Source organism: Balaenoptera borealis (genome assembly GCF_965194805.1).
Source record: "Balaenoptera borealis genome assembly, chromosome: 2".
Taxonomy (NCBI): domain Eukaryota; kingdom Metazoa; phylum Chordata; class Mammalia; order Artiodactyla; family Balaenopteridae; genus Balaenoptera; species Balaenoptera borealis.
This window is the reverse complement of record NC_138867.1, coordinates 102,203,705-102,320,441: the sequence shown is the minus strand read 5'-3', so window position 1 is coordinate 102,320,441 and position 116,737 is coordinate 102,203,705. Positions and strand designations below refer to the sequence as shown.

Sequence of the window (116,737 nt, the reverse complement as noted above, 5' to 3'; positions counted from 1 at the left end):
ACATATACATTTACCTTCTGACATAACAGTGTTACCTCTAGGAACTTACCCCAAAGGCATACCTCCAACAATATGAAAATACATACTGCTGGTTCATATTTTGTTTGAAACACTGTTTGTAGCTGTAAAATATGAAAAATAATCTATAGGCTCCTACATAGATGAGTGAATAAATTGATAGATAGGTGCAATGTCATTTTTTATTTATTTATATTCTATAATGGCTTAAACAACAAAAATTTATTATCTAATAGTTCTGTAGTTTAGACCCATGTAGTTCTGACATGGGTCTCACTGGGCTAAAATCGGGGTGTCAGCAGGGCTGTGTTCCTCTCTAGAGGCTCTCGGGGAGGATCCTTTTCGTGGGTCGTTCAGGTTGTTGGCAGAATTCAGTTTCTTGAAGGGGTAGGCCTGAGATACCCATTTTCTTACTGGATGTAAACTGAAGGCTTCTAGAGGCCACCTGCATTGCTTGGCTTGTGATCCTTTTTCTCTGTCTTCGAAGCCAGCAATAGCGGGTGCTGTCCCTCTCACACATTTTTTTTTTTTTTTTAATTGAAGCATAGTTGACTTACAACATTAATTTCAGGTGTACAACATAGTGAATTGTTATTTTTATAGATTATATTCCATATAAAGTTATAAAATTGGCTATATTCCTTGTGCTGTATATTACATCCTTATAACTTTTTTATACCTAGTAGTTTGTACCTCTTAATTCCCTCCCCCTAAGCCTCTCCCTTCTGGTAACCACTAGTTTGTTCTCTGTATCTGTGTCTATTTCTGTTTTGTTATATTCGTTCATTTGTTTTATTTTAAACAAGGAAGATCTCTATTGACAGATTTGTAGTGATTTCCAGAATACATTTTTAAATGAAGAAAGCAAAGATCATAAAATTATATAGGAAATGTCAATTTTTATGTAAGAAAGAAGGAGAAATAAGAATATATACATGTTTGTTAATCTGTGCAAACAGAAACACAGGAAGAATACACCAAGGACCAATGAGATTGACTATCTACATGGGGTGGGTGGGATTGGGGTGGAAAGGAAAGAAACAATTGGAAGGGCAGAGTTGGCACTTCTCTGAGTATACTGTTTTGTGCAGCTCTAACATATGGAACAATGTTAACGTTTCACATACATAAAGAAAAAAATAAATAAAATTACCAAGGATGGAGAAAAGAATACTTCAAATTAAATACCATCATAAATATATGAACTAAAATGCATTTCAAATGAAGTACTATATGGAAGGAAGGAGAGGGGAAAAAAAAAACCACTAACCCAGGTAACTTTTTATTATTATTATTTAAAAAAATAATAATTTTTTTATTGTGTTGGGTCTTCGTTTCTGTGTGAGGGCTTTCTCTAGTTGTGGCAAGTGGGGGCCACTCTTCGTTGCGGTGCACGGGCCTCTCATTATCGTGGCCTCTCTTGTTGCAGAGCACAGGCTCCAGACACGCAGGCTCAGTAATTGTGGCTCACGGGCCTAGTTGCTCCGCGGCATGTGGGATCTTCCGAGACCAGGGCTCAAACCCATGTCCCCTGCATTGGCAGGCAGATTCTCAACCACTGCGCCATCAGGGAAGCCCAGCATGATGTTTTCAAAGTTCATCCATATCACAATATGTATCAATACTTCATTCCTTTTTATGGCTGAATAATATTCCATTGCATGTACAAACCACTTTTAATTATCTAGTCATCAGTTGATGGGTATTTGGGTTCTTTCTTCTTTTTACCTATTACGAATAATGCTCCTATGAAATTCATATTCAGGTTTTTTTTTTTAAACAAGTTTTCAATTCTCTTGCAGGTATACAGCTATGATTGGAAATGTGGGGTCATATGAGACTCCCATTATGCCTATGTTGGTACATTTGATGGTATCCCCACAAGTCTTTGAAATTTTCGTTATTTTTTTTCCCTCTAACTGGATAATCTCAATTGATCAATTGTTAGGTTTACCCAATCTTTCTTCTGTCTGCTCCAACGTACTGTTGAACCCATCTGTTGAAAGTTTTGTTTCACAGTAATGTACTTCTCAATTCCTAAACTTCTTTATGATTTTTATCTCATTACTGATATTCTCTATTTGATGAGACATTGTTCTCAAACTTTCTCTTAGTTTTTTAGATATGGTTTCCTTTTGTTCTTTGAACACATTTAAAATAGCTTAATGTTTTTGTCAAATATATCCAAAGTTTGGACCTGTTTGGGACAGTTTCTATTGATTGCTTCCCCACCCTATATATGAGCCACAATTTATTTCTGTGTATGTCTTACAACATTCTGTTGAAAACTAGTCATTTTAAATAATATAATGTTGCAACTCCAAAATCAGATATTCTCTTCTCCTCAGGGCTTGTTGTTGTTGCTATTTTTTGTTGTTGTCCAGTGACTTCTTTGAACTATCTTTGTGAAGTCTGTATTCTTTGTTGTATATGGCCACTAAAGTCTCTGCTTCATTAGCTTAGTGGTACACTAATAACTGGACAAAGATTTCCTTAATGCTTGCAATTGATATTTCTCTCATTTTGCTGAGAGTCGGTATGTGTGTTGGGGTACACCTTCAACACTTGGCCAGGAAGTTGACAATTCCACATCAGCCTTCACTTCCTGCTTATGCAGAGCCCCCAAAGTCAACCAGAAGTGAGGGTTTAGGGCCTTCTCAGCACTTTCCTGAACATGCACATAGCCCTGTCATTCATGTGACTTTTCCTTAATTCCAGGAAATTTGTCAAAACTTATCAAATTCCCTAAAGATATTGAGTTTTCCAGATTTCCTTTTAATTTGATTAACTTCTTGTTTTCCCCAACTGCCTCAGGCAGCTGTGATGTTAACAATTGCCTCTAATTGATTTCAAAAAGTGATCTCAGGAAAAACGCTTTTCACACTGGGAAAGCTCTTCGTCAAGTTAGATAAAAACAGAATTGCCATGGGGTCTCCCAGTGAACTACCATACTGGCCAAATAATGATAGTTCTCGGGGAATGTGTCTTTGAATAAGCTCCAACCCTGTTCTGGCCCCTCCAGTGTCTGCCAGGCTGCAGGTTTTCATCATGACTGTGGGTTGTTGATTTTCAAGACACCATGGATTTGGGGAGTGGGGGATGAAAATAGGGCAAGTTAGAGTGTCACAAAGATACTGTTCCTATCAAGATTCAGCCATTTTTTAATAAATAACATTCCCTGGATTGCTGTAAGCTTTTGGTTAATTCCACAGTTCTGAAAACACTGATTCTGACAATATGGACAGTTTTCTCATTGTTTTTAATGGAGAAAAAGAATTTCTGGATGTCCTTACTCAGCCATTTTTGCTGACATTATCCCAGGTAACTTGCAAACTTAGTTTTGAGACCATATGCCCTCAGGCTAAAGAAAAAAGAACTCTAAACATAAATTAAAATTTGGTTAGTAGACTTGTATTTTGCAAAGGTATCAGTCAGCAATTCTGAAGTTAACTTCTGTGTACTCTGGGGTTGAGAAAATAAGTAAATATATTGTGGAAAATAAGAAACCACCTTCCTCACTATTACAGAAAAGGATTTACATGCCAAAAGGACAGAGGAGACAGCTTGAGGGGGGCTTCCACAACCAAATTAAGGATAATTTGACCATCAAAATAACTTCTATTTCCCACCACTATGAAACAGGGATTAGATTTGTTCTTCTATATTAAACGACTAGAAAACTGGACAAAGTGGATGAAACAAAGGTTTCAGACAATGGACAAAAAGCAGTACAGGATATTAATACCTGAGAGAAAGAACTCAAATGAGTTGAGTGCTATAAGTACACCAGCTCACTGTTTGAAGAGTTTCCAAATTACAGTGCCAGGGGAAGGAAACCCAAAATAGCCCAATGGCCTTTCTGAAGAGACAGTTCAAAGTTTACACAGGTTAATGTGACTAGAATTTGTGAGGTAAAAAAATAGAGAGGAAGGAGATGCACAGAAGAGGAAAAAGTGCTCTGGAGATCTGTACAACGGTCCCCTCAAGTTAACTGTATTATACTGATCTGTGCAATGTATATAAAGAATCTAACAAGGCCAGGGGGGAAAAAGTCACTAGAAAAGAGTTAGTGGAAACATCCTAGGAGCTAATACAGGTCCAGGTATAGTTTGTGTTCTCACCAGACACAACAGAAAAATTTCCTAACAAAGAATTAGGCAGAGTTCTTAGAACTGTAATGCCTCAGTAGTGGCGCCAAATGAGTCCTAGACCAAGATTTCACAACCTTAGTACTACTGAAATTCTGGGCATGATAATTCTTTGTTGTATATATTGTAGAATATTGAGCAGCATCTCTGGCCTATATCCACTAGATGCAACATCTTTCTCCCCAGTTGTGACACAGAAAATATCTCTAGACATTGCCAAATATACCTTGTGGGTAAAAACTGTCCCAAGTTGGGAACTGCTCCAGACAAGATCATTAAAATAGCTATGAATGTTCTGTATGTTCCAGGAAGTAGAGAAAAACATGGACATGATACAAAGACAAGTGGAACATTACAGCAAAATCAGTAACAATGTACTATACGGTTAAATGTAGAAGCAAAAACTATATAAACAATAGTACAAAAGCTGGGGGGAAAAACTGAAGTGTACTGTAGTAAAAGGTACTTGGACTATACGTAAAGTGGTATAAATACTACCTGAGGTTAGGCTGTGATAAATTAAAGATGTATACTATAGTAAACCTCTTAAGCCAATAATAGATAAAATGAAGTAATAAAAAATACCTTATTAATAAAAAATAAATAGAAAAGTAGAAAAAAGAGGTCCCCATGAGATAATACTGAAATACATTTAAAAACTCAATAAACAGGAGAAAATGGAAGACTCTTCCTTATTCTAAAAAGCCATCTAAAAAGTGTAGTAAAAAGATGAAATTAAAAAATCATCATTTACAATTACTATAGCAATAGTTGTTTCAGGTAAGAATTATGAATGAATGTTAAAACTAGTGCATGAAAGTTTCAGGACAGAATTAAACATAGTCTCAAAGTATCTCCTCACAAGATAATTATTAATTACAAAGAGAAAAACAGTAACTTTGCAGTGGAGAAACCTTATAGATACCACTTGAAACAAGTAAGTAAAGTTAATACTACCAGTAATGGGCCAGCCATATCAACATTGTCACCTAACTCCAGATATGATGCACTAGGACAAATACAACATTCCTTCTCTAACATTGCTGCCAAAAGTGCAGAACTTGAATTTGATAATGGGAATATTAGACAAACCCAAATAAAGGGACACTGCAAAATAGATCTGTACTTTTGAAAAATGTCAATGTCATGAAATCCTAAGACAGACTGAGGTACTGTTCTCAACCGAAGAGAGATGACAAGTGAATGTAAGGTGGCAACTGTATGTAAGGCATGATGCTGCACTTTCTGTTGCTGTAAAAAGACACTGGGAAATTGTCAAAATCCGAATATTTGATAACTGGAGTGTGGTAATACAAAAGAATAGAGAATGACTTTGTTTTTAAAGAGAGAATATAAACGGGAGAGAGAAAAAGATGGAAATGATAAAAGGGTGAGAGGTAGAGAGGGAGAGAGGGAAGAAAAGAGACGAGAGAAAGGGAGAAAGATAAAAAAAGGAAGAAGAGAAAGGGAAAAAGGAAGGAAAAAAGGAGAGGAGAGAAGGGAGGATGACAGCCAAGGATAAAGTAAATATAGGAAAATGTTAATATTTGGGAAATTTGGGTGAAGGATATTGTGTAGTAAAGAACCTGGCCTTGCCCAAAGAGAGAAAGTGCCTTTGCCTTCAGCTTCATGGATGCACTCTATGTCATACCTGATAGGAGTGTCTTTGTTTAGGGCAGGAGCTGGCTGCACTAAAAAAGACCTACCATGTAATTTAGGATGGGGACTTCGGTATTCTTAATCCATCTGCAACAATCATGCCGGCAATCAACCGATCATGTCTTCAAATCAAAGCCACAATAAAAATTCGGGACACTAAAGCTCAAGTGAGTTTCTCTGATTGGCAATACTCTGTGCATATTGATGCCACGATGGTAATGCAACCTGAGGACAACAGAAACTTTGCTTTTAGAACCCTCATAGACTTCGCCCTAAGCATCCTCTTCCTTTGGCTGGTTATAATCTGTACCCTTTCCCTGTAATAAACTATAACTGGGAATATAATAGGTTTCAGTGAGTTCTGCAAGCAAATTTTTGAACCTGAGTGTATTTGGGGAACCCTCCCCTGCAATCTCCGAACCTGCAGTTGGTGTCAGAAGTGAGAGTGGTCTTGTATGGGCTCTTTCCTCTAACTTTGTAGGCAAACCCTAATTCCTTGAAGTTGGGGTTAGACGTCTTGAGCCGACAGACAGTGCTCTCAACCTCACAGTTTGGCTAAATCTGGGTAGGGATAGAGACATTATTTTTTAACTTTTCCTGCAGTAATTCTTCATAATTAAAATTTCAATTGAAATTAATTTCAATTTGACATAATTGGAATTATGTAAAAATAAAAATTTAAAAAAGGAGAAAAAAACAAATTTTGCATTTAATACAGCAGAAATAATTTTCTTTCTGTATGATCTCTTGAATTCTATTGCTCTAGTTATCTAAATTCTTAAGCTCTTGAAAAAGATAAAAATGACTTTCCAGAGCTTCTGAATTCCTGTTAACCAGAAGGTTTTTTCTGTCATTAACAGCACCAATGCATAGAAAACAGAGAATTTAGTTAGCGTTACTTAGTTAACCAAGAACCTTAATTTCTCAGAGCAGCAAAAAGTGAAACATTTGAAGGGATTTTTAAAATCCTGTTTTCCTTTTAAATAACAGTACTATGAAGTATAAAGCAGACCCTTCTTCAGTGAGTTATCTCATAACCTCTGCTCAGCTATCAGTACAAATGCTCCTTTAATCACATCTCCTTCAGAATTTGTTCTTATAAATTCCAATCTATGATTCCTCAAAAACTGTTTCTGTAAGAACACATGGGAGAGAGCAAGCAAGGGAACCTGTTGTTGGTTCTCGCTGCCCCCTGCTGCAGCAGGGATCCCAATAAAGCCCTGCCTGAAAAAAAAATAAGAACACATGGTCAAGACATTACACATTCTTGATTTGACAGAAATTTTATATGCAGTAAAATATAAAACACATTTTTGGTTGTGTTGCTGCATTTAAATATGAATGTTGTCCAACTAAGTGAAGCATAATTCAGAAATCCAAAATTTTCCTGGGAACCTATTTTAAAACAGTTAAAAACCAAAAAATTACAAATAATTAAAACTATAACAAGTTAATATTTACTTATATAATTTATTATCTGTATACCCATAATAAAAGTTACCATCTTAGTTTTGCTAACAAGAACAATTTTCAGCAAAAATGATCTATTTTAGATAGCTACAATTCCCTCATATTTTTCCATTATTATTTTAAATATACCTCAACATTTATTTTCAAAGTAAAGAAACATACAGCTAAACTAGTGAAATATGCTTCATGATTAGCACAAATGAGAAAATCTGGGACAGCCAACATCTCAATATTCTTTTATAGAGGGAATAGTCTAGACATATTTAAAATTAATTTAAGTATCCACTTGTCTTGTGGAAGCTTAAACATAACGTGAACACACTTAAAAAAAAAAAAAAGACAAAACCAAACTCAAAGAGACTTCTTCAAATACATATTTAAATAACGGGCTGGTTAAAAAAAAAGAAGAAAGGTTAAAAAAAGAAAAACAAATTTTAGATAGAGAAGTTCACAAAAAAATAGTACTAATCAATCATCAAAGGTAATTTTTTTCCCCTGAAACACAGCAATTTTGGATTGCTGTTCTTTTCGCCTCCGGCTTGCTTCCCATGAAGGATGAAGAGGCAGCTGTGATTTCTGTTTTGTATTTTCAGATCCTCTTTGTGCACTCTTATTAAACTGATTATTGATCTGAGGTTCAATTCGCTGAAAATCTGGAGGAGAAAGCAAAATTAATGAAAACTAAGTCTATACATAAATAGCATAGAAAACAAATACATTTTATCTTCTCAAATCAGTGTTTAAGGAAGAAATTTAGTTTTACTTAAATGGAATACCTCACAGTGTAAAATCTAAGTCCTACAGGGAAGTTTGAAGTTGAAATACACATATGAGCAGTCAATTTGGGGACACATGCTTTCTAATCGTTGTAAATAGATGTCTGTTGCACGCCTCCTAGTATATGCTGTGCTGTCTTATTTACACTGACATTAAGAAACATAGTCCAGACAACATACAAGGCAAAAAAATTTAAAAAGGAGGGACATTTTGTATTTTTAAAGGAATATGATTCATTATCATATGATACCTGTGTGAGGAACAATGCAGCCAGAAAATTCACATGTTTTAACTAAAATATTGAATCCAACAGTGTTGATGGGTGAGCTGTTGTAAGGGCTGTTAATTGATTCCACTCCCTTCTGTTATTGAACAAAAAGTTGTGATTGCAAGGTAAACTGCCGTATCTGCTCAAATTTAAGACTAAGCTCTTTTTTAACCATAAAGTTATCCACCAGATATGAGGGTGGCAACTTGTATTCTAGTCCTTACAACCTCTTTTATTATGAGAAACTTCAATTATATTATTTTGAACAAAGTACTGGGAGACATGCTGGCCTGAAAAGACTGAATCAATGCATATTTATAGAATCAGAAAGAAAAAGAGAGGTAAAAAATTTAATACAGATTTATTAATCAGTCCTAGGGGTGTATAATTTCTCCATTGCAAGTTAGCCATCATTGTCAGAAGCCTTTTAAAGATCTTAAAAAGCAAATGTCATAATGTTATACAAGCAAGTGTACAGTTGGGATAACATTTCCAAAACATCACTGCATACAGATTCAAAATGTCCCATATCTTGTACAAATCACATGTGCTCTAGAAATCTGTAATACTCAAAGAATGCCTCTAGTGATAAAGAGTGATGAATTTAAATGTTAAATGAAATTGTTTCATGTAAACTGAAATTTGAATAAGGCAATATTTCTAAACTGATACATATTTTACATAATTATGTAAAGCATATTTGCATGAGCAAATGGATAAATTAAGTATTATAAATTTATAAACTAAAAACAAAAACATGTTTTACTTGGGTTTCCTCATCGGGAAAATGTGGGAGTGTCTTAAATTTATAGTTATTCTGTATTTGTGAATATAAGGCCACGTATTTGCCAAACCTAGTATTTTAATACAGCCATTAAAATATCATAAAAATTTGGCACGGGCTTTGCAGTTCAGTGGTAGGTAGTAAGGAAATGGATACCTGAGGCTGAAAAGTGAGCATCCTATGTATATGTTAAGGAAAAGGTAAAATTGTTGCCAGTGAAAACTTGGGAAGTAGGCTACATGCCTATGGAATTGCAGCACAAGGGTAAGTGGCTGGAAAGAATAAAAAGATTAGTGTACTGATGGCTCTTTGGCAAAGTACTACAAAAAAAAAGAGAAAAGTTCAGGAAAGAACTGGCCAGCTCACAAGCAGAATCAAAAGGGAAGAGAGGGTTCAGATATTTGGGACCTAAAGGTTTAGAAAAGCCTCTGGACTCCTAACAGTAAGAGATAAGACTGAGAAAGATTTTAAGCAGTAAAGGCCCAAAGAGATTTAGCCCTGGAGCAGAGAGAAGAGCAAAGGTATGGCCATCTCAACCAAACCTGAGAATCTGAATGCAACAGACACTGAATGACTGGGACAGTGGCGGAGGGCGGGGGTGGGGAATGACTCACCAACATAAATAAGGCAAGTTTGAAAAATAGCTCTAGGAAAGAATTTTTGGTGTGGTGACTAGCTCATTGATGGACTGATTGGAAATAAAGAGGTCAGAAATCCAGTAAGTTTTGGAGGGAATTTTTATTGTGAAAGAAATCACAAACCTAGGCTGGAAAAAACCTGACTGTTAAGACTTTAAACCATCTTCACGATCATATATTTTTACTAATCACTTGGGGCAACTCCCAAGAAGATCATACTAACTGTCTACTTCAGCTGTGGCCATGGAACAAAGACCCTCCCAAGAACACAGTCAGAGACCATGGAGAACAGTGGATAAGAAATTTCCTCATAGATTCTTCACAATCTTTGCTCAGGTAGTAGACATGTTGCACACCTCCCATGTTTCCCTTAACTGATTGAGAGTTTTTATTGTGGTTACCTTGTTCCTGCTCTGCCACTAAATATCTGGTCTGAGTTGTGGGCAGGCAGTGTGTCTTTTTAGTGCACAGGTCACCAAATTTTGAGCAGTTACATCATGAGATCTGATGGAAAGCACTGCATCATCACTCAGGGATTCTAGGCTTTGAACTGGATACAATGACTGGATGGGACTTTGGGTTGGCTTCCTCAGGAAGGAAGCACATAGTGTGCTCTATGTGTTGAGAAATTACCAGAGAAAAAAGTGAAATTACCATCTGATGATCAAAAGGATGGTCAGCAGCAGACAGTTATGTGTTCAAGAAATTCCACTTTCTTTTTCCACCCAGCGCATAGTTAGACTGCATTTCTTAGCTCCCTTTTGCCTAGGATGGGGTCATGTAACTAAATTCTGGCTAATGAAATGTGAGCAGAACTGATCCCTAACACTTTCAGGCCTGGCCCATGAAAACTTCTTACAAAATTCTCCATGTACTCTATTCCCTTTTGTTGGTCAAATGGAGAATACCTGGGAACAGGAGTAGAAAGGAGCCAAAGATGGAAGGAGCCTGATCCTTGAATGACTATGTGAAACACAGCCCCTGTGCTGATTCCCTGAGAGTTTGGGATTATGTACAGAAGTCAGACCACCCAAATATATTAAATTTGATTTGTTACGAATTAATCTGAAAATCTGGTTTCACTCTTAACCCTGGAAGTAACATACTTAGTACTGAATGTTTAATGGCATGGCGTTGACTAAGATGGAACTTACATAGCAATATACTTAAAGAATATGTCGATTAGTTCAAGATAAATTAAATAGACCCGATATTTCCTGATAACTTTTGTCTAACATATTTCCTACTGGCAGGACACAGAGGGTAAAAAAAAATAATTAAAATTTAAAAATTATTCTGATTAATTATAAGATGCTCTATTTACATTTCTGTGGGTACATAATTGATTCAGGCTACTAAGCAACCAGAATTTTTCATCTTCCCTCTTTGGCAAAGCATTGCTCAACTGCATATGGAAGTCAGACAGTCATTAATACATACCTGGGGTTTTGCTTCTTGGAGCCTGTTCTCTGTAATTTCTAAAAGAAGAAAAATACCATTAGGACATTTAAAAGATAAACAAATCCTCTGACTTTAAGAAGATAACATAATAAAAATGTTGATAAAACTCATTAAAAAAAACTATCATACTCCTTTACCCCCCCAGAAACAAATAAAAAAATTATGAAAACCCCATGTTTTAGCTACATCAAAGGTTTGTTAGACCCCAATATTACTACAGAAACATGTAGGAATTTTCCTCTCACCACCCGTATAGGGATTTCTGGCCATAAAATATCCTGTCTTGGTTACCTTGTACCTTTGAGAACTATCTAGACAAAGAATTTCAAAAATCTTACAGGGGGAATGAGTCCCATATAACAATCACATATAACAAAAATTAAGATTAACATTTTTCGGGGAGAGGGAAAGGATAGTGGTGCTTAATTTTCAAGTGAGGGAAAAACCGTAGCTTTTTTAGGCACAGTTGGGAGATATATGAAATAATGTAATAATTTTCAAGGCTCCAAAGATGGTTTGTGTGTCTTTTCCATACTCTGACTTTTTTGGAAAATTTCAACATCATATTTTTCTATTCTACTAAAAATTATGCCTGACCTATAAATTATAGAAAAAGTTTATGGAAGAAAATAGCTAACCATGATTTTTATTCTAAAATGTGAAGATATCCCCTACCAGATTAGAATTACAAATGAAGTTAAACTTATTGATTTATAACAAAACAGCTATGAAAAGTAGTGATTAACAGAAGGGATAAGGATGACAGCATCACCAAATACAAAGCAGTCTGGAGAAACTCAGAGTTAGGGCAAGCAGCCTTATCTACTGAAACAGAAATACATAATAAAACAGTTGAGTTTTACAATAATGCCCTGGGTCAACAAGAGAAAAAACAAAAAACAAAAAAACTCACCACATTCTTTTCAGAAAGCTCTGTTTAAAAAGTGAGGTATGTGAGAAATTTTCAAAAGTTTTCACCAAAAGCTAACTAAAAGTTTCAAAACTTTGATAATCAAAGGAATAAACTTAAATTAGCTAGACAATTAAATTAGACAAATTATTTATCTATATTGTCTCATTTTCTGATGAGCTTGGAAAAATGTGGCATTATCATACGTGTATTTGTATATATTATCCAATATAAACTTGGAGAGGGCCAAGTCTAAACTTTATAGGATGTATTGTACAAACTAGAATTATGTATGAGAGATAGTATCTCAATGTCAGGATGTGTGGTTATTTCATATCTTTTGAAAAATTAAGAAATAACAATTCTTTCAGGATGAAAAAATACTCTTACCTTCCAGAGCTTTTAGATCCAGATAAAGAATGGAAAAACACTGATTCAAACTTCCTTGCTTCTGTACATGGCTTGTTTTTATCACTTCTCATATCCTGATGGGTTTCAAGTATATCTTCTTCAGGCAACAATTTTTTGGGGGGGTTTTGTTCCTTAACTGAAAAATGACAACTACTTTCCTTCTTCCGTGTCCGTTTGACTTTCCCAATGAAGAAGTCATCACCACTATCACTATCCTCAGACATGGAAGACTGTTTGTAAAACCTTTCTTCTGTGCTATCATCAAAATATTCCTTCTCTTCTTCATGTAATTCTTCTCCATCACTGTTAACACCAAGTGAGCTACTGGACTCTTTCTCTTTTTTGGTTTGACTAAATGTTTTCATTTTGGGGTCAGCAGGTATCTTCTGGGGTTCAGAGGGTACTGCAGAATCTTTTTCAGAAGGCTTTGATAGAGAATTTGGAATGTCCACTGTTTTGGGTCCATGTTCCATCTTGGATATATTTTCTTTTGAATTATTTATTGGTTTCTTTGCCAATATTTTGGCTTCTTTCTCTTTTTGCTCACTGATAATAGTTCCTTCATGCTGTAACTTACTGGCATCGTCGTTTGAACACAAAGTGTCCTTGGAATCATTTTCTTCTGAAGCATTCTTTGATGACTTAACTTCAACAACATTTTGCCTTGCATCTTTAAAGGCTTTGACAGCAGCTGCAAGAGAAACAGCATATGACTTGTTTCAGCATTGAAACAAATAATACAAAACATTATTATTTTAGTACAGTATTTCTTAAATTATTTGGAAATACTTAAGAGAATGACTGGAATTTATATTACATATATATAATGGGTATGAATTTACAAAGAAATCTATTGACTTTTACAAAACCAAACATATACAAAATGCTCAGAGGTATCCATTTTAAATCTCTAAAATTAAAAGAAAATTTATTCCTTCATGTATGGATGTTAAGAAGAACAGTAAAAACTTCAGTAAATACAAATAAATAGAATAAAATGGCAACTTTAATTTCTGTAATAATAATGTATTAATACAACTGTAAATACCATAAATTGTGTTTTCAGACATAAAAATAAGTATCTTCTAATCTGTGACAGAAGCATTTAATTCCTTCAATACATTTTAAAATGTACATACATAAATAGAAATTATGTGACTAAGTGGCAATATCATAAGTAATAATATGAATTATACCAATATTTAGAAAATCAATTATATTCAATATTACCATGAATATATATTTTAGAAATTTAGGAAATAGGAATTTAGAAAAAATACAAAATATTTTCAGACATCAGATAACTTCTATATTGTCAGGTAGCTTCCCACATTTGGAAATATTTGAAAGAGACATTTATAATATAAAAGATCCTCAAAAGGAGAAAAGCACCATAAAAGTAAATAAATGAATGGCCGTTTATTCAAATCATGTACCATAAATGGCTTAAAAGTCATTTAATTCATACCTTTTAGCACATCTATTTTTTTCTTCAGAAGAGGGTGCACTGCTAGTCTGGCAACTGCTCTTTCAGTTGCAGTAGAATCAGGCTGCAAATTGAAGTAACAAGCACATGGGAATAAAAACTACGTAACACTACTAAGAAGTGAATAAAATGCAATCCATTATAATTTTTAAAAGTTAAGAGTTAGGGAACAGGAATTTGTTAATATTCTAATTAGACAACTCACCTGTAATCCATGCTAAAGATAACACACTGACAAAAATACTACTGTTCTTAACAGTTAAAATTATCATGTAATCAATTAATAAATATTCTTTGGGTACTTAATATCTTTCCAGAATTGTGGTAAGCATCGTGTGTGATATTAAAAAAAAAAAGTAATATAGCTCCTGTATTCAGAGTTTAAAAGATCTAGTTAAGAAAACTAAAATAATATGAAAGAATCAAGTAACATATTAGTACTAAGCTGGGTGATATAATCCATGACTACTATAATGCTTGAAGTTCCATTTACTAGAGACCTAGAAACTATCAAATGCTATATATTTTTATTTTGAATGACTAGTACCATTACTGTATTCTCACAATCTTCCACCAGTGCCTGGCTTATAGCCAACACTTTATAGATGTTTGATGATGACTGAATGGGACTATATACATATATATATATATATATACATACATACATTAATATTTATACATTTAGAAAATTCATAATTCAGACTGCTTTAAATATCACCTGTAGGCTGAAAACTTCCAAATTTCTACCTCAAGCTCTAACTTGAGTTCCAGACTCATATATCCAACCACCTACTTGACATGTTAAAAGAGAATGCTGTAACTTTCTTCTTAAACCTACTTCTGCTATAGTCTTTCCCATCTTATTGTATGTAATTTTAATTTTTCTGGTTGCTCAGGCCTAAAACTCAAATGATTCTTCCATTACATTTCTCCTTTCTTCACAGCTCAAATAAATCCTTCAGCAAATCCTGTGGTTTCATCTGCAAAATCTATCCAGAACCAGTCACTTACACCATTTCTACTTACTACCTTTGACCAAATCACCAATACCTCTCACCTGGACCAATGTAATAAGCTCACACCTGGTCATTCTCCATTGCCTCTTGTTCTCTCACAGTCAGTTTTCATATAGCAGTCACAGCAAGCTTTTAAACATAACCAGATCATGTTATTTCCCTATCTGTTCTTTTTAAAGCTTTACTGCCTTCTGATGCTTAGGCTCTTCCTTTGCAAGCTCTTCTCTACTTGGAATACTCTACTCCCAAATACACACGGGCTGATCATCTCATTGTATTCAGGTCTCTGCTCAAATGTTATCTGAACTAAAACACTTTCCATCACTATTTACTTCACATCACTCAACACGGCACGCCAGTGCAGATATTTTCATATCTGTGAGGCAGGGACTTTTGTCTTCCACATTCCTGTAGACCTAGTGCCTAGGACAATAACTGATAATAGTTGGCATTCAATAAATATTCCATGAAGCAAGTAAAAATTTCACTAGTGTGTGAAAGTAGAGCTATCAGCTTTAAACATCTTTACTTTAAATTTACCCTTCATTGTTAACAGCCCAATAAGGCCTTTTCCCTTCCCAGTAATAAACACTTATGAGTACCTAAGTAAAAGCAAGATGATAACAGTTTGAAATCTGTTCTGTTTGGAGACCTTATCTAGGTAGAGTCCCTCAGAGAACAACTCCTTTAAATTAGACCTGGTGCAAATCCTGTGCCAGGACGATTTGCTGCCTAATTACCTTCTGTCCTGGGTCAAATGGTATCCTCCCCAAATTTTATATCCAACTAGAAACTGAGAATGTGATCCTACTTGGAAACAAGGTCATTGCAGATATAATTAATTAAGAGGAGAGCATACTGGTTTAGGGTGGGCCCTAAATCTAATATGACTGGTGTCTTTATAAGGAGGGCACTTGGATACAGAGGCACAGGGAGACAGAAAGGGAACACCACTGAGGCAAAGGCTGCAATTACCCTGCCACAAGCCAAGTTGGAAGAAGCAAGGAAGGGGTCTTCCCTAGAACCTTCTAAGGAAGTACAGCCCTACTGATGCCTTGATTTCAGATTTCTAGTCTCCTGAAACGCAAGAAAATATTATAAACTTCTGTTGTCATATAACATTTAACTTTTGGTATTTTGTTATAAATTTCTGTTGTTATATACCATCTAGTTTTTGGTACTTTGTTACAGCAGCCTTAGGGAAACTAATACACCTTGATTCTGACTCTTAGACACTGTCTCTGTTCAGCCTTCTCCAAGAAATATAGTCCATTTGGAGACTATTCATTAAGTACGGTGTTAAGCCAATCCTGTTTCTTCAACTCCTTGCTGGGTTTCCTTTTTTTTTTTCCCTCTTTGGTAACGATAAGTTTGTTTTCTATGTCTGTGAGTCTGTTTGTAAATAAGTTCATTTGTATCATTTTTTTAGATTCCACATATAAGTGATATCATTTGATATTTATCCTTCTCTGTCTACTTCACTTAATACGATAATCTCTAGGTCCATCCATGTTACTGAAAATGGCATTATTTCATCCTTTTTATGGCTGAGTAATATTCCATTGTGTGTGTGTGTGTGTGTGTGTGTGTGTGTGTGTTTATCACATCTTCTTTACCCATTCATCTGTCAATGGACATTTAGGATGCTTCCATGTCTTGGCTATTGTAAATAGTGCTGTTATGAACACTGGGGTGCATGTATCTTTTCGGATTAGAATTTTCCCTGGATATATGCCCAGGAGTGGGATTGCAGGATCATGTGATAACTCTGTTTTTAGTTTTTTTGTTTTGTTTTATTTTTACTTTGAAGAAACCTTTACTGCTTATTCAAATGATAAATAACAACTCATTACTTTAAGTTGTCCAAGCAGTTTATTCCTCTATAAGATAATGAATGAGCAAAAAAGAGAATACTCAGAATGATATGCTCATTTCCCTAGAATGTTCAATAAGCAACATACTGTGTTCTTTCAGCTTAAAAGGTTCTAACTATATTGTATTCCACACAGCATAGGTCACCTATGCTATGTGTTTTTAGTTTTTTAAGGAAGCTCTACACGTTCTCCATAGTGGCTACAACAATTTACATTCCCACCAACAGTGTAGGAGGGTTCCTTTTTCTCCACACCTCTCCAGCATTTATTATTTGTTGACTTTTTGATGATGGCCATTCTGACTGGTGTGAGGCAATACTCCATTGTAGTTTTGATTTCCATTTCTCTAATAATTAGCAATACTGAGCATCTTTTCATGTACTTGTTGGTGACCTGCATGTCTTCTTTGGAGAAATGTCTACTTAGCTCTTCTGCCCATTTTTTAATTGGGTTATTTGTTTTTTTTGATATTAAGCTGTATGACCTATTTGTATATTTTGGAAATTAACCCCTTGTTAGTTAATTAACCACACTGTTTGCAAATATTTTCTCCCAGTCAGTAGGTTGTCTTTTAATTTTGTTTATGGTTTCCTTTGCTGTGTAAAAGCTTTTAAGTTTAATTAGGTCCCATTTGTTTATTTTCATTTTTATTTCCATTACTCTAGGAGACAGATCCAAAAAATTATTACTGTGATTTACATCAAAGAGTGTTCTGCTTATGTTTTCCTCTAGGAGTTTTATAGTATCTGGTCTTACATTTAGGTCTTTAATCCATTTTGAGTTTATTTTTGTATAGAGTGTTAGAGAATGCTCTAATTTCAGTCTTTTACATGAGGCTGTCCAGTTTTCCCAACACCACTTACTGAAAGAGACTGTCTTTTCTCCATTGTATATTCCTGCCTCCTTTGTCACAGATTAATTGACCATAAGTGCATGGGTTTATTTCTGGGCTTTCTATACTGTTCCATTGATCTATATGTCTGTTTTGGTACCGGTACTATACTGTTTTGATTACTGTTGCTTTGTAGTATAGTCTGAAGTCAGGGAGCCTGATTCCTCCAGCTCCATTCTTCTTTCTCAAGATTGTTTTGGCTATTCAGGGTCTCTTGTGTTTCCATACAAATTAAAAATTTTTTTGTTCTAGTTCTGTGAAAAATGCCATTAGTAATTTGATAGGGATTGCACTGAATCCATAGATTGCCTTGGGTAGTATGGTCATTTTGACAATATTGATTATTCCAATCCAAAAACATGGTATATCTCTGCTTCTCTAACTCCTTGTTGGGTTTCCTGAAGTAATACAGGACTTCCTACTCATGTTATCTACCTAGGAGAAACATGAGAGAATCTGGCAAGAAAGCCTATTGCTGGTATCCTGTGTTACTGAGTGACCGGCTGGGCTGCTGAAAGTATGGGTCAAACACACTGGCTTGAGTTTTGTAGAAAAGCTATTAACACAGAAATCTCAATGAAGAACATGCTTTTTCAGGCTGAAAAGGCTCAACACAATAGATGAAAATAGAGTCACATCACAATGCTGGGGTCTACAACTTTCAGAAAGAAAAAATAAAATCACACGCACAAAATTCAAGAATCAGAATTAGAGGTCAGGACAATAAATTTGTAGGAAAATGATTTCCAAACTAGAGAAGAATAAAAATACTTTCAGACATGGAAGTTTTTAAAAGTTTACATTCTTTGAACCTTTCTCCCTAGAAGCTACTGGCTCCACTAAAATGAGGAAGGAAACAAAGAATGAGGTAGGCATGGGATAAAAGAAACAGAAGATCCAGGCAAAAGGAATGCCCAGTATGGTAACAGGAGATTTAGATTTAGATTTACAATACCTAGTGTTATTAACTATCTTGAGAGGAGATTTCAATAACTGATGAGGAGTTTGGTGTTATATAGAGAGTACACAGAAAACAACAAAATAAACATAATAATTACAAACTATAAGTAGAAATATTATACAGAAAAAGAAAAGTAATAATCACTCACTACATGACTCACAGCCAAAATAACATAATCACTAAATGTTCATCTAATCTAAATCTAACCCAAGTATATTAGGAAGATAGAGGGATAAGGAGGGTACATATACGACACAGGGGCTGAAGGAGGAAAGAGATCTAAATTCTTATAAACCACAGCAGGAAGTCACTAATGCTTCAAATGTACTAATATAAACATACTTATGTGGGGGTAAATCCTGTCAGAATCAACTGAACTTGAAAGTGGGGAAAGACCAAGAGAGAGAACTGTCATTTTCACAAAAAAATCTTGTAGAACTATTTGATTTTCAAACTGGCCCATGGGCCAACTTCTCACCTGCTGTCTGTTTTTAAAAATAAAGTTTTATGGGAATACAGCCAAATTCATTCATTCACATACTATCTATGGCTGCACTATGTCACAATGGCATTGTTGAGTAGTTGTGACAAAGACTGTAAGGCCTAGAAAGCCTAAAATATGTACAGTACTGTCCTTTACAGAAAGAGTGTAATGTTGCTCTCATTACATGCAAGTAGAATCCTCGGTGGAAGTAAACTAAAAACTGAGGAAAACAGAAAAAAAATTTTTTTTAGCAGGCTCATCATGTTTAAAAGTTGAATTTAAAACAAAAACACTGCCACGACAGACTTTTGTTGCCAAATCGAGGCAACAGGTTATAGCACTAAATGCAATAAATGTGCTTCCTGAACGCTGACATAATAAGACATTCGGCTTAGTAGAAACAATTCGGTATTCAGTGCAGAAGCAGTATGTCTTAATCTTCAGGACTAATTCTAGAACATTTTTATGTAAAAACAATAACAGTGACAACAAAAACAACTAGTCCTGACAAATGTTATACACACCCCAGGAATCTTTCCTCAGGTTACAAGGGAAAAAGACATTCCAATAGCATCTGTTTTTTTCTTTAACTGTTTCTTTCAGTATATTTCCCGAGTAGCTACTAAAAATTCAATTCACTTCAAAGAAAATTCCTGATATATGAACAACTGTATCTGTAAGGCAGATAAACTAGAAAGTAATTATTTTTATCATGTGAGTTAATTTCACGTTTTAGATAAGAAGTTCTGGGAATACGAAATAGATTTTGACTGAAGGTATTCATGTATAATTGTTCAAAACCATATTTACTACTGTTACCAAATCCCTGTTTTGACAACTTGCTAAAAGCTTTAATGAACCGGGTATTTTTCTTTCCAGAGTTAGCTATATCTTTCCATCTTAGTTATAAAGTTTTAGAAGAACAGTGGTAATACTTGTGTGTTGTGTCTAGTGTTGACTCAACGTAATACTGCTTTGATAGGAATCATTTTATCTTTGAATTTACTTAGCAATGCTACTTCTCTGCCCTGGAAGATATCCCAGAGTTAAGTGTGACTTAGTGATCTAATTTCAGTAAATTCTCTTAAAAAAAAAAGAGGTGGGGTGGGGGCTCTAGAGTAAGATTTAAAATTGTACAATTATGTATTAGTCTAATAAATGAAGATGTTATTCTTATATGTCATCCTCTATAACTGTGGTGGACTTATTTGGGGAGAATACAGGTTAATAAGAAGTGAGATTGGTTAAAAAATAGCCATTGCGTTGCATAATCCCAGGGTTGGCATTCACACTGTAGTTGTCAAAATTGGAGTTGTACAGTATATTGCTTATGCACTCATATGTACCAGCAGTGAGTTCAAAGAAGAACATGAAGGCTTGAGTCTACAAGCTATATAGGTCTATAAAATTAAGTAGTTACTAATCAGGTATGATTACATAACAATTTAATAAGCAGAATTATGTATACCACAGCTTTAGGTTCTGTGATTATACGTAATTTGTGTTTTTAAAGAAAACAGATAACGGTATCAGCAAATAAAAGTATTATTCTCTTGAAAGTACTTTGTTGATAAAAGTAGGTACTTTAACATAAGATATAAAACATATTCTCATTCTTTATGCTTCTCAGTTTGACAGCTAGTATGTGATGACAATGTGGCTTACTTAGGAAATCTAAGAGGTGTGGGCATTTAACTTCCTGTAATCACTCCATACCAGAGAACAATTTTATATCTCTGGGCAAGTTTTGAATAGCTATAAATACAAAATCCAGTTTATAGTATGAGGCAGTATCCCTGTCCTTAACAGTGGCTAGGATAGACACTACTCCATTGGTAGGAATGCAGTTGTTTAAAAGAACATAAGAAGAAGAATGGGTTGAAAATAAACGGCTTCTCTAATTAATGCCAATCCTTTTCAAACTCTTCCAAAAAAAAACACAGAGGGGGGAACATCACTAAACTCATTTTATGAGCCAGCATTGCCCTGACATCAAAGCCATATAACGACACTACAGGAAAAGAAAACTACAGGATAAACTATTTACCCCTGATAAATAAAGATGCAAAATTCTAGACAAAATTCTAGCAAATCAAATTCAACAGCACATTCAAAAGATAACACACCATAATCAAGTGGGATTTAACCATGGGATGCAAAGATGGTTCAATATCCACCAATTAATGTACATGATGTACCACACTAATAGAATGAAGGCTGAAATATCACATGATCCTCTCAATAGATGGACAAAAAGACAAAATTCAACATCCTTTCATGATAAAAGCTCTCAACAAATTGGGTATAAAAGGAACATACCTCAGTTTAACAAAGATCATGTATAACAAACACAGAGCTAACATCATTCTCAACAATGAAAAGCTGAAAGGTTTTCCTCTAAAGTCAGGAACAAGACAAGGGTGCCTACTCTCACCACTTTTATTCAACATGGTACTGGAAGTCTTAGCCAGAGCAATTAGGAAAGAAAAAGAAATAAAAGGCATCCAAATTGGAAAGGAAGAAGTAAAATGGTCTCTGAATACAGATGACATGATCTTATACACAGCAAACCCTAAATACTCCACTAGAAAATTGTTAGAAATAATAAAACAAATTCAGTGAAGTTACAAGATACAAAACCAACATACACAAATCAGTTGCACTTCTACACAATAACAACAAAATATCTGAAAGAAAAATAAAGAAAACAATCCTATTTACACTACCATCGAAAACAGCAAAATACAAGGAGGTAAATGATCTGTACACTGAAAACTATAAGACTTTGATTAAAGAAATTGAGGAAGACGCAAATAAATGCAAAGATACCCCATGTTCATGGAATGGAAGAATTTATACGGTTAAAATGTCTCTACTATCAAAAGCCATCTAAAGATTCAACTCAATCCCTATCAAAATTCCTCCAGAGTGCCAATTGAGGGATGAATGGATAAAGAAGGTATAGTATATATACAACAGAATATTATTCAGCCATGTGAGAGAAGAAAATCCTTCCATTTGTGACAACACGGATGGATCTGGCATTATGCTAAGTGAAATAAGTCAGATACAGAAAGACAAATCCAGCACAGTATCACTTATATGTGGAATCTACAAAAAGCCAAACTGATAGAAGCAGAGAGCGGAATGGTGGTTGTCAGGGACTGGGAGAAGTTAGTCAAAGGTATGAACTTTTAGTTACAAGATGAGTAAGTTATGGGGATCTAATATTCAGCATGGTGACTACAGATAACAATACTTTATCAAATATTTGAAAGTTGCTAAGAGTCAATCTTAAATGTTCTCACCACACACACACACACACACACACAAATTACGTAAGGTGTTGGATGTATTAACTAACTTTATTATGGTAATCATTTCATACTATATATGTATATCAAACCATCACGTTGTTTACCTTAAACTTATACAATGTTATGTCAATTTATATCTCAATAAAGCTAGAAACAAAAACCTTTTTTACCAAAATATTTAAATATATCAGCATCTTTAGAATAAAAGAAAAAAAAAGAAAAAGAAAAAAGAAATGGTTTCTCAAGTTCTCACTTAGCTGGAATCTATTTAACAAAAATGTTGTCTTGTAGGTATGTGCCATACCCACTTTGTACCACAATGGTATTTGTGTATGAACATTTCAATATGTCCCTACTGCTTCTAATTTTTATAAAGTGGAATTTTGATAAAGCTAGCTACACGACACCACTGCTAAATATCTTAGGGAATGAACTATTCTTGTTATAATGAAATATGAACTATTCCTGTTATAATGAAATATGACAATGTCAGAGTTGTTTAAGAATATTTAAAAAAAAATAATACAGTGCAGAAATACCACAAAAATCTTGCTAAGATTGTGTGAGGGATACAAAATATTTAATTTTTTTTTTTTTTTTTGGCAAAACAAAACCACACACAGAGAGGACAGCCCCGTCATTTTCATATCTGATGCAGTAAGAATTTTGAAGGGGGACTGAAATGCATTACCAGAATGTTTGATCTGGAAGAGCTGCTTATTAGAGAAATGAGAAAAAACAAAAGCCAGAGATGGTAAGTGACCTGCCTGAAGTCATGCAGTTAGAGGCAGGCAATGATAGCTGGAATGCAAAAACGCCTAAAAATGTAAGCCTCTTCCCTTTGTAAAGGAATCTTTGCAAATAGAAGCATGGTAGACAAAAAATTCCTTTTATTTATTTGCTAGCTGTATTTAATTAATTCATATCTGTTCTTGATGGTCTGTTACTGATTTGCAAATCTGAGTAGCTCATGATTTGGGGAGTAGAAGAAATATTCTAATGGGGAAAAAACTGTGCAAATGGAAAAACTGTTAATGACATACACATTAGTTATATGCTTTATAAATACTCAGGGTTTAAATTTTCATTCTTTTAAGACGAATAAAAGATGTTATACATGTACATGCATACCTTGTTTTATTGTGCTTTGTTTTATTGCACTTCACAGATATTATGTTTTTTTTTACAAATTGAAGGTTTGTAGCAACCCTGTGTCTATCAAGTCTATTGGCACCATTCTTCCAACAGCATTTGCTCACTTTGTGTCTCTGTATCACATTTTGGTAATTCTTGCAATATTTCAACTTTTTCATTATTATTATATTTGTTATGGCAATCTGTGACCACTGATCTTTGATGTTACTACTGTAATTGTTTGGGGCGCCAAAAACCACGCTCATATAAGAAAACAAACAACTGATGTTCTGACTGATCCACTGAACACTGAGATGTTCCCCTGTCTCTCTCTCTCTTTGGGCCTCCCTATTCCCTGAGACAAAACAATATTGAAATTAGGCCAATTAATAACCCTACAATGGCCTGTAAGTATTCAAGTGAATGGAAGAGTCACATGTCTCTAACTTTAAATCAAAAGCTAGAAAGGACTAAGCTTAGTGGGGAAAGTATGCTGAAAGCCAAGATAGGCTGAATGCTAGGCCTCTTGCCCCAAACAGTTAGCCAAGATGTAAATGCAAAGGAAAAGTTCTTGAAGGAAACTAAAAGGGCTACTCCAGTGAACACACAAATGATTAGAAAGCAAAACAGCCTCACTGCTGATAACAGAGAAAGCTATAGTGGTCTAGATAGAAGATTAAACCAAGCCACAACATTTCCTTAAACCAAAGCCTAATCCAGAGCAAGACCCTAACTCTCTTCAGCTCTTTGAAGGCTGAGAGAGGTGAGGAAGCTGCAGAAGGAAAGCTAGCAGAGTTTGGTTCATGAGGTTTAAGGACAGAAGCTGTCTCCACAACATCAAAGGGCAAGGTAAAGCAGCAAGTGCTGATGTAGAAGCTGTAGCATATTATCCAGAAGATTTGGCTAAGATAAACAATGCAGGTGGCTACACTAAACAACAGATTTTCAACGTAGAAACACCCTTTTTGGGAAGAAGATGCCTTTTATAGCTAGAAAGGAGAAGTTAATGCCTGGCTTCAAAGGACAGGCTGACAACTCTTGTTAGAAGCTAACGCAGCTGGTGACTGAAGCTAAAACCAGTACTCATTTACCACTCCGAAAATCCTAGGGCCCTTGAGAATTATGCTAAATCTACTCTGCCCAGGCTCTCTAAATGGAACAATAAAGTCTGGAGACAGCACATCTGTTTATAACAGGGCTTGCTGAATTGAATATTTTAAGCCCATTGTTGAGACTTACTGCTCAGAGAAAAAGATTCCTTTCAAAATATTACTGCTCATTGACAATGCACCTGGTCATCAGGGCTCTGTTGGAGGGGTACAACGAGATTCATGTTGTTCTCATGCCTCCTAACACAACACACATTCTGCAGCCCCATGGATCGAAGAGTCATTTCAACCTTCAAGTCTTCTTTAAGAAATACACTTCATTAAGGCTATAGTTGCCATAGCCAGCGATTCCTCCTATGGAACTAGGCAAAGTAAGTTGAAAACCTTCTGGAAAGAATTCACCATTCTACATGCCATTAAAAACATTCATGATTCATGGGAAAAGGTCAAAATAGTAGCAGTAACAGGAGTTTGGAAGAAGTTGATTCTAACCCTCATGAATGACTTTGAGAGGTTCAAGACTTCAGTGAAGGAAGTAACTGCAGATGTGGTGAAACCAGCAAGAGAACTAGAATTGGAAGTGAAGATGTGACTGAATTGTTGCAATCTCATGATAAAAGCTGAATATACGGGGATTGCTTCTTATGGATGAGCAAAGAAAGTGGTTTCCTGAGATGGAAACTACTCCTGGTGCAGATGCTGTGAAGATTGCTGAAATGACCACAAAGGACTTAGAATATTATATAAACTTAGTTGATAAAACAGCAGCAGTGTTTGAGAGGACTGACACCAATTTTGAAAGAAGTTCTATTGCGGGTAAAATACTATCAAACAGCACTGCCTGCTACAGAGAAATCGTTTCTGAAAGGAAGAGGCAATCGATGCAGCACACTTCATTGTTGTATTATTTTAAGAAATCACCACAGCCACCCAAACTTCAGCAACCACCACCCTGATCCGTCAGCAGCCATCAACTTCAAGGCAAGACCCTCCACCAGCAAAAAGAATACAACTTGCTGAAGACTCATGACGGTTAGCACTTTTTGGCAATGAAGTATTTTTAAATTTAGGTACGTACATTTTTTAGACATAATGCTATTGCACACTTAATAGTCTACAGTACAGTGTAAACATAACTTTTATATGCACTGAGAAACCAAAAATTGATCACTTGCTTTATTGCGGTTATTTGCTTTACTGAGGTGGTCTGAAATTGAGCCCCCGGTATCCCTGAGGTATGCCTGTAGTTCTTAAAATGTTTGATTTGGAAAAAGTCTTAGTTAAAAATACCAAATTTTATAAATTACAGCAATCATTTAAATAAATGTTTAAATTTCTCTAATAAAAATTTGTCAAATTTAACACTTTAAACCTTTCTTTAATTTTATTCTTAAGAAAGCAATTAGAAATCATTCATTTAATTTTTTAAGTTCAAATTTTAACAAGAGGTTAAAGAGGTAAAGGGAATATAGACCAAAGATTTTATCTAACAATTAGACTAACAGTATTGACTTGATCTCAAGACCACTTAGCCAGTTAGGAACAAGCTAGAATTCAAAGTCAGGTTTCTGAATTCAGTCTAGTATTCTCAACAAGTTTTCTTCTAAACTATTTGAGATAACTTTCCCTCATTTTGTGACCCAACTCCAAGCCTCCCTCAAATCGTTTTGTAAAGAAATTAAATATAAACATAAGAAAAGAGGCTTGTTAATCAAGAGGGCTCAGGTTCATACCTTTGGCAGTGTTTTGGGTCTCTGCTGCAATGTGAGATGTCTACATTTTGCTTAAGGCACTGAGCCTAAGTGTAGGAACTCAAAGAGTCAGTACGACAGTCCCTGTCATGAGGGACTTCAAATTCTTTATCCTTCCTTACTTCTTTCCTGTCCATCTTCCTTCCTCACTTAGTTTCTCCCTCTTTATATTTACAGATATTTATATTTACATAAATATGCCTTATTATGTGAAGGCACAGTCTTACACATAAGGACACAAACACCATCTTTTGAGGTTCATGATCTTGCACTAATTTAAAAGGTTAAAACAAATGCACAAATAACTAACCCAAGGTAGAATGTGATAAACTTCATAGGAGAGACTGAAAATGTGGAGGTTTATAAAAGAATTCAAATACAGCCACACTTCTTAAATTTAAATAAAATTATTTTGAAGCTTAAAAGGCTAAGTAATCACGATTAACAAATAGTTTTTACACATGCATGGAACAGTCTTCACAATATTGGGGGATATGAAGGAAACCACAGCTTTCATTACTTGAAGTTGACACAGTGTTTGCCTTGGAAAATTCTCAGGAAACTGTGGTTTTCATACACCTCCAGTTTCTTCCATTTCAAATAAATTAAATTAAAAAAGGAAAACACCTCACTTTTTAATGGACACATTTTATTTTGGCATATGGGTATTTACTGTGAACACAAAGCATTTGGTGTTCAAGTTTGAAAAGAATTTTGAGAATGTACATGTAAATATAAACAAAAGTCTAAAAATGAAAAAGCTCTCTTACACACCATGTTCATTCCTTTGAAATGTTGCCTTAAAACAAACTGACGCTAAATGAACTAGTACAGGTAGAATGCTAGTAGCATACTTTTAACATTAACTGGACTTAAATTCAATTCCAGGTTTTACCTAACGATATAAACCAACACATTCATATTTGTATTTATTAAAAACATTTAGAGATATAATAAGAAACAGTCTATTCAGCTGGATCAGAAGAACTGTGGCAAACAAAGCAAAATACGGCTTAGAGTCCACAATTAAGAGAATGGGAGACTTTTCTGTACTCAATGAACTCTTAAAATCCCTACAACACCATGATTTCCAAAATGCAGTCTTACATATATGGGACTTATTCCATCCTTTTGTCCTAAACTTTCATTTTGTAGGCAGAGACATGGGTTTAGAACTTGGATCTGACATTTCCTACTGACTACCTATGACCATAGGTATATTTTACCTTTCTAGGCCCATTGTCTCATCTGTTAAATGAGATTATCATCATCTTCCCTGAGAAAGCTAACGTATATAAAGCATCTAACGAGTCAGGCAACTGGTAGATGTTAACAAATATTAATTTGCTTCCTCTCATCCTGTAGCTGTTTAATATAACTGTGTTCTATTTCCTTCCTTTCTTCCATAGTGCTTAGCCGATTGCTCTGCATATAACAGATGTTTTGAATTGCGAAGCCCTTGAAATTCTGGCAATAATTGTCTGGAAATGTCACAGTTCTAGTCCCCAAACTCTCTAGCTTTAAAACTCTCGTACAAATATTAACTGGCTACTTAATCTTTCTAACCCCTTTCTGAATTTGGAAAATGAAGACACTACTAGTATTACTACACACACATGTACACACACACATGTGCACACATGAATGTTTTCTATATGAGATCATTGTTGTAAGATCAACTGAGGTAATAATGTATATGCATGAACTGTGCAGGCTCTAAGAAGTTACACAAATTAGTTTGTTCTGCTCTATTCTGATGGTCAGACAGCTTCAAATGTACAGAGCTCTATGTAATAGCCTTATTTCCTCTTTGGTCATCTTTCACTAACCTCCCTTCCTATGGCAAACTAATCAGTCTTCTCTCCATGACACTGCTACTTGCCTCATTTTTATTCCAGAAGTTTAATTTATTAACATATTTTGATACAGAACATGAATCCAATCAAAGAATATCACAAATGACATAAAACAGTAGCAAAATAGTTGAAATCAAAAAGCTTGGGAGGAATCTGAAATCATTTTAAGCAAGACAATTTCCCTTGGCTCTAAATCCTCAAGGGTTCCATCAAGAACTCTGATGAAACAGAACTGTTTTCCTTTTCTCCTTCTCCACCTCCCTTTCCTTCCTTCTGTTTGGAGGAAGATACCAAAAGGGCAGAAATGCAATCAGGTTTCGCTTGACAATATGTCAGTTAGATCCTAAACTTTCTATGTGAATATTATAAATCTCATGACTACAAATATAGTAATATGCAAATGAATTTACTATTACAAAATAAAAATGGATAAGTGAATATAGACACATTTCTCCGTTTTTAGGATGACATTTCACACAATGGAAGGTTTAACAAAGGGTTGTAAATGAAAGAAGATACCCTAAAAAAACCTGATGCTACAAATATTACACATACATCAACTAATAGTAACCTTCCAAAGTGAAAAAAATCTGACTGAAAAGTTAAAAAAAAAAAAAAAGGATATTTTATTTTGGATATTTTCAAGTTAAAATTAAATAATATTGTCAAGTTTTAGTGTTGAAATTTAAATGGAAACATAGTATTAGCCAACTAAAAATAAATTGCTTTTTATTCTCATCACAAATTAAATATTATTGAAATACTTTTAGAATGCAGCAACCAGAAAATTCAAAAAAATTTTTCTGGTAAAAACCTTAAATTATTATTTTTTTAAACTCTCAAGAGGAAACAAATATGTTCTACCATATTTTTATACAATTACCACTATTCTATTTAACATGTCATTATTTTGTCAGAAATATAGATAGACCAAGACACAAGTTAAAAACTATAACAGAACTAAAATTTTTCCTCTCTATGAATGAATGCTATGAAATAAGAATATTTACTGTAAAATCATGTTAGTATAAAATAAGGAAGCTGTTTGTAAAATTATGCTCATGACTTTGGTGTTGCCTTCCTGACAAGGACCGTGACAACAACAAATCTTCCCTTCCCTCAAACATACAAAAACGTTCATGTTCTGGCCTTCTTACAATAAAATGCTTTAAAATTTAACATGGCTAAAATCAGTGAATTGCAGAGAGGTGAGTGCTAGTGTACATAAACGTAGGATCAGAGTATTTTTTTCCTTAAGGCTGGAATAGGAAAATTGATATTTACAGTTGGAGATTCCAACACACGTCTCTTAGTCAACAATAAAACAAGTAGGTAGAAAGTCAGTAAAGATGTAAATCACCTGAACAACACCATCAATCAGTTTGACCTAAATGACATTTATAGGACACTGATCCCAATATAATAATATTGTTTTCAGGTGCACATGAAATATTCACCAAGATAAGCCATACTCTGGACAAATAACACAAATAATAAAGTTAAAAGTATAAAAATCATAAAGAGTATGCACATGGATCATAAAGAAAACTAACAAAAAGATACCTGGAAACCCCCAATTGTTCAGAAATTAAACAACGTACTTCTAATTAAACCATAGGTTAAAGGTGAAATTTCAAGGGAAATTTAAAACATTTTAAACTCAAAGAAAATAAAATATATCATATTTATAAGATGTAGCTAAAGCAGTGCTTAGAGGGATATTTATAGCATTAAATGCTTATATTAGGAAAAAAGAAAGGTCTAAATCAGTAATTTAAGCTTCCACATTAATAAACTAGAGAAAGAGCAAAGTAAGCACAAATGCAAGAGGAAGAAATAATACAGATTAGAGCAAATGTGAATAAAAGTGAAAAAAGAAATGTAATAGAGTTATAAAAATCAATTAATCCAAAAATCTGTTCTCTGGTGGAACTGTCACGTAGCCTTTAGCAAAGTGGGTAGAAATGAAAAAGAGGAAATACTAAGGATGAAGCAAGTGACGCAAATGCAAGGAGCAGAAGATCTGGGTAAAAGTCCTAACTGTGCACCTAACAGTGGCATACCCTTAATTAGCTCACTTCATTCTTTCTGAGCTTCAGTTTCCTTACTTACAAAAAGGGGGTAAAAATAATTTTCATAGGGTAAATGCAGGGATTAAATAAAATATTCATAAAAACTATTTGGAAAGAATAAAAATAAAGAGTCTTTATTCTAATTTGTAAGATTAACAGACTAACTGCTATCTAACACACAAATGCCACATTAACTTCAACATACCTGTAAGGTCCTTGAGGGTGTGGTATCACAGCAAAGCAAAATTCATAAATTATCATAAAAATATTTTTTGCTGGCAGTAGTAGAGCTCAAATGGGGAAAAATCATTGTACACTAATAGTAATTGGCTTTTTAAAAAAATAATCACACCAGGTGACTGACTGACTGACTGATTTTTTAGTAACTGGCTTTTGCTAAGTTCTCTCTTCAAGGAAAAAAGTGAAAGGAAAAAAGTAGGTCAACAATACAAATAAGGAACTTTTCCTAAAAGAAATACAACCCCTTGCAGAAGTACCTTTTTGCAGGTTTTTTCAAAGTTGATATCATCACCAAGAGCAGATTTAGTTACTATATCAGGTTTCAACTCCTGTAAAAGAATAAAACAAACTAATTTTAGTTATGAGCTTTATTTTAAACTGTCATTATTATATGAGAAATTCCCATGTTTTGCTTTTAAGAAATCCATTATTTAAAGAAACTACTACTTATTTTAATGACATTTCAGGACATTGGCAATTCTATCAATTTATAAAGAAATGTAGAGATTTACAGAGAAACACTTAATTTTAATTCTTACTTTAAAAAAAAACAATATATATTTATTTATTTATGGCTGCATGCGGGCTTTCTCTAGTTGTGATGAGTGGGGGCCACTCTTCGTTGCAGTGTGTGGGCTTCTCGTTGCGGTGGCTTCTCTTGTTGCAGAGAACGGGCTCTAGGCATGTGGGCCTCAGCAGTTGTGGCACGTGGGCTCAGTAGTTGTGGCTTGCAGGTTCCAGAGCACAGGCTCAGTAGTTGTGGCACACGGGCTTAGTTGCTCCGCAGCCTGTGGGATCTCCCAGACCAGGGCTTGAACCCGTGTCCCCTGCACTGGCAGGTGGACTCCTAACCACTGCGCCACCAGGGAAGTCTCTTAATTCTTGATTAAAAAAAAAAAAAATCTAACCCACTAAACACTTTTCTATTATGGAAGGAATTAATCCAGATTTATTTTAGAAAATTAAAAAACACAGAAAAACAGAAAGAAAAATAAGTAAAATTACCAGCAATATTTACATGGTTATAATTTTATTATACACCCTTCTACAAGCTTCTTTAAAAGAATTTAAGTTTGATATGCATTCCACTAAGGGAATGAAGGATGACTCTAGATCATATGAAAATGCAATTTTTCTACATTAATAGTTATCAAGTTATTCTAATACGCATGAAAAAAATGAACTTTTTTTTATTATTGTCTAGAAGAAAGCTAAATAGAAAAATCAGTTGATTTTAAAACAACACTGAGTGACAGTAAGGTGTATTGTATATGTGATGTGACAAAAACTGTGCAAACATTAAGTGAAAATGATATTTAAATTATACTTTAAACAAAAACAGGACCATAGTATTTTGTAAACTAGCTTTATTTAATAACAGGGCAAATGTCTATTTTTGGTTTTTTTGCTCTTATTTATTTAACCAAATTCTTACTACTGGACATTAATACATTTTCTGATTTTTGATCTTTTTATAAATAGGAAAGTGATGACTACCCTTGTACATACTGCTTTGTGTAACTCCTCCTGAAAAATTACCACAGATTCTATATTAAAGAGCTATATTGGAGTTTTGGAAGAAGAGTAGAATGGGAAAAAAAAATCAAATATTGATAATGATGATCCAATGTCAAAAAGATCAGAAAGCACTGTTTCTGAGAGTAAAAACTCAATTTCATTTTGTGTACACTAATATAAATGTGAAAAATGTGTACGTAAAACAAATCCATATAAAAAGTACATAAATAATGGACTCCTTTTAAATTGTATATGTGTGTATATATAAAAAAATTCATTATGTGACATATTTTGGCTGAAAATGTCTTAAGTTTGATGAGCTAATTTAGGAGATGGCCTCCCTTAAGCAGTTTCAAGTTAATAAAGCTATTTAAATTACAGTTAAAAATCCAGATTTTAAGACTTGCCCCACGTTTGTCAATGGCTGGCTACAAGCACCTTTTTTTACTCTGTAAGACAAAAATCAGCCTAAAGAGTGAATTGGTTAAATTTTACTGCTAAAATGAACTTAAGTAAGTGCAGAAGGTAATGATACTACCTAAATCTCAACCCACCCACATATTCCCTCCAAAACAATAAATTCAACAAGGAGTACAAATAAAACCAAACATGAACCGTGCCCTCAGCGTTATTAGTAGATAAATACCTATAAGCAGAGAAACTAACACCAAATTCAACAGCTCTCACTGCTGCTACAAGCTTATGAATATACAGAGCCAGAGAATGAAAGACTAAGATACTAGGAGGAAAAGAAGAGAGTGGAGTGAAGGACATGCATTAATGACAGACAAAAAGCACCACAAGAAAGCAAAAAGTACTACAAAAGGTCAAAGTATTGAACACAAGTCTCAGATTTGGTAATTCACAGCACTACAGAGAAGGAAGGGCTTGAAAGCGAGTGATTTTGAAGGCGACAGCCTCAAGAAGCACTGCTTTGAGGAGAATTAGATAAACAGGGGTTGTGCACTTCCCTTTAGTGATAACAGTGTATGTAAAGGAAAGAAAGAGAAATTAAGGACCCTACAGAGACGAAAGAAAATACATGTAAACCAAGTCCTCCTTCTCATTATCCACTAAAAAAATGTCACTCTGCCATACTGACATAAGGTGGGCCCTGTATAAGAAACGTCTACAGTTCGGAAAAGAAAAAAAGTCAAATTCATATAAAATTAATTTAAGAATAAAAAGGAAAATGTAAATCAAAATATTTTATCTGATTCTCTCCTAAAAACTAAACGTCAAAAAGACAACTGTAACATAACCCTGCAAACTTCATTGGGGAGCCTCAAACAAGTAGTTGGGGCCTATACAAAAAAATTTGCAAAATGAGAAATTAAAACACTGAAGAAGAGAAATAGGTAAAACACAGAAGTGCATCAACAGTTGATAAAGCTTAGGAAATAAAATGCAAGAAAAGAAAAACAATCTCAGAAAGAGAGAACAGATTTAAAGAAAAATTCAATAAGGAACACTGAAGAAAGTCAAGAAAACTACCAAGAAAATGAGAATAAGATAAAGAAAAAGGGACAGAAAGAAAGTGGCAAAGGATGATCCCACATACGTGTAATTGGAGTCTCTGAAGAAGAAAAACAATAGACAAAAGCCAGTACTTAAAACTACAGTTCTAAAACAACTTTCTGGAAAAAAACAACCAAAAAATTTAACAAAATGGTTTACTATGTACCTAGCTTAAAGAGACCTGGAACAATCAATAATGAAACTTATTCTGGTAAAACTATTAGATTTTAAAGACAAAGGAAAAAAATCTTCAGAGCTTGTGGCCAAAAAGATCAATTTAGTTATAAGGGTGAAAAAACTGAGCTGGTATCAGATATCAAGAACAAAATAAACATAAGTATGCAGCAGCATTTTCAATATAAGCAAGTGTAAGCCAAGAATTTTACAGTCAAATAGCTCTAAAGAATAAGGTCTAGAGAAAATAGTTTTGAACTTGCAAGAATTCAGGAAATACAGTATACATGTGTTTGTCTCCAGAGGAATCTTCTAGAGGAGGAAGGAGTTCAGCCAGCAAGAGATAATTTTGGTAAAAGAACTGATGGTGAGTATGTATCTGCAGAGCTAGAATTAAAAGAAATGTGGGGGCACAGGAGAAAGAATAACACATAAACTTTGTCCTCATGCTCAGAGCCTGTGAATAAGTTACCTTACATGGTCAAAGAGACTTTATTATGTATTTAAGTTAAGGATCCTAAAATGAGGATCCTGGATTACCCAGAGTGGGCCTAATGTAACCACAAGGCTCCTCCTAAGAGGGAAGCAGAAGGGTATGAGTTAGAGAAAGAGGAGAAAAAGGGAGAGATACTGAGGTACTGAGATCTAAAGATGCTGTGCTGTTGACCTTGAAGACGGAGGAAGGGGCCATGAGTCAATGAACACAGGTGACCTCTAAAACCTGAAAGAGTCTCCACAAGGGATACAATTCTGTCCACATCTTGGTTTAAAACTTCTGACTTCCAGAACTGTAAGATAATAAATCTGTGTTGTTTTTAGCCGCTAAGTTTGTGTTAACTTGTTGCAACAGCACTAGAAAACTAATATACATACGTTTTATCTCCCACCAATCTTCATATTATAAAATAATTCATTACACCATATTATTTGGACAGCATCATATACCATAAATAATGCCTAGAATTAAATACTTACCTTAAAACTATAAAAGTAAAATATAGATGCATTTAGATGGCTTAAACTTTCCTTATCACCCCACTCATACTTCAGTATTTTGGGTCAACTCATTTTTACCTTAATTTAAAATATAAACATATGTGTCATTAAAAGGGAATGCTATCTCCTATGACATAGTTCATATAAAATTTTTAAATGGTGCTTAAATAACAAAACTGTATGGACAGGAATGCTGTGCCATAACTAGAATTTTGGTTCAGAACTATCCTAATTAGACACTGAGGAATTTAATAAATCAAGCAGTTTATTAGACAATGCAAAAATTGCAATAAAATATATATTATGAAGTTATTCTTCCCTCCCTACACTTCTATTCAGAAGAGATCAGGAACTGCCTTTCAGAATAAGACTCTTTGATGTGTTATTCCAAATGGATAGACAGCACCTCAAATGTTAGTATTCCCTTCAGCAGGTAAGACGAAATTTAACCCATAGCCTTTCTCAATCCTTCTAAGAGTCTGCTATGCAGTCTACTAGACAAGTTCGTGGTAAATTGCCAGGACTTTCAAATCATCTCTTAATTGCTCCAAATTCTAAATTTATATACATTCTGACTCAGAATATCTAATACACGTTTAAAGGAAGAAGTCTTAAACAACTATTTTCATTATTCTTGGATTGGATTTAGTAGTTCTAATGATAGGTTATAATTTCGCCACAAAATTTAATTTACTCATATTGTAAGAATAAATTACCCTTCAAACTGATTATGAAAGCCGGTTGCTACAGCAAAATTCACTAGGGTCTAATAGATCAGTAATATAAACTGCAGGGGATAGTGGGAATTTATTTTTTTTTTTAAAGATCTGAAGTAATTCACAGTTTTCAAAGAATGCCTTGGATGATGGATGTTTTACTGGATTTGCGGCTGCGGTACCTTACCTGACAATACATCTACTCTCTTCATTATAAACGAATGGCTTCCCACAAGAGTTTGAAAAGCACATAAGATTGCAAGCTTTGTGGATAAAACTCCAAAAAGCCCTCATTTAGGTAAAACGTAGAGAACTCTAAAAGACAAATGGTATTTAGAGGACAAGAAAGAGTTGCAACAATGCCAGGTTTCTGGCTAACTACTCAGAAGAGGAAGTAGTTGGAACCAGCTTGTTGGGAACACTTCTGCTTAAGCTAGTTTGAACATGGTTAGGTAGTAAGCCATCTGGTCAAAAGGTCTGAGGAACTACATAAAACAGTCAGGGAATAATTTATGCTTATACTAAGCTTAATCTTTCATTTTCTTGATGGGAAAATGGAACGAAGAGCCCAGAGTGTAAGTTCTTCAAGGGTGAGAATGGTCTCTTATCCACCTTTGACTATTTGATCCTAGTATAATGATATCAATACATTTGTTCAACAGAAATGGACCAGAGTGAAAAAATTTTAAATGCCTATTTCTTAGCGATAGGTCAGTAAAGTCTCTTACCAATAGACAGGTCAAATTCAGAATTTCCAAAGAATTTTTAGTTGCCAATGTGGGTTTTTTCTTTAGAAAAGCGAAGATGAAGAGATAAAATACTAGAAAAAATAGCTAGGACTACTAGAGTGTTGCAAAACAGAAGACTTAACTGCTCAAAAGTATTCTACATTACCATAATTTTTATTCATAGTGGGAGAAGGCCAAATACTACTTAAGAATTCACTGAAACGTAGATATTATATTGTGAATGGCTGGGAAACCGCATTAGCTAATAAGCCAGGCAGGTGCCATAAAAGACAAGACTGCTCTTTCTGAGAAAAGATTTCATTATCAACTGGAAAACTAAGATCCATTTCTAGACCCAGCAAAAGACATTTTTACACAGCAGCTCTGTTCCTATTCTAAAGACATTAAACATACTCAATGCAGAAAGGTAGACTTAAACATGGTTAAGAAAATACCAATAAAAATGTGAAAGAAAAGACACCAGTTCAGTGCTTATATGATAATTTTACACTATGCTATTCCTAGTATATGGGGTTAATTCTAAGTAAAATGAATAAGACAGGAACACTTGGCTTTCTTTTATACAAAACTAATTCCAATTCCTTTTTTCAGATAAAATATTTCTCTTAAATTTTAGAGTTTTCTGTACTTTAAATTGAATTTAACCATTTCAAATAATTCTGCAATTTCTAATGCAGAATAAGATGCATTATTCCATATGGTAATTTGCAAAGTTTATACCAAAGTCATACGTTATGGACTTTGGAAAAAAATACCTACCTAGATTTCAACTTAAAAAAGAAAATTTTAAACACTTAAAATTTGACAGAAAGTAAAATGACAAAAGTAAAAACACAAAACCATTCTCAATTAGAAAACCATGGATCAAGAAAAAAACAATGGGAAAATGAAGATACCTGAGTTATGTAACAAATGCTAAATATGGAATACTGCACTAAACAACTTTAAAATGAGTGTAAGAGAGACACATTAGACAAGTAAAACGAGCTATTTTACAAAAATGCTGCAAAGATTTTTCATAAAAAAAGATGTTTAAATATATCATCAAAGGGAAATTAAAAATAACATTAATTGCCACCAATCAAATGCTAACTGAACTTAGTTTCTGAAACTGAGCTTAAGTAGTTTTTTTCCCTTAGATTTCCTTAAAATAACTCAAGTCTGAAAATCTTCATCTTCCCACTTGCAAGCTTATTCATCAGTGAGCAGGGCTCCGTGCTGACCTGTATAAGACATACATTCTTTTATTTTAGACATTCAATCCAGCTTTATTTCTAGCATCAGTATAACTCGTTTCTTTTATTTAAGGTTTCAAATTTATAACTATCCAATCCATCTTAAAGATGAAATAAAGCATTAACTTCTTTATAATATATATGCTATGAGTTACTAATCCATTCATAAAACATCAGAATTATAAGGGACTTCAGCTCTCACATAATTCTACACCTGTGTAGGAAAGGGTTAACTCAGCAGGCCTGGGCTGCTCAAACTCTGCACATTCCTGAGAAGGCCCATCTTCAGGACTGACCTTTGGCCAGTTCCTAGGAAATAAGTTCTGAGCCCTTGAGCCACAGGCTTACCAATTTGATGAGGCAGTTTACCCTAACAATGTGATTTATGGTGATCAAGTCTCTGCTCTGGGGAGCTGGAGCCTGAGTAGTTAAGGTGAGTCACGTAGGTGATTCATGGCTATGTGACTGGCTCCCGAAAAAACCCCTGACACCAAGGCTCAACTGAGCTTCCCTGGTAGGCAACACTCTGCAAGTGTTGTCACACATCACTGCTAGGAGTGTGTCCATGCGACTATACTGGGAGAGGGCATCTACAAGCTTACGCTTGATTTCTCCTGGACTTGCCCCCATGTGCCTTTTCCTTTTGCCGATTTTAATCTGTATCCTTGAACAGAAATAAACTGTTGCTCTGAGTATAAAAGTTTTTTCTTTTCCCTAAGTCCTGTGAATCCTTCTAGTGAATCACTTAACCTTGGGGACCCTCAACCACTCAACTTTATAGAAGAGAAAATGATAACCCAATAAAGTTTAAGAGACTCATTCAAGGTATTACAACAGGGCTCAAACTAGAATCCCCATATTTTGCTTTTTGCCATAACCTGTTGTCAGTGGTGATAAAGTAGAAATTCCTTCTTCATCATGTTAAACTAACATTGCTCAAGTTTCCTGCATTAAAGATAGCCATTCACTAATAACCAGATCCAACAGAATATTTCAGTTCCTTTATTTCACACTGTGCCAGATGCTATTGCTTTGCTTATATTCAAAAGAGCAAATTTAATTGAAATTAGTTAATCCCAATTTTGATAATTTGGCTGTCTCCTTGTCTTTCTTCTCTCCAGAGGCTTTCGTTTGAACAAATGAATATACTGACTCATAACTATATAACCAGTGTAATGCTGTCTCTGGCTGAGTGGGTAAAGTATGTTTGCAACCAAACTATTCTATATCAGGCAGTGGGAAGGGACACTGGGTAAAGACAAAAAGTAACTTGGAGGCAGTAATCAAGCTGACATTAATTCCAAGAGGCTCTAAGATTGGGCTTTTAACGCAGTAAAATATAAAACATGTTTGTAGTTTCCAAAATGTGATTTAAATTGGAATATGATATTTAGATTATGAGGGGTTAATCCCAATACCAGGGAATTACAAGGTGACAAGAAAAGTCTGGATTCTTGGAGGTTTTTCTTGTCTATTTGGAAATGAGGCAAGAAATGCACTTCTCTGAAATAAAGAAACTGAAATAACTCGTGAGAGACCTATTGACATCCAAATTCATGCTTTTCCACAGATGGGAATCTCATTATGGTTACCCTTCAGTGACAACAAAAACCTTATTTCCTAAATATTGTTCTACTGTCTCCTAAATACAGTACCAGATGGAACTTCAATAAGGTTATACTCTGTCATCATATTGCCAAGGGATTTTTCCAAATAAAATCTTTGTCTTACTCCTTCACCTATTCCTGTGTTATCTATGGTAATTAATGGCATCTCCAGCCTCTGCTACTCAGGTTAGACAGCTCAGAGTCATCTGACACTGTGGGGTTCTTCGTCATGCTTCTGTTATGCTCCCATCCCCCTTTCCACTTTCTCTGCTGTAGTGTCTGTTGAATTTAGTTCCCTCCTTTGGATTACCATTATCCTACCCACAGCTTCAGAACTTCATTATCGACTGTGTGGATTATAATAGCGTAACTGGGTTTCCTGCTTCCAGAACCAGTTAACTCCAAGGCCCATTATGTCACCGTCTTGAATACAGAATGAAGCCAAAGAACTTAAGTCTGGTCTTTCATTACCTGGTCTCAATGCCTCTTTCTAATATTACATAATACACTTTTTCTAGGAGTCTCATATGCCATTCATTCAGTTTTACACAGAATTCCCTGAATAAATTTCCTATTCTCCCACCTCAGTATCTTTGGCTGGCCGTCTGCTTTTAAAATTTTTATCGTGAAATGCCTTTCTCTAACTGGTCACCTACCTTTCTCACTCCCCTTCTCCCCAGTCAAGAGCTATTCAATTCTTGGTTTCTGAATGTCACTAAAATGAAACAAGGCTTCTTAGAGAAATGGCTGATTATGGATCTGAGGCAGAAAAAGTATAATCCCTGCAAAATTTTGTTATGCCAGAAAAGGAAGAACTAATTGAGTTCTCTCAAAAAGTCATAAAAGCTGGCTTAGAAAGGATACTACTGGTCAAATTTGGGTGTCCAAAAGAGTAATGACAGCAAATTATAACCACACTGACCATATCATTTGTTGTTCAAACCAGGACCCATTTGAGAGTGAAATGAGGCTCTATTAAAAATAATGCTGGGACAAGTGATGATTACCAGAACACCAGGGAAATCTAGTCATATGGTCACCCTAATTATAACACTTGACAATTCTTGCTACCTCCAGATTCTCTTTATTTTCTCTTAAAGCCACTTCAAGCAGGCTTTTACCCCGCCAATGCTATTCTTGTTAAACTGACCAATCTTCACGTTGCTAAATCTAATGAGCAGATCTCAGCGCTCCTCTTACTCGACATCTGACTCTTACCTTCCTTGGCCTATTACCAACTTTCAGTAAGTTAATTGCTCCTTTTTCCTTGATATACTTTCTTTATTTGACTTACAGGACCCATGCTATTGGCTGTTCTTTCTTAGCTTTCTTTGCTAGTTCTTCCTTAGCTTTCTTTGCTAGTTCTTCCTCTAACTAAATACCTTAACAGTAGACCACGATTCTGTCCTTGGTATTCTTCTCTTCACTATTATCTAATATTTAGTGATTTCATCCAGTTTCATGACTTTAAAGATCACATACATGTCAACAACTCCCAGAAGTCTCTTTCCAGCCGAAACCTCTCTTCCGCACTCCAGACTTATATATCAAACTACTTCATATCATCTCTCCTAACCCTTCGTACCCTGCTCTATTTTTTCCACAGTATATCATCCACTAACATAATATATAATTAACTTATTTATTATGTCATCTTCCCCAATCCCCCAGAAAAATAAATTACAAAAGACCAGGAAATTCTATTTTTCCCCCCTCAGGTGTATCATAAGTGCCTAGAAAAGAACATGTCATTTGGTAAATGTTCAAAAATACTTGTTAACAGAATAGATACTGAAGTTATTTTTACTTGTTAGACATTATAAATTGTTAAACTGAGTATCTCAGTTATCTCAGTATTGGGTATAGCATAAATCAGACCTGCCAGTAAACATTGCTCCTGTTCAGGAGCTGAATGAACTACAAGAGAGTACATTTAATAACTGTCTTTCATCCAAGTTTATTATTTTTTAATTTTCTAAATTAAAAACAAACAAAAAACCCTGTTAATCTTTATCCTTGACCAGGTTGATATGTGAATCTAAATTGCTATCAAATCTAACACATAACTGCATTTAGGTAAACTAGTAAAATAATCTAAAAACTTTGTATCTCTTGCTCCTGCTAGTATTTCCTTTACAAAACAAACACGATACATTCTTACATTGTGAAGTTATAGTCAGTCACTTTTTAAGACTCAGCTTCATGCTACGGGAAGCTTTCCTTGAATCCTCAAAGCAGTACTAAGTGGTGCTCCTCCAATACATCTATCAGTGTACTATACACTGTAGTGAAACTGTTTACATGTCCATGTCTCTCATTAGACTATAAGCTTCTCAAGGGCAAATGCCATATTAATTTCTATATACCTATAAACTAGCACAGTATTTGTCATACAAAGTACAGACCTAGTATATTTTTGTTGAGCTGAAATAAAGTACTTTGGTCATGAGGATGGTTCGGAAACGACATTATAAAAATGTGCAAACTTTTCTGGCAAAGTACAGAACTAAACAGTATCAGGTAAAACTTTCATTTCTTGGATCCTACAGTACAAACTAAAATAATAAGAATGATTTCAGCACTGGTCTAAATTCACAATGCAACACGGACAATGATGATGGACTGCGTGGTATAGTACATCTCCAAAAGATCTCTGTTCACGAACTCTGTCGTTGAATAGTTTTGGCCTACCTTAAAAAAAATGGTATTGAAGGCAATGGCTATCTTGAATAATATTTCATCTGTGCTATTTATATGGAGTGAAAGACTACAGAGATTCAAAATCTTAAAAAGTTTATTAAAAGAGTACTATACTAGGAACACTGATATTGCATATTTTATTTAATCCCCACAGAAAAGAAGTCTGACAGGAATTATTTCCAGTTTTAAAATGAAGAAACAGACTCAACGACACACAATTAGTTAATGGTACAAAAACAGTATCAACCCAACTTTTTAAAAATTTCAGGAAATAACACAAATGGCTTTATTCTTCTTTGCTGTTGTAATTATACCCTTCCTCATCTTAAAAGTTATCAACATACTGTTGATTTTAGTTCAAAAAACTCACTATTTGAAACTCAAATTCTTAAATCTGAAATTAAAAATGAACTAATAATAAAGTCTCTAGCATTAGTATTAGATGGAGTATAAGAAAAAGAAACAAAAAAATTACCAAACAACTTTGATAGAGATTTATCTTCATTTTGATTAGAAAAATTTAATGGTACTTTGCTATAACCTCTTTAAATATCTATTTATAATAGATGTGCACATTAATATTTGAAATATGGTACTGAGAGTCTTCTATTGTGCAGAATATCAGGCATTGTTTAAAAATACAAGTAACCAGAAAGAGTAGAGTTTAATTTTCAAAATAACATGCAAATGACCTGACATAACACAAAGGAGCAAGCACTGCAATAGACTGTTAAAAACTGATCACCCAAGTACTATACATATGAAGATGAAGTAGCAGGGCAACTTCTCCTCAGTGCTGTCGCTCTCAATGGCGGGAAAAATAAAACGATACCCAGAATCACTGGGGGACCTTTCTCAAATCGCACAAACATCCCATTCACTATGATATATGTCCCCAGGCATGAATCTTCGCGCATTTATCCTCTGCCTCCCCCAACAAAATCACTGTTTTGGGGGCTTCCCTGGTGGCGCAGTGGTTGAGAATCTGCCTGCCAATGCAGGGGACACGGGTTCGAGCCCTGGTCTGGGAAGATCCCACATGCCGCGGAGCAACTCGGACCGTGAGCCACAATTGCTGAGCCTGCGCGTCTGGAGCCTGTGCTCGGCAACGAGAGGCCGCGATAGTGAGAGGCCTGTGCACCGCGATGAAGAGTGGTCCCCACTTGCCGCAACTGGAGAAGGCCCTCGCACAGAAACGAAGACCCAACAGAACCATAAATAAATAATAAATAAATAAATAAATAAATAAATAAAGAAATGTCCAAAAAAAAAAAAAAAAATCACTGTTTTGGAGGATGGTGAAGGCTGTGAAAATGATTCACTCTGGTTTTGTTAAGAGCATGTACGAGGTGGTGAATTCTGCCTTGTTATCAGATAAAGCTACAGAAACTTAACAACAGGAATGCACAAAGTATGTGGAGGGGATATAATATTGATTGTAACATGTAGACAGAAATGGTCAGGAAGAGAGAGGTCAACTGATAAAAAAGCTTTTAATACCCACAAGGAATTAGAATTGTTCTGGCAGACAACAGGAAAAGCTAACTTAGGTTGCTGATTATGAGGATGATATAATAAAACAAAGTAGGTTTACTATTAGGAAATTTTACCAGTGTCAGGTTTTTCCTGGCAGCCAGTTAAAAGAATTACTAAATATCAACAAATAGTACAGTAGTCTCCCCTTATCTGCAGTTTTGCTCTCTGTGGTTTCAGTTACCCATGATAAACGGCAGATCGAAAATAAAAAATTCCAGAAATAAACAATTCATAAGTTTTAAATTGTGCACCACCATTCTGGGTAGTGCGATGAAATCTTGTGCCATTCTGACCTGTCCTGCCTGGTAAATCAATCATCCCTTTGTCCAGGTTTCTTGCCCGTTAGTCACTCAGAAGCCATCTCCTACCAAATTGACTGTTGAGGTATCACAGAGCCTCAGAGTAGTGACACTGGCAATTCGAATATGCCAAAAAGAAGCGATAACGTGCTTTCTTTAACTGAAAAGGTGGAAGTTCTCGACTTAGTAAGAAAAAAATCCTAAGCTGTGGGTGCTAAAGAAGAAAAAGAAATTCAGGCTAGTTTTGCTGCTGCACCTCAAACTGCAAAAATCACGGATAAGTGCTCAGTTAAAAGGGAAAAGGCATTAAATCTGTGGATGGAAGACATGAACACAAAACGCGTTCCAACTGACGGGCACGTGCTGCACCAGAAAGCACTGAGCCTATAGGAAGACTGCAGCCAGGGATCCACTGAAACAAGTGACACTAGCTTTACTGCAAGTAAGGGATGACTACACAGATTGAGTAATAGGTTTGGACTGAAAAATATAAAAATTACTGGAAAAGCTGCATTTGCCAATGATGAAGCCTCTGTCACATTTTTGGCAGAGTTAAAGGGGTTGATGAAAACAGAGAGGCCACGTTCACATAACTTTTATTACAGTATATTGTTAAAATTGTTCCATTTTATTATTAATCTCTTATTGTGCCTAATTTATTAATTAAACTTTATCACAGGTATTTACGTTTAGGATAAAACATAGTACTTATAAGATTGAGTACTATCTGCCATTTTATGCATCCACTGAGGGTCTTGGCATGCCTGCAGATAAGGGACTACTATACTGTCTCATTTTACTTCCAACTTGACTTTCATGTTTAAAGTTGAATCTTCATATTCTAAAAACTAAACGGAATTCATCTTTCAACTATAAATTATTTTCATCAAGATATGAAAATAATTACTGACACAAAAATAATCACAATATCAGTGTGCTAAAAACAACTTGCATAATTCAATAGTCCAAAGATATACATTTCACTTAAAAATAGATATTAACTAAGCATAAACATCGTCAAATAATTTGGTCAAATGAAGCTCCAAAACCACCTTGTCACGATATACTCCTATCTCTCACAATAGAAATACCTTTTAGAAAACAGAACAAAACATTTTTATCCTCCCCTCCCCTGATCTAAACTGTTCTTGGCACATAAAATGACCCACTTCTGTCATGTTCAAAGAGGCAGGCAGAGAAAATGAGACAGAGCAATTATATCAACCCAAAGATTCTACACAGAACACTTCTGCACTCTAAGGAATAAGTCAGAGTGGACAGATTCTTTCATCATTCTAGAGATTCTCTTCTAACAAAATGGCTGGCTTTGGGGATAAAAGTTAACCATTTTGAAGTGGAATCCAAACATTTGTTTAAAAGGGCATTATTTCGTGGCAAATTTATAAGGAGTAAATAAAATACTTAAAACCACTTTATTTGGAATAAAGTGTTAAGAATAAGAATAATTAGAAGAGGTGAGATATATATAGGTATTATTTTTTATTATTTAGTATATCAAATTTAAAAAATGACAAAAATTACCGCTTGGTATGAATATATTATATTCACTTTTTTACTCCTGAATTTTTTATATCTACATACCCATGCAAGTTTAGGTTTCCTTAGCCAACCACAAAGAGTTAAGGAAACAAAAAAAGAAACAAAATCTCAAATTTAATGAACAATTACATAAGCTCATAGCACATTTCCCCCCCAAGAGTGTAGCACCTAGGAAACTCATCAAAAGGCCTTAGGAAAATTGTATTAGGTGACTGAGGCAGATTTTCCCTATAATTTTAGAATTATGACTAAGATATAGGGAGGTACTCTAAAGGGTATTGGTATGTGTTAAAAGAGAGCAGTCTTTAACTGAAAGAATAAGGAACAATCTTTCAAAGTCTCAAGAAAGTCAAACTATTTGTTATTATAAGTTCTAATTCCTTCAAAGTATTTTCTCTAGAACCTTCAAGTTTTCAGTAATCTTTTTCAAGGGCATATATGATAATAAAATACATACTTATTTCTTAAATATATTTCTATGTGTTAATAATTTAAAGAAACTGCATCAAGTAATTCTAGAACGTTACATTCAAATGTTTTTAAAATATAGCGCCAAACTGAGTAAGGAACAAAAATGTTTTGAAATATAATCAGTTACCAATTCACAGTCCCAAGGGAACTGATTATTTTGGTATTTAGCTTCCAGATGTTATTTCTAAATGTTAAATGCACACACAAAATCCTTTATGGATAACAAGACACTCTGTATCTTTAGGGAGGCCCAACTATTCTAATTATATCAAATTAAAAATAAATCCTATTTTTTTCCAAAAGAAGCAATGATGATATATTATTTCACTATTATTTTCACTTTTCAATTAATAGTGATCATTAAAAGCACAATGCAAAAGCACATTGATCATACCTAATTATTCCTGATAAAATTGTGCACTTAATTCTTAAGAGAGGGTAGGTTAGTAGAGTGTTAAGAACATGGGTTATTGATTCAGATAGATTTGGACTGAATCCTGGCTTTGCCATGCTCTAGTAGTGTAACTCTGAGCAAGGCAATTAACGCGTAGACCCCCAGTTTCCACTTCAGTACAACAGGGCTAATTAGGAACCGTGAAGAGCTACTATGAAGATTAGAGATCATATATGTAGGCTGTAGCAAAGAACATGACATAGAGTAGGTGCTCCATAAAAACTAAAATTATTATTAAGTTATTTACGAGCAGTATTCTTATATCTGAAATTGAGCTTCCTAGTGCTATAAATAATATTTAAGTCTGGGAAGTAAAGTTGTTACATGACACAGTATCCTTGCTATCTAATTGGGATTCAATTAAATACTATCAAGGAAATCATATCAATTTGATAAATCAGTAACATTAAAATTTTTTATTAAACTTTTCCAAGAAACCTTCCCTAATTACTAGCTAGAAGCAACCTTTTGCTCTTTTAAGACTTTCAAAGACCCTATCATAACTTACCCAGTTTTTAAAATTGCGCATACCAGCTCCTTTCTCTGATAGTGTACGATTTTTGCAGAGCAGGATCAATGAATCACATGGCATATTAGCTTCCATAAAGATAACCTTAATAAATGTCTCCTTAATTAATGAAAAAATTAAGCCAGTAATTGCTTTCTAATCAGGGATCTCACCTCCAATCTTGTTTCCTTTTAATCAATCTTCCACTCTCCTCCAAATTTCTCTTTCAAGAAAACACATATGATTATTCAAAAACCTTTGATTACCCACATTTCCCAAAAGGCTTTCAGTTGTAATCACATCTTCCATCTAGCCACTATCTTCAGCTATTTATTCTTCCTCTCAATCTATATTCCAGCCACAACATCAATTCATTAATGAAATACTTGCTGAATGTCTGTTTTATGTCAATTAGTGCACTAAGCACTGGAGACAGAAAGATAATATTCTATCCGTAAAAAAGGAGTCATATAAAGAAATTATTACAGTTCAATGTGCTAAATGAATACTATAATAAGAACAGAGTCCTAAGCAGCCCTTCCAAATCACACAATGTACTTGCAGACCTGTATGCTTTGTTCTTGTGCTCTATTTACCTAGACTACCTTTTCTAAAACAGAATCATATTTATTCTTCAGGTTCCAACTCAGTGCCACGCATTCTGTAAGATCTTCCCTAAATTCTGTAAGTAATGAAATAAATTGATCCCTTCTCGAGGTTCCTACAAATCTTTGACTGTAACACGGTATGGTATATATCATACAGAGACTCATACGTTTGTTTCCCACAGAACAGTATGTTCCCTGACAGCACAAACCTATTAATCTACATACATAATAGGTTCTAATTTAAAATGTATTTAACTAAACTGAGTATATGATATGAATTTATAATAGCTGTACTGTAAATTCTTAATCATTTTTTTATTTGTACATTTTTCTTTTCTGGTTGCAAATTTTATGGGTCTTAGAAGATATATGATCATTAATAAACTAGGAGGCTATCTTAGATTGTGATGAACAGAAGAATAACTGTAGTTATTGATTCACTACCACCAAAACTCATAAGTTCTACTTTAATATACTGAGTTTCAACAAAAATCAAGAATTAAAAAATTGAGAATTTCTCTCCCTACCTCACCCATACATAAAATTAATATGCCTTGTAAAGAGTTCAGTTTTTATAGAAGGGGAGAATAAAAGAACTACACATTTTCAATGTAAATTGCTAAAAAAGCACTTTTAATTGGAGCAATCACTACCCTTGGGATTATTTTTATTTCTTAGAAGACTATATAGTTTACATAATTTAGTGGCAGGTAGAGAAAAAAATAAAATTCTTCACAGCCAAGAAAAAAACAGAACATTTACTGAGTTTTTCTCGTCACAAAATACTAATTGAGTAGCAAAACACTAACATGAGTTATTCTAACATATAGGGGAAAAAAACGTAAAGAATACAGAGTTTCCATTACAACAGAAATCTAACAACATACAACATATGTTCAAGTTAAGGAGTGTAAATGTTTAAAAATAATCTGTCTCCATTTAACCCAAAATTCAGGTGATATCGCAGTTGAATAAAAAGAAAATCTCATTTAAAAAAAAGTTATTTACTGTTCTTATTGCTGCTTTTCTTTGGGGCCCTTGTCTCCCACTGTGTGTTTCCAACAAAATATGTTGTAATATTTGCCCCTTTTCTTAATCACCACATTATTCCATATTGGAATTAGGATAGTACTATTAGTTGTCCAAATTTTTTAAAATTAATAGTTGAAAAGGGCTTTGGATACTTTCACAGTTAGTAGGAATGTCCTGCCAAGGTTGTAAGTTCAAATTTCCAAAATTACAAAACTTAAAAAATCAAATCAAAACAAAACAGAAAGCAATAAAAAAAAAAATTTTGGAAAAAAGGCTCATGTGATACTCCTTCCTTCCTACCCCTAAATCCTGTTTACACACTCAGTAGCCTTTGAACTAGGCTTATCTGGACTGAAGCAATTCCAAAGTCGGTTTTTTATTTTAAAATTAAATGTATATAATGACTCAGTAAATGGTAATAGCACTTCACTTTTACCAACAAGGACCTGTACCTTTTCCTTTGTTTTCAAATAGAAGCAATAAGGTTAAAAAGCAGAGAATGGATACCACTTTTATTTGCTACCACTGCTCTTATTTAAAAGACAAAAATATTTTAAGGCCACCATAGACTTGATATAACATCTTTATATCAACACAGCTTACAATGAAAATCATGACCCCTACACATTAAAAATGCAACACTGCTAAGGATTTCAGGATTATGAGCTATTCAAAACACTGGCTTAAAGCTGCAGAAACCACATGCCAGGAAAGCAAACTAGAATTCCAATGTGATGATCTGTTTCTAAACACTGTTGCATGAGTGTGAGGAGAGTGGTATATACTGACCCCTTGCCCTTTTAAAACACCACTATGACTTCCTGTTTATCATTTCAAATGTCATAAGTTGAGTATAGAGGATATTAAATCAGGGCATCTTGCTTTGCCTTCAGAGGCAATAAAAATTCTCCCTTCAAGAAAACTGAATTAGAAGTTAACCGCTCTTAGAGCACCGGCTAAGCTGGCTGTAAAATGGAGAGCCTATTCATTCTTCTGTTTCTGATAATTAACTTTAAAACCAACAAACTAGACATACTACCCTAAGTTGAAAATTTTTATTGAGGATCTTTAAAGTTACCTAAAGGTTTAAAGAAATTCTTTATTACTTGATTTCTATAATGCATTAGAGAAAAATAATCTAAATTAAAAGTGCAGATTTATAAAAGAGAATTACAGGTTATAGTGCTGATCTTGTAGCTATAAAAGACCATAATGTGGGTATGCTCAATGAGTACGGGGAAGCAAACAAGAAAGAGAAACATTATGCCTCTTTCATACTTGGAACAGTGTTTGCAGCTTTTAGGTTTCAGACGTAAAGGAAGAAAATATGAATGTGGAAACAATTTCAGACTTTTGAGATTTAAATATACTTTAACAGAAAGAAATAGGACAGGGAAGGGGAAGAAGGAGAGAAGGCATGCTTAGGATCACATGAGCAAGAACAAAACCATTTCTAATTCTATCAGCACAGTTCTGCAAAGTATTCTAGACCACAGAAGAACGACAACTTGAAAAATTCATCAATAATTATGATCTAATAAAGGAGTTTACACTTTAAAAATAATATTGCTAATTTTGAAAACAAGAACAACAATATTAACATAAACACCTAGTTCATCACTCCGTCCTCTTGAAATAGTCTCTTCACTTGGTTTCCTAGATACCATACTCTCTTGGTTCTCTTTGTCTGCCTACACTTTCTCAGTCTCTTTTACTTACTCCATCTCTCTAAGACCTAAATTTACAGTGTCAGTGTCGTGGGTGCTCAGTCCTCTTTTTCAGCTATTTACAATTACTTTTAACTTTCGCTACTTCCATTTCTGGGTATAATAGACTAAGGTACTAACAGATAATATGATTAACCCTTCCTCCAAAAAAACAAAATAAAGCAAAACATGAAACCTGGACACACTACAAAAAAACCTACCTGAAGGTAAAGCAGAGTAAATGAAAGAAGACAGGCTCTGATGTAGAGTCTAAGCAAACTAGGAGTAAAGATGGGAAGCTATACAACTAAGACATCATCTCTTCAGAGTGCAACCTAAGACTAACTGCAGTCGGCATGGTTCAGGAGCAGTGGCTGAGGAACATATGGAACAGTGAAGCCTGGGTCCATTATCCACTTAGAGAGCAGGGGAAACCCAGGAGGGAAAGAACCACACGAGGAATCCTTAAACTTAAATAACTCATCCAAGGAACAGATTCAAAGCATCTCACTAAAAGGCAAAAGATCTGAACTGAGGCCAGAGGTGTTGTCCAAGAAACATTGTTTGAAATTAAAGCCTATTCCAAAAGTTAACTGATAAAGCCACCACTCACTGGAGAAAAATAACCAAACACAGAATCTCTGCTTAATCTTCATAATGTCCAGAGCACAATTCAAAATTACCTAGCATATGGGAATTCCCTGGCAGTCCAGTGGTTAGGATTCCGTGTTTCCACTGCAGGGGGCACAGGTTCGATCTCTGGTTGAGGAATAATTAAGATCCCGCATGCTGCGCGGCATGGCCAAAAACAAAAAAACCAACAAAATTATCCAGCAGATGAAGAACCAAGAAAAAGAAATATCTTTTCTTCTCCACAAGCACAAATGGCTATTATCACTATCCTCGATGATATTAAAAAAAAAAAAAATTCCTCTCAATGGATTAAAATCTTATCAGAGAAATAAAAAATCCCAGCAGAGAAACAGAAACAATAAAAAACTGTTAACTGATTCAGCCAAGGAACATCAGTCACTGCGTGAAAAGACCACAGGATATTCACATAGTCTCAAAGTTATCATCTCATAGATTACTTAACAAATGCAAACAGAAAAAGGTACCTTTAAAAGGGAGGAATCTGGCAGACAACATCTAAACCAAGTGCCTGGAACTCACCATTACCAGTAAAGGGACAAACATGTATGTGATACAATGTATTATTATTATACTGTAACATTACAATTTTTCTATAGGTTTGAAATATTTTCCAAAAAGTTAGAGGGAAATACAAACAAAAGGAAAAAATGCCAAAAGGCATACTATTATAAATCAGAGAGGGGAAGAATTAAAACAGCTGTCTTGGGATCTATTCACGTCCCTTACAAGGAAGAAACTCAGGGAAAAGTAGGTGATGGAGTTTAATCTACTTGTTAATATGCTGATAACTGGTTCTCCCGGTAAATATGCTAATGATTTTTGTTAGGAGTAAAGTCCTTATCTAATGAATGCTCTCAGTGGGATGTCCTGTTGTTAAGGATGCTTACAGTAAACTAACCCAGAATCTATGAATTTATGAAGGATGGCACATTGGAGAATATCATGTAAGCTACACAACCTTGGGGTACAGAATGTGTAAGTTTCAAAATCTAAATGCTCGCTGCTATTAGGTAATACCTAAACTTCCTCATTTAAAGATCTCATCTACTCTGTGCCAGAAAGTACATGTCTGATGCAGAAAGGAAGGACCTATGGAATCATGGAGAGTCCTAAATCTCTCCTATGTTCACCTATGCCTTCTGATTGCATCTATCTTTGAAACTATTAGTAAAGCTGGATTCTAGGTAAGATCTCTAATATATGAGTCGGATTTGATGATATGATTCTTTGGATTGGCTTACAAATAAAAGATGAAACTATCAAAAATAATTACAATCTCAGAATAACAATAGTATTAATACTATTACTTTAGTAGAATAAGTGAATTAAATGTTAATTTGACACAAATAATTAACACAGTATACTTACAGGACAAATAAGGCATCTTTTACCCTTTGGCAAATTTCTTTTTAAGCATTCATAATGGAAAAAACTTAACAAAATCATAGTATGTGAAATTACAGAGAAAAATCTCAATAAATTTTTAAAAAGCATATATAACCTGAAATACCATAAAATTCGAATTAATATATGACTATATATGACAAACACGCAACCAAGGGGTGTGTGCAGTCTAGAACATGTCTAAATATGTCCTTTAAATTAAGATTTTGCCCACTTTAGAGCTGTGAAGTTCAAATGATATGATATATAGTCGACCCTTGAACAACATGGGTTTGAACTGCATTGGTCCACATACACGAGGATTTTTTTCAAGAGTAAATGCCATAGTACTATACAATCCAAGGTTGGTTGAATCTGCAGATGCAGAACCACAGATACTGAGGTCCCACACTAAGTTATACCCAATTATTCCCCAGATTTTCAACTGTACAGAGGGTCAGAGCCCCAAACCCCATGTGTTCAAGGGTCAACTGTAGTTATCATATTATTTTGATAATGTATTACTTTATTTTATGAAATGCTTCTAAAGATCATAATCTACACCATTTTCCTATCTGTGATCCACTAATGACAACCACTTAGAAACAGGCCATGATGGAGCATGAGACAAGGCAATCCTAACAGCTGATAAAGCTCAAAGGATGCTTTTAATAATAGAGAGTAGAACATGTAAAAACAGAAAAAAAAAATGTAACAAAAGGTGAAAGAGGTTTAAAATAGAGAAGTAAAAGGTAGCAGGCAGAGCAAGATCTCACAGGATATACAAATGATCATTGCATAGGAATATTCAGCATAAGGAAAATTAATGGCCTCAGAGAGGAGAAAGTAAAAAAAACAAAAAAGAGGTAACTGGGTATATTTAGCTGTGAGGAATTAAAGAATCTGAAAACTTGTTACACATCTTTGGGCTTTTTTTTCCTAGAGGGAAAGTCTCATGCTTATTATATTACTTAATCCAATCTTTAGGAGAGTAGAGACTAGATATATTTCAGAAGTTCTCATCTTAATGAAGCAGTACAGTGAAATGGCTAACAGTATCAGCTTTATAATTAGTTACAGTTAGTTCACCACCTAACAATTATTTGACTTTGAACAAGCTGCTGAACTTCTCTAAGCCTCAGTTTCCTATTCTGTAAGATAGGGGTAATAATATCTATTTCATGAGATAGTGAATATAAAACATACAGTATAGTGCCTGGCACATAGTAAATAATAAAAGCTAGTTATATTACCTTTATTGTTGAGAAAAAGATTTCTTGTACATTTTGATTAATTTCACTGTATGCTTTAATTTTACCATCTCCTTCTCTAGCTAAATAACTTAGGGATCTGTAAAAGTCAATAAGCTACTTTAATATCCAAAGAAAAAGGAACTGTTTCAAAAGCCAGTGTATATACTAGTATCAAAGTTAAAAGTGTGAATACTATTAGAAAAGGTAGCAAACATTTCTTTCGTATTTATACATTACAGTCTATAAAACTGGAATCTATCATTTTATAGTATCATAAAGATCAGGCCATTTTCTTCCCCTTGGCCAGAAAAAACAAACTCCCATTTCTAAAAATATATCAGGTTTTCTTCTTAAGGAAGTCCTCTTGCAACAAAATACCCTATTATCATATAAAGCAAGTATAGGACAGTATGTCAAGAACAAGACTAAAAATGTAATGGTATATGAGCCAAGGAAAAAATTCATTTGGAAAAATGAGTAAGAAGAGGTTTTTCACCAAATTTAATTGAGACTGTGAGCTTTCTGTTTTGTGACTATTTCTTTGATACTCCCATGTACACGATAAACACTCCCTTAAGAAATTACAAATGACCTTTCAATTTTAAAAAATGCTTTATGTATTTGCTTCTTTTAGAAAAGTAGACCAATTTTGTAAAGGAACCATGGATGAAGAACGAAATTTGACATGTAAGGAGAGCAAACATATAGACTTACTCTTTTTCTGGTTTTTATACTTAGATTTAATCCAGTTTTTAAATACCATTACAAAAGGAGTTGAAGGCAGAGTATCCAAACTAAACCACGCTAACCACTGACATTAACTCAAGGAATATATATACTATTAATTTTATGAATTCAGGACTATAGCAGGCTAGGAATTTTAGCTTTCTATGAGGCAACAATTCCATAGTGGTCTTTATAAACACAAGGAAAAACAGAAACAAAACAAACAAAAACTATGATCATGACATAGTAATCTTGTAAACCTATGAACTTTAATTATCACTGAGTCTGATTTTCTATTGCTGATGAGGTTTACGAATTACAGAAAATAAGTTTCACATACAGATAAAATAGGACAACTTTTCTTTCTAATTAACTAAATTAAATTCATTATTGAGAGTTATGGGAGGGAAGTATTTTAAAAATTAATGAATACCTTTTGTTACCAAACTCCTGATATACTGTACACAGGCTTATTATATATAAGCCATCCTTTCCATGGTAAAATAAAATCAGCAATTATATAGTAGCTCAAAGCCTCTGAATAATTTAGGACTACAAAAATGACTATTCAGAAGAAATTACAGGGAAAAATTTAGGTAAGGAATGTAATTTAGTAAGGAGCTTGGTTAAGAGAAAGTGAAAGACAACGGCATAAACCATAACTTCCTACCTTAGTGTTATCCTCAAAAACAAAAATCTCTAAAGATTTTATTTCTCACAGGAATTTTATGGAAAAAAAAAGAAAAAGTCTAAATGATGTGTAATACAAAGTGATACAAATAATAATTAAGAGTCAAATACAGAGTATTTTGAATGAATGACTGGGCAACAAGGGTATTAAAACTTATGACATATCAAATGGATTCCATGAATTTTACAGTCCTGTGAAAATAAAACAAATTTAAAAAACCCCCACAAAAACCATACCTCACACCAAAGAATCATGTCCTACATCGGTTTCTATTCAGATTAACTATGATAACTTTGTCTTATAGGACACTTTATCATCCTTCAAAAGGAAAAAATTGTGAGAAGCTTTGATAATCTAACTCAACTAAAATATTGTTAGAGATTTCTCTTGCTCTTTTATCTATCTCAAAACTTAGAAGTTCTACCAAAATGTAATAGTCAAACATACATGCAAAATGACCCTGCAATTAAGGTAATTGCTGGTACCAAATGTTGTTTTTCAGTTCTGCAATAAAACAGTCTCCCAGACATTTAATAGTATGTCATTTGGTAAATGAAAGTTTCCACAAAGTAAGAACAGAGAGAAGACCTAAAAATTATGCTAGTGAAGAGTCTGGCTGAAGAAAAACAAAAATACGGATCATTTTGGTCCAATACTAATTTTATTTCAAGTTACTACAGAGCTGAATAAAATGCTGACACCACCACACAAAAATTTATTGAGTTGGCAATAGGCAAAGCATGATGTCAGCCACCAATATCACCATCCACATTACCAAACACCATGAACTTAACTTAGACTTGATCTTAACTTAGACTTCATGCCTGAAGTTACAGTAAAAATAAAAATCTTAGGTATGAAGCATTATTAAACATAGGTGAGTTTAGTTTGGCATAGTTTTGACTCAAATTAGTCTAGTACTTTAACAACTTCAGTAAAAAACATAGAATAATGCAAACAAACATATTACAATTTTCTAAACGTGCTACATTCTTCACCAAACAGACCCACACAAATAAGTCTTGGTAAACTCACAATTATATTCAAATAAGTATCACCAAACACACACAGAATGCAGGCTGACAAGAGACATGGAAACACACATATATACACATCCACACAATTTCTTACCTTCATGGCATGAATTTCTTCGAGCAATCGTTGTGCTCGTCTTTGGTTTTTCAACAGTGCATCTTTGGTACCCCTGCAAAAGACACATTACAATATGTAGCCAGAAAAACCATTTATTTTAGACTAGTATCATAATGAAAAGTCTCTCCATTTCTTTTAGAAGAGCTTAATAAATCTCTAAGTAACAAACATTCTGTTATCCTGCACTGCCCTCTCCCCCATCCAACACATACCCCAATTCCACCAACAAACCCAAGCTTCTGGCAAAAATAAGCACTGTCCAGGTATTATATTAATGACTATTACCACTGATAGACAGTTTGCCTTCTAATTCCTTAATGGGAAAGCCAAATAATACTTTCTAATCAATTGATTAATAGCACATTGTATTTCATGTAAGTTTTAAAAGCTAGAGTTAAGTTTCATAAGCTACAAGGTTGGATATAATTTTATTAAATGACAACTGTTCTCTGGAATTAAATAAATACATAAAGATGTTAAATACACGATTATATCAGAGAGAAGGGCTATCTTATGAAACATTTACAAAAGAAAAAACAAGAAATTAATCAGAAACAAGACACATTTGAAGACTTTGTAAGTATTCATGCTTAAAGCATAAGAACTATAAACAACATACTTTTTCTCTAATACTAGTGATACCAAAAATACAAAACATTATTCTTTCAAAAAAATTAAATGGAACACAATGTTTTGATAAACACTTCCAAAAGGTACTAAAGATTTCAAGTTAATTATCAATTCAAGGAATAAGGTGATATGAAATCTTTATAACTGATTCAAAGTATCACTTGATTTATTAAACTATATCAACATCTTAAAAAAATAACTTCTAATAACATAAAATACATCAGTAACCCCAAAGGATTTTCACTTTGAAAAAGCCACAAGAAGAGTTTTGAAAAAACAGAATTTATCATATATCTTAATTGAATATGGTCCAAACTATGTAAGGACATGCTGACAGAGCACATTTTATCTCACTCAGATCCTATCTACATATAAAACAAAGTGCTGTATGAGTAAGACATTTAATTACTCCTCTAGGTCCTACCTTCAAACTTTCTAAATACTGAATAAAGACAACTTTTGACATTTTATTAGTCATAGGACCATTACTTTAAATGACTAACTTTTTTGACTTCAGTCTGCCAACACTCCTGACGAGTTTTCGGATAACCAAAACTCGGATTCTCTTCACTTCTTTTCTCATCTTCACAACCTTCAAGGAATAAAGCCAAAATTAGAGAGGTTCTTAATTCAAGAAGAAACATACCTTATTTTGAGTATTAATATGATAGAATAAGTCTACCACTTTAATCAAAGCTTTATTTAACTATATTCATAGTTTGATGAAATCAAACTTCTTCCATAAACAGTGAAGGAATAAGAAATCAACATTCTAAATATGCGTCTGAGGACTTAGGAGAAACAACTTATTAAAAAAAAAAAAAAAATCACAGCATTCCCAGTGGCTAGTATTTTAAATTACACTTATATCTTGTTGGGCTTGGAACATAATAAATTGTGAGCTCCCTGACATCAGAGACCACCATGTTTATCTTTGAATCCTTGTGGTTTAAAACAAAGCTTCACCAATAATCGTAGGAATTTAATTTACTGAATGGGCATTTGTATTAACAAAAGCAAATGCATGAAAGTGATTTTATTTTACTTGTTTTTAGCACACCCCTTTCATTTATATTCAGTAATAAATTATTTCAAGCATAACTCAAAAAATACAAGGGCACACACGCAGGTGCACACACACACACACACTTTAAATCGCCCCATTACAGAACAATGCTGAGGTCTAAGAACAAAGAAATAGAATTATTGGCCAAGAGACAGAAATATTCCAATGATAAAGAACTACATGTTATAATAGTACTTAGTGCAATGGGATGCTATTGAGTTTATGTTTTATCTATCATTGTTAAGAGGCATACATCTTATAATTCATCATGTAATGTCCTTCACCCCTCCTCCACTTCAGGAATTACATGAAATTCAGTTCAGAGATAATCACTCCGGTGAAACCTTCAATGACTTCTTCAGTTAGATAACCATTCCATCCTTGGAGTTCCCACTATACCTGTAGATAGCACCTATCACTGTACTGTCACTAACTGCTCATGAGGCTGTCTTTTTCTCTTGTCTATAATCTCCTGAAGGGCAGGGGCCTTGCAATATTTACATGTTTTCTGTACCTCGCAAGAGTGCTTGGCACACATAATCCTCAAATTCTTCTTGCCAAAATAACAGTATCAACATCATTCTGTTTTTACAAGGCTCTTGCATTTAGCTGTTACCTCTTACCCTTCATTAATATCTTTCACCCCCTTATCATTGACAATATTGGCAACCAACTTACAATTTCTCTCCACCCTAAGTTTTGCCATTATTCTGGGTGATGTAGGTGTCTACTTGAATAACCCACCCCAATATTATATCCTCACTTCTTGACTTCCTCCTTTCTAATGGCCTAATCTATTCTATCACAGCCACCCACTTCCATGGTCACACTGTAGTTCTAGTCATTGCTCATAACTATTCCATTTCTAAAACCATCAATTCAAATACTCTGCACTGAGATCACAACTTCTTTCAGCTTGCTTGTTCAACCCCACCCACCATAATGGTCTTCGACTTTACTGGAACCACTAGTTCACTGACCCCTATACATTGTCTCAAATGATTAGTCCTCTTCTTTTTAATTTTCCTTCTCTTATCCAGTTTAGGTACATAATCAACACTTGCCAATACCTTAAACTCATCCCTCTGGTTAGCAATCCCTCTAGTGAATCCTGGATAAAAACAACATTCTGAGTTCTTTTATCACAGTACCCCAAGAGCCAGGGAATATTTGAGGCATTCTATCTACTAGATATTCATCATAACTAACCTCAAATGGGTCCTTACACTTCCTAGCAATCCTATTATACATATGTATTTTGGTCAATTCACTTTATAATGACTATTTTAAATCTGTGTCTGCTTTCCTAAAACATCTAACCTTTCTCTTCTCTCTTTTTCAATTTCATGGAGACAATAAACATCAGATGGGAAACATCGTCTTTCTACTACCATGAATGTAAATTTACTTGCATCACCCATCCTCCTCTATTAATAAAGTTACAATATAAGAAATATCCCTGAACTTTTCTGAGGTTAATCTTTCAACTGTATTTTGGATCCCATCCTCTTCTGCCTTCCTATAACCCTTACTACAAACTATCCATTTATTCTAGCATTGTCAATCTCTTAAATGGATGTTTTCCACTAATCTTTAATCATGTTTGAGTCATTTTCATTAAAGAAAAGACAAACAAAACATCTCACTACAAAGTTCACTAGGAGCACCCTCTCTCTTCAACTGCCCCAGAGTCAAGCTTTTAGAGATGTTCAAACTCACCATCTCCTTATCTGCATGCCACATAATTCCAGTTTAATTTCCGTTCTCATCAGTCTACTAAAAGCTGTCACAATGATTTCTAGAAGTCACCAATGATGTCTAAAATTCCCTGAATCCAACAAGAATTTTTCAGACTTCATTTTGCTTGAAATCTCAGCAGCATTTGATACTGCTGAACACTTTCTCCTTCTTGAAATACTCTCCCTTTGGTTTCCGTAACAGAATACTATCCTGGCTTTCCTGCTTTCTCTCTAGCTACTTCACTTTGGTCTTCTGTGAAGGCACATCCACCTCTAATCAGTCTTCAACTGATTAGGCCAGCTCTTCTTTTCAAGATATACTTTTTAGCCCTAAGTGATCTTATGTGTGTATACAGTTTTAATTTGCTACCTAAACAAAGATGACTCGAAAATTCCTACCTTCACATGAGCTCTCCACTTTAGCTCCAGACCTAAATGTGTAACTGCCTACTTGACATTTCAAGTATGCTTAAAACCACCTCCAACTCACACCTGAACCCATGTTCTTCACTCCCAACTGGATCCCTTTTTTGGTGTTTCATATTTAAGGGAATAGAACAATCCTTTCAGTTATAAACCTAGGCTCATTATAGGTAGCTTTCTTTTCTAAATCCCTCACAATGAATCTATTATCAAGTCCTGATAATTTTATCTCCTAATTACCTCTCAAATTGTACCATTTTTCTTCTATCTTGACTTCTTGGCTCTCTTGGCTGAGTTACTGGCAACTGTTTTCTCAATATCCATTCCTGCCCTTCTCCAATCAGTTACCCACAACTCAATCAGAATACATTTTTTAACACTTAGATCTGATGTAACACCTTTACTTAACTCTCTTCACTGGTTTCCAATTGCTCTTAGAATGGCCACATGGGCCACCTTTTACTCCATCCTCACCATGCTTACAACTACAACCACATCTTTACACCTGCTGTTTTCTCTGATAGGACTGCTTTCTCTCCATGTTAGCTTAACATCTTATCTTTCTGATTTTGGCCCAACTGTCATTTCTCAGTAAAGTGTCTCCTGGCCTCCCTCAGGGGTCAAAAATGCTTCTAGAATTATCATGACCCTTATTTTAAGTTTAATATTTTACTTTTAATCTGATTATGCTTAATGTGTCTTTCTCCCACTAGGTTATAAATTCCACGAAGGTCAAATATCTGGTTTTATTCAACATTGCATCTTAACACCCAGCATGGTAGATGGCATACAATAAGCATGTTCAATAAATATTTGTTAAGTAAATGACCAGAAAGGGAGCAATACTCACTTGTTCATTCACTGTTTCAAAAGAGTAATATAATAACAGAATGTAATCAGATTTCCACTAGATATGTTAACCTCTCTGAAATTTGTTTCAAAGTTAGATCTATTTAGAAAAAAAATCATACTTGCATAAACAAAAGCCATTTAGAGCAGGTTTAAGTGGAAAAATGAATTGCTATATTTCATAAGCAGCATAATAGGGGGTTATGATACATTTTTTGAAAGTTAAGTCATTCATAAAATAAACAGCAAGTAATAAATTATGCATTAAAATATAGTAACAAATATTTCTAATTGCTGTTCCCTGTAGGTGCATGAGATGATTATATACTATTTGCTAACTGCTCTTAACCAAACTTAATTAATAAACTGCAGTGGGCAGAACTGGTCCTCAGTTACATTTCAATCTTGGGAAAGCTAGACTCCAATTTTAAAATTCCAATTTAAGAAGTACTATGTTTGTCATTACTGCATAAGGGAATTCTGAAAAGCAAAGGGAATGTTTCATGCCAATGCTAAAAAATGCTTTTCTAGCTTATTAACTTTTCCAGTATTTGTTAAGTTTAATATACTAAAAAAATAAGTATATTCACTTCATGTAAAAATGGAACTATTACTTTTATTTTCCTCACACTGCCTGCCCCAAACACCTAGCTTTCTCCAAGCATTTAAATTTATTTTTGTAAAACTGACAAACAGCTACCAGTAGCCTTTTAGTTAGGATTTAAAAGGTTGTCAATTCATTTGTCACCCAGGAATTATGAAGCTGGTTGACAGATAACCCAGATGTCAACAAATAGGCCTAAAACACTCAGTATTGTCAGAAGTCCAATGTACTGCTTAAGGGCAACATGCTTTGGTGAATTCTTCAACCAAAAGCAAATAGAACTGTCATTGTTAGAAATGTGAAAAGAGTATAATATTGTTCAGGAGGAAAAGAAGGAAAGAGAAATAAAGTAAGCAAGGACAAAACAGGCAGAATAATGAAAAGTGCTAAAAGAGAAGAGACAAAGTGAAAAAGAAGTGGAAGGGAAGAGTTTGAAGTCAAAAATTGAAGGACAAAACTCTGTAGGTCATCATTACCAAGACTGATAAGCCCAAGCTGAGTGCTTCCAAGCTGCAAAAGAATGCATTTAATAATCTATAAGAGCACAAGAAAAAGAGGTAAGACACACACATCCACACAAAATACACGCACTGAAAATGAGGTGTCGCCTAGAACCTAGGCATAGGGATGCCCTCAGTTAACCTGGTGAAATCTGAACACAGTAATGTAACCTGGATCAACTCTTAGGTAGACAGTACAAAAATACAATCATAAATAAATAAAAAGCTAATATACCTGACTGGGAAAAGACCATGTGAACATATGGGCAAGAGTCAACTTAAACACACAAAGAACCACAAAGAGCAAAAGCTGGCAGTGTCCGAATCAAGAAGATTCCAAAGAAAGGTTCCCCAGCTCAAAGACCTGGGAACTCCAATTTGTACTGGAATAACTCAATTATGGGGACAGATGTATCACAACCCAACACTGAATCATGCACCTGAAACCCTTTTTGTGGTTCTGTATTTCAAGTAGCTGATGTGGATCAGTAGACAGGAAAAGAATGTGTCTTACAATGTGAGCATTAGTATCTGCATTAGATATTTTTCTCAATAAACTAGCTTTGTTATTTATATGGTCTCTTATAAGTTTATGGTTGATATGAATTTGCTTTTGAGAGAATACTTTTTTGAGAATACTTTTGGGGTGACAACAATAGCAAGTTTCCGATCTACAAAGCTGAGAGCAAACTTTGGTTCACAAACAAAAGTAAACATAAATGTTACCTTGAAATGACTCGTAGTTGGCTATCTGCTAGCCAGTCAATTAGCCAACCTTTTTTGGTAATGGACTAACTTTGCTACACATATGAATTAACTTATAACAAAAACCCATGGTTATTAGAAAACAATTATTCTAAGAGCTAGTTGCTCTAGAGAAGCCTGCAGTGCTAAGGAAAATCTGAGTATATCTCTTTTTCTTAGAATATATTAAAACTTCTGCTTATTCATTACCCACCTGTCAGACTGGCAAATACAAAAAAATATGACAACACATTCTGTTTGTGAGACTGTGAGGAAACAGGCACTCTCATACACTGCTGGTAGGAATACAAATTGGTATACTCCTGGAGGAAACTCTGGTAACACCTAACAAAAATTCTACTTCTAGGAATCTGTCCAGAAGACATACCTCCAGCTAGAGCAAAAGGCTACGCACAAGACTATTCAATGCAGCATTTTTACAAAATGTTGCATAAGAGATAAAATATTGTATATAAATAAAGCATAAGCAATGTACCATTTTTAGATCAATGCAGGAAATCTGCATGTATTATGGACAAACCCTGAAAATACTGTTTGGTGAAAAAAGTAACTTTTAGAATGATACGTATGATACTGCATTTATACAGTATGACACCACACATGCAAAATGTAAAAATACACAACACAATACTATACCCTGGGTATGAATATGGGTACATGTTATGAAAATTATAAAAAATACATTTGAGAAAACACACTGAATGAGTAATACTTCTAAGGTGGAAAAGAAGATGGGTGGAATTAAGCATTACAATATGGCAAAATATTGACACTTGCTAAATATAGAAAATAGATTATAAGGACATTTGTTACATCATTTTCCATATGTTTGAACTACTGTATAGTTAACAATATTAATTACAGCTTTATACAGAGGACTTCTAATTTGGCCATTTGGATGATAATTTACTACTGAATTATACTTTTTATTTCTGATGAGCAACAATTTTAAAATTCTAGAGTGCTTGGTGATTATCTACAACTTGAGCATATGCTGCCACCTAGCAAAACTTCCCAGAATTGTTTAACAACCAAACAGAAAATGGTTCTCTTCTTAAGGATGGACCCTAGTTTACTATTTCAGTAAAGAATTATTAAAAATATCACATATTTGATTATGAAACTGGAGCTTTGAAACTTCAGAAGCACATACAAACACAATTCTTGACATTCTTATCTTTTACAAATAAGTAAAGGCAAATCATTTTGTTCTCTGGCATTTTAGTTTCTACCTTTACTATCTTGCAGGACATGGAAAGCAATTTTCTAATGAGCTTCTTAATAATTTGCTATCAAGAATAAAATAATGTAAGTTTCATACAGTAGCCTTTGGCCCTACTGTGGAATTAGAGTACCAGGTCAGAATGTTTCACCTCCTAATTCTGATTTTATATATCACTGCTGCCTAAAGAAACAAATGACTGGAGGAAACCCAGCTCTAGTTCTGCAAATTCTTTACTCACTAAACGCTTACTGTTGTTTTCAATTGTACATCCCTTCTCTGGTTCTAATGGAAAGGGAGAAAAAAGTCTTCATTTAGCAGATTTCTCCCCCTCATCTGAACATTAGGTGATTCAAGTTGAGTTAGCCATACTTTTGTATGCCCAGCAAGTATATGGTACTTATTATACACAAGGTACTATGTTAAAGATTAGGGAAGCTGCTATAATAAATCAATTAAATATTCTCTCTTCAAAGTCCACATGAGTGCTTGTGAAGATAAAATATGCAATAAATAATCATAAGATAAAGTAAAAAGTAATACTTTATTTTAAAAAAAAGTAAAGGTAGAATTTTACATTATTTCAGAAGAATACATGTATTTTAAGAACCTAGAGCCAGGAAGTGTTTTATAAATGTCAGCCTTTAGCCCTGGAAAATTATTGAAAAAAATAGAATTAGAGCTGAAGACACTGAAAGTTAGCATAATATAATAGTTGTGTCTGCAAGTTGGCTTTTATTTTCACAAAAGACATTTTGGGAAATTAAATATACTGTAAATTAGCTGGCCACATAACTTTTTAAAAGAAAAGACTATAATTAAAAATTATGGAAAAAGGATTCCAATCAAATTAATCACAGATATGAGTACCAATATTCCAAAGCTAATACCAGAGATTTACAAGTTTTTGCAAATGTGATAAAACCTATGAAATATTTCCCCCTCCCCCAGAGACAGGCTAAATACAACAAATTACACATAATTTCAGGCAGTTATACGATCCCTGAAATTCATTCCTGAATCTCAGTTAAGGAGACCTAATTTAAGTTATTAAGGATCATAAAAATGATGCCTCAAGTTACTCATTTAACAGACAGGCACTGAGGATATGATGGTGAGCGAAAATTTAGTCAGGCTGAGGGCATAAGAAATCTCTCTCTCACATTCACATGCCCCACACATTAAGCAATTCTTACACATGCTAAAAAGAAGTAAATAGTGCTACAAAAGCTTACAAAAGGAGTAAATAAAAGTCAAGAAGCATTTCCCTGAGAAAGTGACTAAGTAGAAGTATAAAATGTACTGAGAGGAAAAGGAGCTGTGGGTAAAAGGAACAGCAAGTGCAAAAGATCTGTAGAAGGCTATGCTAGATAGTGGAGGAAAGCCAGTGTGGCTGAAGTACACAGCCTGAGGGCAGTGAGGGTAGTGGTATAACAGTGGAGACTGGCTTTGTGTAGATTGGTCTTGACCAAAAGCAACAGGAAGCCACCAAATCAGTTCTAAGCAAGGAAACACATGATTAGATTTGTTTTGAAGAGAGCACTCCAGCTATACTAGAGAGATGAGATGAGAAAACAAGTCAAAGTAGTTGGGAGGCTAGGATAGCAGTTCTGCTGGGAGATATAACTTGGACTAAGATAGGGGTGATGATGGAAAAGTAATGGAAAGATATGAGATAACAGTGAATTTAAACTCTTTTTCATATATATTTCTTCCATGAAGAAGTTTTAATTCATTTCTTTTACCAATTTTCTATGAGATGACTTTTCTTAAGTTCCATGAGCTATTTTATAGCAATGACATTAGCCATTTATCTGTCATATTTGCTGTATTTTTTTTTCTAATTGGTTGTCCCGTTTTTCCCCCTTTGTTTTTCAAATTTTATGTAAACAAATGTTTTCCCCTTAGTAGTGTTTCTCCCATTAATTTTAAATTATAACACTTTTCTTCCACCATCTCCACTTTCTTCTGTCTTTTCCTACTTTCATATTAGAACATGTAAGGTTTACTTCAGTGTGGGATGTATAAACTTCCTAATTGGATAAGTTCATTCAATCATCCAGCAAACAGTTACAGACCACATATGTTGCAGGTGACAGACATACACACCAAAAGAGAGAAACAGGTAAACAAGTGTTTTCAGAGTAGAAAGCATCCTGGTGGCATAAAGAATAGACACCTAGCCCAGACTGAGGTGAATTAGTGAAGACTTCCTAAAGGTCAAATTTTAACTGTTTTGAAGAGGCCTGGAAACTAAGTGGAAAAAGAAAGAGCCTTAAGTGAAGAGTGGGGTAAATAACCGTCACCACTCCTTTCACAGTAATTTCGAAATTGAACAGGAAGTTCACTAGTATTTCCAGTGAATTTCCAAGGACATCACTCTGATTAAGATCTTTTATACCTCCTAGGGAATCTAACGGAAAAAAAAACACACCGAATGCTTTCTGTAACTAGCACAAGCTTAACATATGTTTATCAATATAAACACCTTGAAGAGTTCTCTTCAATATACCCCGTTCTCCACTGTCAAGTGAAATCCAGACTTACTAACCTGGTAGTAAGGCAATAATACATTTCAGTTTTATTTCCTACTTTATCTCACAAGTTCTCATCAGTAGAGAGTTATCTACTCCTATACAATCCAAGGGGCTTCCCACTCCCATTCTTTCCTCCCTTATACTGGTCCCTCTGGTTAGAACACCTTCTTTCTCCATCATTGAATTCCTGAATGCAATCCTGTGTAGGACCCTTAAAGACCAAGAACAAGTATCACTCATTTCATCTTGCCCTCTTTGGAAACTTTTCTGCACTACGTAACTTTTTTCTGTGATGAGCATTATCCTGTATCATTGATGGATGTTGCTTGCCCTTTCCTACCTAACTACAGGTTGCTTACAGAACTGTGTAATATGAACAGTGGCTTGCTCACAAAAGACTCATATATCCACCGAATAAAAACGGCGAATAATTTCCTTTGCTGTAGCTGTGAGGTCCTCATTTGATCCCCGCTTTTCCAGCTTACTTTAAGTCATTGATGACTACGACTTCCTTGAATAGATATAGAAACTAGAAAGGGGCTAATGACAGAAATGGTAACCTGGTGACACGTAATTGTGGAGGTGATGAGGGCAAACGTCTGATGAGACTGGATTTAAGAGAGAAGGAGAGATGAAAACTTGTGGACAGCAAGTATTAAAGTTTTGCTGTAAATGGAAGCAGAGAAATAGGACAGTAGCTGAAAGAAGAAATGAGGTACTGAGCGAGCGTACATCCTTATAAATGATACGGTCTCATTCAAGATGAACAATTTCCTAGGAAAAGCTACAGCTCTCAATCTCTCCCTTTCATTTTCTGCAGTCAACAAAAGGCAGGAAATATATACTGAGAGTTTACTGTCAGGCACTGTGCAAACACTACATACTCCAGTTAATTTAATTCTCACTCTAGCCTTGTTGGGGAAGGTACTATCACGAGCTTCGTTTTACAGATGGACACTGAATAAAGAGATTAAATGATCTTCCCAAAGTACCACAAATAAAAACTCACGAGGACTGAGGGCCAGAGACGCTTCACCTAGAAACAAGGCGGTGAGAAGGTGGGGGTGGGGAGTTACGGTTGTCAGTCTCGGAGTTCCGGAAAACTCGCCTGACTCCCGCCTCGCCCAGGCCCTTCAAAAAGACGCAGCAGAGCTGTTCTGAGGGCCCTAAAGGTCAGTCCCACAGGTTTCTAGAACTCGGTGCTCACCTCGTTATTGAGGTTCAAAGTCCCCGGCTGGGCCATTGTAGCTCCAAGAAGATCCCCTGCTGCCCGCACGTGAACTGCATCGGCCAGAACGCTGGTGCGTTGCCACGCCCCTCCAACGGCGGCCTCGTTGGCCCAAAATTCATCCGCCGACTGCTTCAGCCGAAGCGCGAGTAAAAGGTACACCTACTCTGAGGTGAAGGACGGAAGTGACGGAGAACAACTTCCTGCGTGGAGTGCTCCCCGTCTGATTTGCGCGTTCCTATGGAAACCAGGCAGGGGCCGGTGGCAAAGAGGGCGCTCCAGAAGCCGTTGCCTTGTTTAGAAGTTTTTCAAGTTGCTGATTTTCTTATATTCGTTCGCAGAGTGGGTCCAGCTGTGTAAGGACCTTGTTTTTCGTGTCTCAATGGGGGTGAAAGCCTTTATGAAATGATCACTTGAGCGACCAATTTTGCTCCGAATTTTTATCTAGCGTTTGTGAAGATTTTTGCGCTTCTAACAAACACATCTGTTAGATTCAGCTTTTTTACCAGCCTCACTTTATAGCTCAAGCATGGACATATTTTTCTGCACACTGTAAGGTCTAATGAACTTATAAAGCAAAACCAGGATGCACATTTCATGCTGCCTGTGAGATTGGCTGTTTTGAAGTATTAGGCTGCGTGTAGAGGACACATGAGGGACTGGGTCGGAGTTAAATAACATATTAATAGTTAACACCTGGTAGTATAAAGCTTTAAATTGGGTCAAGTGCTGGGACAAACCCTTTGCGTGAATTATCTCCAAAATAGTCAAATCCAATGAGATAGGAAATATTATTCTTATTTTACAGGTTTGGAAACGAACTTTCGAGGAGCCAAGTGTCTTGTCAAGAGTTGCCCAGCTGGAGCCGACCACTGCTACAGGATTCCAAGCCTGGTTACATAATTTAAGGGGCCCAGTGCAAAATGAAAATGCCGGACCCCCCCCATTCAAAAAGTAGGAAAAAGTTTCTTCTTTTCTTCCGTGGTGTCTTTTGACCTGTCATGTGCTTTCTATTTGGTATTTAATGTGATGCTCCCTCAAGCACAGGGATGCCATGGGGTTAGTGCACAACTTCACAGGTGCCTGGGACCCATGCTTGAGGACTCAGGGAGGAGTGCCTGTACTGGACCAAGATGGCAGTAGTTGCTGGGCAGAGACAGGGAAGTAGGAAGCCAGAGAACCCAAATGGAAGTATGTGGCAGGGAAGACCACACTTGACCTGAGACTAAGCCCTTGACATATGTTTCATTGTCCCACTGGGTTTCACTTACAAAACTCAAATTCACAGATAAACTTATTAAGTATTTAAAGACTGTGTTGAAAGAAAATTTAAGCCAGGCCCACTTCTGAGGTTCTGTCCAGGAAGACAGTCCTGTGCAGGGCCAATGCTCTTGACTCCTGATTCTGTACTCAATTTACAATAACTCAGTCTTGTGTTTGGATTGGTATTCTTCAGTGTGTGATTTGGGCACAATCGGATTAATGTGTGACTTCCTGTTTGACTAGCGTTGCATAAAGGTAGTTTTTGCATTCATAAATCATACACTGAATTTTAATTGTCTCCTTATTCAGCTACTTCTCCTCATTAAAACTGATCTCCTGGAGTGCAGGGGTTTTTCACCCCAGGTGGCTAGTAGGCACTTCATACATAAATACTCAGGAAAGGTTGTTTTAAAGATAAATGTAAAGCTTTATGGAAAATGTGTCTTCTAATTTAGGAGAGAGGTGTTAGTATGATTCCATAATGCTTCAAAAAATGTATTAATATGAAGTTTGTCTGTAGCTGTTAAAGTCTCTGTAGTGTTTTCTCTTGACCACTCCTCTTGTTCTCCAACATCTCATTTCTCTAGCCACCACAGTCTCTTCAGGCTCAGCATTTGTTTTCTACCTTCTCTTAGCAGAAGCTCTCTCCTTTGCTTATGATGCTCCCTCTGCCAGATCGGTTTTCTCAAGTGCTACTTTTCAAGACAGGTTCACATTCTATACATGCTTTTTTTTTTTTAAATATGCTTCCTAGGTGTAGAGTAACGGACCGACTTGGGCTCGCCCCCTGGTAAACCTGTAACTACTACTTCCCTGTAACTACTACTTACTTATTTATTTATTTATTTATTTATTTATTTATTTATTTATTTATTTATTTATTTATTTATTTATTTATTTATTTATTTATTTATTTATTTATTTATTTATGGCTGTGTTGGGTCTTCGTTTCTGTGCGAGGGCTTTCTCTAGCTGTGGCAAGCGGGGGCCACTCTTCATCGCGGTGCGCGGGCCTCTCACCATCGCGGCCTCTCTTGTTGTGGAGCACAGGCTCCAGACGCGCAGGCTCAGTAGTTGTGGCTCACGGGCGCAGTTGCTCCACGGCAGGTGGGATCCTCCCAGACCAGGGCTCGAACCCGTGTCCCTTGCACTAGCAGGCAGATTCTCAACCACTGCGCCACTAGGGAAGCCCTATACATGCTTTTTTAAGAATTATTTTCATAGCCCCCCAACAGAAGTTAATTTTTCTCATCTGCAGTTCATTCTTATATTATTTACAATATTCTACTTTAACTTGAAATTTCTTATGTACTGTCTACTCTTTTACATGATAAGCTCTCAGCAACCTAAGATATTCATTTTTAAAGTGACTCAGTTTTTCATTGTACCTGATATATCACTTCAATATCAATCCATCTCTATCTTTTGATGTTACAACCTCAAAAATCATTTACAGAGGTGATTCTACTAACTAACCTGCTTTCATTAAGCTATACACGTGTCCTCTAGTAATAATAATGCATTTGTGTTCATCAGGCTACAAGTTTCTCTAGAAAGCAACACCTGCCCCTTTTATTCCTGAAGGGCTGGTCCTGGATCATTTAAATGCTGTCAGAGATATGAAACAACAAAACTATTATCATTAAAAGCAACTGGTATAAGATATTTTTCCTCTTTATTGCAGTGTTACATTTAGTGGAAGTAAGGATTCACAAGCATATACAATGGGGACTCAAGTTTTCCAAATTCAAACTTCTTCTGTCAGAGATATGAAACAACAAAACTACTATCATTTAAAGCAACTGGTATAAGATCTTTTTCCTCTTTATTGCAGTGTTACATTTAGTGGAAGTAAGAATTCACAAGCATATACAATGGGGACTCAGGTTTTCCAAATTCACACTTCTTAAGACTTTCTCAAATCCCACTGTATTTGTCTACTCAGGCTACAACAAAATACCACAGAATGGGTGGCTTAAACAACAGAAATTTATTTTCATACAGTTCCGGAGGCTAGAAGTCCAAGATCAAAGTTGGACTTGATGGTTGTTTCTATCATGGTTGTTTCTCCTGAGAGTTCTCTTCCTGGCTTGCAGAAACAGCCTTCTTGCTGTGTCCTCACATGGCCTTTCCAATGTGCATACCCGGAAGCACCTTCTCTGATGTCTTTCCCTCTTCTTATAAGGATGCCAATCCTATTGTATTAGGGCTCCACCCTTATGACCTCGTTTCACCTTAATTGACTTCCTAAAGACTTTATCTCCAAACATCATTATATTGGGGATTAGAGTTTCAATATATGGAGACACAATTCAGTCTATAACACCCACGTTCTTTGAAAAAAGGAAATTACCTCAAAAGTAATAGTCTCTTTATCTAACATGCCTGATGACTGACATTTCTATCATTTTGCACTTTCAAAAATTATAATCATACATTTCTAGATTACAGCTAAACTCATGGATGTTTAGCATTCAGAATAGAATTGAGGAATAAACTCATGCATATATGGACAACTGATTTTCAACAAAGTTGTAAAGATAATTCAGTGGAGGAAAGGTAGCCTTTTCAAAAATTGTGCTGAAACAATTGGATACTCATATAAAAAATTAACTTTGACCCACATCTCACACCAAATACAAAAAAAAAATGTAAAATGTATTATACACCTAAATGTAAAGCACAAAACTGTAAAACTTCTAGAATAAAAGATAGGACAAAGACGTTGTGACCTAGGGTTAGGCAAATATTTCTTGGATATCAGAACAAATGCAGAATCCATATAAAAATGCACTGATAAACTGGACTGAATCAACATTAAAACTTCTCTTCAAAATGCACTGTTAAGATAGTAAAAAGATAAGCTCTACATGGAGAGGAAAATTTTGCAACTAACATATTTTATAAAGGACTTTTATCTAGAATATGTAAAGAACTCTCCAAACTCAATAAGGGTAAAAAGAACCCAATAAAATAAGTGGCCAAAAGATCCGGACATAAAATACACTTAAAAAGATATGTGGGACTTCCCTGGTGGTGCAGTGGTTAAGAATCTGCCTGCCAATGCAGGGGACAAGCGTTCGAGCCCTGGTCCGGGAAGATCCCACATACCGCAGAGCAACTAAGTCTGTGCACCACAACTACTGAGCCTGCACTCTAGAGCCTGTGAGCCACAACTAGTGAGCTTGCATGCCACAACTACTGAAGCCTGCACGCCTAGAGCCTGTGCTCCACAACAAGAGAAGCCGCTGCAATGAGAAGCCCGCCCACCACAACAAAGAGTAGCCCCTGCTCACCGCAACTAGAGATAGCCTGCATGCAGCAATGAAGACCCAATGCAGCCAAATATAAATAAATAAATAAATAGTTTAAAATGGCTAAAATGGTATATTAAAAAAAAAGATATGTAGATAGCAAATAAGCACATGAAAGTATGTTCAACATCATCAGGGAAAAGCAAGTTAAAACCACAATATGATACAATTACACACCTATTAGAATAGTTAAAAAGTGATCATAACAAGTGCTAGTGAGGATTTGGAACAACTGGAACTCTCAAGCATCATTTGTGGGAATATAGAATGGTAGGATCACCTGGTAACTGAGCCCACTGCAGCATTATTCACAGTATCCAAGACATGGAAGCAATCTAAATGTTCATCTGTGGATGACTGGATAAAGAAAATGTGTTATACACAAACAATAGATTGTTATTCAACTTTTAAAAAGAAGGAAATTCTGCCATTTGTAACTACATGAATGAACCTGAAGGACATTATGCTAAGTGAAATAAGCCAGACACAAACAGACAAATACTACATGATACCACTTATATCAGGAATCAAAAGCTGTCAAACTCATAGAAGCAAAGAATAGAATGGTGGTTGTCAGAGGCCCGAGGGAGGGGAAAATGGGAAAGTATTTGTCAAAAGGCACAGTTTTAGTTATACAAAATAAGTAAGTGCTATGGATTTACTGTACAGCATAGTTCTCATAGTTAACAATGCTTTATTGTATACTTAAAAATTTGCTAAGAAGACAAATCTTAAAAGCATTTAAGTGTTTATATCATCACACAAATAATGATAGAGGGGGCAGGAAGAAACTTTTGGAGGTGATGGATATGCTAATGGCACAGATTGTGGTGATGGTTTCACGGTGTATGCTTATCTCCAAAGTCATCAAGTTGAAAATATTAATTATTTACAGCTTTTTGTATGTCAATTATACCACAATAAAATGGTTTTTTTTTTTTTAAAGAAAGCTATGGGGTTTAAAAAAACAGAAATGTTACACCTTTCTCATACTTGAATAAGTGCTAAAGAGAAATTATTATTGGCAAACCTGTCATTTTTTTTCAGCATGTCATTTACAATCTTTAGTACTTGAGCTATTATTAGTAATTCACCTCACAACAGATTCCAACACAACTGTTTTCAATCCCAGCTAAGAACCACTGCATTAAGTTTCTCGGTTATTCTGGCTCTGCATTTTCTTTCTTTTTTTTTTTTTATTATATATATACTTTTTTGAATTTTTGAATCTTATTTTATTTATTTTTTTATACAGCAAGTTCTTATTAGTTATCCATTTTATACATATTAGTGTATATATGTCATATGTCAATCCCAATCTCCCAATTCATCACTCCCTGCCAACCCCCCCCCACCCCCCCCCCGCCGCCCCACCAACGCCCAGCCTCTTTCCCTCCTTGGTGTCCATACATTGGCTCTGCATTTTCAATCCTCTATCCCCTGGATGGCAGTGTTGTTCTCCACATTTCACATTACAGTTGAAACTTGGCATCTTAAAGAAATCAATCTGAATGAATGGCTTACGATAGCATTTTTGAATTAGAAGGAAAATAGATGGATCTATCAGACTTTATATATATTTTTTAATTCAAACAGAAAGTCACAAAAATTATAATCATCCTCATCAGTTCACTCAGTCCCATGTAATTAATTTTTTTTCATCTTGATCTTTTGTTAGCACTTTTATGAATTCATCAGTTTTCGATTAGAGTTCTGAAAATGCTTATTCATTCAGTTCAGCAGTATAGTCAGTTACCAGAAACCTGTACTTGTCAGAGTCTTTTCCATGAATTCCTTGAACATGAAACCCTTTTATAGGAACATTTTTGCAAAAGCGTCAGAGTACACCCAGAACTGTCTGTAAATGACAAAAGACTTGAAAATGACCACGGTTAAAGATTTGATGAAAGTTCATAATAATGCAATTGACAAGGAAATTTATTTATTTCTGAGATATACATTTTAAAGTAATAACTAGAATTATGACTTATAACATTATACCAGAACATAGAAGATTTTTAGAAATTTCATGTAATGTGTGAAACATTTATATTAACATATTTCCATACAAATAACCCAAAGAAAGTTTAGTATTAGTTTTTTATTTTGATTTTTGAATTTTATCTTTTTATTTTTTTATACAGCAGGTTCTTATTAGTCATCAGTTTTATACACATCAGTGTACAGACTTTATATTTTTAATGTCTAAGATTAACTCCTCAGGTTTCAATTTTTGACTTGAAGTGAATTCCTAAACAATAATAAACCCTCTAATTGAGCTACTAATGGATTTATGTAAGATTCAATGTTTTATATATATAACATACCGAAGAGTGTAACTAGTTACTGTATAGGAGACAAGTAGTTGGCAAGTTACTAGGCTAATATGTTTCCTAAATCAATCTTCTAACAGATTATTTTTTGCCTAAATTTCATGTCAATGTTTATGGAGTGTTTTGGTTAGATTTGTTACTTTATATCTCTAGGAAATTTAAAGAAAAGTTTCTGTTGTAGGAATTTTAGATCTTAAAAATTTTTGAAATAGCTAGTTAATATTACATAGACAAGTTTTATAAAATCTGAAGGGATGGAGCTGACACTTAGCAATTTAGCATTTTGGCCTAGAGCTTTGGCTCTGGAATCAGACGGATATCAAATTCTAAATCTATCTTTTAATAACTATGTGCCCTTGGGCAAATTATATTAACTCTCTGTGGTAAGGCTTCTTTTTTTTTTTTTTTTTAATTTTATTTATTTATTTATTTATTTATTTATTTATTTATTTATGGCTGTCTTGGGTCTTCGTTTCTGTGCGAGGGCTTTCTCTAGTTGCGGCAAGTGGGGGCCCCTCTTCATCGCGGTGCGCGGGCCTCTCACCATCGCGGCCTCTCCCGTCGCGGAGCACAGGCTCCGGACACGCAGGCTCAGCAATTGTGGCTCACGGGCCCAGTTGCTCCACGGCACGTGGGATCCTCCCCGACCAGGGCTCGAACCCGTGTCCCCTGCATTGGCAGGCAGACTCTCAACCACTGCGCCACCAGGGAAGCCCTTCTTTTTTTTATAAAAATGGGAATGGTAATCACCCTGATAGGATAGTTGTGATGATTAAATGAAAACACAATGTAGAGTTCTTGAATATTTACCTCTCAATAATTTAATCTGCTATTATTTTCCATTATCTAATTTGATCTTGACAGTAACTTTGGGAGATAGGCATGGTACATATGAAGGATGCATGTCTTACGAATAACAAATATGCCTGAGGTCACAGAGGTAATAAGAGGGCAATCCAAGTATCTTGACATAAAATCACTGGTGGCAGTTTTACAACAACTCTATGATATGAATGTGTAAATTACATTAATAATTTATGACCACTATTCTTTCCCATTCACCTAATTATTTATTGATCAGCAATTAATGAGCTAAGGTACTTTATAAACTATAAATCTTAACATATATATGATTTATTTTTTTAAATTATTTGCCAATTAGCCCAAGATAGGCTCAAGATTATGCAACAAAGCCTATAATATTTTAAAGCTAAGTTCAGAAAACATTATTAAACATAATATAAATATAATATATATATAATACATATATATAAAATATATCAAATAAAAAAATATAAAAACATTATTAAAGCCCAATTCGGATTCATTTTCAATAAAGTGATTGGCTTTGATTCACTTAAATCAACATTTTTGACCATCTGTTTTGCAAAGCATGGAGATTTTGAAAAATGATTAAGACATTGTCCTTGTCCACGTTCACCATAGACTTACAGAGTAATAACTTTAATAATTCTAACACCAAGGCCAACTCAATATATTAAGTGCCAGAGAAAGAATATTACAGGGAAGTGAGAGCAATTTGATTAGAAGGCTTCCTAGAGGAGGTGGGTTTTGAGTTCTGTTTTGAAAGAAGGGTGGGACTTCAATAGGCAGCTGTAGAATAGGGAGAAAATTCCCCAGCAGAGGAAATTAGTTAAATAAAAGCAAGGTAATAAAAGGCACTCTATTTCATAAATAATGTAAAGCATCTAAAAGATTTTTTATATACTCTTAAAGTTTCCAAAAACATTGTTAGACAGACATAGAAATTAAAACCTTTTAAATTTCTTAAATATATCTCCCCTACACATATCTCTGAAAAAGAAAGCTCTCTTAAGTTATTGAAATTTTTAAAAAGTGAAGCAAAATCTTTTGAGGCAAAAAACAAACTTCATGAATCATAATAGACTGGAAGGAGGTGGGTTTTAGAATACCTGGGAATTTGCAGATTTGTAAATGAGTAATATTTAAAGGGAATTTTGCTGCAGTTATATTTAAACATAAAGATGGAAATTCGAGATAGAATGAAGTGAATGGTGTAAAAGCCAGTTCAGAGAAAACGTTTTTAATTGAACATACCATCAAGAGCAAGGTATTTATAGCAAATATTTCTGGTTACATGTCCATCAAGACCAAGAGAGAGAGAAAATATGTAGCTTGGGAGTTAAATTTAGCAGGTCGTATAGCTTCTCCTAGAAGGAATTCAATGCCTTTTCTCTGGCAAGGATTAAGGTTAAAGAAAGAAATTCCATTATTTTCCCCAACTCATACTCAGGGTTCTTGAAAGTGCTGTCTCTGCTTCTTCACTTTTTAGCTGTTGCATAGTTTTGGAATCCCCTTTTAAAACCCCACTGAAGCTCTGCTGGTCAGAGTCACCAGTAACCTCCCAGGTACTCAACTGACCTTGGGGTACAAGATATCACCTCTTTTCTTTGCCAGCATTGACTCACCTGAATGTGTTGGCTGAGCCAGTGACTCCTTTCCTCTTTCGTCTCCCCACATGTATCATTGTCCAAGCTAGAAATCTTGCCAGATAGATTTACCTATGTAGTGGCACTTCATACCAGACTTTTTTATACCTGACCCTAGCCATATGAACACTATTGATTCAACAAAGAATTACCCAGCCCAAATGTCACTAGTGCTGAGACTGAGAGCTGCTAATCTATGTTCATGTCTGTAACAATCCATTTTATAGTGTGGTGAAGTACCAAGGGCCAGGCTGTGGGAGAGGTCAGGTCTGGGTACAAGAAATGAGGGAGGGTGCTGGGATTGGTCTGTATAGAATTTTTTTTTGATGTGGACCATTTTTAAAGTCTTTACTGAATTTGGTACAATATTGCTTCTGGTTTATGTTTTTTTGGTTTTTTGGCCATGAGGCATGTGGGATCTTAGCTCCCTGACCAGGGATCAAACCCACATCCCCTGCATTGGAAGGTGAAGTCTTAACCACTGGACCGCCAGGGAAGTCCCTGTGTAGAATTTTAAACCAGTTATAATCCTGACTAAAAGTCAATCTGGTTTTATTATCACCATGCATTAGAAATTCTAAAAAAAATTCAGTGATAAAAATTCTCGTCCCTGAACAAATATTTTATCAGTCTAAGTATAAATAACTAGTTCAGTTTTACTGTTAAGTTTTAAAATTATATATGTAGGCTTCAAAATTAGTAAAGTTTTATTAATTTTAATAAACATTGTATTCTATATGAAAGTAAGTTTGGAGAACTGCCAGTTATGCAGTAGGCCCCTGACACATGTAGACCTAGGGACACCTATTCAGTAATAAGTTTGTAATTGTTTGGAATCAACTGAGCTCACTTTTTGACACAGTTCATTTGCAATCTCTGTGATAGGACAAATTCCTGCATTGAACAGTGATTCAAAATAAACAATGATAGCTGTGTGTGATTTTTTTTTTTTTTTGAGTTATCTTGCTTTTTCTAGTGTGAGGTTTTAGGTGAGGTTAATCTGACCAAAAAAAAAAAAAAATCACAAACAGCTGGAATTATCCTGGAGCACTGTACAGTGAAACACCAAGCTTTAAAATCATTTCTTAAAGAGAGGCGTACAGAAAATGTGGGAAAGGATATTAACTATTTAACAACAATGACCAACAAAGTAAGAAAATGGACATTCATATAGGAAAAAAGAGTCAAATTTCAGAGAAGAATGCCAGAAGAAACAACAGAAGATGCTAGTATTACATTGCCATTAAAAATAGCAACATGTGAATGCCTTAATTGTTTCCATGAAGAATGGACACTTGTTCTAAAGCAATGGATCAAATAATGTCCATGTTTGTTATCATTCGGCCATTTTCTTTCACTTTTGCAAAAGAAGAAAAAATTTGTAGTTATAACCAGTGTTACAGAAATTTATGATGCATTTTATGGTGAAAATATTGTAGTGGAAGTATTTTTGACTGAAGAGCCGTTCAAAACCACCAGCACACATTCTGAAGAAACAAAGACATGGATAGTATAACAATCTTTGGAATTTATTGTGAATCAGATTATTATAAAGTTTAATTTTTTTTTCACTAGTTGCATATATTTTGCTTCGTGTGAAAGAAACATAAATGTTAAAATTAGTTAAAAGTGCTCTTCAATTCTAAGTGAAGAGAAGTTGACAAATCTGGCTATACTATCTTGTAAATATGAATATGTGAAGAAGATCAATTTTTGATGAAGTTTTTGACAAATATGCAGAAGTTTGGGCTTGAAAACAAAAACAATTATGTTATTATTGAATGCTGTGACAGACCAATATGTAGGAATAAATTTTACCCTTGTTAACACATTATTGACCAGGGGATTTTTGCAGAAACTAATGCCCGTAATGCGTCTCTGGTCAAAAATGTATTAAAATATAATTAAAAATCATTAGTACGTTTTCTTTTATATTTTTATATTCCAGCATTTAATTAATCATTTTAGTTTTAAAATTTTTTACTACATGATTTTATATACGAAATTCAATAAAAAATAATTTCACTGTGTGCTTTCTCTTCTGGCCATTATTTGTTGTTTCTTTTTACAACGTTTTCTGAAAATATTTTTTTTTGTATAGAGAATGGTAATATTAAAAATGATTTATTATGGATGTACAATAGGTTATGCCATTGGTGTTCTAATATCTGAGAGGTACTTGAAGTTGATATGTCTGAAACTATTGATAAATTCACTACTTACCCTTCATGAAGTCATGTTTAAAAAGCAAACAAATTAAGAACTCCTGATTCCAGTAAAGGGCATTATCATTCACACCATCATCCTTGACTTCTTCCTTCATTCAGTCCTCACTCCCACATAAATAGTCAATAATAACATTGTTTAGCTTCTCCTTCTTTCATCTCTCTCCTGAATCTCTTCATTTCTATCCACACAGCTGCTGATTTCAGTTAGGCCCTACCCTTTTCTCTCGTGGATTATGTAGTAGTTTCCCAAGCTGTCTCCCTGCCTTCACATTTACCACTGTCTATCCATTCCTCACATTGCCAGGGATGTTTTCTAGATAACTAATCACATCATTCCCTCCATAAAACTTTCACTGGGTTTTCACTACTTTTAGGATAAAAACCAAACTTCTTGGTATGGTATATCAGACTCTTTATGATTTGGTCCATGATGACATCTACAGGTATATTCCCTGCTAAAACTTTATAGTTATAAAATGTACCCCCAAATTTGCATTTCTTTTAGCATTTTCTGTTGGATATGTCATTGTAGATATGGATTCTTGGCCCAAAACACTTAACATTTCACTCCTCACGCTTGCCCAGGGGTCCATTTATCTACTTCTATATTTATCAGTCTGGATTACTTAACTCTGATGCCATTTTCCCACCAGAAACTGGTGTAATTTCAGGTTAGGTTTAGTCATATTTCTCAGTTCGTATACATTTTCATCATTGGTCAGGACAAGATTCCTTTCTTATTTTAGTTATGTATTTCCTCTATCCACTCCTATTTCCACCCTCCACCCTGGTAAGTAACTATTCTAGTGTATTTAATATGTATCTTTTTTGAGGGGGCAGGTGTCTTTACAAAATGTGTATTACCTAATTCTATTTTAAAATCTTCACATTCCACCATACAGATCAAACAGTCAGAAGCTCAAAAACATAGATAATAGTATGATGTTTGGACTTCGCTGGTGGTGCAGTAGTTAAGACTCAGCTTGCCAATGCAGGGGACACAGCTTCAACCCCTGGTCCAGGAAGATCCCACGTGCTGCAGAGCAGCTAAGCCCTTGCACCACAACTACTGAGCCTGCGCTCTAGAGCCCGTGAGCCACAACTACTGAGCCCATGTGCCACAACAACTGAAGCCCGCATGCTGAGAGCCCATGCTCCACAACAAGAGAAGCCATCACAGTGAGAAGCCCGTGCACCGCAACGAAGATTAGCCCCCACTTTCTGCAACCAGAGAATGCCCGTGCACAGCAACGAAGACCCAACATAGACAAAAATTAATTAATTAATTAATTAAAGAAAAAGAAGTATGATGTAGTAAAAAGTAGGAAGGGATGAGTTTTGAGTATCTATTACCTTTGTTTCTAATGCAGTTTAATTATAAATTTAGATAAATTTTAATAATGGTTTTTTAAAAATTTATTTATTTATTTATTTTTGGCTGCGTTGGGTCTTCATTGCTGCACATGGGCTTTCTCTAGTTGCAGTGCATGAGCTTCTCACTGCAGTGGCTTCTCTTGTTGCAGAGCACCGGCTCTAGGTGCATGGGCTCGGTAGTCGTGGCTTGCGGGCTCTAGAGCGCACGGGCTTAGTTGCTATGTGGCATGTGGGATCTTCCTGGACCAGGGATTGAACCCACGTCCCCTTCATTGGCCAGCAGATTCTTAACCACTGCGCCAGTGGGGAAGTTCCAATAATGGTTATGTTTTGCAACAGATTATATTCTTGTTTTTTTTTCCTCTTTTGGTGTATGTTTACTCTTTGAGGAATCTCATCTACCCCTAATGTTTCACCTTTCTTTTGAAACATTTCCCAAGTAATGTTCTATGCAATATCTCACGGCATTAGGTCTAGCTAGAAAAATAGTTCTATACTCAAATACATTTAGAATTTTCTGTGTGATTCATGATGTAAAGTAACATTGATAGTGTAAAGTAAATCCTAGATAATTCTGAAGTAATGAACCTTCTCAACCATGTTTAAACTAATCCTTTCCAATATCATTGGAGTATAGATCACATCATGGTGCATTTATCAAATCTACTGAAACTGTGTATACTAGTTTGGGAAATATTGGCATAAAAGTTGATAACTTTCCAATATATGTATCCAGTCCCTCCTGTTATCTGAACTCCAAGACTGAATTTCCAACTGTCTCTTATATACCCAGAGGTACTTCAACATTATATAGTCCAATATTAGGCCTGTTGCTGTATCAATGACCTGAAGCCAAAGACCACCAACATACACTTACAGTTAAACAAGTTGAATTTATTACTGGTTACAGTGAGGGAAAATGCACAACATAGCAAAATGCAGGGTGTCTCACAAAGAGGATGTTAGAAAGAACTTACTGTAAGATTTTAGTTTAGTTTGAGTAATTTTGGAGAGGATCTAAGGAAGCAGAGACTAGCTCTAGATTGGGTGCTATCAGAAACAGAGAGCAAATCTATTATTGAATATCTCAATAAATTTTATGTGTAGGAGGGCTGGCTAGAGTGAGAATAAAGCTGTATTTGGTAAAGAAGTAACAGTCATTTATTTTAGCTGAGGGAGGGGAATATTTGGTATTTTGTGAATTTCGTAATTCATCTTTTTATCTTATTTAGTCATGGTTACAGAGTTATTGTGTTTGATATTCATGTTTGGTGAGGTTGTTTATGTCCAAGAGCAGAACAACATGGCTTAACTTTTAGCATCAAAAGGACTTGTAATAACATTGAGAATAGGTGTGTATTAGAAGAGGTCTCCAATATCAAGAGCTGTTTTGTCCTTCCTTAGATCCATTACAGTACTTGTTCTTTGTTTTGTATTATTTAGTGGCATAACCTTAGTCATCTAAATAAGAAGCATATGGTTAACATTCATCTCTCATCTCTCATACTCCTGACATTTTAGAGGATTATTAATCACCAATTTTACTCCTAACTATCCATGAAATGCCTTTCAAAATTATTCCTGCCCCTCTTATCTCAATATCTAGATTCAGGCCCTTATTATCTCTTACCTGAAGAGTTGCAATTGCTAGCAAACAGATCTTCCTGATTCTAGTTTTATAGCTAATCATGTTATCCTCTCACTATTATCAAAGGTTTCTTCCTGAAACATAAATAAGATCATGTCCTTCCTCCATTTTACAACCTTAAATGGCTCACTTTTTCTATACATTTTCTTATGCATGGTGTAAGTACCTATGCTGCTATTTAAGGCCCTTGACAATTTGGTACATCTTAACTTTAGATCTCACTTCACATCTAGTCCTAACTGTCATCATATATGGTCTGTGCCCTAAAATTCATTCAGTAAATATTTATTGAAATTCTTTATTACTAATTCAATAATAACTGTGACAGAGATTAAGAGTTTCTTCTATTACTTCTTTTCCTCATCTGATATTGTAAAAGAATCGTTGATTTTTTTAAAGCTGGGACAACTAAAAATATATTCAGCCACCCAGAGTATAGATTCTGTGTTAGCCTCCTTAACAGATAAGCTAGCCACATTATCAATTTCTGACCAAAGGGTTATAAATGAAAGTGGTTGGTAGTTTATGTTAAAGTGAATGTGCCTCTTGCTGTGCCTCCTTACTACTGGCTGGAATGTTGACATAATGGTAGGAGCTCCAGCAATATTTAAGAACATACAGGTGAAGGCTACATAAAATAATGATGAAGTCAAAATTTGGAAGGAGTTTGGGTCCCTGATTACTTCATTAAACTGTCATACCAAGACTGGGCTATTCCTTGGGTGAAAAGAAATATAAGACAAAACTTGTGTGCTTGAGCCTCTTAAATTTGGATGTTTTGTAACATTGGGGTGAACTTAATTTTCTCTGATATAATAATAATGGTAATCGTATTTTTAAAAATTTCATTTGATTTAGCTACCCATTTGTCACTTTCCTTCCCATACAATTATCTATCTATCCAAAAGAACTCAATGCAGTGTGGTGGGATAATATTATAAAACATCAAAATTACATAATATAAAAATAAGAATATCTGCCTCCTTTCCCCGTCTCCCATAATACTTTCATCTGAACCCTGAAAGCTTCTTCCCTTCCCAGTCAAAAGGACAAAAATTACTCAGAGCAAAGCATAAAGGCTACAGAAAGTATTAAGAAAACAAACAAACAAACAGAAGAATTAAAAAAAACAGCCACTGGTCAAAGCAGCATTTAGAAATCTTAGAATATACACACCCCATGTTAATTTTCTTGCTTAGATAAACTGAATAGAGTGCATGGGCAGAGGAGGGAAAAAGTTGAGAGAACCATGGGGTAAAAGAGAATGTGCTGGAGAAACTAAGAACCTCTGCCGAAGCTTCAGAAAACTGTGTTTCTTGATTACCAAAAGCTAGCTTTTGCCTATGGAATATTAGGTTTCAGTTAAAACTTGACTGTGCCAGTGTCACATCTCCATCCAATACATCCTTTAAAGGCAACCCTCTTTCTGACGGCTCAGGACGATTGAAAGCCTCTACAAATGTATATGAGAGACCTGGACCCTGAGGTTTGATTTTTAATGTGAAAAGAAACCTTACCTCTATGCAGGAAAATAAGATGGAAGCAGAACAAAGGTTAATATACAAAATGGATGCCACAAGGTCCTATATGTTTTTTAGGGATGAGCCATGAGTTAAAATCTAAAATTATAGTGCTAATATACAGGGAGAAATACAGTAATTTTGATGCTTTAAAAGTCCATAACATAACATATTTCTTGTTGTTTAGAAGGATAATTAACACTGATACTAAGATCACAGAGAACCAACCTCAACTATATCTTCCTCCCTGAAGCCATCACGTCAATGAAGACATTGTGAAAATTTTTATAGTCAACACTGTCATTTTTCCTGTTGTTTACTATTTATCTGTCCTTAAAAGAGTGCTTATATTTTGTGTTCTACAACTGGAGGGCATCCAAAGTTTTGATTCACCAGTGTTGTTTCAAAATGTTGAAGATCAAGTTAAAAAAAAAAAAGTGGGGAGCAGGGTGGTTCATCTCCCAACCTTGAGAGACTAACAGGATCTGGGATTACTTTCTGCTGTAAACAACTAGAAAACTGTATGAAATGTATGAAATGTATGGAAATGTATGGAATTGGGCAATAGGCAGCACAGGCCTGTAATCACTGAAAGAAAGCAAACAAATGAATATAGACCTATTTAAGATGTTCTTCTACGATGGAATATTACTCAGCCATAAAAAGGAACGAAGCTGGGTCATTTGTAGAGACATGGGTGAATCTAGAGTGTGTCATACAGAGTGAAGTAAGTCAGAAAAACAAAAGTCAGAGAAAAACAAATATAGTATATTAACGCATATATGTGGAACCTAGAAAAATGGTACAGATGAACCAGTTTGCAGGGCAGAAATTGAGACACAGATGTAGAAAACAAACGTATGGACACCAAGGGGGGAACGTGGGGTGGTGGTGGTGGTGGTGTGATGAATTGGGAGATTGGGATTGGCATGTATATACTAATATGTATAAAATGGATAACTAGTAGGAACCTGCTATATAAAAAAATAAATAAAATAAAATTCAAAAATTCAAAAAAAAAAAGATATTCTTCTATGCTCTCAGTCAGTATTAATTGTACTTCTAAACAGCAAGATATATTTTATGTTATGAATATTTTGAGTTTTAAAATTATTTTATTATGTTTTTTTAAGTACTAAAACCACCTCTAAATACCATAGTATCATTTAATCTGTCCCCTAACCCCTATATTTTTTGTGATTTACTACTTAGATCTGGAGGCTAAATAGGATTTTGATTTTTTTAAAAAATAAAGACACTTCATTTGTAATAATGTGTACCTCCATGAGAAGGCATGGATGTTTGACTCCTGTGACATAATGTAGCTATTGTCATCATTGTTTAGCTCAATTCATTTCTTAATGGCTCCAAAATGGTGATATTTTAATTCCATCGTTTATTTATTTAGGAGTTTTCATACTTCTATAAAGAGAAACTTTTTCCTTTTCAATTATTTGATTATCTTAGGGTACAGTCATGGAGAATCCAAGGGTTATTTTCATTAAGTCATTTACACACGGCTTGAACAGAAAGGTATGGAAGGAAGAAATTCTTAAAATGCTAAAGTGCCCAGTCTTTAATTTATTCTGGGGTGACCTAATTTGTTTCAGATTTTGGGGATATGGTTGATTATGTTTGATTATATGCTGATTGAAATCCTATATATATCTTTATGAGAATAGAACTCAGTTTTAAATGGAGTTGCTCTTTGGATGATAAAAAAAGACTTTATCTTTTTGCTATTTGGATGATTAAAAAAACTGTTAATTCTAATAGTACTTAAATTAAGCAATCATGAATAATAATCTCTTGTCAGAAATGCTAGATGGAAGGATAACAATTGCTTGACAACATCATCAGCCTGCCATGTTACAAACTACCTTCTTTACTTTCAACGTTGAGATTCAGCAGCACTAATGCAGTGCTAAAAATGAAAGAAGCTACTAGAATTTTTAAAGTTGCCTTGGTTTTGTTACATCTTTTGTAACTGAAAGAGGATTATATCTTATTTAGCATATGTCCTTAATACATAAGAAATACTAATAATTAAATAAATACCCCCTCCCCAACTGCAAATTCAATAGAGGCCAAAAGAGCAATAGTATAAATAGTGTTCTTTCAGTGGAGACAGGTCAGCAAGTTTGAACAGGTAGAACAAAACTAGATAATTAAGAATCATGCAAAGGTTTTAAAATAAATTTATTTTATGTGAGAATGCTAAATGTGTCTGCTGCTAGTAGTAGGTCAAATCTAAGTACTGACAGAAGTAGTTTAAAACATGTCAATTTTGATTAGAATTTTGACAATTTTCTAGCCTTAAATGATTTTATGTCCATCCAGCATAGAATACTGTATCTAAACAGAAATCGGAAAAACGGACTCATGAACTTGGCAGAATGATGAATCATTCATCTATAATATTTTTGTGTCAAAAAAGAAGCCCAAAGCTGTAGTTATAGATTTTGATTTTACCTTGTAATTAAGATTTTTGCAAGATAGCTTCCATAACAAAGTAAAGAAATGACATTTCCCTTTAGGATAAATGTGACTTTTTTTTTCAGTTCTCAAGAAGTGAACTTTAAATTTTCATTTTTCATATTTAAAACAAGAAAACCTCATAATATTAATATTTTTAAATGTAGGAATCACTTGCAGTGTTGTATGATTTTATATTCTTAATGAAAAGTTACCTCTACGTGGATCCACTGATCAGAGAAATTTTATACACTAAATGTATTGGAACATGATACCAAAAATAAAAACGCATTTATGAAATGGTTCTTAATTTTTTATTTGAGCAACGGTTTCCTATGGTCAGGCATATTTAGTATATTTACTAGGGCTTAAGCCCATTCTTCATTGACTTTGCATTGAGGTTTTCAGGATAGCACCCCTCCGATGCCATAGCCAAAAAAATTGGGTCATCACTGCTTGTAGAGTAAAGGAGCCATGTGAGTACCTAGGTTAAGGCAAGCAAAGGTATTGGAATAACATTAAGTTTTGTTCAGTTCAACTCTGCAGCTATTCTAAGAAAGTGAAGACTTTGCTTCCAGTTTTGTTGACTCTGTAATATATCGGGGTACATAATAGTAATAGGCTCATAATTATAATGTTATGGCTCTTAAAATTATTAATCAAAAATATTGAGATAAAACATCAGAACTACTCTTTTCTAGCTATTTGCATATTTTAACTTATTGAATACTACATTTTTTTTCAAGTGAGTGTCTTATAATGTATTAATCTTGTATATCTCTCTTGATTTCCATGCTTCCCTCCTGGTAATTTGCATTCTTTGATTGTAATGTTTGGACAGGCAGGGAATGATCAGATTTTAGTTCAATATTTAAAAGCTACTTAGCAATCCACACACATTCCCTGATTCTAAAATCCAAATTGTCACCATACAAGTTTACATTTGTATTCAGCCTCATGTTACAAAAGCAATCCATTATATTTCCCTTATTCCAAGCCGTCTGAACTTCCATTAAATCCTCAACTTTCATTACGTCCTGAATAGTGACTGGCTCCAGGATCATCCCAGAAACCTGAAACTCTCGTGAATTTTTCTATTTATCTTGCTTTTTGCATCAGTTGCTGCAGCCTGTTGGTCCTTTTTCTTAAACACATCTCATTTCTCTCCATGCTTCTCCATCCCTACTGCCACATTTCTAGCTCAGGCATTAATCATCTGTCACCTGCCTTTGAAACAATCCTCTTAGCTGGCCTTTCTGTTTCTGGAATAATGCCATCCAATCCAAAGCTCTATCCTGCATCCAGAGTAATCTTTGAAGCAAGGATGTGTTATCATATCACTTCCCTCTGTACAATTTTTCAGTGGTTCCCCACTGCTTACAGAATAAATTTTAAACCCTTTCCACATAGCATATAACATCTTGCCTTTCTCTGTAGCTTTAACTTTTAGGACTCCCACCTTTGCACTTGTAATATACCACAAATGCTCAACTACTTGTAATCCCTGGAACATCTGAGACTCACAAAACTCTGAGTCTTTGCTCAGGCTGTTCCCACTTCTTGGAAATCCCTTCCTCACCTGTCTGCCTAATAAATATCTACTCTTTCTACATGCTTTTTGGCAATATACCTACAACTCGTTCTCCTCTTCCATCATTCAGAACTTTATCAGCTCAGTTAGTCTTTGAGACCACCAAGACTATTCCCACCGCAACTTTGATTTTTGTGTATTCCAGTCCCCACTGGAAGCCCCAGACTCTCATAACCACTACACTATTTTTCATGTATGTTTTTCAGGTAGTGGTTATTTTTCTTCTCCTATGGCCCTTGTGACTCTGAGCCTGAAATTGAAATAAATGGCCTTTTTATTTCTCTCTGTTGTATTCAGAATACTGTCTTTCGCTCTTTCCAAAAAACCTCCAGCATTGAAGCTTCTGCCATCAGACTGTGTCACTCATTATTATTTCTGTTAGCTACACACAGGCCAGTATCTCCCATTTCTTGAATACTTAAGTACTGGTTCACTGTCACACTCCAGTACAACAAACACAAAATTTGATGATTTAAGTATCCACATAGATTCAAATAGATGGACCTTCCACTTCCTTGTCCTGGTTTCTCAATTCTTTGACTTTCCTTTATTAACCATATTTTTCATCTTAAAACAGGCAACTCTCATGTTCTTACTCTAAACTAGTCATAACCAACAATTGTACTTCTTCCTCCATCATTTCATGTTTAAGTATACTGCTTTCTTTTCCTTTCCAGCGTTTTATTATAAAAAGTTTTCAAACATACAGAAAAGTTGAAAGATTTTTTACAGTAAATATCTGTATACCCACCACCTAGATTCTATCATTAACATTTTACTGTATTTGCTTTACAACATTATCTATCTATCTGTCTATCTATCTATCCATCCCTCTCTCCATCATTATTTCATCTTATTTTAAGTGCATTTCAAAGTAAATTGCAGACATGAGTAAAACTTCTTTAGTACCTTAGAATAAATATCATTAACTATAGTTTAATATTTGTTTACAATAATAGTGATTCACACACACACACACACATTACACAGGATGTAATTATTTGCATCCTGCTCCTGCTTTACCACTGAACTGTGATCTCCCTGAGGGCATGCACAATGATCCACTTATATTTGTATCCTTAGGGGCTAGCACAGGAAAATTTTGTAGGTGGTAAATAAATGCTAGTTGAATGAATGAAGGTCTCTCCTCACAGTCATACCAATCTAGTCAGTTAAGATAATAGGATAAATCCCACTGGATCACTCAAATCCAGAATTAGGTTATCTTGACAAATCAGGCAGGGAACATTGCCAGGATATCAGGACACTTAAGACTGAGTTCATGGACAAGTTGGGCTCTTTCTTGAACCGCTTTTCTTACATTTCATTACATCCTGAAGAAGTGACAAAATTGAAATTTATTGCATGAACAAAAGGCATAATGCTTGATTGCTTTCTTCAGAAAGCCATACTTATCACTGTAGTCACATTTACTTTCTATTATGGCTAAGTAGAGACTAATATTTTTATTATTAGATTAGTATGTCTAGAATAATTATGGTTATAGCCTCTTAATATAGAATTACTTTCAGACTGCTTTTTACTTTTGAGCTTGGTTAAGCAAGAGTATATTATATATAGCAGAAAGACACCATTAATGAATAAAATGTTCACATCAAATCTTCTTAGGTTACATGGATCAGGGATTTAATAAACAGGTTGCAGTCTGACTTGGCTTTATACATCTTGTTGATTTTCCATGGTTGCCTATAGTGTAAGTTATACTGATGTCATCATGTTAATCAGAAAATTAAGACTGTGTAATATACCATACTTTCAACAATGTAATTGGATGATTTATCCCTCCTGTTAAGGGAATCAGTAAGCATACTTACAGAACAGATGCAAAGAAAGAGAAATGTGTGAGATGCTCTGACAGGATGACACCATCCACAATACTAAACAAGAAGCATGTGTCATAAATGTGAACATTATATAATAGAATAACACCTTTCAACACACAAGTGTGATCGTAAAACCATCTGCTTCATAATCAGCTTCTCAAGTACATCTGGTATTGCTATATTGCTCACTAAATTGTTCCTAAATGCATTTTAAAAACATAAAATGAATACAGATAGTCTGTGGGATGAGAGACTAAATGTCCAGATGGCTTCCTTTAGTACCTTTACTAATTTCATCATTGTATTTCTTAATTAAGCTCTCTCAGTAAGCGTGTAACTGTTACCATTAAAAACACACATTGATTAAATGAGTGTTTGAAAGACTCAGGTAAGTGGTGGTTTCAATTTAGCTGTGTAAATTGAGTACAATTTTATTTCTACTCAATTACTTCTTTCTATTAAAATAAAAGAAAATACAACACCACTAGAGTCCTTATTTCAATCATAGTATCATATACAGTATGACTGTATTGTTAGAAGTAGCCAAGCTTAAAATGATAAATTAACGTAGAGCAGAAAAGGGGTTCTGGCTTTAAACATTTTTAAAAAGACAGTTAAAAACTTAGTCTAAACTCAGAAGACACCCTTAGCTTTTATTATTGACATCAGATAATTTGTTATTATATCTTTTTAAGAGTAACGTTTGAGTTGGAAATAATTATTTCCTGGTTGATCTGTATTTCACAGGCAAAGTTCTTCTTTATACTAGCTGAAGAAAAACTGCAAAGAATCTATGCATGTTAGGAGGTTATTTTAATAATCATGTGGACTACTCTTTTTATCGTATCTTTTCTGTGAGAGGTTGAACTGTTTCCTTGATTAGGATTCTAGGATTTACTTTTGCATGTGTGTCTCTCTCCCGTCAATATTGTTGTTTTCAGTACAATCCTTTTTTTTTCTCCTGTCCTGGGAAGAAAGGCGGAAGTGTTTCTATTAGAATGTTTTAACCATTTTTAAAATAAACATTTAAAAGTATTTAATTTTTTATCTGGTGTCAAAGATGGTCATATAGGAAGACCCTCAACTCACTTCTTCCTATGGACACACCTAATCTACACCTACATATAAAGCAATTCCTCATAAAGAATAAATGAAGGCTGATTGAACAGCTTCTGAACAAATGATAGAGGGACCACATAGAGACAGATAGAAGAGATGGAAACATGGAATTAATGGGAACCCCCACTCCTGATGTAGTGACCTGTAGTAAGAGGAGGTAATAGTAAGGGGCCTGCATGCAGACTTGCCTGTTCTGGGGTACAGTGAAAAAAACAGTGGTTTAAAGGGCACCAAACTACACATGAAGGAAATCCATTAACTGACCCTAGAGAGTCTGCCAAATGGGCCAGGAACTATTGGAACTCTCTCCGGGGTCTGAGGCACCAAGAGTGCCATTTTTTGCACTCCCCATCCACCTTGATAGTGCAGCTAGGAACATGGTCCATGCCCTCTAGCCAGCCTGCTAGAACTGCCCCATCACATCCCAGGCCCCCTGCTTACACCAGCTCCAGCCACATCCCCACAACCTAAGGCAACCCCAGCCCAGGTCTGCTCCAACCCCAGTCATCCTGAGGTGGACTTGGTGCAGAGCACCCTGGGACACCCTCAGCCTGTGCCTGCTCCAGCTACAGCCATCCCATCAGGGTGGCCTTGGAGCACAAGGCTGCAGGACCTCCTGGCACACACCTGCTCCAGCTCAAGCTGTCCCACTGGGTTGGCTCTGGTGCAGCATGCCCTGGGACACCCTTGGCCCACACTTGCTCCAGCCCCAGCTGGCCTGCTGAAGCCTCTTGGTACATGCAGTCTACACATGGGATGCTCTTACTCTAAGCCCTGTCTTTAAGACCAAGTGAGGTACCTGTTTTGCTTAATTCATAGAAACAAACACAGAAAGTCAAACAAAATAGACATGAGAATACATTCAAAACAAAAGAACAAGATACGATCACAGAAAAAACACTGATGAAATGGAGATAAGTAATTTATCTGCTTCAGAGATCAAGGTAATGATCATAAAGAAGCTTATCGAACACAGGAGAAGAATGGAGGAACACAGTGAGAATGTCAACAAAGCATTAGAAAATATGAGAAAGAACTAATCAGAGATGAAGACTATAACTGAAATGAAAAATACATGAGAAGGAATCAACAGCAGATTAGATGATAAGAACAGATAAGCGATGTAGAAGACAGAATGATGGAAATCACCCAATCATAACAGCAAAAAGAAAAAAGAATTTAAAAAAATGAGGATAGTTTAAGGGAGCTCTGGGATAACATGAAGCATATCAACATTTGCATTATAGGGGTCCCAGAAGAGCAGAGAGAGAGAAAGGGGCAGAAAAATTATCTGAATAAATAATGGCTGAAAATTTCCCTAATCTGGGGAAGGAAACAGATATCTAGGTGTAGGAAGAACAGAAAGTCCCAAACAAGATGAACCCAAAGAGATCCACATCAAGATATACCATAATTAAAATGGCAAATGTTAAGAGTATCAGAGTGGGAAGAAGGGTGCTAGGTGCCAAGAAATTCAGTCAGCCTCTAGAAACTGGGAAGATGGAATGTTCTGGAGGAGATTAAGATGGCAAAGTAGCAGGATGTGAAACTCGCCTCCCTCCAGGAACACATGAAAATACATCTATATGTGGAACAATTCTCACTGAAAACTAACAGGAGACTCGCAGAAAGACTCCTGTACAACCAAGGCTGTAAGAAAGATCCATGTGGATTTGGGTAGGAAGAGAAGAGAAGCAATCAGGTAGGGACCTTTGCCCCTGTGAGGGGACACAGAGGAAAAAGGAGATTACACAGGTGGAGATCCTCCCTGGGGAGTGGGTGGTTCAAGGCACATATTGGGTGTCCAAGCTCTGGGGCCCAACACAGGGAATACAAGCCCCCTTCGTTGTTTGGAAGGCTGATGAGACTAACAGGGGGGCTGTGGGAAGCCTGAACTCTGCTCATAAGGAGCACACGCACGTTTTCTTGCTCCCAAAACAGGGCAGAGAGGTTGGATTGAAAACTGCACCAGTGGCTGGAAAATTACCTATGATTGCCCTGGTGTGTGCCGCAGCCTGAGCCAAGTGAATGGTCCAGCCTGAAGCTTCACGAAACAACTCCACACTGGGGCAAGGGCTTGGCTGTGAGACACAGAGGCAGCTCAGAGCCAAAGCTGCATCTCAGCAGGGTGGGGCAGCCATTACTGGCATTTACACAAGCAGTGCATCAGAAGTAGTCCAGATCTAGATCCAGGCTGGACTGCTGCAGCCTGTGCCTGGACACGCACCAAATGACCACACCACACACTTTTGCTCCAGCGCTGTTCTCCTTCTGGATGAGGGTGCAGGTGCTAGGAGGGGGGAGAGCACACACCTAAAGAGAATGGAGCCAGCTTGGACATGACCCTCAGGGCTTCTACTCATGCAAGTTGGGACCTGCCTCTGCCCCTGATAAGGTGGTGACAGCCATGGATCTGATGGGTAGCCCTAGCTCATAGCTGGCTCCAGTGCTAGTCCCTCCATTTCCAGCCCCACCTCTCACCAAGTGATAGCTGGCAGCACACTCAGAGGAAAGATGCGACTTGTGTTCACATCAATTCCAGTTCTCCCACCAAAGCACTGGGCATATGCAGACTATACAGGGATGCTCCCACATGAGGAAACCCATTCAAGACTGCCAGAGATAACTGTTTCACTTAATTTCATAGATACAGAAAAAGTTAAGCAAAATGACAAGACAAAGGTATTTCTTTCAATAGAAGGAACAAGAGAAAACCCCTGAAAAAACAACTAATGAAACAGAAAGAAATAATTTACCAGATAAAGAATTCAAAGCATTAGTAATAAGAATGCTAACTGAATTAGGAAAAAATAGATGAAAATAGTGAAAATTTTAATAAGAAACTAGAAAATATTAAAAAAGCAGTCAAAACTGAAGAGTACAATTACTGAAATGAAAACACACTAGGAGGAATTAATAGCAGACTAGGTAATACGTAAGAACACATAAGTGATCTGGAAGATAGAATAATGGAAATCACCCAATCAGAACAGAAAAAAGAAAAAAAATTAATAAAAAGAGTTTAAGGGATCTCCGGGATAACTTCAAGCATACCAACATTCTCATTATAAGGGTACGAGAAGAAGAAGAGGGAGAGGAGAGGGTTGAAAATGTATTTGATAAAATTATTACTGAAATCTTCCCAAACCTGAAGAAGGAAACAGATATCCAGGTACAAGAAGCAGAGGGTCCCAGACAAGATGAACACAGACCCACATCAAGATACATCATAATTAGACAAAAGTTAAGGGTAAAGAGAATTCTAAAGGCAGCAAGAAAAAAACAAAGAATCATATGCAAGGGATGCCCTATAAGGCTACCAGCTAATTTCTCTGCAGAAACTTTGCAGGTCAGAAGGGAATGGTATAATATATTCAAACTGCTGAAAGAGAAAAACCTGCAACATAGGATACTCTACCCAGGATTATATTTAGAATCGAAGGAGAGATAAGGAACTTCTTAGACAAGTAAAAACTAAAAGAGTTCATCAATACTAAACCTAAAAGAAATGATAATGGGTCTTCTCGAAGTGGAAAAAAAGAAGGCAATAAAAAGAGGTAAGAAACTAGAGGAAAGGAAAAATCCCACTAGTAAAGGTAAATATATAGTAAATGCTAAGGATAAACCACTTAAATAAGCTAGTATGAAGATTAAAAGACAAAAAATTGTAAAAGCAACAATAACTACAATAAACATTTAAGGAATAAACATGAAGATTTAAAATATGACATCAAAAACCAAAATGTGGGGGAGAGGAATGAAAATGTAGAACTTTTAGAATGAATTTGAACTTAAAGGAAAACCTACTTAAAACAAGTAGATATAGTTATAGTTCAACATTTAAGAACCCCATGTTAACCACAAATCACAAACCTATCATACAATAGATGGGCAAAAACTAGAGAGAAAGGAATGCAAGCATAGGACTAGAGAAAATTATCAAACCACAAGGGAAGAAACAAAAATGAGATGAAAATAACAGAAAAGAACTTTAAAAACAGCTGGAAAATAAGTACTAAAATGGCAATAAGTACATACTTATCAATAATTAAATGTCAATAGACTAAATCCTTTAATCAAAAAACATAGGGTGACTGACTGGATAAAAACAAAACAAAAACAAAAACAGAACTCATCTATATGCTGCTTAAAAGAGACTCACTTTAGAAAGAAACACACACAGACTGAAAGTAAAGAGATGGAGAAAGATAGTAATGTGAATGGAAACGACAAGAAAGGGAAGATAGCAATACTCATATCTGACAAAACTATAAAAAAGACAAAGAAGGGCATTAAATAGTGATAAAGGGATCAATAAAAGAAGAGAATATAACACTCATTAACATATATGCACTCAATAAAGGAACACCTAAATATATAAAGCAAATACTATCAGACATAAAGGGGAAAATTGACAGTAATACAATAATGGTAAGGGACTTTAACACCCCTCATATCAATGGACAGATCATCCAGACAGAAAATCAAAAAGTTAACAGTGGTCTAAAATAAAACAATAGGTCAATTGGACTTAATAGATATCTACAGGACATTTCATCCAAAAAAAAAAAAAAAGCAGAATACACATTTTTTGAAGTGTACATGGAACATTGTCCACAATAGCTCACATGTTAGGCCACAAATCAAGTCTCAGTAAATTTAAGAAGATGAAGATCATATCAAGCATCTTTTCTAATCACAACAGTATGAAACTAGAAATCTATTACAAGTAGAAAACTGGAGAAAAATCACAAATATGTGGAGACTGAACAACATGCTACTAAATATCCAATGAGTCAATGAAGAAATCAAAAAAGAAATCAAAAACTACCTTGAGACAAATGAAAATGGACACAAAACTTTCCAAAATTTATGGAATGTAGCAAAAGCAGTTCTAAGAGAGAAGTTCATAGCAATACAGACCTACTTCAAAACATAAGAAAAATCTCAAATAAACTAACTTTACACCTACAGAAACTAGAAAAAGATTTTTAAAAAGCCTATAATTAGTAGAAGGAAGGACATAATAAAGATCGGAGTGGAATTAAATAAGATAGAGACAAAAAATAATCAATGAAACTAAGAGATAGTTCTTTGAAAAGATAAAGAAAATTTACAGACCTTTAGCCAGATTCATTAAGAAAAATAGAGAAAGGGCTCAAATAAAGAAAATCAGAAATGAAAGAAGAGAAGTTACAACCAATACCACAGAAATAAAAAAATTCTGAGGTTACTATGACCAATTATGCACCAACAAATTGGACAACCTAGAAGAAAAGGATAAATTTGTAGGAACATACAATCTTCCAAGACTGAATCGGGAAGAAATAGAAAACATAAACAGACCAATAACTAGTAATGAAACTGAATCAGTAATCAAAAAGCTTTCAACCAACAAAAGCCCAGGATCAGAGGGTTTCACAGGCCAATTCTGCCAGAATTCAACATTCATTTATGATAAGAACTCTCATATGTAGGTATAGAGGGATGATATCTCAACATAATAAAGGCCATTTATGATCATCCAACAGCTAATTTCATACCCAATGGTGAAAAGCTGAAATTATTTCCTCCAAGATCAGGAACAAGACAAGAATATCCACTCTCACCACTTTTATTCAAAATAGTATTGGAAGTCCTAGCCACAGAAATCAGAGAAGAAAGAGAAATAAAAGGAATCCAAATTGAGAAGAAAATAGTAAAATTGTTGCTGTTTGCAGATGACATGATATTATACATAGAAAATCCTAAAGATGCCACCAAAAAATTACTGAAGCTCATCAAAGAATTTGGTAAATTTGCAGGATACAAAATTAATACACAGAAATCTGTTGCTTTTCTATACACTAATAATGAACAATCAGAATGAGAAATTAAGAGAACAATCCCATTTACAATTGCATCAAAAAGAATTAAATACCTAGTAATAAATCTAGCTAAGTAGGTAAAAGACCTGTACTCAGAAAACTATAAAACACAGATGAAAGAAATTGAAGGTGACACAAACAGATGGAAAGATATACTGAGTTCATGGATTGGAAGAGTTAAAGTGTAAAATTACTATACTACAAAAGGCAATCTACAGATTCAATACAATCCCTAACAAAATACCAATATCATTTTTCAAAGAACTAGAATAAATAATTCTAAAATTTGTACGGAAACACAAAGAATGTCAAATAGTCAAAACAATTTTGAGAAAGAACAGAGCTGGAGGTATCATGCTCTGTAACCTCAGACTATACTACCAAACTACAGTAAACATAACAGCATGGTACTGGCACAAAAACAGACTCATAGATCAATGGAACAGAATGGAGAGCCCAGAAATAAACCCACACACTTATGATCAATTGATCTATGACAAAGGAAGCAAGAATATACAATGAAGAAAAGACAGTCTCTTCAATAAATGGGAGCTGGGAAAACTGGACAGTCTCATGTAAAAGGATGAGTTTAGAACATTTGCTCATACCTTATACAAAAATAAACTCAAAATTGATTAAAAACCTAAATGTAAAACCTGAAACCATAAAATTCCTAGAAGAGAACATAGGCAAAACACTCTGACATAAATTGTAGCAACATATTTTTTTGGTTGTGCTTCCTAAAGCAAAAGAAACAAACACAAGAATAAACTAATGTGCTGCTGGATTCTGTTTGCTAGTATTTTGTTGAGGATTTTTGCATCTGTGTTCATCAGTGATACTAGCCTGTAGTTTTCTTTTTTCATGACATCTTTATCTGGTTTTGGTATCAGGGTGATGGTGGCCTTGTAGAATGAGTTTGGGAGTGTTCCTCCCTCTGCTATATTTTGGAAGAGTTTGAGAAGGATAGGTGTTAACTCTCCTCTAAATGTTTGATAGAATTCACCTGTGGAGCCATCTGGTCCTGGGCTTTTGTTTGTTGGAAGATTTTTCATCACAGTTTCAGTTTCAGTGCTTTTGATTGGTCTGTTCATATTTTCTATTTCTTCCTGCTTCAGTCTCGAAAGGTTGTACTTTTCTAAGAATTTGTCCATTTCTTCCAGATTGTCCATTTCATTCGCATAGAGTTGCTTGTAGTAATCTCTCATGATCCTTTGTATTTCTGCAGTGTCAGTTGTTACTTCTCCTTTTTCATTTCTAATTCTATTGATTTGAGCCTTCTCCCTTTTTTTCTTGATGAGTCTGGCTAATGGTTTATCAATTTTGTTTATCTTCTCAGAGAACCAGCTTTTAGTTTTATTGATCTTTGCTACTGTTTCCTTCATTTTTTTTTCATTTATTTCTGATCTGATCTTTATGATTTCCTTCCTTCTGCTAACTTTGGAGTTTGTTTTTGTTCTTTTTTCTCTAATTGCTTTAGGTGTAAGTTTAGGTTGTTTATTTGAGATTTTTCTTGTTTCTTGAGATAAGATTGTATTGCTATAAACTTCCCTCTTAAAAGTGCTTTTACTGCATTCCATAGGTTTTGGGTCATTGTGTTTTCATTGTCATTTGTTTCTAGGTATTTTTTGATTACCTCTTTGATTTCTTCAGTGATCTATTGGTTATTTAGTAGTGTATTGTTTATCCTCCATGTGTTTGTATTTTTTACAGATTTTTTCCTGTAATTGATATCTAGTCTCATATCATTGTAGTTTGAAAAGATACTTGACATGATTTCAATTTAAAATGACTATACTACCCAAAGCAATCTACAGATTCAATGCAATCCCTATCAAACTACCAATGGCATTTTTCACAGAAAAACAAAAAATTTCACAGTTTGTATGGAAACACAAAAGACCCCAAATAGCCAAAGCAGTCTTGAGAAAGAAAAATGGAGCTGGAGGAATCAGGCTCCCTGATTTCAGACTATACTACAAAGCTACAGTAATCAAGACTGTATGGTACTGGCACAAAAACAGAAACATAGATCAGTGGAACAGGATAGAAAGCCCAGAGATCAACCCACACACATATGGTTACCTTATCTTTGATAAAGGAGGCAAGAATATATAATGGAGAAAAGACAGCCTCTTCGATAAGTGGTGCTGGGAAAACTGGACAGTTACATGTAAAAGAATGAGATTAGAATACTCCCTAACACCATACACAAAAATAAACTCAAAATGGGTTAAAGGCCTAAATGTAAGGCCAGGCACTATAAAACTCTTAGAGGAAAACATAGGCAGAACACTCTATGACATAAATCACAGCAAGATCCTTTTGGATGCACCTCCTAGAGAAATGGAAATAAAAACAAAAATAAACAAATGGGACCTAATGAAACTTAAAAGCTTTTGCACAGCAAAGGAAACCATAAACAAGACGAAAAGACAACCCTCAGAATGGGAGAAAATATTTACAAATGAAGCAACTGACAAAGGATTAATCTCCAAACTATACAAGCAGTTCATGCAGCTCAGTATCAAAAAAACAAACAACCCTATGCAAAAATGGGCAGAAAACCTAAATAGACGTTTCTCCAAAGAAGATATACAGATTGTTGAAGATATCAACAAACACATGAAAAGATGCTCAACATCAGTAATCATTAGGGAAATGCAAATCAAAACTACAATGAGGTATCACCTCACACCAGTCAGAATGACCATCATCAAAAAATCTACAAACAATAAATGCTGGAGAGGATGTGGAGAAAAGGGAACCCTCTTGCACTGTTGGTGGGAATGTAAATTAATACAGCCACTATGGAGAACAGTATGGAGGTTCCTTAGAAAACTAAAAATATAACTATCATATGACCCAACAATCCCACTACTGGGCATATACCCTGAGAAAACCATAATTCAAAAAGAGACATGTACCACAGTGTTCATTGCAGCACTATTTACGATAGCCAGGACATGGAAGCATATATATACAATGGAATATTACTCAGTCATAAAGAGAAACGAAATTGAGTTATTTGTAGTGAAGTGGATGGACCTAGAGTCTGTCATACAGAGTGAAGTAAGTCAGAAAGAGAAAAACAAATACTGTATGCTAACACACATATATGGAATCTAAAAAAAAAAAAAAAAGTTCTGAAGAACCTAGGGGCAGGACAGGAATAAAGACACAGACATAGAGAATGGACTTGAGGACACGGGGAGGGGGAAGTGTAAGCTGGGACAAAGGGAGGGAGTGGCATTGACATATATACACTACCAAATGTAAAATAGATAGCTAATGGGAAGCAGCTGCACAGCACAGGGAGATCAGCTCAGTGCTTTGTGACCACCTAGAGGGGTGGGATAGGGAGGGTGGGTGGGGGCTCAAGAGGGAGGGGATATGGGGATATATGTATACATATAGCTGATTCCCTTTGTTTTACAGCAGAAACTAACACAACATTGTGAAGCAATTATACTCCAATAAACATGTAAAAATAAATAAATAAATAAATAAATAAACTAATGGTACCTAATTAAACTTAAAAGCTTTTGCACAGCAAAGGAAACCATTGACAAAAATGAAAAGACAACCTACTGAATGGGTAAAAATATTTGCAAATGATATGATGGATAAGGGGTTAATATCCAAAATATATAAACATTCCATACAACTCAATTTAAAAATGCCCAATTAAAAGATGGGCAGAAGACCTGAATAGGTATTTTCCCAAAGAAGACATACAGATGGCCAACAGGTGCCTGAAAAGTTGCCCAACATTGCTAATCATCAGAGAAATGCAAATCAAGACTAGAATGAGTTATTACCTCACATCTCTCAGAAAGTCTATCATCTAAAAGTCTACAAATAATAAAAGTTGTCAAGGATGTGGAGAAAAGTAACCCTTGTACACTGTTGGTGGGAATGTAAATTTGTGCAGTCATTGTGGAAAACAGTATAAAGTTTCCTCGAAAAACTAAAAATAGAACTGCCATATGATCCAGCAATTCCACTGCTGGGTATATTTCCAAAGAAAATGAAAACACTAATTTGAAAAGATACAAGCACCCCAATATTCATGCAGCATTATTTACAATAGCTGAGATATGGAAACAACCTAAGTGTCCATCAAGAGATGAATGGATAAGAGGATGTGGTATATATACACAATGGAATATTACTCGGCCATAAAAAAAGAATGAAATGATGCCAGTTGCAAAAATATGGATGGATCTAGAGGGTATTATCCTTAGTGAAATAAGTCAGACAGAGAAGACAAATACTGTATGTTATTGCTTATATGTGGAATATAAAGTATAAAACGTGAATGAATATAACAAAACAGAAACAGCTTTATATATAAAGAGAACAAACTAGTGGTTACCAGTGGGGAGAGGGAGGAGGGAGGGTCTAGATATAGGGGTAGGGGATTAAGAGGCACAAACTACTATGTATAAAATAAATAAACTACAATGTTACAAGGATATATTGTACAGCACAGGGAATATAGCCAGTATTTTATAATAACTTTAAATGCAGTATTATTTGTAAAAATATCTAATCATTGTGTTGTACACCTGAAACTAATATATTATAAATGAACTGTACTTTGATTAAAAATAAATAAATTGAAGCCTACAGAACTTTTGTGTTCAGTCCCTCCCACCGGCCCCTCCTCTGGGAATAGTGGGAGAGAGATCAAGGTGATGGATTTCTGCTGATGACTGTTATGTGTACATGTTGTGTTTCTCTAACAATTAGCCTTAGTGACTTTGCCTATCCCTTTGCTGTATTGAAGCTGTATACATTTGTCTCACTGGACATATATTTGATTAATCTTACAAACAGACCAGTGTGCCTGAGGCTCAGCTCTCTAATTTGCCCCTCAGCTACTGTCTGTCACAATTTTTATGACAAAGTGTTTTAAAGTATAATTTGTCATTTTTGGATTACTTCCATGAAATAATTTTCAGTCAGTGCTCACCATTACCAGGAGTTGGCTAATTCTGTAATTCTCCTTTCAGTTTTACTACATATCTTTCTAAAATTTTTCTCAGTGAGTTTTATTTATTGAAGTTTCATTACATACAGTAAGCTATACAAATTTTATGTGTGGAATCATGTATGTGTTATTTGCTTCTGAATTATGATACTCTTGACTTTTGGTATTGAAGCACTTGTATCTAGAATAATTTAATGTAGTCTGTATTTACTTAATATTCATAGTATTTATAATTTAACATTTTTCTCCTAAAAAGAATGGCTCAAAGTGGAAGCTTATATCCAAAATAAAAACAAGAGAAATAATTCACATTTTAAGAATTTTATTTTTGAGAATTAGTTTTATTTAATTTCCCTCTACTAAATAAAAAAACCACAAATTCACACAACTTGAGAGAGCTAAGAGTGGACAAAATCAAAACTTTACCTAATCTGATTTACAGAAATGATTTCTACCACTTTCGCCTTTTTGCCTATTAAATGGAACCTGCTTTTTCTCACATTCTTAATACGATGTAGCATCAGGAATGGAATCTACTTTACTCCTAGTTTTCCTTTATTTTACATGGTTCCTCATATTTCTGCCTCAAATAAATTTCTACAAAGCCTTTTAAGAAGCATTTATAAATCTTTTCAGGCCCTTGGTATTTTTGTCTTTACAGAATAAAGCACACATTTGAGTGGGAGAAAAATCTGTAAAAATTATACATTATTTAAAAAGCTGCAGATTTTATTTCTTTGCTTGGTTTGTAAAAGTTAATGCTTACAATGTCACATTGAATAAAACACTAGCTTTGAGATATGCCTGAAGATATTATCCTCTAATATGGAACCAAATTATTCTTTTTTTTTTAAACTTCAATAACTACCATGAGTTAGTTACAGTAATTTAGGTTGGCCTAATTTTGATGCTTCTTTTGAGACCATAGTCAACTTTCAATTATTTTAAAATTATATCTGTTTTTCAAACTTAGGTAATTCTTATAGAGTTTTCATAAGTTTTGACTTGTCCATTTACCTCCCCTCCTATTATTTACTTAATATTTTCTGTTAAAATGACTCTCTTAAAAAGAAAATAAAACCTAAGGAATGTTTTAGCCTTTTCCTTATAATAGTATCACAGTTTTGATGTATTAGTAATATGTTTTGATATATATATTTAATAAACACATTACAATTAAAATGAAAAATGTTTATCTGTGTACTAGCTAAACCATATCAAGTCCTTAGTATTAAGTATAGCACATTTTGGGAATGACTCTATTATATTATGCATTATTGTGTTATGAGGGAATGAAGTTGTTTAGGTGTATCTAGCCTCTGAGTATAGTGCTATACAAGTCTGCCATCTTTGTGTCTGGCAAACGTGGGGCTACTAAAATCTGGTAAAAGGATCAACCAGTCGGAAGCACAGGTTTCAGTGTAAGGAAGTCTTAGACAAATATAGATAAACTACTTTAAATTTCTGTTTTAAAAAATGTATGTTACATTAAAATATAATTTAAGGTATTATGATCTGGACAAGTGGAGAATGGTCCCACAAAAATATATATTATCTTTGTGGAAATACTGACCACAAAATCTTGCCTGCTAACAGTAGTGGCATATTAACTGTTTGTCAGCAGAATTAAGAGTCAGGAAAAAAGGAGATGAAGCTTTTCAAAATGGGGAAAATAGCCATCTACAATATTGTTAAGGCAACAATAGACCATCATGTGGTTTCCATAAGAGCTAGATTTTCATGGTGCTTCTTAATTTTCCATTTTTGTGGATTTGGGAAGAGTTAGGTTAGGTGTAGATACTGTACTATTTGTACTGAGGTTGTATTCTTTGATAAGTTCTAAGTATATAGTTAGATAGAATTCAGAAGTTCTCAGGAAGATAACTGAAAATGCTTTTGATGTAAAGCAGATTAAAAAAATTGTAAATTAGAGAATTCAGGGAAGCCCATGGGAAATATTGTGTATGATTTAAGAGATTTAGGATGTATTAGACATTATCAAGTTTAGAGAATACTATGCAGAACTATGTAATGTTTGAAATGTGTTTTTGCTGAGATTTGATCTTATGAGATTGAGATTCTCTCTTCTGCTCTAAATAATGTATTGGTGTCTGTAATTTAGAAATTAATGTTTAGTAATTATTATGCATGTATATTTTAATAAAGCATCTATTTCTATGGAATAAGCTGAGTTGAACTGAAAAACTTGCTCCGACCTGTGGTACAGGATGTTTATGAATCTGGTATAAATTGCTAACTGTAATACTCTGAAAAGATCAAGATTTAACAGCAGTTTTGCTCCGTCTTCTTTCTGCATTTCAGAATTTCATTTTACTGTTTATAGTCTAACTTAAAATAAAATCCTGTTTATAGTCTAACTTAAAATAAAATGAACATTTTATGAATAACAAGTGACTAAAATGAGACTTTGAATGGTACGATCATGTTCTCTCTTCAAGCAGTTGAGTTTGTGACTAAGAGTGTGAGTTCAGAAATCAGACAGATCTGGGACGGGCTCAGTTTCTGCCGCTAAGCAGATCAAGAAATCCTTTCTAAGCCTGAGTTATCTCATCTTTAAAATGAAGTTAATAAGAGCACCTGTTTGATCTGTTTTTTTGTAGAGATTAAATGAGATAATTTGCAAAAAATTCTTGGCTTAGTCCTAGGGACAGAGTAAGCACTCCACAAAAAGCTACTATTTTAAATAATAATATAAGAATAAATAGTTAAACTGAAGTAAACTAAAACTGATGACATGATTCAAGAAAACATAAAATGTGTATGTAAGTAATTAAAGAACGATTTCTGGTTAAGATTATTATTACCATATTGAAAAAGACTTCATTAGCAATCTGTCTAAAACATTCAATTATCACGTAAACAAACTCTCCTTGTGGGGAGCCAAGAAGATAACTATCAGAGCTGTGAAAGCCAAATGGTGACAATGTAATTTTTGTAACTTATCAATATCCTTTGATGATTGTTGAGAAGAGGTAAAAATTTTTATTTTTAAATCAATGGCCGTGAATTTCTTTAGGTAAGAACCCACTGTCGTTTTGAATAGCAATTGTCAAATAAATACTGTATAAAGTAGTGACTCACTGTACTCTTACTTGTTCATTCATGACATTTTCTTTTTGCATAATCTGTACAATCAGATTTGCTGCCTTCACACCTCTCCTCAAACTTATAGTTGCCCCGAGCTGTCCCAAATGTTAGAGAAAAATATATATAATCCTTAAATCAACTCATTTGCTGATACATGTTAAGAAACAAATATGAAAATCGAAAATAAACACAAATATGAACAATATACAAGGCCAAAGAATAAATTGTAATTGAAAACTTCTTTACGTTGACTGCCTTTTAGAGGTTTTCCAAAAGCGTCTATATTATTACTCAGCTTTTCCAGAAAAACTGTAATGACTGTAAGAAATAAGCTTTTTGGTTGTGTATCTTCTCCCTTGTTTTCTGCTTTTGCATTGCTCTTTTGTAAATTTATAAAATCTACTGAAATTTTAGGACAGTGGTCATCACGTTTGCTGATAAGGAAGAAAAATTTTTGATTCTCAAATTTTCAGCTATTCTTTTTCTTCTATTTATAACCATTGTCAAAAATAAAATAACATCTTGTCAACCCACTCTTGGTTTCCAGATACGTAAGTTTGTGAGATATTGGAAACAATGCAATGCAGGCTTAGACCATGAAGCATATTTTCTTTCAATAGTAAAATATAGAGGAATGATAAAAACAAACATCACCGTGAATGGTATGCCTTATTTGTTATGGTAAAATTCCAACCAATAACAAATATTTGAAACTTTAGCAAGTGATTTCTTTTTAGGCTTCAAATAAGATATACTTGATTTTACTACTTTTATACTAAAGAAAACTTGAAATGGAATTCTATTAAAATATGTTCCAAAACTAAAATGTTAGTGATATTGTTAACATTGGCATTTTTCTGTTATGTGACATTAAACACTGTTTTATTGATAAAACAATGAAAAAATATGAAACAATATGCCTCCTAAATGGCTCTTAAATTTTACTGTTGTACACTGCTAATTTATTATTCAAAACTCATTATAAAAATTGCTGTGATGGTGATGATATTCATTTTTTCTGTTAACTTCTGCATTCATCAGAAGAAAGTATTTATAGTGAATTGACTGCAGATAGCATAATCGTGTTTATGTAAATACCTACATTATAATTAAGCTGATCTAAGGACCACAGAAACAATAGATCCTGCGTGTAGTCCTCTTTTGTCAGGAAGGGATGCAGCTGGATTTCTTTCCTTCACTTACATTTTGTATTATAATGAGACCAAGCATTATTCCAGAGGTTTTTATATCTGTAGAATAATATTTATCAAATATGCCATTTGGTCATTAAAAAGCCACCAGTATTAGAACAATCTGTTATTTTATTCATCCATCCATCCATCCATTCATCCATCTATCTATTCATTAATTCACATATTGAGCTTCTAACATGTACAGGCACTGTGTAAATTAATAAGAATAGCATTAGGAATAAGACACAGTCCAGACACTCAAAGAGCTCTTAATCCAAAAGAAGAGATGGATAGATCAACAAGAGCACTGATGATGTAGTATGATAAGAGTTGTGAGAGAGACACATCCAGGATGCTATGGGAGCAGGGGAAGGGGAACTAGGGCAGTCTGGGAGGCTTCTAGGATGAGTGTTGATTGAATGTGGGCAAATTAAATAAAAAGTTAGCCAGGCAATCATCAGGAGGCAAGAACATTTTCAGCATGTACAGAAGTATGAAGGCCAGAGGGAGCATGATATGGCCAAAGAAAGTTTCTTCTTAAAGTGTAAAAGTGGATAGGTGGATAGGCTGGCAGCTGAAATTCAGAGATATTAAATAACTTGATCAAGGTCATAAATATAGTTAATTGCAAAGAAAGAACTAGAACCAAGTTTTTTTGTTTGTCTTGATAATCAGATGCCTCAGGGTAAGGAGTCTTTAATTTCTTCCTTTTTTTTTTTAAACAGAAACTGTTTATTTTATTTTTTTTATTTATTTTATTTTTTTCGGCTGCGTTGGATCTTCGTTGCTGCGTGCGGGCTTTCTCTAGTTGTGGTGAAGCGGGGGCTACTCTTTGTTGTGGTGCGCGGGCTTCTCATTGCAGTGGCTTCTCTTGTTGCGGAGCATGGGCTCTAGGCACGTGGGCTTCAGTAGCTGTGGCACGCAGTCTCAGTAGTTGTGGTGCACGGGCTTAGTTGCTCCATGGCATGTGGGATCTTCCTGGACAAGGGCTCGAACCCGCGTCCCCTGCATTGGAAGGCAGATTCTTAACCACTGCACCACCAGGGAAGCCCCATGGAGTCTTTAATTTCTACTTTGGATTTCAAATCCCACAGCTCCAAGGAGTAGAGTGACTTCACTAAGTTCAGAAGTAAGTATACTTGCCACATCTTTGTTCAGTTTTTGGGACCACTTCCTTTAGAACTTTCTCACCGACATCCATTTTCTAAATGACAGTTTTATTGAGAAATAATTCACATATATAGAATTCACCTATTTCATATGTACAATTTGATGGTTTTCAATGGAGTCACACGTATGTGCAACTGTCTCTACAGTCGATTTTAAAACATTTTCATTACCTCAAATAGAAACCACATCCCTTTTAGTTATCACTCCCCTATCCCTCCCATGCCCCTCAGGCCTAAGCAAACACTAATCAACCTTCTTTTTTTTTTTGTTATTACTATTAACTACTTTTTAATTTTTTTTCTTCGTATTTTAATTGAAGTGTAGTTGATTTACAATGGTGTGTTACTTTCAGGTGTACAATAAAGTGATTCAGATATATATATATATATTCTTTTCCAGATTCTTTTCCCTTATAATTGTTATAAGATGTAGAGTTTCCTATGCTATACAGTAGGTCCTTGTTGGTTATTTACTTTATATATAGTAGTGTGTATATGTTAACCCAAACTCCTAATTTATCCCTCCACCCTGCTCCCTTTTGGTAACCATAAGTTTATTTTGTATGTGTGTCTATTTCTGTTTTGTAACTAAGTCCATTTGTATCATTTTTTTAGATTCCACATATAAGAGATGTTATATGATATTTGTTTTTCTCTGTCTGGCTTACTTCACTCAGTATGATAATCTCTAGGTCCATCCATGTGGTTACAAATGCCATTATTTCATTCTTTTTTATGGCTGAGTAATACTCCATTGTATATATGTACCACATCTTCTTTATCCATTCCTCTGTCAATGGACACTTAGGTTGCTTCCACGTCTTGGCTATTGTAAATAGTGCTACAATGTACATTGGGGTGCATGTATCTTTTCAAATTATAGTTTTCTCCAGATATATGCCCAGGAGTGGGATTGCTGGATCATATGTTAACTTTATTTTTAGTTTTTTAAGCAAACTTTATACTGTTCTCCATAGTGGCTGTACCAATTTACATTCCCACCAACAGTGTAGGAGGGTTCCCTTTTCTTCACACCCTCTCCAGCATTTATTATTTGTAAACTTTTTGATGATGGTCGTTCTGCTTGGTGTGAGGTGATACCTCATTGTAGTTTTGATTTGCATTTCTCTAATAATTAGTGATACCAACATCCATTTTTAAGTGAAACATAATATACATAAGACCAAGCCTCAACTCTGCTGAGCATCTCATGAAAGTGATCCATTTGGATCAGGATGGTGAGATAGGGATGGAGTAGAGGTGAGTGTAAGGCTAGCTGGTTCTTAAAGCTCTGTGAAAGAATAACCTAGGTCACAGAAATTTTACATATGTTATAGTGATTTCTGGATCATGCGCTTCAGCAAAAGGGACTGAGAATATCTTAATAAAGCTGTTGATAATGGCAGTACTTCTGACAGAAATCAGTGCTACTAATTAATTTAATATTCAGTGCTCCATGGTTCTCACCTTAGACCTCAACAGACCTAGTATATTGTTAGAGAATTGGAAGAACTGATGCTACTGTATGACATACGTGATAGCCTTAAGGAGAAATTTTGGTAAGTAACACAGATAGTTTGGGCAGAATGTTAGGTGTGAACTAGAGTAGGATACAAAGAGTGTCTACAAAATCAAGTCACATTAATTTATATCATGAAAATTCTACAGTGCTGTATCTAATTTCAATATACATTAATTTACTAAACAAATAGTTATTGAATGACAGCTATGTACCAGACACTTTTAGAGTTCTGGAAATACAAAAATAGAAACTGTTTTCTATTTTTGGAGCTTACTATAAAGGAGCTTACTTAAAGGAGCTTACTATAGAGTGAAGGATGTTCATGAGAGCAAAAATCACTTTTCTAAAGGGCATTCTCCAATAACTGGAAAACTCACCTGTGTCTCTCTTTACAGCAAACTCAGTGAATTTTAAAAGGTCTTTGTTAGTTGACATATTCTTATATCTGTGAATTTGTGTCAGTTCAAAACGTATTTATTGACTACCTGCTATGTATGTCAAGCATTTTGTGAGAGGCTAGAGATACCATATGATTAAAATTTCATTCTTGCTTTCAAGAAACGTTTAGTCATGTGTGATATATCATAGAGCTGAATACATGCCGATTTTAAAATGTATTAGTACGTGCATCCAAAGTCAGTCAGAGAAAGGAATAAAATGTTATGCACAGTCTTGTTTTACTCTTTTCTATCCTTTTCTCAACTCTTGAGTGCTTTTTGGTCTTCTCCTTTGATGTTTGTGTGTTTGGATTTGTTTTGTTTAGGTTAGTGTATCAGTTAGGATTCTTGGCGGTGACCAATAGAAACTGACTTTGATTAACTTAAGCAAAAAAGAAAAAAGGAATTTAAAGGAAGCATAATGTATTACTCATAATAGAAAATGGTAGGTTCAACAACATAGGCTTCAGGAAAGAACAGAAACCCACTGTTGCTCCAGGGATCTCAGTAGTGAGGACCCATTATCATTTTCCTTGGAAATAACTCAGTTCCATCTGTCTTCTACTTTTTATATGGCTCTATCCAATAGTCACATTCCTAGGAGGGAGAATTTTGGTTGTTCTAATGTGAGTTATGTGTCCATACCTTGGATAAGGGAAAAAGTAGCAGCATGATTTATAGTTCTACTAGAACCACATGTAATAGAGGAATAGTTTTCCAAGGGAAGAGTGGGATGCTATTACTAAAGGCAGGACAAAAGATGCTGGGTATCTAAGAACAGTGTTTCTCAAAGCTGAGACATGCATGGCCTCTTTTAAATGAAAAAGAAGTGATCACAGCCCTCCTCAGTGTAGTTTAAAATTATTTTTATTCATCACTATTTTCAATATTTTTAAATGTTCAAGCATTTTGTGCTTATGAAGAAATATACTACCTTCTTTTATAAGTGTGTTGAATGGGGAAGAATAGAAACATGATCACTATTTTTTGTTTCTTGGTTTAAAACAACATGGAAAATTACATGTAATAGTACAGTAATACTGTGTTTCTGGTTTCCTACCCAATGGGGCTGTCAACTGGTAGCCGAGGGTGGAGAGTAGTTCCCCACAATCTCCATACAACTCTTCCACATAATCTTCAAAATAATCTTACCAATCAAATGCAAACAGAACTAAAAGAGAACATAAAATTTTATTTAAAAACATTGCTTTGCTATGACAGATGATGTTGTTTGCTAAAACAGAATCATTGCTCAAAATATAAATATGAAACCAGCTGCTACAAAGGCAGGTTCTATTAAATTTGACCTGCCTATATCACCATATGCTCAGGGATACCTCAAAATTTCCTTCACTTTTCTTCATTGAAACAGCTTCATAACATTGTTTTGAGAGTGTTTGGTGACATCCATCTAACCTTCATTTGGCACGAAGATATTATTTGTATATTAAGTCCACATCTGTGCTTTTGTCATTAGCTTCAACAAATAAAGCAAACTGTTTAGTTTCATTTTGATAGTACAGAAAATTCAACAGGTGCTGAAATGATATGGCTGCACTCAAGTATAAGGCAGATATCCAGAATACGCTTATGTATAAAATTTTAGATTATTATCAAAATAAACATATCAAATTAAAAAATTAACTTGAATAGAACTCACATACCCTAATTGGGAAACACTTCTTTGGGCAATCTGGTTGTGAAGGATGGAAGGACTGGAAAGATAATCACTAGGGGCGCAACATGCCCTACATCTCTCTACAGTAGCTCTCTTCTCTTTTATTTAAATTTGGTTCAGTAGTCATTAGTGAATGGAAACAGCACTGATTGTTTCCTTTTTCTTTTACAAAGGATTTTATTATGTGGATAAGAATGAGCGAAACCATGCATTTTATAAGATGATTTACTATATATTATTTGTTGATGCAGATCAGGAAAGCACTGCTTCTCCAAATAAAAGAAGTAGACTTTCATTTATTTGTAAGAGAAGACAGTTATCATGAAATTATACCTGCAATAGATCCTGTTTCACACTTGGATAGTTCTCAAACAATTGTTGTTAATAAAAATTATTTTAAATTTGAACTTTGAATAAGCAGTTTGACCCAAGGTGTAATAGAGCAACCAATTCCTTACTAGTAAATATACTACCCCCTTTACAAGAATGAAGAATGATTACCTCTGAAGGAAATGAAATCAGTATCTTGAAGAAATATCTGCACATGCATGTTCATTGCAGCATTTTTCACAATAGTCAGTATATGGATACAACCTAAATGTCCTTCGACAGATGAATGGGTAAAAAAAATGTGATGTATATATATGTATATATATATATATATACATATATATATATAAAATGGAATATTTTATATATAAATATAAATATAAAATGGAATATATATATATATATATATATATATATATATATATATATATAAAATGGAATATTAGCAAGCCATTATAAAGAAGAAAATCCTGCCATCATTTGTGATAATATGGATGAACTTGGAGGGCATTATGCTAATTGAAATAAGACAGACAGAGACAAACAATACTGTATGGTATCACTTATATGTGTAATCTTAAAAAAAAAAGCTAGCTTCATAGAAACAGAGAATAGAATGGTAGCTGCCAGAAGCTGGGAGGAAGGTGAAAAGGGGAGATGTAGTCAAAGTGTACAAACTTCCAATTATAAGAATAAGTTCTGAGGATCTAATGTATAGCACGGTGAATATAGTTAATAATATGGTATTGTATACTTGAGAGTTGCTGAGAGTAGATCTTAAGCATTCTCACCACACACACACACACACACACACACAGACACACACACAAAGTTAACTATGTGAAGTGCTGAATGTGTTAATTATCTCAATATGGGTAGTCATTCCACAATGTATATCAAATCACCATGCCGTCTACTTTAAATACGTACAATTATATCTGTGAATTATTCCTGAATAAAGTTGGGGAAAAATGATTGCCTAATTTTTGCTTCTAAAGCAATGTGAAAAATTGTCCCTAAGTATAGTAATGCTAGGTCTTTCTTGACCTGACTGGCGGTGCCATCAGTTGTCGGTGTGAGAGTATGTTCCCCACAATCTACATCAGCTTCCATCCAAGCCACTCCAAATGGACATAGAGTTTACATAAAAATAACACACTTATTATGAAATCATACCTTTAAGACAAGTCCTGTAGCTATATTCAACCATGTTGCTCTATTTCCATATAGAAATTTGTGAGCTTCTGTGGAAATTCTAGAGCTGCTGGCACATTGTCAGCCCTCAAGAAAAGCTGGTTGGACTGATTTGACACGAGGAGACCCACATATCTAGCAAATATTTCATGTTGCTGAAAAAAAATTGGCCTTTTAGCAAACTGACATATTTCTATGTGAAGAAGTCTAGTATATTTACATGCGAAAAAGTTTAACAGACTTTGAAAAGGAACTTGAACTATACAAATGTGAAATAAACTCTATTTGCAGGGTAAACACAATAAAATCAAAATGAATTTATTTAGAAATGATTAGGTTAGGGTTTAAGACCTTCACTTTAATGAAATGGCAGAAAATGTAAACTTCATTTATTCTCACTTAGACAAGAATTTATACTGATTATCTGAAGTCAGAGCTAATAATCCCAACCTTCCAAAGGTCAATTCCTACATGTGGGTTTTACAGTGTGAAAAAAGCATTCATTTAATGATTTTTCCACTCAACTAGATTGAACAAAGATTTACTGAACACTAGCTGCACAGATTTGTGCAAGGTGCTGTCAGGGAGACAAAGGTGAACAGAACAAGAAGGCTGCAGATAAGATGTATACACACATCATCATTTCATATTACTGCAGTGCACATTCTGTTTGAGAACTCCTCTAGTACAGGAATAGAAACTTTGCACATAGGAGGTAAGAAGGGGGAGTGATTGCTACAGGTTCTGGTAATACAGAGAAAAAATAGATACCAGTCTTTGCCTCTATGGAGCTTACTGTCTTGTAGCAGAAACAGAAGTAGACAAGTAATAATGCAAATTTTTAATCATACATGCTATGAACACTACAAAGGAGAAACACAATGTCAGGAGAGTATGAAACAGAAGACCTAACCTACTCTGGGGTTTTTAACAAAGCCTTTCCTGGGGAGATGGAATCTGAGCAGAGACCTAAAGGAGGATAAGTGGAATTGGCAAGGGATTAGTTGATGGTATTGTTGAGGAGGCCGACCACAGGAAAAGAATCGTGGGCAGTGTATACAGTGGACTCAGCAAGAGAAGGAGAGGCTTGCAGGACAGATCCAAGAGAGCATTTAATTGTTGGGATCATAGCATGATTTGAAGGAAGCAGTGGGAAAAAAGTATGGGAGAAGTTAGGGTCAGATCTGAGTGTGGACTTGAATGCCTTCACTGAATACTTACCAAGGGACTTGGACTTTATTTTGTAGGTGTTCAGGAATTGTTGAAGTCATTTGAGCAGGGGGTATAACCAGAAGGAGGACATGAAAAGGTTACTCTCTTATGAATGTGCACAATGCATTTATGAGAATCAGAGTTGCAGTTGGAGGTGTTACTGGACCTGAGAGCCAGAGTGCTCTCAGGTGAATGAGAGTAACTCCAGTGGAAAAGGAAGGAAGGTTGAGGTTAGATGTAAGTGTGAATGGAATGGCAAAAAAGGTGACTTCCAGGCTTTGAATTTAGATGATTGTTTGATGCCAGAATCAGAATTATGGGGCACACAAAAAAGGATGAATTTTTGCTGAGACATGAATGGAGTTTGTGAACTTCAGCTAGTAAATGCTTTTTTTGTTTTTAAAGGAAACAGTAACATCTAACACATAGAATGAGTAAATTCATGTGACAAATTTCAATTAATAACAGATATGGGGGGGGAAAGTCTAGTTTTTTTCTGCAAATCTGCTTATATGAATGGAATATAAATTATCTTTGTTTAGAAATCACATTAATTTTTTAACCTTTTTCCCTTTTTTTCTTGTTTCCCAAAACTATTAACACTCTAGGGTTGTTAAAGAGACAGGGAAGAAATATGTAGAAAAGGTTGTTTATATTGTAATTCCTGCCACTTAGCCAGCAGCCTAATGGCTATTCGCCAGGGAGAGACTGACAGCTGGTTCAATAGTATGAGTCAAAGGGCTAGGGTAGAGCCAGATAGCTTGGCTGTCCCTTTAATGAGGGACATCTTCACGCACATTCATAGTGGCTTGTCTACACTCTTTCCAGAAGCTTAATTTGTAAACCCAACAATTAATAAGTGTTTATTTAATTCATTTAAAAAGAAACATCAACTAATCCCAATTTTATGTGGAATAACCAGCCAGGTTGAACCAATTCCAGTCCTCTTTAAAAAATTTTTATTTTGCACTTATACAATTTAAGAAGAATGTCTTGCTAGTCCACAATTGCTTTTTTTTTTTTTTTTTAATTTTTTTTTTAATTTATTTATTTATTTATGGCTGTGTTGGGTCTTCGTTTCTGTGCGAGGGCTTTCTCTAGTTGTGACAAGCGGGGGCCACTCTTCATCGCGGTGCGCGGGCCTCTCACTATCGCGGCCTCTCGTTGCGGAGCACAGGCTCCAGACGCGCAGGCTCAGTAATTGTGGCTCACGGGCCCAGCCACTCCGCGGCATGTGGGATCTTCCCAGACCACGGCTCGAACCCGTGTCCCCTGCATTAGCAGGCAGGCTCTCAACCACTGCGCCACCAGGGAAGCCCCACAATTGCTTTTTATTTGTTCATTCTTGGAACTCTTATTCTGCTTACCCTGCAGTATGGAGAAAGTCAACATTTTCACTCAATCTGCATTCACATTTTATCTTCAACTGTGGAAGCAGCTTAGTGAATTGACTCTAGGTTATTGGATGGGAAAATGCTCTGCTGATCGGTTTTAGGAATAGTCCTAACACTGATCCAGAAAATACACTTTTTTCTTATTTCTAAGATATCTATGTGTCTGTCCCATAGAAGATTAAATTATTTTAGTTTTAGCTTGGAGCAGCTTCTGGAGCTCACTTGGGGTGGACATGGGGGCCAAATAATCATTGATGCTCTCTCAGTATTTAGGAGTGCATCTTCTGAATCTTTCAAAGAAAAAGTACAACTGCTATAATTAATTGGAGTTTGGGGGTCAGTTTTATATTCATAATAAACCTACTTTTGAATTGAGATTTCCATACTGTCGCTTGCTGACAGCAGTAGAAAGACTTAACCAGCTAAGTAAGACAAAGCATGTGTTTTTGTCTTTGCTATTTTTCCATTTTGAGGATGACAGAGATGAAATCATGTATAATTTGAAGAGAATAGCACAAGGTTAAAAAGAAAAGTTGTTCAATCCTTACTGTGCATGAACTTGAACTTGTGTCTCTCCTCTTTCCCCTGCGGCACTTACTTACCTTCTCTGTGAACTGAGTGTAGTAATCATGCTTCACTCGATTGAGGACACACCCTTATGAAAATTTACTTTAAAGGCAACATTTGGCAGACAGAGTTTTCCTTCCATTAAAATCCTTCAGACACTCCTGATGATACAATTTAAAAAGCATAGGCTCAAAATATGGAACTTCAAGAATTTCCACGGACTGGAAATCTGCTGAAAGATCATTTGGTAAGAAGCACTGTACCGTTAAGCAATTTTCAGAGATTGCGAGTTGAATTGGGACTTGGATAACAATAAAATGATGTATTCAGTCAACTAGGGGTAAAGAGGTAAATGTAAATTCCATATATCTCCAAGTATTGGATTTTGGCTTATTTTGCTCTCTGTATTGCGGTGTGGGAAGAAATTTTATTTTGCTATTGGATATTCCACAGGAAAATGGGTTTCTCTAAAATATAGGCAGGTTTTGGTGAAAGAATATGCTCAATTTACAGGGATGATGTGAAGCTCTGCAGTTTTGACAATGTGTTCTCACATCTTATCAAAATACACTTTCTCTCCAGTGTTCTAAACTCTTAAACACTTTAAAAGTATGTAATCCAGGGTGAAAGCCTGGAAAAAAATTGTTAGATTCTTTTGTTTGCATTATAAATTCCTGGGGGAAATTGCACAGAGAAATATGTTTGTAGTGTATCCTATAATGTCATGTATTGTGCTGTTATGGCTGAAGAATTTCATAAATACTTCCTTGTATAAACAAAGATCAAAATAGAAAATCACCTGGAAAACTGTTTAAAGTTTCCTTATCTCCTTTTAAAGATGAAACGCTCTAGTTTAGTAGAATTCAAATAAAAACATATAGAATGGTTTTTATTTTTATGTATTTCATTCCTTTCACTGGTGCATCTTAGCCTTGAGACAATTTTTCTACTCTGCAATTCAGAAAATGGCATGGAGGGTTCTTTATGAAGACAAATTGTCACCAGGTCTTGCCAGGCAATAGATTAAAGATGATGTTATTCTTTTAAAGTACGTATGGGTTATATGGCCACAACTGAGTAAGAGTTAAGTTTATAAAATAATATATCCACAGTTACATAAAGTGCTAATAAATGTAAGAAATCATTTACTATTTTGAAAGTTTACTGACTTTCATAATCTCTCTCTTAAAAAGTAAGTCATATTCTGAAGAGCTGTGGTCTTCCTGCTGTGTGCACATAATTAGCAGTAATGTGAATTAGATAAGCACATGTAGTGCAAGCTCATCCTTGCTTTTGCGCTGTGCTTGTCAAGTGGGGATATAAAATGAGATGTGCTGGTAATTCT

General features: G+C 34.9%; 1 protein-coding gene and 1 long non-coding RNA gene across 3 annotated transcripts; one reads left to right on the top strand and one right to left on the bottom strand.

Annotated features, from left to right (window-relative positions):
* Positions 1–7,275: 7,275 nt before the first annotated feature.
* Positions 7,276–67,730, bottom strand: SRFBP1 (serum response factor binding protein 1). 2 transcript variants are annotated; one of them, XM_082380392.1, is made up of 8 exons: positions 67,525–67,730; positions 57,116–57,204; positions 55,962–56,034; positions 30,994–31,065; positions 14,013–14,094; positions 12,524–13,235; positions 11,203–11,240; positions 7,276–7,948 (listed from the first exon to the last, which is right to left on the bottom strand). In XM_082380392.1, exons 1-8 carry the CDS (start codon positions 67,558–67,560, stop codon positions 7,764–7,766), a joined length of 1,287 nt encoding a protein of 428 aa, XP_082236518.1. In that variant the 5' UTR covers positions 67,561–67,730; the 3' UTR covers positions 7,276–7,763. The 2 variants fall into 2 exon arrangements, with proteins under 2 accessions (XP_082236518.1, XP_082236517.1); XM_082380391.1 differs by having other exon boundaries at positions 14,013–14,130; positions 67,525–67,674.
* Positions 67,731–67,786: 56 nt separating this feature from the next.
* LOC309623452 lies at positions 67,787–95,824 on the top strand. The gene is made up of 3 exons (XR_014241392.1): positions 67,787–67,901; positions 68,354–68,499; positions 83,884–95,824. It is a non-coding gene; the product is annotated as an uncharacterized lncRNA (long non-coding RNA).
* Positions 95,825–116,737: the final 20,913 nt, after the last annotated feature.

Coding starts and splice junctions, on each gene's coding strand:
- SRFBP1 (XM_082380391.1), bottom strand. CDS start 67,560: ATGGCCCAGCCGGGGACTTTGAACCTCAATAACGAG. Junction 56,035..57,115: donor GGCAGACTGAAGTCAAAAAA/GTTAGTCATTTA, acceptor TGTCTTTTGCAG/GGGTACCAAAGATGCACTGT. Junction 14,131..30,993: donor TTGAAAAAACCTGCAAAAAG/GTACTTCTGCAA, acceptor AGTGTTACGTAG/TTTTTATTCCCATGTGCTTG.